General features: G+C 45.6%; 6 protein-coding genes, 2 long non-coding RNA genes and 3 pseudogenes across 8 annotated transcripts; 7 read left to right on the top strand and 4 right to left on the bottom strand.

Annotated features, from left to right (window-relative positions):
* Positions 1-19,780: 19,780 nt before the first annotated feature.
* On the top strand, positions 19,781-20,633 carry LOC124673371 (annotated as a pseudogene).
* An 813-nt stretch (positions 20,634-21,446) lies between these two features.
* Positions 21,447-23,936, bottom strand: LOC124675770 (UDP-glucosyltransferase UGT13248-like). The gene is made up of 3 exons (XM_047211842.1): positions 23,247-23,936; positions 22,111-22,495; positions 21,447-22,002 (listed from the first exon to the last, which is right to left on the bottom strand). Exons 1-3 carry the CDS (start codon positions 23,934-23,936, stop codon positions 21,665-21,667), a joined length of 1,413 nt encoding a protein of 470 aa, XP_047067798.1. The 3' UTR covers positions 21,447-21,664.
* A 37,092-nt stretch (positions 23,937-61,028) lies between these two features.
* LOC124675771 lies at positions 61,029-63,350 on the top strand. Its single transcript, XR_006993409.1, has 2 exons — positions 61,029-61,067; positions 63,075-63,350. It is a non-coding gene; the product is annotated as an uncharacterized LOC124675771 (long non-coding RNA).
* Positions 63,351-67,312: 3,962 nt separating this feature from the next.
* On the bottom strand, positions 67,313-69,232 carry LOC124673898 (UDP-glucosyltransferase UGT13248-like). The gene is made up of 3 exons (XM_047209948.1): positions 68,522-69,232; positions 67,766-68,150; positions 67,313-67,658 (listed from the first exon to the last, which is right to left on the bottom strand). The coding sequence occupies exons 1-3, from the start codon at positions 69,215-69,217 to the stop codon at positions 67,321-67,323; spliced, it is 1,419 nt and encodes a 472-aa protein (XP_047065904.1). The 5' UTR covers positions 69,218-69,232; the 3' UTR covers positions 67,313-67,320.
* A 4,690-nt stretch (positions 69,233-73,922) lies between these two features.
* LOC124673900 lies at positions 73,923-75,848 on the top strand. Its single transcript, XR_006992859.1, has 3 exons — positions 73,923-74,026; positions 74,362-74,433; positions 75,724-75,848. It is a non-coding gene; the product is annotated as an uncharacterized LOC124673900 (long non-coding RNA).
* A 2,719-nt stretch (positions 75,849-78,567) lies between these two features.
* LOC124673899 (UDP-glycosyltransferase 79-like) lies at positions 78,568-80,216 on the bottom strand. Its single transcript, XM_047209949.1, has 2 exons — positions 79,145-80,216; positions 78,568-79,055 (listed from the first exon to the last, which is right to left on the bottom strand). Exons 1-2 carry the CDS (start codon positions 80,196-80,198, stop codon positions 78,718-78,720), a joined length of 1,392 nt encoding a protein of 463 aa, XP_047065905.1. The 5' UTR covers positions 80,199-80,216; the 3' UTR covers positions 78,568-78,717.
* A 7,871-nt stretch (positions 80,217-88,087) lies between these two features.
* LOC124673370 lies at positions 88,088-89,467 on the top strand (annotated as a pseudogene).
* Positions 89,468-95,022: 5,555 nt separating this feature from the next.
* Positions 95,023-97,814, top strand: LOC124677456 (UDP-glucosyltransferase UGT13248-like). The gene is made up of 3 exons (XM_047213441.1): positions 95,023-95,950; positions 96,753-97,137; positions 97,242-97,814. Exons 1-3 carry the CDS (start codon positions 95,243-95,245, stop codon positions 97,577-97,579), a joined length of 1,431 nt encoding a protein of 476 aa, XP_047069397.1. The 5' UTR covers positions 95,023-95,242; the 3' UTR covers positions 97,580-97,814.
* Positions 97,815-101,693: 3,879 nt separating this feature from the next.
* Positions 101,694-103,536, top strand: LOC124677457 (UDP-glucosyltransferase UGT13248-like). Its single transcript, XM_047213442.1, has 3 exons — positions 101,694-102,353; positions 102,564-102,948; positions 103,055-103,536. Exons 1-3 carry the CDS (start codon positions 101,694-101,696, stop codon positions 103,408-103,410), a joined length of 1,401 nt encoding a protein of 466 aa, XP_047069398.1. The 3' UTR covers positions 103,411-103,536.
* Positions 103,537-104,229: 693 nt separating this feature from the next.
* LOC124677458 (senescence-specific cysteine protease SAG39-like) lies at positions 104,230-105,330 on the bottom strand. Its single transcript, XM_047213443.1, has 2 exons — positions 104,947-105,330; positions 104,230-104,816 (listed from the first exon to the last, which is right to left on the bottom strand). Exons 1-2 carry the CDS (start codon positions 105,287-105,289, stop codon positions 104,230-104,232), a joined length of 930 nt encoding a protein of 309 aa, XP_047069399.1. The 5' UTR covers positions 105,290-105,330.
* Positions 105,331-106,892: 1,562 nt separating this feature from the next.
* Positions 106,893-107,733, top strand: LOC124673369 (annotated as a pseudogene).
* Positions 107,734-129,560: the final 21,827 nt, after the last annotated feature.

Below are 129,560 nucleotides of genomic sequence, written 5' to 3'. Positions count from 1 at the left end.
ATCCAAGAAAAAAAACTTTATTGTACATAGAGGATGATATGCGGGTCCCAATTAGCAGCGAGCGGTCTCAACGTTTCAAATGCGGCTTGAGATCAAAAGAAAAAGAAAGTTGATTGTACATAGAGGATGACATGCGGGTCCCATGAGTCAGCAGCTTACTCAACGTTTCCAAGGCGGCACGGGATCAAAAGAAAAAGGAAATAGCCAAAGATCAGAGGGTGAAAAAAATCCAAGAAAATAAAATTTATAGCACATAGAGGATGACATGCGGGTCCCATGAGCCAGCAGCGTTTCAAACGTGGCATGAGATCGAAAGAAAAAGGCAAGTGACCAAATATCAGGATCCAAAAATAATTCAAGAAAAGAAACTTGATTGTACATAGAGGCTGACATGTGGGACCTATGAGCCAGCGAGTCCTCAACGTTTCAAAGGCGGCAGGGGATCAAAAGAAAAAGGAAATAGCCAAAAATCAGAGGGTGAAAAAAACCCAAGAAAATGAACTTTTATAGTACATAGAGGATGACATGCGGGTCCCATGAGCTCGCAGGTTCCTCAACGTTTCAAACGTGGCATGAGATCGAAAGAAAAAGGCAAGTGACCAAATATGAGGAGCCAAAAATAATTCAAGAAAAGAAAGTTTTATAGTACATAGAGGATGACATGCGGGTCCCATTTAGCAGCAGCGGTATCACCGTTTGAGAGGCGGGACGGGATCGAAAGAAAAAGGCAAGTGACCAAATATGAGGTTCCAAAAAAATCCTAGAAAAGAAAGTTTTATAGTACATAGAGGATGACATGCGGGTCCCATTTAGCAGCAGCGGTATCACCGTTTGAGAGGCGGCAGGGGCACGAAAGAAAAAGGCAAGTGACCAAATATGAGGAGCCAAAAAAATCCAAGAAAAGAAAGTTTTATAGTACATAGAGGATGACATGCGGGTCCCATTTAGCAGCAGCGGTATCACCGTTTGAGAGGCGGCAGGGGATCGAAAGAAAAAGGCAAGTGACCAAATTTGAGGTGCCAAAGAAAACTCCAAGAAAAGAAAGTTGATTGCACATAGAGGATGACATGCGGGTCCCATTTAGCAGCAGCGGTCTCAACGTTTCCAAGGCGGCAAGGGATCAAAAGAAAAAGGAAGTAGCCAGAAATCAGGGGTCAAAAAAATCCAAGAATAGAAAGAATTTTGGTTCATAGAGGATGACATGCGGGACCCATGATCTTGCATCGTAAACGGCTCGATCGGAGAGCGTTGAACGAGATGGCGCGATTGAGAAAAAAAACAATGCCAGAGAGGCTGCCATCTGGGCCCTACATCCCTCGGCGGTGCGGATTTGCGTTGACTCGGCCGGCGAACCCGAGAATTCGAGATGCACCACGTCCCGGGACACCATACGCCATGTTTTGGCCGTTTCGTCGGGCTAGGTGGCCTCAAAAACGAGAAAAAAACGTTTTGACATGCACAACGGAGAGACCAAAAATCGTCGGCCATGGTACACCAGCAACCACGGCGCGACTTCAACTTCGTCGGCCATGGCAACTTTTCTTGTAGTGTACGACTTAGGCAGTATAAAGTTCTCGTCGATCAAAGTATCACTTAGGAACTAGTTCACCTGTTGTTTAAGTAGCTTCGCACGAGCTCGTGTCATTGGTCCAATCCTAACTTCATTAGACTTGAGCTTCACAGCAGCATCAACTTCATCTTGTAATGACGGAGGTAGTAGTGTGGTACGGATGTCCTCATCATCTCCCCCCTTCAAAATGCGTTGACCTCGACGCTCCAAGGTCTTCTCCGTCATATGGTGTCAAATCAGCAACATTGAAAGAATTACTGACACCAAACTCATCAACTGGAAGATCTATCGAGTATGCATTATCATTGATCTTGGCAAGCACTTTGTAAGGACCAGCACCACGAGGAAGTAACTTGGACTTCCGTAGCTTCGGGAACCACTTCAGGTTCTTCTTGATCATGGATCTCAACAATTGTGACAATGTCATATTCACCAATTCAGTTTGACCATCAGTTTGGGGATGACAAGTAGTGCTGAAAAGTAGCTTCGTCCCCAGCTTTCTCCACAGCGTCTTCCAGAAGTAGCTCATAAACTTCACGTCACGATCAGAAACAATAGTCTTCGGGACGCCATGTAGACGTACAATATCCCTGAAAAACAGGTTAGCAATATGCGACGCATCGTCGCTCTTGTGGCAGGCAATAAAGTGTGACATCTTAGAGAATCTATCCACTACCACAAATATAGAATCATGGCCTCTCTTAGTACGCGGCAAACCCAACATAAAATCCATACTAATATCCTCCCAAGGTGTAGTAGGTTCCGGTAAAGGAGTATACAAACCGTGAGGCTTCAGCTTGGACTTGTTGCAAGTAATGCACCTCTTCACATACCTGTCCACATCCCGCCTCATCTTTGGCCAATAAAAGTGGTCAGCTAGCATGAGTAGCGTCTTCTCACGCCCAAAGTGACCCATCAAACCTCCAGCATGTGATTCCTGCAATAAGAGCAAACGCACAGACGATTCTGGAACACATAGTTTGTTAGCTCTAAACAAGAACTCATCATGTATGTGATATTTTTCTCATGCTTTACCAAGAGCACACAAGCGATATGGTTCAGCAAAATCATGATCAGTGGCATACAAAACACATAGTATCTCTAAACCAGGAATTTTAACATCAAGGTGAGTTAATAGCATATTCTTTCTAGATAGAGCATCAGCAATAATATTATCTTTTCCCTTCTTATGCTTAATAATGTATGGAAAAGACTCAATGAACTCAATCCACTTAGCAAGACGCTTATGCAAAGTAGATTGGCCTTTCAGATATTTCAAAGCTTCATGATCAGAATGTATGATAAATTCTTTTGGCCACAAGTAATGTTGCCAAACCTCAAGAACTCTAATTAAAGCATACAATTCTTTATCATATATAGGATAGTTCAACTTAGCACCAGAAAGTTTCTCAGAAAAATATGCAATTGGACGACCCTCTTGCATCAACACACCACCAATTCCAATACCACTAGCATCACATTCAATCTCAATTTGCTTATTGAAATCAGGAAGTGCAAGCAACGGTGCAGAAGTTAACAATCTTTTCAGTTCACCAAAAGCATGATCTTGGGTTGTGCCCCACTCAAAGACAACACCTTTTTTAGTCAAATCATTCAAAGGTGCAGCAATAGTACTAAAGTTGGGCACAAATTTTCTATAAAACCCAGCTAGACCATGAAAACTTCGTACTTGACTCACATTCATGGGAGTAGGCCAATTTTGAATAGCTTCAATTTTAGACACATCTACTTCTACTCCATGCTTAGAGACAACATAACCCAGAAATATGACCTTATCACTTCTCAAGATTACCATAGAGTTTATTATCACGCAACACTTGCAAAACATGTCGAATATGTATAGTATGATCAGATTCATTGCGGCTGTAAATTAATAAGTCATCAAAGTACATAACCACAAACTTGCCAATAAAATTACGCAAAACATGATTCATCAATCTCATAAAAGTGCTAGGTGCATTAGTCAAACCAAAAGGCATTACTAACCACTCATATAAAACAAATTTTGTTTTAAAGGCTGTTTTCCATTGATCCCCTTCTTTCATCCTAATTTGATGATAACCACTACGCAAATCACTTTTAGAGAAAACAGCAGCACCACCCAATTCATCTAGCATATCCTCTAAACGGGGAATAGGATGGCGATATCGAATAGTAATGTTGTTTATTGCTCTACAATCAACGCACATACGCCATGTACCATCTTTCTTAGGAACTAAAATAACAGGAACAGCACAAGGACTAACGCTTATGCGGATATAACCTTTGTCGAGTAGCGCTTGTACTTGCTTCTGTATTTCCTTCGTCTCTTCGGGGTTCGTTCTATATGGCGCCCTGTTGGGCAGCGAAGCTCCGGGAATCAAGTCAATTTGATGCTCAATACCACGCAATGGTGGTAGTCCTGCGGGTACCTCCTCCGGAAACACGTCGCGGAATTCCTGCAAAACATTAGAAACTCCAAGAGGAAGAGGGGTCATGTCGTTACAAACCAAAACCGTACCCCTGTATAATAGCACAAGAGGCATGGCTATAGGATCCTCACTAAATTCTCTCATGTCTTCTTTGGTGGCTAATAAAACTAAGGAATTCACTCGCTCACTTTTCGTTATTTCACTCACGACAGTACAATTCTCTCGCCTATCTATAGGTGCATCCTCCAAGTTGACTTCAACTTTCTGACGAGATTCATTGACAATTTGTTGTGGTGACATAGGCTGTAAGTTGATTTTCTTGCCTTTGAACTCCAAGTGATATGTATTGGCACGGCCATTGTGTTGCACAAAACGGTCATAGAGCCAAGGCCGACCCAATAGTAGGTGACACACCATCATAGGAACCACATCAAAATCAATGGAATCCTTATACGGTCCAATCTCAAACTCAACACGCACCATGTGGTTTACCTTCATCTCACCATTGTCGCTCAACCACTGAATATAGTATGGATGCGGGTGCGGTAGATACTTCAACTTCAGCTTGGTATACAACTCCTTGCTTGCTAAATTAAGGCAACTCCCGCCATCAATAATAACCTTGCAAGCCTTGTCAGGACCAACTAAAGCCTTTGTTTGGAACAAATTGCAGCGCTGAGTAGATGCACTAGGCAACACATTAAGAGCACGCTGAGACACAACAATAGTGCGCGTATCAGACGGATATGCATCTTCACCATCAGTGTCATAGTCATCATCTTCTGGAGCATATGGATCAACATCATCTCCAGTCTCATACTCATTGTCCTCATTAACTATCATAACTTTGTAGTTAGGACAATCTCTCTTGAAGTGACCCTTGCCACCACATGTATGGAAATTCATATCGCGGTTGCGCGCAGTAGACATGCTAGAACCACTCGTACTTGCAGCAGATTCAGACTTCTTTGCGTTAGACACATTGGAGACCGGCTTGCTAGATGGAGTAGAGTAAGGTGCGGAGCGCGTAGATGGCGCCGGTGCCGTAGATGGGGGCGCCCAAGGCGTGAAGCGCCCAGCTCCCGTAGCACGACCTTTAACCTTTGCTTCTTCAGCCAACTGTGATTCAACTTCTCTTGCATGATGTAGCAATTGATTCATAGTGGTGTAAATGTAATGACGAACAATGCCTTTGATATCATACTTCAATCCATTGAGAAAACGCTGCATTGTCATCTCTAGAGACTCCCGGACATGGCCACGCTGCATAAGCATCTCCATCTCCATGTAATATTCATCAACAGTCTTCACACCTTGTCTCAATAGGGTCAACTTATCATAAATAGTACGCAAATAATTAGTAGGCACAAAACGAGCTTGCATTGCCGCCTTCATAGCACGCCATGTGATAATAGGCAGCTCACCATCTTCTTCACGAGCACGAACAAGTCCATCCCACCAACGCAATGCATAACCATAAAATTCGGAAGAAGCAAGCTTGATCTTCCTATCTTCAGTGTAATTATGTAAGCGCCATAACTTCTCAATCTTCAGCTCCCAAGAGAGGTATTCTTCAACATCAGCTCCTCCTTCAAACTTGGATATGGAGAACTTGGGCTTACCCAATCCATCTTCTTCCTCAAACCCACGACCATGGCATCCAAGTTCAACGAAACCACGACCACGGTGACCACGTCCAGCACCACGACCAATACCAGGTGCTTCATCCTGAAGATCAGGGTCTTCGTCTTCTTGTTGCTATTGTTGTGTCTGATTTTCAACAGCCAGTTGCAAAGCTTGGAGGCTGTTGGATATCCGTCATTTAATCTTTCATTGTAGTGACGGTCTCACTAGTAGCATCCAACTTCTGGGAGATCCCTTGGACCGTCCCCCTAAGATCATCATCCTGAGTGCGGAATTCACGTCGCATCTCATTATGAAGAGCTTCATATTCCCTCCATGTCATGATATCAGCGGAATTCTTCTTTTCCTGGTTAACAATTTTGGCATCACTAGTAGACATGGTTAATAGGTTAGTGCGCTAAATCAAAAATATATGTGGTGGTACTCTCACAACTCACTCAAAACTGATAAGAAAAGGAAATCTTACCGCTCCAAAGTGAATTAGTATTGCTTACCACTTGTAGGGACAACTAGTGCACGGATGTAGCGAAGCGAATATCAAGGGTATAAGAAAAAATCACACGGCAAAGCAGGATCTATGTGGGGTTGTAGGTAGGCTACCTATTTGCACCAATAACAAGCTCTAGCGCTGACCGTAGACAACCAACGATACTCACACAAGGCGATAAATGTGGCAATGCAACTATATGGATGAAAGGTTGCAATGCACTCAAGAGACACTAGCAAAGCTCAACGAAACAGGCACAAGATTGCTTAATTACCGGTGCAGAAAAGTAAACTAGACCTTCACTTGATCTTACTAGCACTTCACACTTTTTCTTTTTGGATTTTCTTTTTGTAACACACGCAGCTATGTAGCTCTTTTTGCTTCTTTTATATTTTCTGTTTTTTGTTTTTTTTTGTTTTTATGACTCAACTCCTTGATAACACGGCCAACAGATAATGCAAAGCACCAAAACCCTAATGAGCAGCCTGTCGAGCGGTAAAACTAGTATCTTTTGGGGAAGTTCCTAGTCACGTATATCGAAAGGCTGTGGCTATGGTTTGGACAAACACACTGTATGCTATGTGGACTCGGAGCTCTAGATGAAAGCGGAAACACAAACCCTAACAATACTAGATGGAAGAAAAAGATACGCAAAAACAACTACGAAAAGCAACTAAAACTCGAAATTAGTGCAACCTAAAGCTATGGCAAACCCTAACCCTAATATTTTTGGCTTTTTCTTGATAGGAAACACTCACAACTCAACTATGGGGTGGATTCTGGATGGCTTACCGAGGAAACCCGAGAATCTGATACCAAGATGATAAGGGGTGGCCCGATCTTCTCAGTAAGCAACGGTGGTGATGATGATCACGGGGTGATTGCAGCGGAAGTAACTTGATGAAGTGGATGATAACTTGTATGACGCAACGAGATCTCTCGATTGGTCCCTTTCGCCAACGCAACAGCTCTTAACCCTGCAAGATATTTGCAACTCCACACACTTGAGGACGTAGCCGCCGACCACGAAGCGGTAAGTTGCAACCTCCTTATTCCCAATGGAACAGCAGATCACACAAGACTTTCAGATCTACACCAAATCAAAGCAATATGGTGTAGGGATTCAATAGTTTTGCATAGCAAACAACTAAGAACTAGGGTTTATCTTAAACGTGGTCTAAACCTAATTTGGGGCGTCGTGGGCACTTATATAGGGGTTCAGGATGACCTCAGGTCGAAAAGATACAAAAATAACCGACCCAGAATAGATCTGGTCGAGACAGACTCGGACTCGGCCGGCCTGGGGGGCGGTCGACCGGGCCTGGGACCGTCCGGTTTGGACCGGGCCAGGGACCGGATGGCGACCGGGAGGGCGTCCAGGCTTACTGGATACGCCCCGGCTGGCACAAGCGTGGGACCCGGTTTGGACCGGGCTGATCCGGCGTGATAGCCGGTCGGACCGGGCCTGGGGCCGGGTGGCCTGGCGGCACGGCCGGTTGACCGGGCTGGGCGTCGACCTGAACATCTCCTCCTCTCGCGCATGCCTCCCGCTCCTTCCTCGCGCGTCCATGGGATGTCTTCATGTCCAGCTCCATGTCCAGCTTCACGTCCAGCTTCTTGTCCAGCTGCTCCTCTCCTCCTCGTGCGATGCTTGGTTCCTCTTCATACCTGATCATACATAAGTAATACGACTTAGGCAGTATAAATTTCTCATCGATCAAAGTATCACTTAGGAACAAGTTCACCTGTTGTTTAAGTAGCTTCGCACGAGCTCGTGTCATTGGTTCAATCCTAACTTCATTGGATTTGAGCTTCACAGCAGCATCAACTTCATCTTGTAATGACGGAGGTAGTAGTGTGGTAGGGATGTCCTCATCATTTTGTATTGACTGTTTGTCAAAAGAAACTTGAGCGGAAGACATCTAAATGATTTCTCACTCCTACTGGGATCTCAAGGAAAGAAATCATAAACATTGGTAAACTCATCAAAATTGAATTGATTAACACTAACTGATCACCATATAGGAGAGTAACTTGCTCCGCCAGCAAACCTAGCTTAGCTCCAAAGAAAATCTCTACATGGTTCCAATAAGAGTTTTGGAGTTTTCAGTAAGGAATAGGTATACCAAGGTACCTAAACGGTAACGAGCCAAACTCACAACCAAAGATCTGCTTATATTCATGCTCCAAATCCTTCGCTTTACCAAAACAGAAAATTTCGCTCTTACGAAAATTAATTTTGAATCCTGAAAGTTGTTCAAAGATGCATAGAATTAATTTCATGTTCACAGCTTTGTCAATATCATGTTCAAGACAAAGGATTATGTCATATGGGTATTGAAGAACCAAATGAGTATGAGACTCCCAATATGAACCTCGTTTTTTTGCACGTGCAATAAGAATGGCTTGAACTTCAGCGAAAATGTTGAACAATATTGGAGATAAAGGACCACCTTGTCTCAATCCTTTTCTTGTTTGGAACTTCTGGCCAATGTCATCACTAACCCTTACCCCCACGCTCCCGCCTTGAAAAATTGTTTTGATCCATTCACACCACTTTGGGTCAAAACCCTTCATGCGTAACACTTCTTGAAGAAAAACGATTTTACTTTATCAAATGTTTTCTCAAAGTCAATTTGAAAAGCACCCCATCAAGTTTTTTTTTCCGTTTGATCTCATGAATAGCTTCATGGAGAACAACAACTCCCTCTAAAATATGCCATCCTTGCATAAAAGTCGTCTGAGTTGGTCTAATAACCTTGTGTGCAATATCCTAGATACTAATGGTGGCAACCTTAGTAAAGATTTTGAAACTCACATTCAGTAGACAAATCGGTCTATACTATTGTATTTGGACTGCATTTTCTTTTTTAGGTAACAACGTGTCACATCAAAGTTTAGCTTATCAAGTGGCAAATCACATTTATGAAGTTGGCAAAACATAGCCATCCAATCATCTTTTATCACATTCCAAAAATGTTGATAAAACTCAGCCGGTAATCCATTAGGACCAGGAGCTTTAGTGTGTTCCCGAGATATCCTCATATACAGCCTCATCGACCATGGCCATCTACAATGCTTCACTCATCTTTATCCTTGGCTGCCTTAGCCTCTCTAGTTATTTTTAAATCGAGGCTATGCATATAAAGGTGTGATACATATAGATATTTTAATTTTATCTAATGAAGTTGTGATAGAGACCATACATCAAAAAATGTGAAAACATCACGTAACACCTACACATCCGATAATGAGTGAAAATCATGTCAACGGGGGTATTGGACCCTGAAAACACGAAATCCCCTCATCAAATAGGAACTAGGAATATCACAAACCTCGAGACTTCCTCTAAGGGAAATGGGAGAGCTCATTCGGTCAAGCATACTCTTAGAGAGTACCTCATGTACATGCTACAGAAGACATCACCTCTATCAGACCGCCGAGTAATCTACAGAGTAAATATCTGCATAAACTTTGTCATTCCTTCCATCGACGCTACCATGACGCCATACATCACCACCTCCTTCTCGCGTCCATCGTCACACGCCGGCCGCCGAGACCGCGCTGCACCATGCCTCCAAGAATCCACATTGTAGATGGTAGATGGATCATCGTTCCACCTTGGTCTCCATGTGAGAAACACGCAGAGAGGGGCACCCAAACACCAAGCTGTCCACACATCCATCCAGCCGATGAATGTCTCAAAAGATGATGCCCCGATTGGGGTGACAATGTAGACGCCACCATCATCTGATCCAGGAGGCCCTCACAATGCCTCCAACGAGGGGTATGTGTTGGAGATATTCCCAAGAGGCAATAATAAAGTGGTTATTATAATATCTTTGTGTTTATGATAAATGTTTGCATACCATGATATAATTGTATGAACCGAAACATTGATACATGTGTGTTATGTAAACAACAAGGAGTCCCTAGTAAGCCTCTTGTATAACTAGCTTGTTGATTAATGGATGATCATGGTTTCGTGGATCATGAACATTGGATGTTATTAATAACAAGGTTATGTCATTAGTTGAATGATACAATGGACACACACCCAAATAAGCGTAGCATAAGATCAAGTCATTAAGTTCAATTTGCTATAAGCTTTCGATACATAGTTGTCTAAGTCCTTCGACCATGAGATCATGTAAATCACTTACACTAGGAAGGGTACTTTGATTACATCAAACGCCGTTGCGTAAATGGGTGGTTATAAAGATGGGATTAAGTATTTGGAAAGTGTGAGTTGAGGCATATGGATCAATAGTGGGATTTGTCCATCCTGATGACGGATAGATATACTATGGGCCCTCTCGGTGGAATGTCGTCTGATTAGCTTGCAAGCATGTGATTGGATCACAAGAGATGACATACCACGGTACGAGTAAAGAGTACTTGTCGGTAATGAGGTTGAACAAGGTATGGAGATACCGATGATCGAACCTCGGACAAGTAAAGTATCGCGTGACAAAGGGAATCGGCATCGTATGTAAATGGTTCAATCGATCACTAAGTTATCGTTGAATATGTGGGAGCCATTATGGATCTCCAGATCCCGCTATTGGTTATTGCTCAGAGAGGGGTCTTGACCATGACTGCATACTTCGCGAACCGTAGGGCTACGCGCTTAAGGTTCGATATCGCATAAGTAGATTTGGAATATGGTATGGAGACGAAGTTTGTTCGGAGTCTCGGATGGGATCCAGGACATCACGAGGAGGTCCAGAATAGTCCGAAGAATAAGATTCATATAAGGGAAGTTGATTTCTAGGTTTCGGAAAAGTTCGGGATTTTTCCGGTGCGGAGGGGTCCACCATGGGGCCCACGACCTAGGAGGGGCCCACATGGGCCGAGGGGGTTCTGCCTAGCCCTAATGGGCCAGGTGCACCAAGCCTCAAGGCCCAGGCCGGCCAACCCCTAGGGTTTCCCCAAAACCCTAGGGGGATCAACTTGGGGGGGAAGATTTCTCTCTTCCCCCCACTTGGCCGCCGGCCCCAACCCTAGATGGGAAAGGGGCCACGCCAACCGACCTGGCCCCCTATATAAAGAGGGGAGGGGGTGGCCGGCCACTTCATCCCTCAGACCAAACCCTGGCCGCCCCCTCTCTCCCTCCACCATACGCTGTTCCGGCTTGGCGAAGCCCTGCAACTTTTCTTCCTCCACCACCACCACCACCACGCCGTCGTGCTGCTAGAATTTGGAGGAGATCTACCACAACTCCGCTGCCCGCTGGAACGGGGAGAGGAAGGGCTTCATCGACACCGTACGCGCGACCGAGTACGGAAGTGCTACCGGATTGCAGCACCGGGACAATCGTCTACACCAACAACGAGATTAATCTCGTAGGCTTTGGAATCTTTGAGGGTTAGTCTCATATCCAAATCCTTGCTCCGATCTCATAGATTAGATCTTGGCTTTTCCATAGATTAGATCTTGGATTTATTCGTCTTGCGGTAGGAAATTTTTTGTTTTCTATGCAACGAACCCATCAGTGGTATCAGAGCCGTGTCTATCCATAGATCTGTTGCACGAGTAGAACACAATGGTTTTGTGGGCGGTGATGCTTTTGTTGCTTTAGTTAGTGCACTTTGCATCTTGCGGGATGGTGGGATGAAGCGGCCCGGGCTAACTTTACATGACCGCGTCTCATGAGACTTGATCCACGCTTGACATGCAACTTGTATTGCATAAGTGGCTTTGCGGGTGTCTTGTCTCTCCCACCATAGTGAAGATTCAATTTGCTCTTTCTATTGACAACACTAGTATCACCGTTGTGGTTCATGTTCGTAGGTAGATTGGATCTTACTCGAAAACCCTAAACCACGTAAAATATGCAAACCAAATTAGAGGCGTCTAACTTGTTTTTGCAGGGGTTTGGTGATGTGATATGGCCATGTGATGATGATTATATTTGATGTATGAGATGTTCATTTTTGTATTATGGCAACCGGCAGGAGCCTAATGGTTGTCTTTAATTTTTGTTAAAGACTCGCGTGTCTAATCATCATGTAATAGCTTTATTTCAAGTAGTTGTTATAGTAGCTATAAGTGATGGACAACCATGAAGCGGTGCCATCGACCTTGACGCCATGCTTGGTGATGATGGAGATAATGTCCGTGCTTTGGAGATGGAGATCAAAAGCACAAGAAGAAAGGCCATATCATATCACACATTATGAATTGCATGTGATGTTAATCCTTTATGCATCTTATTTTGCTTAGATCGCGACGGTAGCATTATAAGATGATCCCTCTCACTAAATATCAAGATAATAAAGTGTTCATCCTTAGTATGCACCGTTGTGAAGACTTGTCGTTTCGAAGCATCACAAGATGATCGGGTGTGATAGATTCTACATGTGGATACAACGGGTGCAAGCCAGATTTGCACACGCGGATACTAAGGTTGCCTTGACGAGCCTAGCATGTACAGACATGGTCTCGGAACACGGGATACCGAAAGGTAGAGCATGAGTCATATGAATGATATGATGAACACTTTGAGTGTTCGCCTTTGAAGCTACATCTTTTCTCGTGAAGATCGGACTTGGTGTAGTGGATTTGGTTCATGTGATCACTAAGACAATGCAAGAGATGTTGTTTTGAGTGGGAGTTCACCTAGTTAATTTAAGAATTAAAATTGAACTCAATTTATCATAAACTTAGTCTAAACTCTTTGCAAATATGTTGTAGATCATGGCGCCCCCTCCATCAGTTTTAACCAGTTCCTAGAGAAAGAAAAACTTAAAAGCAATGGTAGCAACTTCACCGACTGGTTCCATCATGTGAGGATTTTCCTCAATGGTGGAAATCTGCAATATGTGCTCGATGCACCACTAGGTCCCCCACCACCACCTGCAGTATCCGAGGACGAAAAGAATGTTTACGAGACTCGGGTCATTCGGTACTCTCAAGTTCAGTGTGCCATCCTGTGTAGCCTAGAGGCGGAGCTCCAAAAGTGTTTTGAGCACCACGACCCTTATGAGCTGGTCAATGAGTTGAAAACTATCTTTGAAACTCATGCGGCCGTGGAAAGCTATGAGGCCTCGAAACACTTCTTTGGCTGTATGATGGAAGAGGGCAGCTCCATTAGTGAGCACTTGCTCGCTATGTCCGGGCATGCGAAGAAGCTCAGTGACTTGGGGATAGTGATTCCTAACCAGCTGGGTATTCATCGTGTCCTCCAATCACTGCCACCTAGTTACAAGAACTTCGTGATGAACTACAACATGCAGAACATGAACAAAGAGTTACATGAACTCTTCTCCATGCTGAAATCTGCTGAGGTTGAGATAAAGAAAGAGAACCAAGTGTTGATGGTCAACAAGTGTTGGGGGGATGACCCTCGGTATGCCAAAGGCATGCCAAACCGGATGGTTTGGGCCATCAAGATACCGGTTTAAAGGTCATTCCGGGCTGTGAAGTTAGGCTTTAGGCTAAGTAAATCTATACCGGTATCCCAGGAAGGGTAAACCGGAATGAGCTAAGAAGGTACCGGATTACCGGTACCTGTTACACTGTAGCACATCAGCAAGACTGGTCAAAGATTCTCTAAGGAGCTAGAGGACAAAGATGAGCTAAGCAAAGTAGCTTTAAACGAAGCCCTGACGCCAAAGAGGAGGATGACGCTAAAAGCATCCGGAGGACGTCACTCCTCCTGATTAAAGAGATACCGGCGTCACCGGTAGCCAAAGAGGCTTTGTAAAGTAGTTTGTCTAGTCAAAGATGCCATTAGGGTTTCCTAAGGTTTCTTCCTCTGTAAGCCACCCTCCCCCCTATATAAGGAGAGGGGGCACACCCCATCGCGGGCATATGCTATCTTGTATCCAAAAACCTGTAATCTCCTTTGATCAAGGAATAGAGAGATCTGAAGGGGAAATAGTTCAAGTGTTCTTCTTCTTCTATCTCTAGCCAAGGCCTAGATCTTCTAGAAGTCCATCCGGAAACCAATCCCATATAACCAAAACCCTCCCCCGAATCCTCTAGCGCCCATTCGGCCCCAACTTAAGCCATCCTATGGCATCTGTCTATTCACCACGATGACAACAAGACCACCAGTTTCAAGAAGCAGGGCAAGCCTAACAACAAGGGCAACTTCAAGAAGGGCGGCAAGAAAGTTGCTGCGCCTCAGGAGAAGCCTAAGGCTGGCCCTAAGCCTGATACTGTGTGCTATTACTGCAAGGAGAAGGGGCACTGGAAGCGGAATTGCTCCAAATACTTGGTTGATCTGAAGAGCGGCCTCATCAAGAAGAAAGGTATATTTGATATACATGTTCTGTTGCTCACATTTGTAACTCGAAACAGGAACTGCGGAATAAGCGAAGCCTAGCGAGGGACGAGGTGACGATGCGCTTTGGAAATGGATCCAAGGTCGATGTGATCGCCGTCGGCACGCTCCCTCTACATCTACCTGCGGGATTAGTTTTAAACCTTAATAATTGTTATTTGGTACCTGCGTTGAGCATGAACATTATATCTGGATCTTGTTTAATGCAAGACGGTTATTCGTTTAAATCAGAGAATAATGGTTGTTCTATTTATATGAATAATGTCTTTTATGGCCATGCACCTGAGATGAATGGTTTATTCTTGTTAAATCTCGATAGTAGTGATACACATGTTCATAACATTGATGCTAAGCGAATTAAATTGAATGATAATTCTACTTATATGTGGCACTGTCGTCTTGGTCATATTGGAGTGAAGCGCATGAAGAAACTCCATTCCGATGGACTTCTTGACTCACTTGACTTTGAGTCACTTGATAGATGCAAAGCATGTCTAATGGGGAAAATGACTAAGAATCCATTTTCTGGTACAATGGAGCGAGCTACAGACTTATTGGAAATCATACATACCGATGTGTGCGGACCAATGAGTGTAGCTTCGCGTGGTGGTTATCGTTCTGTTCTAACCTTCACGGATGATCTGAGTAGATATGCGTATATTTACTTTATGAAACATAAGTCCGAGACTTTCGAGAAGTTTAAGGAATTCCAAAGTGAAGTAGAAAATCAACGTAACAAGAAGATTAAGTTTCTGCGTTCTGATCGCGGAGGCGAATATCTGAGTTATGAGTTTGGCATGCATTTAAAGAAATGCGGAATACTTTCACAGTTGACACTGCCGGGAACACCACAGCGCAATGGTGTGTCCGAACGTCGTAATCGAACTCTCTTGGATATGGTTCGATCTATGATGTCTCTTACTGATTTGCCGTTATCGTTTTGGGGTTATGCATTAGAGACAACCGCATTCACTTTAAATAGGGCACCATCTAAATCCGCTGAAACGACACCGTATGAATTATGGTTTGGGAAGAAACCTAAGTCAGTCGTTCCTTAAAGTTTGGGGTTGCGAAGCTTATGTAAAGAAGTTACAACCTGACAAGCTAGAACCCAAAGCGGAGAAATGTGTCTTCATAGGATACCCTAAAGAAACTATTGGGTACACTTTCTATCACATATCCGAAGGAAAAATCTTTGTTGCTAAGAACCGATCCTTTCTTGAGAAGGAGTTTCTCACTAAAGAAGCGACTAGAAGGAAAGTAGAACTCGACGAGGTTATTGAACCTTCTCTCATAGATCAGAGTAGCACAGTACTGGAAGACGTTCCGGTGCAGCCTGCACCGATAGGAGAGGAAGCAAATGATGATGATCATGAAACTTCGAACGAGGAAGCTACTGAACCTCGCAGATCGACGAGGGAACGTACCACTCCTGATTGGTATGACCCCTGTCTAAATGTCATGATTGTGGATAACAATGATGAAGACCCTGCGACGTATGAAGAAGCGATGATGAGCCCAGATTCCAACAAATGGCAAGAAGCCATGAAATCCGTAATGGGATCCATGTATGATAACCAAGTATGGACTTTGGTAGACTTATCTGATAGCCGCAAGGTTGTCGAGAATAAATGGATCTTCAAAAGAAAAACAGATGCTGATGGTAATATTACTGTCTATAAAGCTCAACTTGTCGCAAAGGGTTTCCGACAAATTCAAGGAGTTGACTACGATGAGACTTTCTCACCTGTAGCGAAGCTAAAGTCTATGAGGATTTTGTTAGCAATAGCTACATTTTTCGATTATGAGATTTGGCAGATGGATGTCAAAACGGCGTTCCTAAAAATGCTGACAAGGTATGCAAACTTCAGCGTTCAATTTATGGACTGAAGTAAGCATCCCGGAGTTGGAACCGACGCTTTGATAAGGTGATCAAAGACTTCGGGTTTATACAGACTCATGGTGAGGCCTGTATTTACAAGAAAGTGAGTGGGAGCTCTGTAGCGTTTCTGATATTATATGTAGATGACATATTATTGATTGGGAATGATATAGAACTATTAAGCAGTATTAAAGGTTATTTGAATAAATGTTTTTCAATGAAATACCTTGGTGAAGCAGCGTACATTTTAGGCATCAAGATTTATAGAGATAGATCAAGACGCCTAATAGGGCTTTCACAGAGTACATACCTGGACAAGATTCTAAAGAAGTTTAGAATGGATGAAAGCAAGAAAGGGTTCTTGCCTATGTTGCGAGGTAAGGTCTTGAGTAAGACTCAAGGTCCGGCTACGGCAGAAGAAAGAGAGAGGATGAACAAGATCCCCTAGGCCTCGGCAGTAGGCTCTATCATGTATGCCATGCTGTGTACTAGACCGGATATCGCACATGTTGTTAGTTTGACCAGCAGATATCAGAGTGATCCAGGAATGGAATACTAGACAGCGGTCAAGAATATCCTGAAGTACTTGAAAAGGACTAAGGATATGTTTCTTTGTTATGGCGGTGACCAAGAGCTCGTTGTAACCAGTTACACCGATGCAAGTTGGAACACTGATCCCGATGACTATAAGTCTCAGTCTGGGTATGTGTTTGTACTGAATGGTGCTGCAGTAAAGCTGGAGCAGTTCCAAGCAGTGCACGGTGGCGAAATCTTCAACTGAATCTGAATATATAGCGGCTTCGGAGGCTTCATCGAAGTGGTATGGATGAAGAGGTTCATTGTTGAGCTTGGTGTGGTTCCTAGTGCATTGGACCCGTTAGTCATCTATTGTGACAACACGGGTGCCATTGCCAATGCAAAGGAACCAAGGTCACACAAGAAGCTAAAGCATATCAAGCTGCGTTTTCATTCGATTCGCGAGTACATCGAAGATGGTGAAGTAGAGATTTGCAAAGTACACACAGATCTGAATGTGGCAGATCCGTTGACTAAAGCTCTCCCTAGGGCAAAGCATGACCAACACTAGAATGCCATGGGTGTTAGGTACCTTACAATGTAATCTAGATTATTGACTCTAGTGCAAGTGCGAGACTGTTGGAGATATGCCCAAGAGGCAATAATAAAGTGGTTATTATAATATCTTTGTGTTTATGATAAATGTTTGCATACCATGCTATAATTGTATTAACCGAAACATTGATACATGTGTGTTATGTAAACAACAAGGAGTCCCTAGTAAGCCTCTTGTATAACTAGCTTGTTGATTAATGGATGATCATGGTTTCGTGATCATGAACATTGGATGTTATTAATAACAAGGTTATGTCATTAGTTGAACTATACAATGGACACACACCCAAATGAGCGTAGCATAAGATCAAGTCATTAAGTTCAATTTGCTATAAGCTTTCGATACATAGTTGTCTAAGTCCTTCGACCATGAGATCATGTAAATCACTTACACCGGAAGGGTACTTTGATTACATCAAACGCCATTGCGTAAATGGGTGGTAATAAAGATGGGATAAGTATTTGGAAAGTGTGAGTTGAGGCATATGGATCAATAGTGGGATTTGTCCATCCTGATGACGGATAGATATACTCTGGGCCCTCTCGGTGGAATGTCGTCTGATTAGCTTGCAAGCATGTGATTGGATCACAAGAGATGACATACCATGGTACGAGTAAAGAGTACTTGTCGGTAACGAGGTTGAACAAGGTATGGAGATACCGATGATCGAACCTCGGACAAGTAAAGTATTGCGTGACAAAGGGAATCGGCATCGTATGTAAATGGTTCAATCGATCACTAAGTTATCGTTGAATATGTGGGAGCCATTATGGATCTCCAGATCCCGCTATTGGTTATTGCTCGTAGAGGAGTCTCGACCATGTCTGCATAGTTCGCGAACCGTAAGGTGACGCGCTTAAGGTTCGATGTCGCATAAGTAGATTTGGAATATGGTATGGAGACGAAGTTTGTTCGGAGTCTCGGATGGGATCCAGGACATCACGAGGAGGTCCGGAATAGTCCGGAGAATAAGATTCATATAAGGGAAGTTGATTTCTAGGTTTCAGAAAAGTTCGGGATTTTTCCGGTGAAAGACTGGAAGGTTCTAGAAGGTTCCGGCGGGGTCCACCATGGGGAACAAGACCTAGGAGGGGCCCACATCGGCCGAGGGAGTGCTGCCCAGCCCTAATGGGCCAGGCGCACCAAGCCTCAAGGCCCAGGCCGGCCAACCCCTAGGGTTTCCCCAAAACCCTAGGGGGATCAACTTGGGGGGAAGATTTCTCTCTTCCCCCCACTTGGCCGCCGGCCCCAACCCTAGAGGGGAAAGCGGGGCCACCCCAACTGACCTGGCCCCCTATATAAAGAGGGGAGGGGGTGGCCGGCCACTTCATCCCTCAGACCAAACCCTGGCCGCCCCCTCTCTCCCTCCACCATATGATGTTCCGGCTTGGCGAAGCCCTGCAGCTTTTCTTCCTCCACCACCACCACCACGCCGTCGTGCTGCTGGAATTTGGAGGAGATCTACCACACCTCCGCTGCCCGCTGCAACGGGGAGAGGAAGGGCTTCATCGACACCGTACGCGCGACCGAGTATGGAAGTGCTGCCGGATTGCAGCACCGGGACGATCGTCTACACCAACAACGAGATTAATCTCGTAGGCTTTGGAATCTTCGAGGGTTAGTCTCATATCCATCTCGTTGCTCCGATCTCATAGATTAGATCTTGGCTTTTCCATAGATTAGATCTTGGATTTATTCGTCTTGCGGTAGGAATTTTTTTTTCTATGCAACGAACCCATCAGTATGATGCCCACATGCGCCAGTGTCAATGGTGGCATCCCCCAAATCTGAGGTCCCCTAGAAACAACAGAGCAAGAGATGCCCCATCATCGCCTGCAACTAGGAAAACGACACCCAGTGGTGTTGCCGTTGATTGTGGCATCCTCACCAGCTTCAGTAGCTGGACCACCGTCCCATCCTCACCGTGGACCGCTGCACCCGATGGCCCAAGAGATCCACCGCCATGAAACCATCACCGTCACAAGGAAGCACCACCACTGGCTAGATCCCTTTGCATTGAGGTTGAAGACAACCAAAGGTGGAGGATGACACATCGCTGCTTAACCTGCGCCAGGGCCATTTATAGGTCGCCCTAAGGCGCCTACTCAAGTTACACTGCCGCAACCACGCCTTTGAGCCGTGGTGGAGGGACGCCCCGCCACCATCATCCTCCCGCACGTGCCTAGTTGGGATCCGGCGGCAGCTATAGTTCGGTCCAGGGAGGGTGCCAGGAGAGGGAGGGATCCCAATATATCACTCCTTGCGAGAAACTTGACAACCCGACCACCTTAGCCTTTGGTAGTGTTGTCATTGCAGCTCGTGAGTTGAATGATGACCGCTGAGATGGCAGTTTTCAAGGCTAATGAAGCTTTCATCGAATCATTAACATCGGCAACAACAATTTCTGGCTTGGCGTCAACCAGGTCGTAGACATTACCAATGCTAAGTTGAGTGCTACAAAAACAAACCCCATGAGCATTCTACAGAACTCAGGTACGAGAACATGAGCTTTGATATTCTTCCGGAAACGGTGGATTGGAGGGGCAAGGGAGCCATCGCCCCTATCAAGGATCATGTACTTTGCGGTAAGTACACTAATACTAGTTGTTTATTGAAAATTTGTATGGTAATATATGTTGTAGAAATGGTAGATAACATTCTAGAAACACAATTCTTTGTAGGTTATTCTCGGGCATTTTTTGTTGTTGCTGCAACTGAGGGTATTGTGAAGCTGAAAATAGGAACATTAGTCTTGTTAGCAGAGCAAGAGGTGGTTGATTGTGATGTCAATTGCCAGGATCAGGGCTGGGAGGGAGGGATCATGGATGATGCCTTCAAGTTCATTATCTAGAATGGAGGCATTGCCAAGGAGTCTAGCTACCCATACACCGTTGCTGATGGAAAATGTAAACTAGGTCCAATAGCGCCTCAGCCATCACCAGCTATGAGGATGTGTCGGCCAATAATTTGGCAGAACTCATGAAGGCAGTGGTTAACCAACTTGTGTCGGTAGCTTTAGACGGAGGTGACATGACATTTCAATTCTACTCTGGTGGGGTGATGACTGGCTCTTGCAACACTGATTTGGACCATGGAATAGTGGGGTGAGGACGGATACTTGAGAATGGAGAAGGACATTGCGGACAAGAAAAATATGTGTGGTCTACCCATGGAACCTTCTTACCCCCACAAATAGTTAGGTCACCAAATGCCACTTAATCATAGACATGGACAACAGTTCAATAAATAAGGTCCACATGGTCTTCTGTAGTTCTCATGTGTCTGTACAATGTGTTACAATAATACTATATTCTATGTACATACTTTAATACTTTGTGCTTGAACTGATACTCTATGATATGATCTATCTAAAAGATTTATTAAGAACACATGTTGTTCTCTGCCATACAAGATTCAAATGTCTAGTTAAGATTCTTGATGTTAAATGTTAAGAGACATAGACATATGTATGGTCTCATAATTACACATTTAAAGGATATTTTTTATTTCATAACAAAAGTTGGAAGCATCCTGTATAGACACATTTAACAACCGGTTTTCAAAGAATCCAATTCAATCCACCAAAGATATGAGAAAACTCCCACATTCCAAAAAAAGCCTAACTTGTTGTACTTTGTGGTATGACCTGATGGCAAGGACATGTGAGACATGGTTCTATTATATATACATACTTAGTGTTTTTTGCTATTTTTGATTAAAACCAAGACATTTGTGTGTTGTTGTACTATATACATTTATTTTACTTTAGGTAGGGAAATGGTAGATAATTCCTAGTTATACAGCAACCAATGTGTCCAAAGAATTTCACATGAAACAAAGAATAATCATTATTCATTAATGGACACAACTTTTTTTTCTATGGAACATCGATGAAACACCACAAACCACAGATAAATATAATATCGTAAATTTCTAGTAATGGTTATAATTGTCAATGTGAATTTATGAGAATTATTTAAATGAAATATAACATCTAGACCTTTTCTCATAGTTAGGTAATATACGAAAATTCTAGCATCAGCGAAAACCAAGTGGTTCAATTGTACATCGACTCCCCAGACAAAACATTGTTTGCTGAGGATTTGTGGAGGCCACCTCTGTTGCTTTTTTGTTTAAAAACATACACAAAATGTTGTCCTCTGGTAGCATCTATAGGGCTGAGATCACTACCTAGTACCTACATGCTTCTTTTGCATTGTTATAACTTTAAATTGAGAAATACTTTGCCGCGAATGCAACAATATGCATGTCTGAACTTCCTCTTGCCTGCATAGCCTTCTTAGCCATTTGCATCCATTTTTCAGCATTCTTTTTGTACTTATCCTTTCTTTCCCCGTCCATCACCTCTCTAATGCACCTCTCGATTTCCCCACTCCTTAGGAATCCATTATCGCTCTTCCGTGCTTGCACACCCATGCCCCACACGCTCTCCACATATTTTGAGATGGTGGGTTGGTCTGCCCAATGTGGAATGCCCACAAGAGGCACACCGCTAGCAACGGCTTCCAGTGTTGAGTTCCATCCACAGTGGGTAACGAAACAACCTACAAGTATATGCATCAATTGAAATGAATTTTTATTTTTTCACCTTATCATATCTGGTAGTAGTCTTGGCCAAAATAGAGTAAAGGAAATGTAGAGCTATATCATACCAATCGCCCGGTGTGCAAGAACCTCGAGTTGGGGGCACCAAGAAACAATTAATCCGGCCTTCTCACATTTGATCTTGAGGACTTTAGATAACTTGTGTGCCTCATTTGATCTAACAACCCATATAAAAGGTTTACCGGAATCACAAAGTCCGTTGCCAAGCTCCTCCAGCTGAGTTGCGTCATAGTTGGAGACGGTCCCATATGATACAAGCACAACAGACGAGTTGTCCTGCTTCTCCAGCCAATCCATGCACGGTGCATTGCAATTGAACAAGTTGAACCCATAAGACTTGTTTGATGGAAGGCGATCATCGTCGAGGTAAAATGATGGCAATGTTGGGCCTATCATCTTTGCTCTCCATATTAACTCCATGTACTCTGCCTCCTGCTCAGTTGACAAGGTGTTGAAAATAAAAAATCCTTGGATATATGGAAGTGTTGTTTGAGACTTTTAATATGGTCTAAATCCTTCGTTATGTAGAAATGTTGTTTGAGAAATTATACAATTTTTCCACTAAATTTATACTACTCCCTTCATCTTGATCCATCATACTTGTCGTGGTATTATTTTTTAATTTAAATTTGAAGTAAAACCATGACAGGTATTATGAATAGGAGGAAGTATCTTACATTAATGTTTTCCAACAAATTATAATAACTATTGTATTTTGGAGATAATCTCACACTATCTATAGAAAATTTGTACTCTGATCCATAGGGTTTATTATTTTCAACGCCTATAGCGTCCGAGCACGCGCTGCATAATACAGCGTCCGGCGGGGGGGGGGGGATAAGCGCAGCGCGCAGCAAACGTTTACATCGCGTTTACAGCGACCTATAGCGCGCCGATTTTTAGTGCGCCTGTTGGAGATGCTCTAATCCCGAGATATCCCCTCCCATTCCCTCTCATCCCCACATTTTTTTGTCTAAATTGAAAATTCTCCATCATAATAGTATATTTTTTGGAAGGGTATTTGAGGGATTTGGTAAACACCAAACCCATTTCATCTCCATACCCATTGAGAAGAAAAATACAAAAGAAGTAAATAAAGCCTTAAGGTTTTAACAAGCGTAGGGGAGAGTGTATGAAGCCAAACTTATTGAGTGATCGACGAGAGCAGACGTATATGGCTTACCTTTGGCTCGAAGTCGCGGAATGAGTTGACGAGCACGTCGTCGGCTTCTTCTAGCCCCTCGAACTGCCGAATACATGTCCTGGTGAACACAGGCTGGGACTCCGGCACCGCCACGAACGGCGGCATGTCCTCCGGCCCCAGCTCCACGCTCAGCGCTCCCCTCGCCACCAGCTCGCGCCCGTCCGTCGCGGGCAGCGCCATGCGCCCCGCCCACAGCTCCCCGTAGATGATGTCCACAGCGCACGGCTGGGAGAAGAACGCCGCGGTGGCCACTCCGGCGGCGCGCGCCACGGGCAGCGCCCACGCGAGGTGCGGGTCGTACACGAGCACGCGCACCGGCCGACCCGCGCGCGCCTCCGACGACAGTAGCTCCCGCAGCGTGTCGGACCCCACGGCCTCCATCCGGGAGAAGTACTCCGCGTAGTCCGGGCACGAGGCCATGCCGCCGGCGTCGAAGCCGTCGGAGATGGCGGCCACGCGGAACGGGTCGCCCGGTGGGTCGGTGGAGGAGAGCACGTAGCGGGTGACGACGAGGGTGGGGCGGAGGCCGTGGTAGGCCAGGCGCTGGCCGAACTGGAGCATTGGGTTGGTGTGCCCCTGCGCGCCCGGGAACGGCAGGAAGAACACATTCCCGCCGCCGTCGCCGCCTCCATGGCTGACGCTCTCGCTGGTGGTGATTGTGGTCTCCATGTTTCTGGTGTTCCCAGTATCTGGTCATGGATCGACGGATAAATAGGCACGAAAGACTCGAAGCAGAGTGGCGCCCAAGGTTGCTCCTCGGGACAGTCAAATTTGTTTCCACGCTCCTTCTGGTGGCGAAACTGGATTTTGCACTTGACTGGATCTTGGTGCCTTGTGGTGGCGGGTGAAGGTCCGAGGAAGGTGCTGCGCCTGCATCCTACACCATACGCATCCGCATCTTCGCTTCACAGGAACAGAGTAATCTACTCCCTCCGGTCCTTTTTAATTGACTCGAATTTAGTACAAAGTTAAAAGAGACCGGAGGGAGTATCATGCACATAAAATATTGCAAAGGAGACACTGACGCATTTGCTTATTTACTCATTCACGTACCGGAGTACGTGATTCCAGGTTAGTTAAAATACATCAGAGTACCTTCTAGTTGTACTCCCTCCATTCCACCAAAAACATCTAGATAAATCTAAATTTTGATAAATCTTAGATAATTTTTATGATAGAACCTTGGTGACAAATTTAGATACTAACACAAACCGTTGGCTGCCTCTTAAACCTGCTTTCACTAATGATTTGTTACGGCCAAGCCAACGCGTTATCACAAAAAAAGATGCATTTGCATATATTCTCTCTAATCTCTTTTAATTGACTCGAACTTTGTACAAAGTAGGTTCCTTAATATTTAATAAGACCCAAGTTTACAAATTGCAAATAGCTTACGGTACTTTAAATCGACAATAGTTTATGTTTAAAAGTATGGGCAATGGAACATGTAACAATCAACCATGCAGAAAATTATGCGCTATCAAACACCACCGGTCGATGATAAAATTAAGCAACACCATTGTTGCCAAGACCATCTCCGCAACTAGTTGAAGCACCATGACCATCATCGGCGCAGGCACCTCCAGGTTCTTGCTTTCTCCGTTGCATTATCTCATGTCTTCTCATCTCCCAAAACAATCTTGCTATCGCATCCATTTCCCATCATCATGATCTTGTTCTTCTTGACCATGATGTCATCCCTCACCTTGTTTTCCTCAAGAAGGATTTTTCACTCCTCAAACGCGGTCTCACACTTCTCATATTCTGGATTTAGTGCCACTTTTCCTCCTTGTGTTGTTATTTCTTCTCAGCCAGGTCATTTTTTGCTTCAATTGTATAGCCACAAATGTTCGGGAAAATTTGCTAATGGACATTGTAATTTTTGCGCATTTGCCAAAACACACCGCTAGAACTTGTCTTTGCGCAGTACCATTATTATTCCGTGGCACGTTTACCAGAACGCCAAAAATGGAAAATTACATTTCTTTTTATTAGGATGACCATCCACGACTGGTTTCGAACGGTTTTCTTGTGAGTTACAATTTTGGTTCAGGTGCTTCACCGGTTATTCCTGGTTTTTTTCTGAGTTGCAATTTTGGTTCAGGCGCTTCAACGGTTTTTTCTGGGCCCTTGGGCCCTTGTTAGTCCGTACGTATGAATCTGTGATGCAAAAGTGGCTTTGTTATGTTCCCTATTATTCTGTAAGTATGAACAGATGGAAACAAATAACTTGCACCATTTAGTCATGAACCGAACCATATTTGGGGTACTAGGAACACTGGCATATTAAAATAAGAATTTTGACAACACGTGATCCAAATGCTCAACATAACAGCCCACAAATTGACGTGTCGAACATAACCAAACCGATTAACACTGACGTATATAGCGTTCTAGAGTCAACATAACAGCTCACAAAATGACAGGTTTAAACACAGATTGAACGTGTTCAACTAACAAAAGTAACAGATCGTGTATATCCTCTATATTTTGTACGTCATACAATATTCAACTTCACTTTTTGGCCTTTTTACCTTCAACTTGGGAGTTGTTTTCTTCATAGCTTTAAGCTTAGCAACAATTTTCGACCCCTTGCGCGACTTCTTGCGGCTGCAATAATACACACATTTAAATCACACTAGACAACAAATATCATGTAAATATTGCAAAAGAACTTGCATATATGATTACCTTCTTTTCATAGAGCTATTGTTGGTATCAATGGTGCAATCAAGTTGTTTTGTTGGTGTGAACATTCCGTGTAAACCTGCAGAATCAAGATCTAATTGTTGCTTGCGACTGCAAGAAAGGTATGAAGACAAGTTTAAACATTTTTTGCTAGCATGTAAATAGAGCGAAGAAATTGCGGATTTGATTACCTTCTTGTCATTGGGCTACGAATATCCATGGATGGAGTCGAGGCCTTTGAGGGTATAGTTCTGAGTAACCACAGATGATTCTTCAACGTGTGCATATGGTGGTTCAATCAGTTTAGCTTGTGGTTGAACTTCAATTGCCTTCTTGCTCTTGTTCCTCACTCTCTTCGGTTTAGGTGGTGCGGGTGGAGGTGCATTAGGATCAAGCACCGTCTTATTGCAAGTTTTCTTCTATCCTTTGTATCTTCTTGTCCTTGGCCTTCCAGCTGCACGTTTCAGAACAGGGGGCCAAAGTTTGAAGCCAAGGTCTACCTTCGGACATTGATGCCTTTTTGTCATACCTGCCAAGTTCTGCCATCTTGAAGCTGACTTGCATGTATCCTCCACTTACACCTCTTAGCTTTGCAATATCCCCTATTCCTTGTTACCTTGGAATATGGAGCTGCAATTTCATATTCAGCCTTTACTGCATATTGCTTAATTGCATTCTTAAAGCATCTACCATCTTCAGATGTAATACCAACTTCAATTTTGGGTTTCTCAAAATCTGTCACATGGATAATGGTTTCACAACCAACCGTGTCATCCACAACAACGTCATGATGAAATGACTCATCGGAATCATACCCATCATCAAAGTTGGATTCATCAGAGTCAGTTAGCAACTCTTTGTATTCACACTCATCATCATCTACACCAACATACTCAACTTCCGCATCAACCCAATCATCAAAAATAGGTGATTCCTCGCTGCTAGAAGACTCATGGTCACTACGAGCGAAGTCATGTTCAATGTCAGGACGCTGTTGTTGCTGGAATTGAAGGGCCGTTTAGTTGTGGCACACAACTAGATGTTGCTGGAATTGAAGGGCCGTTTAGTTGTGGCACACAACTAGATAATCAGGATCATGCGTGTATAAGAAGCATTAAGCTCACGTAATGTCTTTGGATCATATTCAGCATCTTTTACTTCCGATAATATCAGTGGGCTATCTACAGCAGTTACCTTAACTGGACAAGCATGCAACAACATTTCTACATTTCGGCACCAGCAGAACTCGACAGAAGTAAGTGCAGATAAATACCTAGCAGCACTATTAGCGGTTGTCTTGACCCAATAGTTGGCTAACCATGAATTTGTTTCCAAAATTACTCTCACTTGGCCCCTGAAAAAAATAATACTGAATAAACAGATCGATGGACAGGGCCAGCAGATTGCTTAAGATTGCTTATGAGACGTGAGCTGAGGTGGCACATGTTAAAATTTTAATAGTACCTTGCCCCGAAACCCTGCCCTCCCCTTCCGCCCCCCTCCTGCGCGGCATCCTCAAGCCCCCAGCGGCCCCTCTTCCTCCACCCTTCAGGTCGTCGCTGCTGCCGTCTCGGTGGAGGTGGAGGTGCCCCTAGCGTCGAAGGACGATGGGGCGGAGAGGGCTCCACTACGGTGTTCCATGGGAGGCGGTGAGGCGCAGGCGGAGGATGCCAGGCAGCACGACGGCGATGGCCATGGCCTGATGCACTTCGCCGGTCTTTATGGAGGAGTGGGTGGAGCGTGGCGGCCTTCGCCCCCGGCGGTGGCGGCGATCTACGCATGATTTGGGTCCTCTTGGCCCCAATCGACACAGGATCCATGGCTTCAGCCAAGCCATCGTCGGTGCTTTGTGCCGCCTCATTCTTCTCTGGTGATCCGACAAGAGCGTGGGGGCTGCTGGTCTAGCAATAATGGTGGCGGTCCTCGGATTTCTCTCATGCGAATATGAAGACCTACCGGAGGCTAGTCTGCCTTGATCTAGTTGGAGTGATGAGTTTTGGAAAGCTCTGCCGGCGAATGGAACAATTCAGCTTTTCCTGGAGTTTGCTGGATCGGGTGGTATTCGGTCGCGCGCACTCATGCTTTTATTCCGACCATTTGGTTCTGGAGGGAGTGGCGCAAAACTCTATTCTATATTGACATCAAGTGACTTATTGGTCCATGGTGAAGTCACAAGAAGGAATATCATGAAGGCCGGATTGGAGGACTAGCTAAGGGAGGTTCAAGTCTCTGTGTTGTTTAGGAACTTGCTTGGCGTTCCGGGCTCTGGAGCAGTGGTATGGAAGTGGGGGTGGCACCACATATGAAGTTCAGAGTCCTACCTTTCGGGTTGAAAATTCAAGGTCTGGGCTTAAATTTTTTTTTTGATAAAGGGAATATATTAATATCAAAAGATACCAATTACACCCTGGCTCTGCAACAATGCAACACCCTAATGGCAGTACGGATGCACACATCCAAAAAAAAAAAAAAACTAAGAAACAAAAGTCCCGGTATAGCATCCTAGGCTTAGCAACAGCAATACAACCACCACCGAGACAACACCTGAAATACAGTATCTCCAAAAAAGACGCATCCAAGAAGGAAACGGTGCACCAGCACCATTGTCGCCCGACCAACGATCTTATGTTTTCACCCTGAAGATAGTCCCCGCTCTCAAAACAATGCCTCCAACAAGATCATTGCCAGGCACAACCAGTTAAGGCCAGACCTTGGGTTTTCACCCTGAAAGGTAGGACGCTGAACTTCAACTGTGCTGCTGCCCCCACTTCCATATCACTGCTGCGAATCCCGAGACACCAAGTCAGTCTCTCAACAACGCGGAGACTTGAAACTCCCTTAGCTAGTCCTCCGCTCCGGCCTTCATGTTATTCCCTTCATCTCACTACATCCTTGACCAAAATGTCACTTGATGCTAACACAGATCAGAGCTTTGCGCCGCTCCCTCCAGAACCAATCGGCCGGAATAAAAGCATGGGTACGCACGACCGAATACCACCGATCCAGCAAACTGCAGGCAAAAAAAGCACTGTTACATTTGCCAGCGGCGCCCTCCGGAACTCAACATTCCAGCAAGATCGAGAGGAGCAAACCTCGGGACAGTCTTCATCTTCGCCCAAGAGAGACCCTAGGACCGCCGCCTTTATTCAGGTCGGGCCCCCACGCCGGCGACCATCCCAAGCTGGCCACAGCTGCCGCCGGAGAGACCAAGCGCAGATCGCGTTGTCCGGAGACACCGCACACGCCATGGGCAACGCCGCAGCCGAATGCCAGCCCTCCACCAGCGATATCAACCATCGCCGGCTTCCATGCCTCTCCTCCTCACCGCCGGTACGCGGTGACAAATCGAAGACCCGGCACCACCATCCGCAGACCGGCCATCTCCGGCGAAGAAGAGAGCCGCCTCCACCGTCGAACCCAAGGCTGCTGCCCCGGGCGACCTCGTGCCGCGGGAGAATCCCGAGATCATCACCACGCACCGGTGAGAGGCGGAGGGGATGGTGCAGACCGCCGCCCACCACCAGCCACCACCGGCGTGCCGCCGACGGGGGTTGGGGGAGCTGCATCACAGATCAAGTCTGGCCGCCGCCCAGCCATCCGCGTCCGAGCGCCACCACTCAGCCATCCACAGGGGAGTCGGGGTGTTGTGGGTATACTTTATGGGTATATCAACGGCATGGCCTAGAACCGGCAAGCCAGGGTGGCCCACAGATGGTGATGTGGCATGTGGCCCATCGGGCGGCCCAGTTGCTGTAGATCCTGAAGGATGAAGTCCAGTCCAGGAGCAGGAAGCCGGATCTCAACCGACCTACGAAGGAGGCCGGATCCGTGAAGGCCCATGAAGTATCCGGATCCAGCACGTTCTCGAAGGAAGGCGGATCCTTGACGTACACGGCAAGATATTGTACCGTAGTTAGGCAACTTGTATTCCGGCTAGGACTCTCCGTGTAAACCCTAGATCCGTGCGCCTTTATAAGCCGGATCCCGGGAGCCCTAGAGGCACAACCACAACTCATTATAACAACGCGAAAGCGCCCAGATAATTCCAGACAAGCAGCAGTAGGCCCTGTCCTCGTGCGGGTGTTCCGAAGCCGGGTAAATCGCGTACCACCGTCCCGAGCGCACTCCGCCCTTTGGCCCCTACTTCTTCTCCCCCTCGTGAGGATCCCTCCTCCGAGGTACCGTCGAATAGGCAACGACAGTTGGCGCCCACCGTGGGGCCTTCGGCGTCTGGAGGCCGGAACCGGGAGGGTTCTACCTTCGGAGGCATCGGCGACACTATCGCCGTGGGGCGCGTCAAGTACGCCGGAAATTTCCCGATCGTCCCTGAGGATGAGTGCTGGATTCCGGCTAAGGCAAACCCCGCCAAGCTCTCCATCATCCCGATCGGCGGGATACACATCTTCATCGGCGAGACCGTCGATTCCGACGGGAACGCACTGGTAAGTAACGCTGACGCGACCGCCGCTGAGCAGGACGCAGTCGCAAAGATCTGATCTGAGTCGCAGGAACTTCTTAAGGAAGATTCCGCCTTAGATCTGGAAAACTCAAAGCCCACCCAATCCGCCCCTGAGCAGGAAATAACGGTGGAAGACCAATGCAGATCCGCTCGGGTCTCCCAGGTGTTAGAGAAGCAAAGGTGTCACTTCGTACACTTCATAGCCCATACCGCAGCGGCCGCCCCTCAAGAAGTCGGAGCAGGCCCCATGCAGGTAGAGGCACCGGAAAACGGCGACGCTCCGGATCAGCAGGAGGCTGTCGGAGAAAGCGACGCCCCGGGTGAAGAATCGATCCTGGGCAACCTCAGCCCAACCTCCGACGACACCCCCTCCATGGATACCGATGAGTTCGATCGCAAGGTGAAGGAATTCGGATACGGTGAACAGCCTGAAGTAGATTCCGCCCAGCCAAAGCAGGTTCTCGCAACCTTGGCCGCGCTGGATCAGCAGGAATCGGCAGATGGGCAAACCACTTCCGACCCACAGCCATCCTACGCAGGTACCCCGCTATCGCGGGAACGACCGCGTCAGGAAGTCCTGTCGCCAGAAGAACTGGTTCAGCAGGCAGGTATGGACGCAATAGCACACTCTGCGATCCTCAACAAACCAATAACCCCCGAGGAGGCTGCAGACCCGGAGGCTCTAGAAGCCAAAAGGCAAGAGATGCTGGCAACAGCCCAGAAAATCGCTCGAACCGCTGCAGCAATGCTGGATGAAAGGAAAGAAGCCGCACAATTCGTGGAAGGGTTCCAGCAGCGAGAACTTGAGGTTGACCAACAACTCGTAAAAGTCAAGGAGCTTGAACAGCACTGGAGAGGCAAGTTCACCGAGCTTCAGCAGGAGGTCGATCAAATCAGGCGGGAGGCTATCCCCCCTCGCAAGATCACTTTCGTGACCCCCACTGATCAACAGCCACTTGCGACCCCAAAGGACAACATGAAAAAGGCTGCGGAGATCTTGAAAAAGAAGGATGAGGAGATTGACATCGACTACTTTCGTACGCTCGTTGCCTCAACAATGAAGCAGCAGAGTAAGGCAGATACTTCGCGCAGGTTGGAATCTAATCCGGATCACTGTATCTCTACCGCGCAGAAAGACGCCCGCGTCAATCGCCGCCCTGATGATGAATCGCGCACCGGATCCACGGAGCGCAGAAGAAAAACAAAGGAACACCCGCATCCAATCCCTGTACCATCAAAGACACCTCCGTCAGATCCGAAGAAGGGAAAGGATGAAATGTACGCTGGTAGGGACAAGTACCGGAACCCGTCACCTCCACCTAACGGGTACCCGCGTCCCCCGCCTCCTCGCCGCCGCAGTCCAGTCGGAAACACCAGGCCCCATGGGGCCGGTGGAATCAACATCCGCGACATGCCGCCGCCGAGAACCAGGGAGCGTACGCCGGAACCACGTCGGAGCCGGCACAACGATCACGAGCCTGAGCCCAGGAGGAGCCGGAACGCGGAACGTGAGACGGAGCCCCGCCGAAGCCGGAACGATGGAGGAGACTATCACCAAGGTGAAGGTAGCCACCGGAGCCGGAGCGAGCCACGGGAAGATCGCCGGGAGTCAGAGGGCGGAAGCAAAAAATCTTACAGGCCCCCTCGCAGATCTCCATCACCACCACCCAGTGGCGGAGGCGGAGGCGGTGGCCGGAGATCTCGTTCTCGCTCAAAAATCCTAGGCGGCGGCCCACGTGATGCCCGAGAACGCCTCAATGAGTACAGATCCGATTACATCGGGCCAAAATGCTTTGGCAGGATGATTCGAGAGGAACCAAAGCCAAGGATGAACCTCAAGCTACCCGGAAACCTGAAGAATTATGATGGCACGGAAAGGCCGGATACCTGGATTGAGGACTACTATAATGCAGTAACCTTCGCCGGAGGAACCCCTAATATTGCCTGCCGCATGCTTCAGTTGTACCTTGTAGGTCCAGCCCGGATCTGGCTCAGCGACCTCGAGAAGAACTCCATCTTTTGCTGCTTTGACCTGAAGAACGCCTTCGAGAAACACTTCAGAGGCACCTACAAAAGACCTGCCACAACAAGCGACCTGCAGGCATGTATCCAGAAAAAGGGTGAAACATCGAGGAGCTTCCTCACCCGATGGTTGCAAACCAGGAACGAGTGCGAGAACGTCGATAACCGCACAGCAATGCACGCCTTTATTGGTGGCTTGCAGAGAGGAGATCTGCTGCGGCACAAGCTGACCTGCTTGGTCAATGCAAATAAACTGACTTTGGATGACATGATCACCATCGCCAGTGATCATACTACCGCTGACGAGGCGGTTCCTCGGCAATGCCCACCATGAGGGGCTTGGGTTTTTAGAGAAAGGCGACGACGGAAGTTCCAGGAGCGAGGCGGTACACGACGTACCCAGGTTCACGTCCCCACGGTGGAGGATCGCTACGTCCTGCTAGCAATCCACTATATGAATATATGTATACAGGGGGCCGCCATAGGCGGAGTTGTTGGATCTAGTCTAGTTCTAATCCGCGGGTTGCGGTGTCTAGGCGTGTCGCCTCTATGATTATGCTTCTGAATGTGTGTCCCTAAGGGGTGCCCCTGCCTGGCTTTATATATCAGCCAAGCTAGGGTTTACAAGAGTCCTAGTAGGATTCATATTGGAGTCTTCTTTCCTTGTAGTCCAAGTTGAGGCGCGTGCAGGTCCAGCTTGTCGAGTCCTCGTGCCGGTCCACCTTCATAGTTTGCACCGGGTACGGCAATATCGAGTACCCGAAGGGTTATGCCCACGTCAGTAGCCCCCGAGTGTCTGGTCGAAGTGAAGCTTCGGGCAGGGACTAAAGTTGTCTTCGCTGAATGTCTTGATCATCTGTTGAATCTTGTGCTTGATGTAGAGTCGAAGTTGCTTTTGGTCGGGTGCGCGAAGCGCTCCCGATGGGAGTAGCCCCCGAGTCTATGGGTGGGTGCTTGCAGCCACGCATAGACTCAAGTTGTACTACTCGAAGATCTTGATTGTTGATGTCGACGTCTTCAACTTTATTCTTCTTTGTTGGCGAGGTTGCCATATTTTTTATCGGGTGCGCGACTAGCGCTCCCGATGGGATTAGCCCCCGAGCCTGTAGATAAATATGAAATAGTTATGTATACGGTGTAAAAAATGCTAAGTCAAATACCGTACATGTCCTCGCGTTCCGAGAACATGATGCCGATAACTCTGATGATTTCACTGATAGAGGAGTTGACGATTTGGATGATATCCCAGAGGAGCCGATGATTCGGATGATGGCCCAGAGAAGCCGATGATTCGGATGATGGCCCAGAGGAGCCGATGATTTGGACGATGGCCCAGAGGAGCCAATGATTCGGATGATGGCCCAGAGGAGCCGATGATTTGGATGATGGCCCAGAGGAGCCGATGATTCGGATGATGGACCAGAGGAGCCGATGATTTGGATGATGGCACAGCGCTCCCGATGGAAGTAGCCCCCGAGTCTGGGCACTGGTGCTTGCAACCGTAAGTCGAGCAACTCGATGTTTATAGTTTTCTTTAGGTGCCGTTGACACATTGTTGTATATTTCAAGGGGCAATCCTTAATGCACTTTGAGCATCGTTGATGCCATTGTTTGTAAGTTTTTCGGTTGGTACATATATATGCACTTTTACCGTGTCAATGCCATTGGCAAATTTTGAAGGAGCAAATCTTAATTGCCCGTTTAAGCGTATGTGTATTCGTTGGTCAGCAAATTGTTTGAGTGATCAGCTCGTGTTGTAGGTCTTGCTAGACCCGTTTTATGTGCAACTTTTCTTTCAACCGATGCATGTCTTGACCGTGGGTCGTTTTCGTATGTGTTTCATGATCCTTGCTATCTGCGGCACTCTTTGAGGCATCTATAGCAAAGGAAAAGAGCAAGGTCCCCGTTGCTTCATGATCCTTGCTATTTGCGGCACTCTTTGAGGCATCTATAGCAAAGGAAAAGAGCAAGGTCCCTGTTGCTTCATGATCCTTGCTATTTGCGGCACTCTTTGAGGCATCTATAGCAAAGGAAAAGAGCAAGGTCTTTGTTGTTTCATGATCCTTGCTATTTGCGGCACTCTTTGAGGCATCTATAGCAAAAGAAAAGAGCAATGTCCCCGTTGATTTTGCATCATAGCACTCGTAATTTCAGAGGCTTTTTTAGAGTGCAATCTCTGGGCGTACTTTCCATCGAACCGATGTTCGAACAAAGTTCCTGATGATGTAGTTCGGGTGTCCCGAATTACTGCAATTCTTCAAAACTTGAGTCTTCATATCATCTTGGGTTCCAGCGAACCAGCGCTACCGATGGGAGTAATAGTCTTCATATCTTCTTGGGTTCCAGCGAACCGGCGCTCCCGATGGGAGTAATAGTCTTCGTATCTTCTTGGGTTCCAGCGAACCGGCGCTCCCGATGGGAGTAATAGTCTTCGTATCTTCTTGGGTTCCAGCGAACCGGCGCTCCCGATGGGAGTAACCGCAATAGTTCGAAGATATTTCAGGAGCCCACGAGTAATTCCAGCACTCCCGAAAGTGCATCAGGAGAAGATATATCCAGGGCCGAAGAGGATAAGTCCATCGAGTAATGATGAAGCCATTGACCCGAGATAGTCCATGCGGCAGGCGCAGTCGAAATAATTTCGCCACCCGAGATAGTTCATGCGGCGCCTGGCTGACGTGGCTGATGAAGAAGACGTAGTTGATACGGCGGATCAACGACCGGCGAACACCCGAGTGTATCGAGTCCGCAATGTTGGGTCCACGAGAAGCGAGCCCCAAGCGGATGACGGCGTGCGCGGTCAACTAAGCAGAGCAGTCGAAGCTTGGTTTCAATCTGATTATCGGCGAACTGAAGAGTCGAACGCCGCAACGATGGCGATGCCAGCTCCTCCGGAGGCGATGTCGATGTAGGTTTCTTCGGATTCGGTGCTGATGAAGTTGTCCGCAGTCGATTTTGTTGGCAGCCGAGGCATAGCTGAAATATTGTTCAGAGTTGTCCGCGCAACCTGACGACTCGTTGATGCAGTATACCTCGGATGCGCATAAGATACATGGTTTTGCTGTCTTCCTCTTGGAAAAACACATACGTCCGTACGGAGGAAATTAGCATCTTGATCGATGCCCCTTTATTTTATTTTCTTCCTTGTGGCCTTTGACGTAATCTAATCGTGGCTTGCTGTTTTGATTTGCCCGATTGATCCTTCCGTGGCCTGTCTGGGACTCTGAGAGCATATGCATGCACCAATCATTGTCTCTGCACGTAACTAAGTCCACGCGTGTTTGTATGTTTGGAGAATCTGCCTTGACCAGTCGGCTGTTCGGCTGTCGTACGAACCTCAGAGGCTGCCGTACGAACTTTAGAGAGCTGATCCAGCACGAGACGCAGCCGACAAAATTGGATCTTGCAGCCACGGATAATACCGGACGCGCGGGCATAATGTTGATGTAGAGCCCTCGCGTGTAGTTCAGCATGCCTGTAGCCCAGCGTCACAGTGAAGCCGCCGTTAGTGATGATGAGATTGATTGCTTTGAAGAAGATGAATCCGCCAGATGTAATCGACGCATTGTTGATGACGAGCTTGATGATGAAGTAGATAGATCCCGCCCAGATGACAAAATCCAGTCGTCGCGATCCCCTCCTTCTAGCGCAGCGCCGGTCCAAGATAATTCACACGGCGCCTAGCCGACATGGCCGATGAAGAGGATGCGGTTGACATAGCCAATTCGCTGCGGGTGAGCATCCGAATATATCAGGTCCGTAAAGTCGGGTCCGCGGTAGGCGAGCCCCCGAGTTCGGCGATTGTGCGACAGCGGACCGGTCGGCCGAACAGAGCATGCGAAGCTTTTTTTTTCAATCTGCAGTTATATTGCGGTGCAAAAACCTGATATTTTTGTATCCGACGGTAAATTTAGACGGGCGACCATGATGACGAGTGTGCGTTGGTGGATCTGTGACGAGTATGTGCACGGACGAGAATTGATCTTCTTTCCTTCGCCACTTGCTGATTTTTCAATGAGGCTTTTATCTCCACGTACACGCGTGTGTACAGCAGCGTGTTCCCTTCTTTTCTTGACTCCCTGGTGCCAGCTGCTTCATCTAAAACAGATTGAAAAAATATCCAGGCAGCGCATGCTTCGCCACGGAAAGGCACTGGGACAGTAGCAGGATGCACTTCGATTTGGCAGTGTAGGGAAGGCACATATTCCACGGAAAGAACTGCCGGCGGCACAGGACATTGCAAATCCATCGCCAAGACCAGAGAGTTATGTATGCACGGTAAGTAGAGCTTGATCCTTTCTTTTTCTTGTCTTTGCTTTGCTACGTCAATGAGCATCCTTGGTTATTCCGGTTGAAGCATGTTTCCAGTTGGATCGGAGACAGTTTTCTTTTGCCCTTCTTTTTTCTTTTGGTAGCTTCCGCTCGAGACTGCCTTTGCAGAGATCATAACGTGATAAAGTAGATGACGAAACGCCAGATCCGAGGAAACGCCAGATCTGATCTGCCAAATTGAACTACACTGTTTGCCAGATGCAATCTGGATGATGTTAATGATGAACTTGACGGATCCCGCCCGGATGACGAAATCCAGCGTCGCGCTTCCCACAGACGGCGCCAATTGACGAGGCGGTTCCTCGGCAATGCGCACCATGAGGGGCTTGGGTTTTTAGAGAAAGGCGACGACGGAAGTTCCGGGAGCGAGGCGGTACACGACGTACCTAGGTTCACGTCCCCACGGTGGAGGATCGATGCGTCCTACTAGCAATCAACTATATAAATATATGTATACAGGGGGCCGCCATAGGCGGAGTTGTTGGATCTAGTCTAGTTCTAATCCGCGGGTTGCGGTGTCTAGGCGTGTCGCCTCTTTGATTATGCTTCTGAATGTGTGTCCCTAAAGGGTGCCCCTGCCTGGCTTTATATATCAGCCAAGCTAGGGTTTACAAGAGTGCTAGTAGGATTCATATTGGAGTCTTCTTTCCTTGTAGTCCAAGTTGAGGCGCGTGCAGGTCCAGCTTGTCGAGTCCTCGTGCCGGTCCACCTTCATAGTTTGCACCGGGTACGGCAATATCGAGTACCCGGAGGGTTATGCCCACGTCAGCCACCGATGACGACGCAGGCGGAGATCTAGCAGCTACAGCAATTGCCCTGCATCAGCAAAAGAAGAACCGTGACAACGGTAGCAGCAGCGACACCAAGCGGAAAAATCCCCCTGATGACCAAAAAAGTGGTGGATCCGACTTGATCGCCATGGCCTTCCAGCGCGGAGGCCAAGGAGGCGGAAGAGGCCGCGGCCGCGGTGGTGGAGCCGGAAGGGGCCAGCAGCATGGTGACGAGGTCACCGCTGCCGGAACCCGCGCCCCCAAACTTACGAAGAGTACAGAGACATGCCTTGCCTGGCCCATCTGGATCCGGTTACAGGGAAGTCCACTCACACCAACCGCAACTGCAAGTGGGTCAATGATCTCAAATCTGACCCGGAAGCAGGATACAAGCGAGACCGGAAGCACCGCCCACGCGGCAAAGGAGGCAAGGGCAAAAACAAGGACAAGGAGGAAGACAGTTCCGAGGCGATGGACGAGGATGACGCTTCGCCGGATCCCAAAGCCGGATCCGCAGCTAAACCCAACCCATTCGACAAAAAAGAGTGCGGGCGCATACCACACTTTCCTTGGCACTCCAACAGTCCGTGCAAGCAAATCAGCTCTCCGGATCCTGAACGCCACAGTTCCCGCTGTGCCACAGTATGTCAGGCGGTCGGAAACTCCGTGTACGTTTGATAGGAAGGATCATCCTACTGTCATTCCGAAAGAGTGTTATGCCTTGGTCGTAAGTCCTCGCATCGACGGGTATGACTTCTCCAAGTGCCTCATGGATGGCGGAGCCAACCTGAACATAATGTACCTGGAAACTTTGGAGCGGATGAACCTTACCAAGGAGCAGCTAAAGCACAGCACCACAGAATTTCATGGTGTGGTCCCGGGTAAAAAGGCAAATTCCTTGGGCAGCATCAGACTTCCCGTGGCCTTCGGCGGTGCGAATAACTTCCGCCAAGAGATGATCACGTTTGAGGTCGTGCCCTTCAAGAGCTCCTACCACGTCATTTTCGGCAGGCCCACCTACCACAAGTTTCACGCAAGAGCGTGCTACATCTACAACAAGCTCAAGATTCCGGGTCCAAAAGGTATGATTACCGTATCCAGGAGACTACAAGAAGGCTCATGAATGCGAGTTAGGCGAAGCCGCCTTCGTAGAGTCCGTGATATCCGGAGAGGAGCCGCAAGGCTACGAGCCGCGGAGGATCCGACCGAGATGCAGACCACCAACAAGCAGATCTCCGAACAGAAGACCTCGTTCAAGGCCGCGATAGAAACCAAGAAGCACGACCTCATCGTAGGAGACGCCTCCAAACAGGTTTCAGTCGGAGCCAACATGGACCCCAAATAGGAAGACGCGCTCGTCGAGTTCTTCCGCGCTAACATGGATATCTTCGCATGGCAACCTTCTGACATGTCTGGAGTACCTAGGGAACTCGCCGAGCACTACCTCAACATAAATCCGGTGGCTAAACCGGTGAAGGAAGCTATGCGACGCTTTGGAGATAAGAAGCGCCGCGCCATAGGAATGGAACTAGCTAAGTTACTAGAGGCAGGTTTTGTAGTAGAAGTTATCCATACTGATTGGGTCGCAAATCCCGTCCTTGTACCCAAAAATAACAACTGAAATACTAAGAATGTGCATCGATTACTACGGCTTGAACAAGCATTGTCCGAAGGATCCGTTCCCCTTGCCGCGCATTGACCAAGTCATTGATTCGACGGCGGGGGCGGAACTTCTGTGTTTTCTTGATGCATATTCCGGGTATCATCAGATCCGGATGAAGGAGTCTGACCAAAAGGCGACTTCGTTCATCACTCCTTTCGGCACTTACTGCTATGTCAGCATGCCCTTTGGTTTGAAAAATGCAGGTGCCACCTACCAACGTACGATGCAGCGGTGCCTGAAGGACCAAATTGGCCGGAACGTGCACGCCTACGTCGATGACATCGCGGTCATGACCCGGAAAGGATCCGACTTGATCAGCGACCTCACAGAAACCTTCGAAAATCTCCGTCGGTACAAGATGATGTTGAATCCGCTGAAGTGCGTCTTTGGCGTGCCAGCCGGAAAACTCCTTGGCTTCATAGTCTCTCACAGAGGCATTGAAGTTAACCCGGAAAAAATCAAGGAAATCCTGTGTATCAAATGGCCAACTTGTCTCAAAGATGTGCAACGACTAAATGGTTGCGTCGCAGCAATCCGTAGGTTTGTTAGCCGTCTTGGCGAGAAGGCGCTACCTTTATACAAGCTGCTGAAGAAAACAGACAACTTCGTCTGGGACGACGCAGCAGTTGCAACACTTCAGGGGTTGAAGGAAATACTCACCTCCCCACCTATCTTGGCGGCTCCAATAGAGTCAGAGCCAATGCTCCTTTACCTGGCAGCTACCAACAAAATCATCAGTCTCGTTATCGTGGTGGAGCGAAAGGAAGAAGGTCATGAATATGACGTCCAAAGGCCAGTCTATTACATTAGCGAGATGCTAACGGAGTCAAAGCAAAGATACCCTCACTTTCAGAAGCTAGCCTATGGTGTGTTCCTAGGCAGCCGGAAGCTGAGACACTACTTCCAAGAGCACCCAGTGACAGTCGTGAGCAAGGCTCCGCTGTCGACGATTCTCAACAACGCTGACGCAACAGGACGCACAACAAAATGGGGCATCGAGTTATCCGCCTTCGACATCGCTTACAAGCCCAGGACTGCGATTAAATCCCAAGTCTTGGCAGATTTCGTCGCAGATTGGACAGAGGCTCCGGATGCAAATCTGGTGCCGGAACCAGAAACATGGGTCATGCACTTCGATGGATCCAAGCAGCATCAAGGCTCAGGAGCCGAGTCACCACTGAAGTCCCCTACCGGAGAAGAACTGCAGTACGTTTTGCAGATTCACTTCGAAGCTACAAACAACATGGCGGAATACGAGGCTCTACTACACGGTCTGCGCATCGCTAGGAAATTGGGATCAAGCACATAATTTGCTGCGGAGATTCCGACCTGGTGGCACAACAAGTAGCGGGAACCTGGAATGCCAGAAACTCCGTCATGGCGGCCTACAGAGACGAAGTTGACGAGATCGCAAAATGTTTCCTCGGATACAAAGTCAAGTACGTCAGACGAGACGATAACACAGCGGCAGATATGCTATCCAAGCTCGGATCCGGCAGAAAACCAATTCCGCCTGGTATTTTCCTAGAGCACCTACGGATACCCTCAGTCAAGGGCACTAACCCGGAAAACCCAGAGGTGGCAGTATCTCCGGCAAAGGAGGTGATGGTTATCATTCCGGCCTGGACGCAGCCTTTCCTGGACTACCTCATTGATCAGAAGTTGCCAGAGGACGAGGTCCTCGCACGACAGATCATCAGACGAGCAAGATCCTACACAATAGTTGATGGACAGCTCTACAAACGAAGTGCAACCGGAGTATTCCTCAAATGCGTCTCCAATCAAGATGCCATTGAAATCCTCAGAGAGATCTACGCAGGGGATTGCGGGCATCATGCCGCTCCCAGGTCCCTCGTTGCCAAAGCTTTCCGGCTTGGATTTTACTGGCTCACAGCTAAAGAAGATGCTGATAAGTTGGTGAAAACTTGCCGAGGTTGTCAGTACTACGCTACTCAACCAAATGCTCCACCCCAAGAGCTGAAGACCATCCCTATCACCTGGCCGTTTGCGGTCTGGGGGCTTGATATGGTTGGTAAGTTAAAGAAATCATCTCCTGGCGGTTTTGAGTACCTCCTGGTCACTATTGATAAGTTCAGTATATGGATCGAGGCAAAGCCAGTGAGAAAAGCCGACGGTGCTACGGCACTCAAATTTGTCTGTAGCCTCGTGACGAGATTCGGCATCCCGCACAGCATAATCACAGATAATGGCACAAACTTCGCCCAAGGAGAATTGAAGGATTATTGCCATCACGTTGGGATTCGACTAGACCTGGCATCAGTGGCTCATCCACAGTCCAATGGTCAGGTCGAAAGAGCCAACGGACTCCTCTTATCCGGAATAAAACCACGCATCGAAGAACCGCTGCGCCGCGCAGCCGGAGCTTGGGCTGAGGAGTTAGAATCCGTCCTGTGGAGTTTACGAACTACCCCCAACAGGTCAATAGGATTCACTCTGTTCTTCCTGGTATACGGATCCGAAGCTGTGCTCCCCTCCGACATCATCCACGATTCACCGCGAGTCTCTGCCTATGATGAAGAAACTGCTGACGAGGCCAGACAGCTATCTGTGGACCTGATCGAAGAAGCTCGGAACTTAGCAGACCAACGTTCCACCATTTACCAGCAGAAGCTCCAACGCTACCATAGTCGTCGAGTTCGGAATCGCTCGTTCATGGCCGGAGACTTGGTCCTCCGCCTTCGCCAGGTGAAAGATCACAAGTTGCAATCTCCATGGGAAGGACCCTTCGTTGTTAGCAAGGTGCTTTGATATGTCTCCGACGTATCGATAATTTCTTGTGTTCCATGCCACATTATTGATGATATCTACATGTTTTATGCACACTTTATGTCATATTCGTGCATTTTCTGGAACTAACCTATTAACAAGATGCCGAAGTGCCAGTTCCTGTTTTCTGCTGTTTTTGGTTTCAGAAATCCTAGTAACGAAATATTCTCGGAATTGGACGAAATCAACGCCCAGGTTCCTATTTTCACCGGAAGCATCCAGAACACCCGAGAGCCGCCAGAGGAGGGCCCTGTGGGCCCCAGATGACAGGGTGGCGCGGCCAGGGCCTGGGCCGCACCCCCCTATGGTGTCGCCGCCTCGTCGCCCTTCCGACTCCGCCTCTTCGCCTATAAAAAGGTCCCTGACCTAAAACCTCGAGACGGAAAAGCCACGGTACGAGAAACCTTCCAGAGCCGCCGCCATCGCGAAGCCAAGATGCGGGGGACAGGAGTCTACGTTACGGCACGCCGCCGGGACGGGGAAGTGCCCCGGAAGGCTTCTCCATCGACACCACCGCCATCTTCATCACCGCTGCTTGTCTCCCATGAGGAGGGAGTAGTTCTCCATCGAGGCTCGGGGCTGTACCGGTAGCTATGTGGTTCATCTCTCTCCTATGTACTTCAATACAATAATCTCATGAGCTGCCTTACATGATTGAGATTCATATGATGATGCTTGTAATCTAGATGTCATTATGCTAGTCAAGTGGGTTTTACTTATGTGATCTCCGGAGACTCCTTGTCCCACGTGTGTAAAGGTGACGAGTGTGTGCACCGTGTGGGTCTCTTAGGCTATATTTCACAGAATACTTATTCACCTGTTATGAATGGCATAGTGAAGTGCTTATTTATATCTCTTTATGATTGCAATGTGTTTTGTATCACAATATATCCATGTGCTACTCTAGTGATGTTATTAAAGTAGTTTATTCCTCCCTGCACGGTGTAATGGTGACGAGTGTGTGCATCCGTGTTAGTACTTGGCGTAGGCTATGATTATGATCTCTTGTAGATTATGAAGTTAACTATTGCTATGATGGTATTGATGTGATCTATTCCTCCTACATGGTGTGAAGGTGACGAGTGTGCATGCTATGTTAGTACTTGGTTTAGTCGTGTTGATCTTTCATGCACTCTAAGGTTATTTAAATATGAACATTGAATTGTGGAGCTTGTTAACTCCGGCATTGAGGGTTCGTGTAATCCTACGCAATGTGTTCATCATCCAACAAGAGAGTGTAGAGTATGCATTTATCTATTCTGTTATGTGATCAAAGTTGAGAGTGTCCACTAGTGAAAGTCTAATCCCTAGGCCCTGTTCCTAAATACTGCTATCGCTGCTTGTTTACTGTTTTACTGCGTTACTACTGCTGCGTTACTACTGCTCATATTCATTTATACCACTTGTATTTCACTATCTCTTCGCCGAACTAGTGCACCTATTAGGTGTGTTGGGGACACAAGAGACTTCTTGCTTTGTGGTTGCAGGGTTGCATGAGAGGGATATCTTTGACCTCTTCCTCCCTGAGTTCGATAAACCTTGGGTGATCCACTTAAGGGAAACTTGCTGTCTGTTCTACAAACCTCTCGCTCTTGGAGGCCCAACACTGTCTACAAGAATAGAAGCTCCCGTAGACATCAAGCTATTTTTGCGGCGCCGTTGCCGGGGAACGAATCAAGACACTCCATCAAGCCCGTCAATCGCCATCAAACCTCCCACGTCAACCACGCGCCAGTTGTGGACAGCAAGCTATTTTCTGGCGCCGTTGCCGGGGAGGAAAGGTAAAAGGTACTCACACTCCGGATCTCGGCTACTAAGCTATTTTCACCGTTGTAAGTACTCGAAGCTATTTCCTTTAGATCCTGCAATTGCATCTTTTTGTTTCTTGTTTACACTAGTTAGGCATAATGGACAACAATGAGCTTCTTATTCTATTTCCTGATTTAAGACATGGATGGTTTGATGCGAAAATTAAAAAACCTATGGAACCTTATTTGCATGCTGGTAGTAATATTAGTATGAACGCTTTGAACACCATTGTTGATGATGATCTAGAAAGTTCTAAGCTTGGGGAAGCTGGTTTTCATGATCTTTTTAGTCCCCCAAGCATTGAGGAGAAAATTTTCTTTGATGATACTTTGCCTCCTATTTATGATGATTATAATAATAGTGGTCTTTTGGTGCCACCTACTATGGAGAGTAAATTTTGTTGTGATTATACTATGCCTCCTACACTTGATGAGAATAATAATGATAGCTACTTTGTTGAATTTGCTCCCACTACAACTAATAAAATTGATTATGCTTATGTGGAGAGTAATAATTTTATGCATGAGACTCATGATAAGAATGCTTTATGTGATAGTTATATAGTTGAGTTTTCTCATGATGCTACTGAAAGTTATTATGAGAGAGGAAAATATGGTTGTAGAAATTTTCATGTTACTAAAATGCCTCTCTATGTGCTGAAATTTTTGAAGCTACACTTGTTTTATCTTCCTATGCTTGTTACTTTGCTCTTCATGAATTTGTTTATTTACAAGATTCCTATGCATAGGAAGCATGTTAGACTTAAATTTGTTTTGAATTTTCCTCTGGATGCTCTCTTTTGCTTCAACTACTATTTCTTGCGAGTGCATCATTAAAACTGCTGAGCCCATCTTAATGGCTATAAAGAAAGAACTTCTTGGGAGATAACCCATGTGTTTATTTTGCTACAGTACCTCTATTTTATATTTGTGTCTTGGAAGTTGTTACTACTGTAGCAACCTCTCCTTATCTTATTTTTATCGCATTGTTGTGCCAAGTAAAGTCTTTGATAGTAAGGTTCATACTAGATTTGGATTACTGCGCAGAAACAGATTTCTTGCTGTCACGAATCTGGGCCTAATTCTCTGTAGGTAACTCAGAAAATTATGCCAATTTACGTGAGTGATCCTCAGATATGTACGCAACTTTCATTCAATTTGAGCATTTTCATCTGAGCAAGTCTGGTGCCTCAATAAAATTCGTCTTTACGGACTGTTCTATTTTGACAGATTCTGCCTTTTATTTCGCATTGCCTCTTTTGCTATGTTGGATGGATTTCTTTGTTTCATTAATGTCCAGTAGCTTTGTGCAATGTCCAGAAGTGTTAAGAATGATTGTGTCACCTCTGAACATGTGAATTTTTGATTATGCACTAACCCTCTAATGAGTTTGTTTCGAGTTTGGTGTGGATGAAGTTTTCAAGGGTCAAGAGAGGAGGATGATATACTATGATCAAGAAGAGTGAAAGCTCTAAGCTTGGGGATGCCCCGGTGGTTCACCCCTGCATATTTCAAGAAGACTCAAGCATCTAAGCTTGGGGATGCCCAAGGCATCCCCTTCTTCATCGACAAATTATCAGGTTCCTTCTCTTGAAACTATATTTTTATTCGGTCACATCTTATGTACTTTACTTGGAGCGTCTGTTTGTTTTTGTTTTTGTTTTTGTTTGAATAAATGCTTGTGTGGGAGAGAGACACGCTCCGCTGAACACATGTGTTCTTAGCTCATAATATTCATGGCGAAGGTTGAAACTGCTTCGTTAATTGTTATATGGTTGGAAACGGGAAATGCTACATGTAGTAATTGATAAAATGTCTTGGATAATTTGATACTTGGCAATTGTTGTGCTCATGTTTAAGCTCTTGCATCATATACTTTGCACCTATTAATGAAGAAATACATAGAGCTTGCTAAAATTTGGTTTGCATATTTGGTCTCTCTAAAGTCTAGATAATTTCTAGTATTGAGTTTTGAACAACAAGGAAGACGGTGTAGAGTCTTATAATGTTTACAATATGTCTTTTATGTGAGTTTTGCTGCACCGGTTCATCCTTGTGTTTGTTTCAAATAACCTTGCTAGCCTAAACCTTGTATCGAGAGGGAATACTTCTCATGCATCCAAAATCCTTAAGCCAACCACTATGCCATTTGTGTCCACCATATCTACCTACTACATGGTATTTCTCCGCCATTCCAAAGTAAATTGCTTGAGTGCTACCTTTAAATAATTCAAAATTTATCACCTCTTATTTGTGTCAATGTTTTATAGCTCATGAGGAAGTATGTGGTGTTTTATCTTTCGATCTTGTCATTTACTTTTGACAGACTTTCACAATGGACTAGTGGCACATCCGCTTATCCAATAATTTTGCAAAAAGCAATTAATTAACTTTCATTAATAATTCTCTTCACATGTTTTGCTCTGATTCATCAGTAAGCAACTTAATTTTGCTAATAGACACTCCTCCATGGTATGTGAATGTTGGAAGGCACCCGAGGATTCGGTTAGCCATGGCTTGTGTAAGCAAAAGGTTGGGAGGAGTGTCATCCATAAATAAAGAAAAACTAAACTAAAGTACATGTGTAAACAAAAGAGAAGAGGGATGATCTACCTTGCTGGTAGAGATAACGTCCTTCATGGGAGCCTCTCTTGAAAGTCTGGTTGATGAGGTAGTTAGAGTGCCCACTACCATTCGTTGACAACAACAAACACCTCTCAAAATTTTACTTTTATGCTCTCTTTATGTTTTCAAAACCAAAGCTCTAGCACAAATATAGCAATCAATGCTTTCCTCTTTGAAGGACCTTTCTTTTACTTTTATGTTGAGTCAGTTCACCTATCTCTCTCCACCTCAAGAAGCAAACACTTGTGTGAACTGTGCATTGATTCCTACATACTTGCTTATTGCACTTGTTATATTGCTTTGCATTGACAATTATCCATGAGATATACATGTTACAAGTTGAAAGCAACCGCTGAAACTTAATCTTCCATTGTGTTGCTTCAATACCTTTACTATGAATTTATTGCTTTATGAGTTAACTCTTATGCAAGACTTATTGATGCTTGTCTTGAAGTACTATTCATGAAAAGTCTTTGCTTTATGATTCAGCTTGTTTACTCATGTCATTACCATTGTTTTGATCGCTGCATTCATTACATATGCTTACAAATAGTATGATCAAGGTTATGATGGCATGTCACTTCGGAAATTATCTTTGTTATCGTTTTACCCGCTCGGGACGAGCGGAACTAAGCTTGGGGATGCTGATACGTCTCCGACGTATCGATAATTTCTTGTGTTCCATGCCACATTATTGATGATATCTACATGTTTTATGCACACTTTATGTCATATTCGTGCATTTTCTGGAACTAACCTATTAACAAGATGCCGAAGTGCCAGTTCCTGTTTTCTGCTGTTTTTGGTTTCAGAAATCCTAGTAACGAAATATTCTCGGAATTGGACGAAATCAACGCCCAGGTTCCTATTTTCACCGGAAGCATCCAGAACACCCGAGAGCCGCGGAGGAGGGCCCTGTGGGCCCCAGACGACAGGGTGGCGCGGCCAGGGCCTGGGCCGCACCCCCCTATGGTGTCGCCGCCTCGTCGCCCTTCCGACTCCGCCTCTTCGCCTATAAAAAGGTCCCTGACCTAAAACCTCGAGACGGAAAAGCCACGGTACGAGAAACCTTCCAGAGCCGCCGCCATCGCGAAGCCAAGATCTGGGGGACAGGAGTCTCTGTTCGGCACGCCGCCGGGACGGGGAAGTGCCCCCGGAAGGCTTCTCCATCGACACCACCGCCATCTTCATCACCGCTGCTGTCTCCCATGAGGAGGGAGTAGTTCTCCATCGAGGCTCGGGGCTGTACCGGTAGCTATGTGGTTCATCTCTCTCCTATGTACTTCAATACAATAATCTCATGAGCTGCCTTACATGATTGAGATTCATATGATGATGCTTGTAATCTAGATGTCATTATGCTAGTCAAGTGGGTTTTACTTATGTGATCTCCGGAGACTCCTTGTCCCACGTGTGTAAAGGTGACGAGTGTGTGCACCGTGTGGGTCTCTTAGGCTATATTTCACAGAATACTTATTCACTGTTATGAATGGCATAGTGAAGTGCTTATTTATATCTCTTTATGATTGCAATGTGTTTTGTATCACAATATATCCATGTGCTACTCTAGTGATGTTATTAAAGTAGTTTATTCCTCCTGCACGGTGTAATGGTGACAGTGTGTGCATCCGTGTTAGTACTTGGCGTAGGCTATGATTATGATCTCTTGTAGATTATGAAGTTAACTATTGCTATGATGGTATTGATGTGATCTATTCCTCCTACATGGTGTGAAGGTGACAGGTGTGCATGCTATGTTAGTACTTGGTTTAGTCGTGTTGATCTTTCATGCACTCTAAGGTTATTTAAATATGAACATTGAATTGTGGAGCTTGTTAACTCCGGCATTGAGGGTTCGTGTAATCCTACGCAATGTGTTCATCATCCAACAAGAGAGTGTAGAGTATGCATTTATCTATTCATGTTATGTGATCAAAGTTGAGAGTGTCCACTAGTGAAAGTCTAATCCCTAGGCCTTGTTCCTAAATACTGCTATCGCTGCTTGTTTACTGTTTTACTGTGTTACTACTGCTGCGTTACTACTGCTCATATTCATTTATACCACTTGTATTTCACTATCTCTTCGCCGAACTAGTGCACCTATTAGGTGTGTTGGGGACACAAGAGACTTCTTGCTTTGTGGTTGCGGGGTTGCATGAGAGGGATATCTTTGACCTCTTCCTCCCTGAGTTCGATAAACCTTGGGTGATCCACTTAAGGGAAACTTGCTGCTGTTCTACAAACCTCTGCTCTTGGAGGCCCAACACTGTCTACAAGAATAGAAGCTCCCGTAGACATCAAGCTATTTTCTGGCGCCGTTGCCGGGGAACGAATCAAGACACTCCATCAAGCCCGTCAATCGCCATCAAACCTCCCACGTCAACCACGCGCCAGTTGTGGACAGCATGCTTCACAACGGATCGTACTACCTTGTCGATTTCCGAGAGCTAAAGGATAGACCTGCTAATTGGCGCCGGAAACGCAAGAGGGAAGATCTGGATGACATCTACGATGAAACAGAATGTCCTTGGAACATTGCACAGCTACGTCCTTTCCACACTTAGCATAGAATTACATAAATTGTAATAGTTATACATGATCAATGAAATAAAGCTTTTGGTTCACTCTTTGAGTCTTTTACCTCCTTTACTTGTTCATTTTAGATCGTGTATGTTTTCCGACTAAAACCGCAGAGCTGGATATTTCCGCCTAGGCGTGTATGAAAGTTGTGATTTTCAAAATCGTCCTTTAGGACGTAAGCTTAAGTTTTCTGGTGGAAATATTTTCTGTTGCAAACTCATGGATTCCTGGTAGCGACTTCCGGCACTTGGGCTGGGGGCTTGTTTCCGCGGTTATTGACGGATTGCCATTGGGCTTCGTCGCCGCTAGCGAGCGTTTCCGGCTACAGGTTTTCCGGCTCGTGGAAGGTCAAATGGGTAAGCCGGAAAATATAGCATCAGCACTTGCTTTAAACAAACGAAACATGCAAATAAAATTAACGGATAGCAGGATAAGTTTTTTTCGCCCATGCATAACTGTTTCATTCCTAGCTACTCAAGAATTTAAGTTATATTACAAACCCTCTCGGGGCCAAAATGATGCATTGTTTTTTCCCATCTTCCCGCAGGAACAAGTTTCTTACTTCTCCTTTGCCGGAGAAGTTTCCGCGTCGATATCAGTTGCAGGAGCATCTGTTTCTTCACCCTTGGCCGGAGAGGAGACGTCTTCATCATCTTCTTCCTCATCTGTGGCCGGAGATGCTGCGCCACCTTGGTCCTTGGAGCTTTTCCAGGTATACTGGCTTCCGGATTGAGCGGGCTTTGCCTCCGCCTCGCGCTCCTTGAGCAGCTCAGCTTCGAGGGGCTCGTCGGCTGGAAGCACCACCTTGTCATAAAATTCGTTGTGGCGAATTCTCCGGGCGATGCGAGTGTCGTAGCCGCTAACTGCATCAAGCAGCGCGCCAACGTCCGCATCTGCAGGCACGCCAGTAGTCACCTTGTCGACATCCAGATCTGGGTTGTGCCCCAAGCACATGGCCAGGGACATAGCATCTGCGCCTCGAGCTGAAGACGCTTGTAGATCCACCACCAACTCCGGAAGCATGTCCATCCTAGTGATAAGATCGCGAACATCACAGCTTCGGCTTTTCTTGATATTCAGGTTGTGGCAAATCTTCCGGGAGGCGGATATGATATCCTTGCAGTCATCGCCAGCAAGCTGGATCAGATCGTCCTGGGGGAATTGGCTCCGACGCTCCTCATCATATCCAAGAGGATCTGGGGACAGCAATACCAAAATTAGCACAACAGGTTAAAGGCTTGGCACATACGCTGCTATATAACGGAATCTTACCAAGGACACCGGAGATCAGCTAGTCCCACGACGCCTCCGCTGTCTCCATATATTTCCGGAGCCCACCAAGCTCTTTCTGTTGTTTCTTAATGGTGTCGCGGTCAGTGTTTCTCTTTAACTGAAATTCTCCCTCTTTTCGGATGAGCTCCGAGTTCTTCTCCGCCAGTTTCTTCTCCGCCTCTGCAAGTTGCGTCTCAAGAGTCTTCTAGGAGGTGCGCAGAGTTTCCAGTTCGGAGGAGGCTGTAGCGAGGGACGAGGAGGCTCCTACTCAAAGTTACGTAAAGCATCAAGTATGAAAAATGCGGAACATAATCCACAAGCATCAGATAATCGGAAACCAATCTTGGGCTTCTGATAGCTGTTTCTTCAACTCCGCGTTCTCCGTTTGGAAACGCTGGATCCTCTCCACATGGCTGATGGTCACGCGACGCTGAAGCGCAATGTTCTTGTGCAGCTCATAATGCAGAGCCTTTTGTTCCTGCGAACACAGTCAGAGCCGGAGTGAGTTCCACAAGTATTATATGGTTTAAGTCTCTCTAAAGCATTGTTGCTGGAAAAATTTCCGCAATAATACTTGGGGGCTACCACGACATTTAAATCTTCCTTCAGTTTGAATTTTCTCTAAGTATTCAGACGCTAACTACACTAGTTTCCGCCTAAATACTTGGGGGCTACTGGGGAGTTACCTTTTGCTTGCAAGCAAGCTTGTCGAAGAACTGGCCAACATCCTTGTTGAAATCCTGGATCTCCGACGTCTCGACGTCTGGTTTACCCCAGGCATTGTTCAGCATAGAGTTGAGCAGATCTTGCTCTAATTCCCACTTTTCCGCCTTAGTTAGTTTGTTAAAAAACTTGGTGGCATAGGCTTTTGGGACGGAGGTAAGGTCGGCTGGATCTCCAAAGTTCTTTGGAAAAACGACCATATCACCAGTGGCGGCTTCAGCTTTGCCGGAGGAAGTGACTTCTGCTTCCTCACGGTCTTGTCTTTCAGTTTCGTCTTGAACGGGGCCTTTGCCGCCGGAACTTTCTCCGCCCGCTCTGTCGCTACTTATCGGAACTATTTCCGGTGGAGTGGGAGCATCAGGAGCAGGAGATTGATCCGCGGGAGGAGGCGGAGATGGCTGTGGGGTGGCTTGGGGAGCGCTGGGCGGAGCTGGCGTCGAGGGACCAACAGCAGGGGACTTCTTGTGCATATACTTCGTTATATGCTCCTGAACGTTGGTCCGCACGGTGGTTGGGTTCGGATTCCTGCAAGCGAGCGAAGGAAAAATATAAGTAACACAGTTTACCAAGATAAAAGACGCACCATACTCGGAAACTTACGCTGCGCCTGGAATGATGGGGCGTGAGTGTTTGCCTGTTGTCGACAGCAGCTTAAGGCGCTCGCGCTCCGCCTTCTTGGAGTTAAGCGGAGGCGGTTTGGTCACCTTGGGTTTCTTGGCGGAAGCCTCTCCGCTGGCTCCGGCTTCAGAGCCGGAAGCTTTGGCGCGGGGACGCTTCGAAGGTCGAGGGGAAGCCTTTCTAGGCACTCGCTCCTCTTCCTCCTCAGGGTCCTCCGGATCCTCCTCCGCCGATTCGCCGCTAACAGGGACTCGGAGTATGTTGCGCATATTCTCCTCCGCCATAGTATCGAGCTGCGAGGAAGGTCAGCAGAACAAGTTAAAACATGTTGAAGATATGAGAAGTTGAAAAACGGTGAAGAGGCATATGCTTACCAGAGGACACTTGTCGTGCGTATAAATATCCTTGATCAGTTCCGGGATTGGTTGTCCCCGGCCTATCTTCACCAGCGTCTTGAACCTCCTTTTGAGAGAGTCAACCGGAAGATCGTGACGCGTTACCCGGAGAGGATCATCCGCCCCAGTATACGCGCACATCAAGCGTGCGTTGTAGCGCAGAGGCTGGATTCTCCGGGAGAACCAGCTAAGAGTCAGCTGAGCTCCGGTTAGTCCATCGTGGACCAACCAGGAAATTCTCCGAGCTGCCTTCTCTAGTATCGGAGTCTGGGCAAGCGAAGGGATAAAGCTCCAGCTAGCCAGTTCTTCTGGAGGCTTGTTGTTGAAGGAAGGAAGTCCGCCGTGGACGCTCAGAACTGAAGCATTCTTCACGTAAAACCATCCGGCATTCCAGTACCGGACGGACTCGTGGGAATCGTGAGGCGGATACATGCGGCCGGAGCGGAGCATAAATTTCATACTCCCGCAATTCAACATGGCTTTATCCTTTGTCTCTTTCTTCACTCGGAAGAAAAACTGCCACAGCGTGACGCTTGGTCGGATCCCCAGATGCCCTTCGCAGAGAGTTGCGAAGTTGGAAAGAAGGAGGTATGAGTTTGGGCAGATGTTGTGGGGTTGAAGCCCGTACGTGTCGAGGATGGAGAGGAAGAATTCCGAACAGGGGAGCGACAGGCCGCGCTCAACCCATGCCTTGGTCATGACTCGTTCGTCCAGTTCGGGTTTGGGGACATCGGAGTCGCGCATGAAGCTCCAGTACTCGGAGACCATGCCCTCGTTTTGGAGCTCTCTAAGCTCTGCGTCAGTAGTCTCGCAGGGCCACCATTGGCCTCTCACGCCTTCGCGGATCCGGGCCTTAGACGCCTTCTTATTCTCCGACTCCTGGGCCTTGGCTGCCATTCTAGCTTGGCCTTGGAGTTCTTCTTCAAGCTCTTGAGTGGTTGGAATCCGGCCTAGTATGGTACTGGAAGAGGCGGAGAATGGTTGAGCAAGTCTAATGTCGGAAATGTATGGTGGCAGATATGAAATGGGATCCGGACAGATTGGTTCTACAGTGCTGGGTTCCGGGCTACTCGGAGAACTACCAGTACAGTGTGAATCATGCGGCATGCTTCCGGCTGCACCCATGCAAACTAAGCTGAGTAACCGGAAAACTACGCTAGTCTACTTCTTCTTCTACAGGTCCGATGCACGTACCGTTAATGGCGCGGCGGTCCGGCGAGGCTCCGGTGGGATGGAGGTCGCCAAACTTGAAGTAAATCTCGCTCTTTGACCACAAATCGGCGGCGGGAAGAAATTCCCGATCAACCGTGGGGATCTTGGTGCGGGAGGAGGCTTGGAGCGGCGGCGAAAGAAGTTTCCCGTGGAGGAAGCTCGCCGGAGTCGAGATCTGACGGGCGGCGCGGCGCGAGGAGGAAGACGAAGTGGTGAGGAGGTGAAAAGAATGCGAAGTTACCGCGCGCGGGGGTATTTATAGACCTCGCGCGGAGATTCGTGATCCGGATCTGACGGTAGGAACGGAACGGTCACGCCGTCAGATGATTGACGCGTGTATTAGGTCAAAAACGGTAAAATGACGTGGAGGTAACTTAACTATGCGCTCCCGAAATTTCCGGTTGAAGATTCGCATCTCCGAAAATTTAGTGCGGGAAAAAAGGAAGTTGCGCGCGGGAAAAGTGGGATCTCCGTTACATTGCCGATCCAGAAGAAAGGAAGTTTTCCGAATAGATGATGCCGGAAACAAGTAAAGTTTTGAAGCTCTTCAAGATTCTCTTCGGATCCGAGTTGAATGAAGTCGGAGGAATGAGGAATCTCGGAGAACTTCGGGGGCTACTGTTGTGGGTATACTTTATGGGTATATCAACGGCATGGCCTAGATCCGGCAAGCCCGGGTGGCCCACAGATGGTGATGTGGCATGTGGCCCATCGGGCGGCCCAGTTGCTGTAGATCCTGAAGGATGAAGTCCAGTCCAGGAGCAGGAAGCCGGATCTCAACCGACCTACGAAGGAGGCCGGATCCGTGAAGGCCCATGAAGTATCCGGATCCAGCACCTTCTCGAAGGAAGACGGATCCTTGACGTACACGGCAAGCTATTGTACCGTAGTTAGGCAACTTATATTCCGGCTAGGACTCTCCGTGTAAACCCTAGATCCGTGCGCCTTTATAAGCCGGATCCCGGGAGCCCTAGAGGCACAACCACAACTCATTGTAACAACGCGAAAGCGCCCAGATAATTCCAGACAAGCAGCAGTAGGCCCTGTCCTCGTGCAGGTGTTCCGAAGCTGGGTAAATCGCGTACCACCGTCCCGAGCGCACTCCGCCCTATGGCCCCTACTTCTTCTCCCCCTCGTGAGGATCCCTCCTCCGAGGTACCGTCGAATAGGCAACGACACGGGGGGCCGCCGCCGCAGCGTCGATGGAAGATCCCGGCCACCGTCCGCTGCGCGCCACGAGGAAAGGCCGCCACCACGCCCCGTGGTCTTTGCCCGGTGGCGCCACCGGCTGCGGCGGCGGGAGGCCGTTAGGGTTTCAGGAGGGAGGGGTGCGGGATCTATTAGAGGCATTGATTTGAGAGCGGGGACTATCTTCAGGGTGAAAACCTAAGATCTTTGGTCGGGCGACGACATCGCTGGTGCACTGATACGTCTCAAACGTATCTATAATTTCTTATGTTCCATGCCACATTATTGATGATATCTACATGTTTTATGCATACTTTATGTCATATTTATGCGTTTTCCGGAACTAACCTATTGACGAGATGCCGAAGGGCCAGTCCTGTTTTCTGCTGTTTTTGGTTCCAGAAATCCTAGTAAGGAAATATTCTCGGAATCGGACAAAATCAATGCCCAGCATCCTATTTTTCCACGAAGCTTCCGGAACACCCGAGAGCCACCGGAGGAGCCCCGGTGGGCCCGGATGATAGGGCGGCGCGGCCGGGGCCCGGGCCGCGCCCCCTGTTGTGTCACCGCCTCGTCGACCTTCTGACACCGCCTCTTCGCCTATATAAAGGTCCCTGACCTAAAACCTCGATACGGAAAAGCCACGAGTACGAGAAACCTTCCGGAGCCGCCGCCATCGCGAAGCCAAGATCCGGGGACAGGAGTCTCCGTCCGGCACGCCGCCGGGACGGGGAAGTGCCCCCGGAAGGCTTCTCCATCAACACCACCGCCATCTTCATCACCGCTGCTGTCTCCCATGAGGAGGGAGTAGTTCTCCATCGAGGCTCGGGGCTGTACCGGTAGCTATGTGGTTCATCTCTCTCCTATGTACTTCAATACAATAATCTCATGAGCTGCCTTACATGATTGAGATTCATATGATGATGCTTGTAATCTAGATGTCATTATGCTAGTCAAGTGGGTTTTACTTATGTGATCTCCGGAGACTCCTTGTCCCACGTGTGTAAAGGTGACAGTGTGTGCACCGTGTGGGTCTCTTAGGCTATATTTCACAGAATACTTATTCACTGTTATGAATGGCATAGTGAAGTGCTTATTTATATCTCTTTATGATTGCAATGTGTTTTGTATCACAATTTATCTCTGTGCTACTCTAGTGATGTTATTAAAGTAGTTTATTCCTCCCGCACGGCGTAATGGTGACAGTGTGTGCATCGTGTAGTACTTGGCGTAGGCTATGATTGTGATCTCTTGTAGATTATGAAGTTAACTATTGCTATGATAGTATTGATGTGATCTATGCCTCCTTTCGTAGTGTGAAGGTGACAGTGTGCATGCTATGTTAGTACTTGGTTTGGTTATGTTGATCTGTTATGCACTCTAAGGTTATTTAAATATGAACATTGAATATTGTGGAGCTTGTTAACTCCGGCATTGAGGGTTCGTGTAATCCTACACGCTTAGTGGTGTTCATCATCCAACAAGAGGGTGTAGAGTCTAGCATCTATCTATTTATTCTGTTATGTGATCAATGTTGAGAGTGTCCACTAGTGAAAGTATGATCCCTAGGCCTTGTTCCTAAATACTGCTATCGCTGCTTGTTTACTGTTTTACTACTTGTTTACTTCCTGCAATATTACTACCATCAACTGCACGCCAGCAAGCACTTTTCTGGCGCCGTTACTACTGCTCATATTCATTCATACCACTTGTATTTCACTATCTCTTCGCCGAACTAGTGCACCTATTAGGTGTGTTGGGGACACAAGAGACTTCTTGCTTTGTGGTTGCAGGGTTGCATGAGAGGGATATCTTTGACCTCTTCCTCCCCGAGTTCGATAAACCTTGGGTGATCCACTTAAGGGAAACTTGCTGCTGTTCTACAAACCTCTCGCTCTTGGAGGCCCAACACTGTCTACAAGAATAGAAGCACCCGTAGACATCAAGCACTTTTCACGGCGCCGTTGTCGGGGAGGAAAGGTAAAAGGCACTCATACTCGGGTACCGGGTAAAGTACTTTTCTCGTTGCCGTTGTGTGTGTGCTCGAAGCTATTTCCTTTAGATCCTGCAATTGCATCTTTTTGTTTCTTGTTTACACTAGTTAGGCATAATGGACAACAATGAGCTTCTTATTCTATTTCCTGATTTAAGACATGGATGGTTTGATGCGAAAATTAAAAAACCTATGGAACATATTAGTATGAACGCTTTGAACACCATTGTTGCTAATGATATGGAAAATTCTAAGCTTGGGGAAGCTGGCTTTGATGAGCATGATATTTTTAGTCCCCCAAGCATTGAGGAGAAAATTTACTTTGATGATACTTTGCCTCCTATTTATGATGATTATAATGATATTGGTCTTTTAGTACCGCCTGTTATGGAGGATAAATTTGATTATGATTACAATATGCCTCCTATATTTGATGATGAGAATAATAATGATAGCTACTTTGTTGAATTTGCTCCCACTACAACTAATAAAATTGATTATGCCTATGTGGAGAGTAATAATTTTATGCATGAGACTCATGATAAGAATGCTTTATGTGATAGTTATATTGTTGAGTTTGCTCATGTTGCTACTGAAAGTTATTATGAGAGAGGAAAATATGGTTGTAGAAATTTTCATGTTACTAAAACACCTCTCTATGTGCTGAAATTTTTGAAGCTACACTTGTTCTATCTTCCTATGCTTGTTACTTTGCTCTTCATGAACTTGTTTATTTACAAGATTCCTTTTCATAGAAAGCATGTTAGACTTAAATTTGTTTTGAATTTGCCTCTTGATGCTCTCTTTTGGTTCAACTACTATTTCTTGCGAGTGCATCATTAAAACTGCTGAGCCCATCTTAATGGCTATAAAGAAAGCACTTCTTGGGAGATAACCCATGTGTTTATTTTGTTACAGTACTTTTATTTTGTATTTGTGTCTTGGAAGTTGTTACTACTGTAGCAACCTCTCCTTATCTTAATTTTGTTGCATTGTTGTGCCAAGTAAAGTCTTTGATAGTAAAGTCAATACTAGATTTGGATTACTGCGCAGAAACAGATTTCTTGCTGTCACGAATTTCGACCTGCCTCTCTGTAGGTAACTCAGAAAAATCTGCCAATTTACGTGCTTGATCCACAGATATGTACGCAACTTTCATTCAATTTGGGCATTTTCATCTGAGCAAGTCTGGTGCCATTTTAAAATTCGTCTTTACGAACTGTTCTGTTTTGACAGATTCTGCCTTTTATTTCGCATTGCCTCTTTTGCTATGTTGGATGAATTTCTTTGATCCATTAATGTCCAGTAGCTTTGGGCAATGTCCAGAAGTGTTAAGAATGATTGTGTCACCTCTGAACATGTGAATTTTTATTATGCACTAACCCTCTAATGAGTTTGTTTCGAGTTTGGTGTGGAGGAAGTTTTCAAGGGTCAAGAGAGGAGGATGATATACTATGATCAAGAAGAGTGAAGAGTCTAAGCTTGGGGATGCCCCGGTGGTTCATCCCTGCATATTTCAAGAAGACTCAAGCATCTAAGCTTGGGGATGCCCAAGGCATCCCCTTCTTCATCGACAACATTATCAGGTTCCTCCCCTGAAACTATATTTTTATTCCATCACATCTTATGTGCTTTGCTTGGAGCGTCGGTTTGTTTTTATTTTTGTTTTTGTTTGAATAAAATGGATCCTAGCATTCATTGTGTGGGAGAGAGACACGCTCCGCTGTTGCATATGGACAAATATGTCCTTAGGCTTTACTCATAGTATTCATGGCGAAGGTTGAATCTTCTTCGTTAAATTGTTATATCGTTGGAATCGGGAAATGCTACATGTAGTAATTCTAAAATGTCTTGAATAATTTGATACTTGGAAATTGTTGTGCTCATGTTTAAGCTCTTGCATCATATACTTTGCACCTATTAATGAAGAAATACATAGAGCTTGCTAAATTTGGTTTGCATAATTGGTCTCTCTAAGGTCTAGATAATTTCTAGTAAAGAGTTTGAACAACAAGGAAGACGGTGTAGAGTCTTATAATGTTTACAATATGTCTTTTATGTGAGTTTTGCTGCACCGGTTCATCCTTGTGTTTGTTTCAAATAACCTTGCTAGCCTAAGCCTTGTATCGAGAGGGAATACTTCTCATGCATTCAAAATCCTTGAGCCAACCACTATGCCATTTGTGTCCACCATACCTACCTACTACATGGTATTTCTCCGCCATTCCAAAGTAAATTGCTTGAGTGCTACCTTTAAAATTTCCATCATTCGCCTTTGCAATATATAGCTCATGGGACAAAATAGCCTTAAAAACTATTGTGGTATTGAATATGTACTTATGCACTTTATCTCTTATTAAGTTGCTTGTTGTGCGATAACCATGCTCCTGGGGACGCCATCAACTCTTTGTTGAATATCATGTGAGTTGCTATGCATGTCCGTCTTGTCTGAAGTAAGGGAGATTTACCACTCATTAAATGGTTAGAGCATGCATAATGTTAGAGAAGAACATTGGGCCGCTAACTAAAGCCATGAATCATGGTGGAAGTTTCAGTTTTGGACATATATCCTCAATCTCATATGAGAACATCAATTGTTGCTACATGCTTATGCATTAAAGAGGAGTCCATTATCTGTTGTCTATGTTGTCCTGGTATGGATGTCTAAGTTGAGAATAATGAAAAGCGAGAAATCCAAATGCGAGCTTTCTCCTTAGACCTTTGTACATGCGGCATAGAGGTACCCCTTTGTGACACTTGGTTAAAACATGTGTATTGCGATGATAATCCTGGTAATCCGAGCTAATTAGGACAAGGTGCGGGCACTACTAGTATACTATGCATGAGGCTTGCAACTTGTAAGATATAATTTACATGATACATATGCTTTATTACTACCGTTGACAAAATTGTTTCATGTTTTCAAAATAAAAGCTCTACCACAAATATAGCAATCGATGCTTTCCTCTTTGAAGGACCTTTCTTTTACTTTTGTGTTGAGTCAGTTCACCTATCCCTCTCCACCTCAAGAAGCAAACACTTGTGTGAACTGTGCATTGATTCCTACATACTTGCATATTGCACTTGTTATATTACTCTATGTTGACAATATCCATGAGATACACATGTTACAAGTTGAAAGCAACCGCTGAAACTTAATCTTCCTTTGTGTTGCTTCAATACCTTTACTATGAATTTATTGCTTTATGAGTTAACTCTTATGCAAGACTTATTGATGCTTGTCTTGAAAGTACTATTCATGAAAAGTCTTTGCTTTATGATTCATTTGTTTACTCATGTCATTACCATTGTTTTGATCGCTGCATTCATTACATATGCTTACAATAGTATGATCAAGGTTATGATGGCATGTCACTCCAGAAATTATCTTTGTTATCGTTTACCTGCTCGGGACGAGCAGGAACTAAGCTTGGGGATGCTTGATACGTCTCAAACGTATCTATAATTTCTTATGTTCCATGCTACATTATTGATGATATCTACATGTTTTATGCATACTTTATGTCATATTTATGCGTTTTCCGGAACTAACCTATTGACGAGATGCCGAAGGGCCAGTTCCTGTTTTCTGCTGTTTTTGGTTCCGAAATCCTAGTAAGGAAATATTCTCGGAATCGGACGAAATCAATGCCCGAGCATCCTATTTTTCCACGAAGCTTCCAGAACACCCGAGAGCCACCAGAGGGGAGCCCTGGTGGGCCCAGATGATAGGGCGGCGCGGCCAGGGCCTGGGCCGCGCCCCCCTGTTGTGTCACCGCCTCGTCGACCTTCCGACTCCGCCTCTTCGCCTATATAAAGGTCCCTGACCTAAAACCTCGATACGGAAAAGCCACGGTACGAGAAACCTTCCAGAGCCGCCGCCATCGCGAAGCCAAGATCTGGGGGACAGGAGTCTCTGTTCCGCACGCCGCCGGGACGGGGAAGTGCCCCGGAAGGCTTCTCCATCAACACCACCGCCATCTTCATCACCGCTGCTGTCTCCCATGAGGAGGGAGTAGTTCTCCATCGAGGCTCGGGGCTGTACCGGTAGCTATGTGGTTCATCTCTCTCCTATGTACTTCAATACAATAATCTCATGAGCTGCCTTACATGATTGAGATTCATATGATGATGCTTGTAATCTAGATGTCATTATGCTAGTCAAGTGGGTTTTACTTATGTGATCTCCGGAGACTCCTTGTCCCACGTGTGTAAAGGTGACAGTGTGTGCACCGTGTGGGTCTCTTAGGCTATATTTCACAGAATACTTATTCACTGTTATGAATGGCATAGTGAAGTGCTTATTTATATCTCTTTAGGCCTTGTTTACTTGTCTGGTATTTTTGGGTTTGGGAGGGTAAAATACCGGCCCACGATCGAATCCCGAAAGTTACCCGATGGGCTGTTTACTTCTCTGGTTTTTTTGGGTAACATCCCGGCCCATCCCAGATCTTCCCGACCCGGTAAGCTGCACGCTCTGGTTTTCTCAGCCACGAGGTCGACCCCGTGTTTTCGGTCGTGAAAAGGGGAACAAAGCGACGGAGGCAACTCAACGGCGGCGACAGGCGGCGGGGAAAGGCGACGGCGGCGGCGGCGGGGAAAGAACTAGCAGATCAAGACGGCGCCGACGACGCTGACGAGATCCTCCTCCGGCGACTGGTCCCGGTGAGTCCTCGCGCCTCCTCCCCCTTTCCCCTCCTCTCTAGCTAGGGTTTATTGATGTTGCCTCCGTCCGCGACGGAGCTCCGGAAGCTTGCGGATCCGACAAGATGAGCTCCGCCGTTCGCTGGACCTGGACGGTGAACTCCGCCATCAGTATTTGTGGCCGCCAGTTTCGTAGTCCTAGTAGTATATGGGGGTTCGATGAAACATACTGGCATTAGTATACGATTGTTTGCGGTAGATGCAACACTTGTCGGCCATGAAGAAGTAGAAGTTCTAGGAGGCGCAGATCCAGGACTGGGTTCGGAATCAGTGGCCAGATTCTAGTAACATCGAATTAGTTTCATCGGGCAACTTGGTTTCCTCCATCGTCCCACGGTGCTGGGAAGGAAATTTCAGAGTTGGAGGAAGCTCTTGAATCATTGCATCCTCCTGTACCCCTGTGGCAAACGTGTTTTTCCTGTTAGTTCATCACACTGTAGAAAATTGCTATTGTGTAACCTTGTCAAGCTGGCATCCTGATCTGGTATACTGCAACACACTGATACTGAAAATGTAAAACTAGCTGGTTCAGGATTGTGCAATATGATGTTGAAGTAAAAGACTTCTGAACTATTATGGTTTTGGAGAGAGAGAGGTAGAAGCTGTGCTGTTTTCTTGCTGAAAGTATGTCTGGTTAATTACTGCATCAGTTCTCTACATAACTAAGGTTTCTTGATCATTTATACTTTCCTGACATCCCTAAATTTACATACATGGTGCCAATTCTATATTGTGTGTGATTTAACTAAACTTCAGCTTATAGTTTAGTAACTAGGACATTGGCCATCTCACCCAAAAACATTCTCTGGTTGAATTATCTGCTGAATTGTGCATACCCCTGTAGCAATTTTCTGATATTATGATCCTATGCAGCATGGTAGTAGTTCATTTGCTATGAAGCTCCATGGTGATGGTCTGATATGCGCACGTTATCAAGAAATCATTACAGTAGATTAGTGATGGTCTGCTGTGCATATTATACACCTAGCAACAAATCATTTGGCCTGCAGCAAAGCGAGACTTCGTGAGTAGGAGTTTCCTCAGATATGATTCAATCATGTTGATTAAGTAGTTTCCTCAGACGACGAGGAGTTCATGTTCTTACTTTTACCAATATTGCACTATCACAAAAGCAACCTACAGCAAGGGGAACAACTTCTGAAAGTTAGCCATACCGGTGATGTGGTAGTTTCAGTCAGTAAAGCACACTTGGTTTTGCCTATACTGGCACTAAAGCACACTTGGTTTTGCCTATACTGGATTTATTCAAGATGAATTCAGATTTTGCATCTGCTCCATCTAGCTCCATGCTTGACCATTTTTGTATGATGCCTAGCGCTGTTAAGTTATGATGCCTGATGCTACTTTGTATTGTCTGGTTTGCATTTCCATTGCACGCTTCTAGAATTACTATTTCTTTTAGTTTGACCTTTTGCCACTGTGCTGGTGAGTGCATTCTAGCTCTGGAATGCAATCACTTGCTGGTGAGTACATCATGTTTCTCTACTGAGATTTCCTAGATATTATAAATTCATATTCCTTTCTTAATATCCAGAGAGATCACTAGGTCAGGTTTCACGTCACTAGAAACCATTTTCTGAACATCCTACTGTATTTGAAACAAAGCTAGAAAATACTATGATCGATATGTAGCATCATTTTATATGGGAGGCGCTCTAGCCTGCCGTGTTGGTCAATTCAATCATGTCTGAACTATGAACCTGACCACTAAAATTGTTTGCCATTTTTCAGTTTGAGTGCCCAAGGATGCAGCTGTGAGATTCAAATTTATAGTACTGTGCAAGAATAACCTGTCAAACTGATCAATTTTCTATTGTTTCGTAGCTTCTGTTACTTTTGACAATTACCTTAAATTATAAGGATGCTCCCTAGTTGCAGTTACTATACAATTGAACTATCTGTAAGCAATGTATCAATACTAAATTTTACCTCTGCGTGTATTTCTAGCTGGAGATCCTCTGGCGGCGGCGCGGTTTCCGGAGTTCGGCGGCAATGACTTCTAATGTTCTTCAAACTGCATGACACTGAGTTTATGGCGGTGGTTGCTCATCTGTTGGGTCGACATTTATTTGTGTGTTGGGTCGACATTTATTTATGTGTGTGTTCTTGTTCGAGAAGATTGCATAACATAATTGCATGACACCGAGTTTATGTTAAAGACGGGGTTTTTAATTTACTGATTGTCCATTATCACGTCTTGGTATGCAAAGATTGAGTTTTTATTATGTGATCTCAATCCTCTCATATCCCCTCTCATCCCAAAAAAATAAAGTAACTAGAGGTTGTGGGGGAGGGTGTGGGGAAATGAGGGGAAATTAGGGGAAAATTGGGGATTGGGTGAAAGGGGGGTTTCACCCAATCCCCTCTCATCCCCAAACCCCTAGGGGGTGAAAATACCCTAGGAGTAAACAAGGCCTTATGATTGCAATGTGTTTTGTATCACAATTTATCTGTGTGCTACTCTAGTGATGTTATTAAAGTAGTTTATTCCTCCTGCACGGCGTAATGGTGACAGTGTGTGCATCGTGTAGTACTTGGCATAGGCTATGATTGTGATCTCTTGTAGATTATGAAGTTAACTATTGCTATGATAGTATTGATGTGATCTATGCCTCCTTTCGTAGTGTGAAGGTGACAGTGTGCATGCTATGTTAGTACTTGGTTTGGTTATGTTGATCTGTTATGCACTCTAAGGTTATTTAAATATGAACATTGAATATTGTGGAGCTTGTTAACTCCGGCATTGAGGGTTCGTGTAATCCTACACAGTTAGTGGTGTTCATCATCCAACAAGAGGGTGTAGAGTCTAGCATCTATCTATTTATTCTGTTATGTGATCAATGTTGAGAGTGTCCACTAGTGAAAGTATGATCCCTAGGCCTTGTTCCTAAATACTGCTATCGCTGCTTGTTTACTATTTTACTGCTTGTTTACTTCCTGCAATATTACTACCATCAACTGCACGCCAGCAAGCACTTTTCTGGCGCCGTTACTACTGCTCATATTCATTCATACCACTTGTATTTCACTATCTCTTCGCCGAACTAGTGCACCTATTAGGTGTGTTGGGGACACAAGAGACTTCTTGCTTTGTGGTTGCAGGGTTGCATGAGAGGGATATCTTTGACCTCTTCCTCCCTGAGTTCGATAAACCTTGGGTGATCCACTTAAGGGAAACTTGCTGCTGTTCTACAAACCTCTGCTCTTGGAGGCCCAACACTGTCTACAAGAATAGAAGCACCCGTAGACATCATGCACCGTTCCCTTCCTGGAGGCGTCGCTTTTGGTGAGTCTGCATTTTAGGTGTTGTCTTGGTGGTGGATGTATTGCTCTTGCTAGGTGTGGGATGTTGTAGCGGGACTTTTGTTTCTTAGTTTTCTTTTCTCTTTTTTGGTTGTGTGCATCCGTCATGTGATTACGGTGTTGCGTTGTTGCTAAAGCTAGGTGTAATTGGTATCTTTCAATATTAATATATCCCTTTATCAAAAAAATGAGACGTGAGCTAATATTAAATCATTTGTGTGCCAATGATTAGTGCTTAACTAGGACAAATATTCGTGAAACACGCTGGTATCATCAGTTTACTGCAAATGATACAGTCTGTTTACAGAAACTTACCCTTGACCCTTGAGGCACCTAGGCACTCTCGACGTCTATGGCCGCCGGCAGATCACGTTCCAGTGCGAGGGCGCCGGCGGGTGCGGCCGAGGGCGCTGGCGATGGTGCCGGTGAGAGCGACCGAGGGCACCGGCGAAGGCCCGACCCCTTCTGGGTAGGGCGGCACCTTGCGTCACTGCGGCCGGTCCCCATTGGTGCGGACGAGAGATAGAGATGACGCGGGGAGAGGAGTGTTGATGGAAAGGAGGAACGCGTGCTCTGCCGGCGGTGAGGAGCTGAACGGCGACGGCTGCACAGATGCAGGACGAACGTTCCTGGTAGGGCTCGTCCTTGATCGATCAATAAAGACTTCTTAATCCCCTTCGTACCTACGTGCACGGAAGAAAACCAGGTTTGGTTTTCTGTTTTTTCAATTATTAGAAGGAAAAAACCAAACCGGTCTGATTTTAATTAATAGGTAATCTACTAATTTCATGATAAAATAAACAATTTTCTGTTTTTGGCATATAATGTGTTATGGCAAACGCACTGTAAAATTATAATGATACTAGGCAAAGACACGTTTCGGTGGTGTGTTACGACAAAGACCAAGAAATAACGGTGTGTTGTAGAAAAATTTCTCTCTCAACTGATCGCCTCGACTTTCTTCTTGTCCTTGTCCATATTCCTTCCATTGGGTTTTCCTTCCATCTATTGGAGGTTCTATAAAAACTATAGAGACCATTGATCTTTAACTTTGGTCGGATAGAAAAGTTGACGTGGATGTTAAGCCATAAAGATATCAAAAATATGAACCAAGCCTCCTCCACAAAATTTCACCTTGGATGTTAGTAGTATCTTTTTGTCCTTATTCCTTCCTAACTCATCATTTTGAGCATACCATATCTTTAAAAGAGGATTACATATCCGGGAGTCTACATTGGTTGATGGACGCAGACATATTTGTTGCAAGGGTTTTCTAAGGATCGAATAATAACTACCAAGGACAATTCTCAACCAAACACGCAGCAGGACTAATGGTTGCAACTCATTCCATACAAATCTTATTACTATGCCTCCAGTCATATTAGTTGAACAAAACCTGGCCTAAAATATCCAAGTGGATTCCCCTAGAGACGATAGAATCATGTGTATCCACACACAGTTAGCACCACCCAAGGTTCCAATATGTAATCACAATGATAACCAGCAAGAATTTGGAATTAGTTTTTTCTTGTTAGAAGTAATATTATTGCGAAATTTCACATTGCCCAACTCAAAGCACATACTTCTAGTAGGATTTTCTTTTATTTATTTGTACGTACACCCAAGTTAACCACTAATTCCCAGATATATTCAAGACAGAGATGTAAAATATGTTTTCACGCGGTGTAAATTAACATAGAAAAGTTTCGACATCCTTGTTACGATAGAACACTATATAAGTACAGAAGACATGTGGAAGTCGGAAATTCAATTCGGCTCCCGGGTGCATATGCTCCCTCTATAAAAAAATTATATTTTGAAATGTCGAAAAATTTTGACAAAAAATTCTACTTGTACATCTCCACAATATACGTACGTTCGTCAAGTTTCGCGAGGAACCAATATGTTTTGTGGTCTGTGTAAAAAAGAGAAAATTTATCTCCTGAAAAGCCTTATTTTCAGCATTGTATATTGTCTTTTTTACACACGTCACACGACAAGTCGGATTTTTATGAAATAACTTTGTGAGCATGTAGCACGTGAAGATGTACGTTTGAATTTTTCGTTTCAATTTTTTGAAATTACAAAATGTATGTAACATGCATTTCAAAATAAAGGGAGCATATGCTCCCATGTGCCAAAACACTGTGGAAGTATACAAATAACAGGACTGCAATTACATAAAGCTAGTTTCTAATCTTAAAGTAAATATTGAATTGGTGTACATTAAGTTTGACGAATACTTGGTTGAAAATTCAAGGATATCCTTGTCTGAGCTTCCTCCTTCCTGCCTGCTTAGACTTTTCCATCAGACATCATTTCATCTATATTCATATGTTCTTTCACCATGGATCAATTTCTCGCTGCACCTATCGATCTAAATATCTCACCCCTCTCTATACAACTTATGTGTGCGCACACCAATGCCCCACGCACTTTGCACGTATTTTGCAATAGTGGTCTGGTATGTCCATTTGAAGAACTCCAAGGAAAGGCACACCACATACAATTGCATGATAAAACAACCTTAATAGAATTTAATTGCGACTTTTATCCACATTTTAAATACGTTTGTCAATAAAAAAAACGAAAGAAAGTTGAACTTTTAAATGGCATATCGATGGCTTTGTGTGCGAGAACCGCAAGTTAGGAATACCAAGAAAAGAAACTAATTGGTATGTTTGCCCAAGTTAACCACTTTCTTGATATATTCGTGAGAGAGATCTAAACTAATTTTCACCCGGTGTAAATTAACATTCGAAAATTTTGGCATCATTGTAACAATATAACACTATATAAGTGTAAGAGAAATGAGCTAGTATATAAATAATAGGATCGCAATTACATAAGCAGTTTCTTATTTTGAAGTAAATACTGATTTCGTGTACATTCAAATTGACGAATACTTGGTAGAAAATTCAATGATATTCCCGTCTGAGCCTCCTCCTTCCTGTGTTGCCCGCTTGGCCATTTCCATCAACTTCATAGCATTTCTTCTATATTCATCTTTCCTTTCACCATCCATTACTTTCTTGATGCATCTATCGATCTCATCCCTCTTTAGCCAACCATTGTCACCACGATGTGTGCGCACACCAATGCTCCACGCACTTTCCATGTATTTTGCAATAGTGGGTTGGTCTGCCCAATGCGGAATTCCAACGAGAGGCACACCACATACAATTGCTTCTAGTGTCGAGTTCCATCCACAATGCGTAACAAAACAACCTAAATAGAATTTAACAGTGACTTTATCCACATTTTAAATATGTTTGTCTATAAAAAGAGAGGATATAACTTATGTGACTCCTTAAATAAGTTTTGAAATGTCATACCGATGGCTTTGTGTGCGAGAACCGCAAGTTGTGGACACCAAGAAACAATTATTCCTACCTTCTCGCACTTTGCCTTCAGTTCTTCAGACAACTTATGTGACTCCTTGGATCTCACAACCCATATGAAAGGCTTCCCGGAATCGCATAGACCATTCCCAAGCTCCTCTAACTGGGCAACATCATACTGGGAGAACGTTCCATAGGATACAAGCACAACCGAGTTAACGCTCTGCTTCTCCATCCAATCAATACACGACTCATCACCGCCGAAGAGGTTGAAACCATAAGATTTGTTGGATGGCAAGCGCTGGTCGTTGAGGTAGAACGATGGCAATGTCGGGCCTATCATCTTTGCTCTCCATGTTGACTCCATGTATTTTGCTTCCTGCTCGATCAACATATTCTACATGTCAATTTTCTTGTAGGAAATGAGAAAGTATAGGCATGTATCCTAATGATTGGAGCAAATTTATACGCTAGCTGCTTACAATATGGTTTCTACTAGTAGCTTCACAAACACGTCTATGTTTGGTGATATTGTTGGGTTGTGGACTTATGATCATGGTACGGTACATGTGTGTGTGCGCCATGCCTAGTTCCTAGCTCCTTCCCAAAATACTAGCCGTAGAAAACATGCAAGTTCCATGATTGATTGATGCAGGCAGTGTGCAGATTAAGTGATGGAGCAGACGAATTTCACTCACCATCGTTTCATTTTTTTGCAAACCAAATGAATTGCTGCCGAGTGTGACTCACCGTTGGCTCGATGTCGCTGAATGAGTTGACGAGCACGTCATCGGCATCCTCCAGCCCTTCGAACTGCCCGACCGAGACCTTAAGGAACATCGGCTCCGACTGCGGCACTGCGGCGAACGGCGGCACGTCCTCCGGCCCCAGCTCCACGCCCAACGCTCCTCTCGAGTTCAACTCGCGGCCGTCCGTCACCGGCAGCGCCAGCCGCCCTGCCCACAGCTCTCCGTAAATGATGTTCACTGCACACGGTTGGGAGAAGAACGCCGCGGTGGGCACGCCGGCCGCGCGCGCCACCCGCGCCGCCCACGCCAGGTGAGGGTCGTAAACCAGCACGCGTACGGGCCGCCCCTCACGCGCCTCCGACACGAGTAGCTCGCTCAGCGACTCAGACCCCACGGCCTCCAGCTGGGAAAGGTACTCCGCCATGTCCGGGGACGAAGCACTGCCGCCGGCGTCGAAGCCGTCGGAGATGGCGACCACGCGGAAGGGATCCCCCGGAGGCGGCGTGGTGGAGAGCACGTAGTGGCTGGTGACGAGGGTGGGGCGGAGGCCGTGGTACGCGAGCCGGCGGCCGAACTGGAGCATCGGATTGACGTGGCCCTGCGCCCCCGGCATCGCAAGCATTAGGACGCTCGCACCTCCATGACCGCCACCAGGGCCTACGCTCGAGCTGGCGTTGGCCGACGGCGTGCTCTCCATGTTTGGTTCTTTGGTGTTCCCGGTGGTGTTTGCTAAAGCCTCATTGGGTACATAGGCATCGAATGGCGCGTAAAGTTTCTCTTCGGAATCGTCAAAATTGTGATAGGTTTGCTTCGTGGTGGATTTATCGCTCCATGATGCAGCTGCTTCAAGTCGGGACCATACGCGCGCCTGGGAATCATTTCACGACAGGAACAGAGCAACCCATTCTGTCCGTAAAATTTGCAGGGGGTAACATTCCACGCACTACACCACGTTATAGAATTAGGGGCACTTCTCTTAGTGGTATTTGTCAAAGTGCGGCCAATAGTAGTCAATTTGTGACATTTTTCGGAAGTGCCCCTAATTTTATATCTACTGGGGCATTTCTTAAATGTCCCAATATGTGTATACCTATTAGGGCACTTCTCCTAATGTCCCAATAGATGTATATCTTTTGGGGCACTTCTAAGTGCCACAATTTATCATTACTCACTTAACAATTATATACAACCTGTAATTATAAACACGAATAAACACAACAGACCGTACTAACATTGCAGTTCATACATACTTACCCACATTGTATACTAGCGTTACTTAATAGTCCATACCGACATTGCACTTCATATTTAGCAATCCATATTGACCTCACATTGAAATCCATATTTTGAATTATTTAATAGTATTCCTCAGAAAAAATTAATAGTCCATAGTGACATTAGAGTTTAGTACACTTAATAGTCCATACAGATTTGGACATCGAAGACAAAAGTACGGAGCAGATGTTGATTTCATCGAAGACGATGCGATCTGATGGGGCATGCAAGACGATCGAACACATGTGTGCATGTGTGCAGTAGACTTTCGCAGTAAACATGACAAGGCAACAATGCGCAAGATCTCTCCTCCGGCGATGGACCATGGCCGGCGGTCGATGACGACAAACCTTTGGCTTTGATACCAATGTTAGAAAAATTAGTGAGGGAACAACGCGGGAGAGAACTAACACCATCACCATCAGCAGTAACTGTCCAAACGTTGCGGCAGGAGCACACTAGGCCCACCAAGCCCCGCCGAGCCCAAAGCCCATATGGCCCAATGCACCGCGCGGGCTTAACCCGGTGGCGGCTAGGGAGGGAAGGGGGATGGTGGTGACTGCGCTAGGGTTCGCGTTGCCTACCCATGGAAAACTACAGGGAGGGCCAAACCATTTTTCTTTCACACTCTTTACTCAGTGCCTTCCATATCTTCGCAATCATGCGGCTACGAAGTCGCCGTGAAGGGCCAGAGCTTTTCCCCACTATCCATGAACGTATGGGTGATCAGCTTTGCAGCGATAAATTTCCCATCTTATTTAATTAAGGCTAAAGCTACTTTTAAAAAAGACACAAAATGTTATATCATATACTTTAATATATATATATATAATACGGAGTATAATTGATTTTATAATATATATATATGTTGTTGTTTTCCCAATCGGTGTTTCTTGGCAGGAAAAGTTGACAAGTTCGATTTTTTGTTGTTGTTTTTTTTTTGACAAATTCGATTCGATTCCTATAAGTAACTCGTTTTGTTTTTTTACTGGTTTTTGCTATTCCCAATTGTTGCCCTAGACTCAAGTTTTGGTTAACACTACTTATCGCACGTCAAACATAGTCAAAGTTTTTGTTAACTACTATAAGCTATAACTAGGTGCACAAATTTTAACAAAAAAAATTCTCAATTGCCGTGTATTTGTTTAGGGGTCCAATTACTCATCTTTGTACGGAGAGGTATTTAGTCCAACCGAGCAGGCCCAATAGGCCCAGCTGGTCAACCCAACCTCTTTGTCTTTCTCTTATTTCTCTCTCTCCTGCCCTTCACGCACGCGACCTCCATTTCATTCTCCTCTTGCGCTTGCGATGCCGCCGCCACCACTGCGCGCCTGTCGTCGCCGTGCCGACCAATACTGGCCACAACCGCCACGCAATGAGCAAGCCACGCGGGGACGTAGCACGCCATGCCCACTTCCCCAACCACGGCCTCGCGATGGACACGCTGTGGCGGCCGCGCCCTCTTCGCCGAACCCTAGCTTCATTTGACACTAAGTAAAGAATAGTGGGTTCCTAAACAAGATGGTTTAATAATCTTCTAGTATTTGTAGGTTTAGTTGAGTATGAACACCTAAAGTGAATTACTACATAGGTTTCTATTATGGTTGATCATAATGGTGTGATACTAAAGAATGGTGATTAGGGTTGATTACATGCTATTACCAAGTTAGGGTTTGCCATTTCTTGTTGTATAATTTGAGTACATGAAATGACAATCTCATTTGCAATATGGACTTATATAACTCTAGTAGGGTATGAGCATGTATTTAAAAGGAAAACATCTATAAGTAGTTGCTAAGACAGATACCCTACATATGCTTCTAGGATTTTAGAGTTTCACGTGAAATTATGATGTTATAAGTTTATTCATAATGGAATTAGGGTTTCACACATTATAGAATTTGTATTTCCTATTTGTTATACATTCTTGAAGTGATAATTTGTTGAGAAAAGTTTAATTTAATAAATAACTTTATGTTATCACGATAAAATAAAATTACTTTTAGTGCTTTATTTATCTCCTAAATGATTTTTATTTATTTTATAAGTTTTACTAACTATTGAATTCTCTTGGAACTTAGAATAAAAGAAAAGGCATAATAATATATGTTTAATAAATGAAATTTAATTTTTCATGAAAATGTAATTTACACTTTAATGGATATAATTCTTTAATGAATATTTTGATATATCAATTGTACGGAGTATTTTTTTCTTATTTACTTTGAATTTGTTAAGATCTCTTTATTATGGATTTGAGCAAAAGTAATTTCCTAAAAGAATTGCTATAAAGGTTATTTGGGCTCTGGTCCACGTGGTAGCTGGGCACTTCGGCCCAAGAAGCCAGGTCCCGCTTAGTTGGGTCGGGTTAGACCCAGACCGACCCAACCCGTCTCACTCTCTGCTTCCTCTCCGGCGACACGCGACACGCACGCACGCAAGTTCTCCCATGGCGACGCCGCGCTGCCGCTTTTTCCCAGCCGCCACCGGCCTTCTGCGGCGTCGCTGCCTATCGGCCCTGCTCCGCCTCCTCCTGAACTCCAAAACCCCCCAGCTCGATTTGGCTTTGGTGGTCTCTCTCGTTCGCCCCCGACCCCGAAACCCTAGCCACTGCCGGCCTATTCGGCCATCGCCGGCCTTGGCGAGCATTGCCGTCGGTCTAGGTGGCGCCGCCACGGCCGTCTCCGTCCGCTCCCCTTCGCCGCTTCTTCACCTCTGTCGTTTGGCTGATGCGGTCTCGCCTCGGACCCCGCCCCGGCTTATTACCGCCGCCGCGCGTCCACGCGGCACTGGCCGGACTTCCGCCGCCCTTCAACTGTCGCGACGCCGCCACTAGCATCGACACGCCCCTGGCCAAACCAAGCTGTGGAATCGGCTTGGTTGCCAGCTCGGTGCTGCGCTCCGACTGCTGCTCCCCAATGGCGACCCCGCCTCCTCGTCGACCACGAGCCCCAGCTCGAGCTCCTGGTGGTTATGTGGTGTTAGTTGCTGCTGCGGTGGTGATGGGGTACTGCAGTACTGCTGCTCTGATGCTTACTTCAGCTGCGACCCCGACGTCGGCGGGACGGTGCCATAGGCGCAACCCCGGCGTCCTCTACCTTGCCTGCCTCCTCTACAGGGCACTGTGAGCTACTCCTCTCTTTCTCTAGGCCATAAATTTGGTGGTCATGAATTTGCGTGTGCTCGAACTGGTTGATGTATGTCAATGGGGATCATCATATGATGCAATGTGAACCTGCTGCTAACTTATAACTAATAATAATGCCTCCCTTTGGATGATTTGATCATCCCAAACATTGGTGTGGCCTGATTTTATATCCTGATGAAACTGAAGCGTAATAATGTTGTTAAATAGGTACTGTTTTAGTGGCTTATGGAATAGGTGTTACATACACCTCGCAGTATCTGGATGGGCTACATATACATTCAGGTTATACATTTTATGGTATTGATTTCCCTAGTGGTGATTTTGGTTGATTTAGAGTGCTTCTATGGGCTGTGTTACTGATCCTAGATTATTAGGTGATAGTCTGTTCATACATCATCATGGCCTGGGACATATTGATATATACTTGCTAGATCACCTATGGGCTTATAGTTATTGTAGCTTTGTTGTGGGCTTCAGATGATCCATTGATCATCTGATCACTTGCAGGGTTGGAAAATATATGTGGTTGTTGTGGTGTAAAGTGAATACTTTGCTAGCTCCCTGACACGGTTTGCTTGCTGGTAGTGTGCAAAGTGTTGATATGCATACTTTGAACAGATATGCTGCTTATACGTGGTTACTCTATTTGATGGTTGGCTTGTGGCCTTGCTTGCTTTTCTGGTTCTACTTAGTTGGCCTAGGAGTGATTTCCTGGATCCTAAGTATACTTCTACAGCTAGTGGATTTCGGTGAAGGGCTGTACTATATATTTTTGATAAGAACAGATGATGTACTTGATTCTTTGGCCCTGGCAGCATATTATTGAATTAATTAGGGCCACAGTTGCCGAGGTTGCATATATTCGAATTTGGAACATGGTGAAATGAGATATTTCAGAATCACTAGCATATCAGGCAAACACGATGTCTAATCATGTTGAAATGAGTTTGATGTAGAAGTGTTCAACTTTTAAGAAATGTGGACAACATAAATGGAGAAATTGTAAGAAATGTGGTAAAGGAGCTGTGGGAAAAGACCCTAGAGATGTGAAGTGAAAGAAGAGGAACATTAATAAATCTCAAGGTAAAAACAGTTTTAAATACCTGTAGTTTTGTAGTTTGCATCTTGTTTACACCCACTGGTTAATGTTTGAATTGTTTGGTTCATCTACAAATGTCACTGAACTGTATGGTAATTTAGGACAGCCATCTAGCAAACATGAAAAGGTATCCGTTCTATTATGCCTAGACAGCTACTTTCGTATCTCGCAATGCTGTTGCGATGCAAACTGGTATAATGACAAGTAATGACAAGTGTTCCATTCACTTCATGTAGTGTTTACTTGGCTAAAACATGCTTTCTTTTGTAGTAAAAATTCCATCTCCGTTTTGCTGACTCAAATTACTACTTCTTTCAAGGTACCATGCTGAATACTGAAGGCGATGCTGATCATTGATGCTGTACAGGAGCATATTCTTCTAGCTAGACAGGTTTGAAATTCTGAGAGCTTTCCCTGCAATGTCTTTTTAGCTGCTGTTTTTGCACTTCTGAGACGATGGATATTTCATTCATGTTTTTTAGGTTGGTGTGCCATCACTTGTTTGCTTTCTTAAATTCCTCTGGTTTGCAGCTTTCTTACACCCACTGAACTGTATGGTAATTTAGGACAGCCATCTACCAATGTAGAGTGAATAGCAATCACCAGCTGAACGTGCATTTGATATCTTTTACTTCGGTTTCATATGATAGAATATTGTAGAATCACAATTAGCTTATCCTGTTTTAAGTCTGCTGGTTTAACCATCGTTTTATTATAGATCTGTAGCCTATAGAGTGAAACGTGGTTAGCTTACTGTGTTGCTTTGAGCGTAATGTGTGGATGATGCATGGACCATGGTGCACCTCTTCTCAATTGTTCGTTAGACCCAGTGGCGGAGTTACAAACAAATACCTGGGCGGGCCTAGTCAAAGAAGAGAAAAGAAATCACGCTCTAGCTTATAATTTGGGAAAGAAAAAGTATAAACATGCTAGTGTGTTGTCTTTTCTGCAATCGAAGGGAGCTGCTCCATTAATGTTGTGCTCTCTAGCTGGTACTTGCATCATGATCATTCAGAGATCTTACCAGCTTACGTTAAATCCATCCTTGCATCATGCATGGAGACAGTTGTAGTACCAGTTAGTAGTTTTTTACTTCCACTAAATATTCCTGAGCCTGTAGAGGACGTGCAGTGAAGTTGCTCCAAGCTAGTATGGTGGTGACGTTAAGAGCTAATTTTACCGGGTGTTGAAGTCTTAGTCCAATGCAGCCAAAACGGTCAAACCTCCTCGGGTTTGATGGGATTTACTTATGCCGGAAACCATAGCTGGTGAGGGCCGCCAACTCTTGCCTTCTTGAGGCTAGCAAGACTGCCCCTGAAAGGAGACAGCCGGTACCGCAAATAGCACTTGGACGCAGCTTGCTTGGATCTGGAGTTGCCTTGGGTCTCAGTGTTGCCATTGGCATGGCCCTTGGTTTCTGATTTCAGTACCTGCGCTATTCCCGCCTGACGACTTTGATGGTTTCTTGAGATTGTTCTTATTATTTCTAGCGCAATAAGCCAGCAGGGATGTGTTGTGAACTCGTGATAAGGCTTGTGTTGCTACTCCTTTTTTCTGGTAGTACAATGAACTGCGCTTTTGCTGTTGTTCAAGTTTGTTTTTCTCCCCTGCCAACAACACATGCTGTTTTTAGTACAATATTCGTCTTCGTTTGCTGAATTAAATTACTACTTCTCTCAAGGTACACTGCTGAAGACTGGGATCAACTGAAGGTGATGCTGTCACATTGTGATTGTGTTTGAATTGGAAACATGGTGATGATGTTCACAGAGTACGTACATATGTTCATATTGTGTGCTTCTTGTATGCTGCCATTGGTTTTATCTGTTTATAATTCTTTTTGAGACTGCTCAAAGTACCACTAATTGGATTAATAAGGGGCATTTCTCGTAGTTCCACAAAATTGGTTTGAGGCATTTTTTAAGTGCCACAAATTAGGTTTTGGGGCATTTTGACAAGTGCCACAAATTTGGTTTTGGGGCACTTTTAGAAGTGCCACAAATTGGATTTAGTGGCACTTTGAGAAGTGCCCCTAATTGGATTTAGTGGCACTATGAGAAGTGCTCCTAATTGGATTTAGTGGCACTTTGAGAAGTCCCCTAATTAGATTTAGTTGCACTTTGAGAAGTGCCTCTAGGTAGTGCCCCAAATACCTTTAGAGACGCAAGTAAAGGTGGCACCTGAAAAAGTGCCCCTACAGCTAATTAGTGGCACTTTGGTTCAAATTAGGGGCATTTTTAAGTGCCACAACTCTTGTAATGTGATGTAGTGACAACAGGAACAGAATCCACTAACCCACTTGCGCGCAGAAGGATCTTGTCATTATGAGATAGTACAATTGATTCTTGAAGGCGGGCTTTTGGGTTAATGGTAGCCTCATGAAATTGAAGTAATCTAGCGAACCATGAGTTGTTGGGATTTTTTATTTTTATTTTTTATTTGTTTATGTTTGTGAATTACCCCGGCTTTTAACAATATATGGTTATATGTATTGATTGATATAGATACTGGGCTTATCCTAGTTATCCCGAGGCCGGGTGTAACCTCCTCTAAAATGTATCTTCGTGATACACTCCCTCTATTCATGAATACAAGGCCACATCATTTTTCATGTCAAACTTTGACTAATGACTTAGTTAACCAAATATAGTTATATATCATTCAAAAATATATCATTGAAACGTTCATTGAAATATGCATCCGATGATATAGTTTTAAATGACATCCAACTCATACTTGGTTAACCAAATTATTAGTCAAAGTTTGCCTTAAAAACCAAAGTGGCCTTTTATTTAAGAACGGATGAAGTACTATCTTTTGAGAAATATGAATTGAAAAAATGATGTATCAAGATGTGTTTTATTAGAAATTTTCACTGCAATTTTTCGTCTATTTAGCCATTTTTAAGGGTTTGTTCTCTATAAATGAGTTGTTCGTGTTTTTGGTTTCTAGTGTTAATCAATTCTACATTAATTTTGGAAATACTTATTCTTTGAACGAAGTGGTGTGAGAATGGAATGATTAGTTGTTAATCCACATTACAAGAAATAAATTTTGTTTCGGACAATCTCTAATGGGAACATGAAATTAAATACCTATATCAATTGGGAACCAAGAAGATGTGAAAATAATGTTAATACAATCAACAATATCTGAGAAATTTATAAATGTTTATGTCGGTTTCCTACATATATAGGTAAAGTTTTGTTGGAAATAAAAAAAATGTGTGGCATGTGTTGTGAAAGCAAATACTGTGATTGAAAGACTGTTATTAAGCACGCTCGTTTGTATGTTCTTTCTTCGAGAAACTTTGCAACGGATAACATACACACATATGTATGTTATAAAAAATAAAAAATAAAAAAATGTTTTTTAAAAGGTACATATTTTTACTTGTAATACTTCAAGAAACTATAACAAGGATATCCAAAAAAAAACTGCCCTTCATTTTACAAGAAATTCAGAAATGTGGATAGTAGGAAGCACAATGGCTAAATTGAGGTCTTCAAGTTTACTAGAACCCTTAGTGTATTGTTTTACCTCGTTGAAAATTCAACTATTTTTTTTCAAATATCTTGAATGAAACAGGACGAACTAAGTAGCAGCGGCGGGAGGCTCGGTGGTGGATATGTTGGCCATCTGCACTCCAATTTTGGCTTTATCCCGTTCAATTTTGCTCTAATATATAAGAGCACGTGTGCCCCATTCGTTGATTTGTCCGTATCAACTCCGATTTATAAAAAATAATCAGGTTTAGGCTTAAGATCATGGATTTTCTTAGCAATATATGACATTACAGTATTGTCCAATTCCCTAACCAAACAAAAATGTAACCATTTTATTCTAACTATTTCTCAAAACCATAACATATGAATGAGATGCTTCCATTACACTGGGATGGAACCATCCATTCAATTCCGTTCCACATCATTCAAAAAGTAAACACACCCTTAGACATTTTGGAGGTTTGAATTTTTGTATTGTTCATTATATTAGATGTCCAATTTTTTCAATTTTGTGTACCCCGAATATACGGAACATTTTCGTCTACTTCTAAGATTATTTTCAGATGTTTCAAAACTTTGATGTGCCATATTTGAATTTTTCATAAAACAAGCTTGATGGAGATCATCCTCCAAAACTTCACACCCTGCACTAAAGATGGTCGTTAAAAAACCTCACTTCTCTTGGGATCCGTTATGTACTCAAAGCTATTGTTCAATATTCACCAGATAAATGCCAAACTTGGGTTTTTATGGACACTTTAAGAAAATACATGTTTATTTGAAGAACAACTTTTTTTGCTTTCTTTTTGTATAATTCTACTGTTTTCTTGCTTCTGGCACAAAAATGAAATCATTACTAATAGTAATTCATATACCGGTAGATTGCTTTATTCTAAAAAAAAAAGTGATACCAAGACCTCTGCTTCGACTGATGCATATAGTCTTCTCGTGGTTTTTAAATTTTGCCCACTATTGTTTTCAGTTATGTTAGTAGATAAAAAAAAGTACTTATAGACATCTTATCGTGCCATTTGATCATAGCATAACTCGTGACGATGCAAAAAAATTACTCCATCAGCATGTCCATACAGAAGGTGCTGATTCTCATAACTGCATGATAACCTACCGTTCTTGCCAGTTGCCACCAGCTATAGAAAGCACAAATTAATTTAACTTGATAAATATTTTACTGCAAATTCAGCAATATTCTTGTCGGAGCACCCTCCCTCTTGCATTGCCTCCTTGGCCATCTTCATGAATTTTCTAGCGTTTGTATGGTACTCCTCCTTCCTTTCTCCACTCATCACCTCTTTGATGCAGCCATCCACTTCCTCCCTCGTAACCAAGTCATTCTCATTGGTATGGATCCGCACGCCAATTTTCCAAGCGCTCTCCACATACCTTGCATTGGTTAGCTGGTCCGCCGACCGTGGCATTGCCACCATCGGCACGCCGGCAGCAATTGCTTCCGTCGTCGAATTCCATCCGCAGTGTGTCAAGAAACATCCTGCAGGGTACAAGAATCGTAAGATTATTCCCAGAATCTCCCACAGAATTAGTTACTGAAACTATATACTATAACCGACGATTTCATACCTATCGCTTTATGCGCCAAGACCTCGAGTTGGGAACACCAAGGTACAATTAAGCCCTTCTCCTTGCAGCTGTCTCGTACTTTTTCAGTCAACTTTTTTGCCTCGCTTGGCCTCACAACCCAGATAAATGGGTTGCCGGAGGCGCAGAGCCCATGTCCAAGCTCCTCAAGCTCGGCGGCGTCCATGCTATAGACCGTCCCATACGACGCAAGGACGACTGAGCCAGGTTGCTGCTGATCAAGCCATGCCATGCACGGCGCGTCGCTGCTAAAGAAGTTGACGCCGTAGGCTCTGTTCGACGGAAGGCGGCCGTCGTCAAGGAAGAAGGACGGCAGCGTTGGGCCGACCGTCTTGGCTCGCCATCTCGACTCCATGTACTGCGCCTCCTGTGGCTCGAGCTCGCGGAAGGAGTTGATGAGCACGGCGTCCACTTCCTCAAGGTCTTCGAACTGCCGAATCGACACGTCGAGGTACTTCGGGTACAGCTCCGGCGAGACCACGAACGGCGACAGGTCGTCCGGGCCAAGATCCACGCTCACCACGCCCCGGCGACGCAGCGCACTCCCGTCGGCGATCGGCAGCGGCGCGCGCCCCGCCCAGGCCTCGCCGTAGACGAGGTCCACGGCGCAGGACTGCGACATGAACGCGGCGGTGGGCAGGCCGGCGGCGCGCGCCACCCGGCCCGCCCACGGCATGTGCGGGTCGTACACCAGCACGGCCGGGGTTCTGCCGGCACACACCTCGGCGGCGATGACCTGCGCCAGCGTCTCGGAGCCCACGGCCTCAGCCTTGCTGCAGTACTCGACTGGGTCAGGGCAGGAGCCCATGCCGCCGGCGTCGAAGCCGTCGGAGATGGCCGCGACGCGGAAGGGGGCGCCGGGAGGCGGGCCGGTGGAGAGCACAAAGCGGGTGAGGACGATCGTGGGGTGGAGGCCGTGGTACGCGAGGCGGCGGCCGAACTCGAGCATCGGGTTCGTGTGGCCCTGCGCCGGCAGCGGCACCAGGAGGACGTGCGTACCGCCGGAGGAGCTGGCATGGATGTTTGCGGTCGCCATGTCTCTGCTTTTCTTGGCCTCCATCCAGTTCGGTGAGTGTACAAGTAATCCGAGATTGTTGGAGACTATATAGCAGCAGAGCAGGATTGTTGAAGAGTGGCGCGCAAGTACGAGCTTGGCTTTGCGAAGCTTCCATGAAGCAGAGCACAAGTACGAGCTGGCTTTGACTTGACTATTGTTACTGTTCAGGAATGCACGGTGTGCATCACAAGGATTCAGGGAAGAAGCTGCTCCGCAGACTCCGGCCATGCTCCTCCTGGTTGTGCATCGGCCGTCTAAATTGTTTGCACTTTAAAATCATATAAAAATATCGGTTTTGCTACGTGTTAGTCAACTGAGATTTTTTAAAATCTAAGTCACTTACAAAAAGGGATCTCCTCAGGTGACCCGCCTTAAGGCCCGACTCGCCGCGCCGCCGCCCGGACGTGCCCTCAGCCGCACCTTCCCCTCCGCTGCCGCGTCACCCGGAACCGCCGTGAGGTTTTCCTGGGAGCAGGAGATGGCGTCCTCCTCCTCCGTCTCGAGTTGGCGAGTTACGTACGCCCGTCGGCCGCTCGCCGGCGGCAATCAGAACAACCCCTTCCTTGACGGAGTGCTGATCGTCCACCACGCCAGGGGGCGCCTCCTCCTTCTCAATCGATCGGAACTCGTCGTCGACTCGAGAAGCCTCCGTGAGTAGGAATCGATCAATTTTGGTGGTCCGGTAGCCCTTCCTCGCCATGATGTCCGCATCCCGCTGAAGCCGCTGCCACCGGGTTCCCTCTTCGACTCAGAGTTCCACCAAATTCCAATGGGAAGGAAACCGCAGCAGCGCAATTCGTCCACAGCCTTCCCTGCTTCGATCAAGGAGCTCTTCTACGCGAAGGCTCCGAGCAGATCACCTACCCGATCGGGAATGGTGGCGCCGCCGCGGCCACGAGGCGGTCACGCCATTGATTCGGGAAGATGGAGTTCTCATGGCCTGCTCGGGGCCTCTCCTCATTCTATTTTGCAAGGAAGCTGAGTTGGGCTTGGGCCCAGAAGCTGTTGATTCCATGGCGGCCATTGATGGAGATGGGAACACGTGTTCAGATCCTCCACCATCCATCGTCCATGGCGGACACAGACAAGCGGGTCCCAGCAACCCTAGAGCTTATATACCACCCGGTGGAGGCGCCGCCTCTTGGTCAAACCTAGATCTCCTTCTTGAGCATTTCTGGTGCGATTCTAGGGTTAGCACCTCTCCACCTCGCTCCGCCGATTCGTTCGGCTGGTGGCGCCGGAGATCCTCGTTCTTTCGCTCAAGTCGCTGCCGCTCCTCCGATGGGTGACGGCGGAGGGAGATTTGGCGGCGGGAGAGGCCGCAACCAACCAAATCGCGGCCGCGGCCGCAACGTCTGGCAGCGTGATGAGACGCCGCAGACCTCCTCCAACAATCTGCGCGCCTCCAACTCCCACTCCCAGCAATCCAACGACCGTTGGGAAGCGGCGGCCTGGGATTCGGAGAGGCGCCGCCAGGAAGCTTCTTCTGCTGGTGGAGGTAAATCGGTTGCATCTCAAGGGCCCGGAGCCAATCCTCCTGTGGCTGCCGGTGACCCTGCTCCCTGTCTTCACTGCAACATAGTGGGACACTACACTGCTCGTTGTCCCACTATTCGTTGTGATCGATGTAAGAAACTTGGGCATATTGCTCAGATCTGTCAAAATGTGCTTCCTTGGGAGTGTGTTCCATCTATGTGTGGCTTTCAAGCACCTGGTAGGGGTTTCTTTTACATGCCTGATCAGAGCTCCTCCAAGCTGATCAAAGAGAGAGCTACCAGTGTGGTTATCACTATTATTGAGGGGAATGTAACCTCTCGGGAGATTGAACAATCCTTTAACATGATTTTCGGTGATAGTTGGAGATGCACTGCAAGGGCTATTGGTCCTAATCAATACACGATGAGATTCCCTACGCCTCGGGAGGTTGAAAGAGCTGTTTGTTATGGTGCTTCCATGAAACTGAAGACAGCTTGATGCTACTGTCGGTTTGTCGCCGTGGACGGCCTCGGTTGGAGCCAAGGCTCCGCTGCAAAAGGCTTGGGTGAAAATCAGTAATATCCCACTTGACAAGAGATGCGAGACAAATGTGTTCTATGCTGGTGGTCTTGTTGGTGTATCCCTGGACCTCGATGCTTCCACTCTGCACAAACCTGAATATGTTAAAGTGCTGATTGGTTGCAGAGACATTGACATGATTCCCTCAAATGCTGAAGGCTGCCTTGGTGATAATTTCTATGATTTCTACTATGAGGTGGATAAAATTGTTGTTGGCAAACTTTCTGGTGAAGCTAATACTGTTGTTGTTGGTAACTCGGGTGCTCCTTCCCCGAAAAGACAGAGGGTCGAACAAAGCAACATGGTCACTGAGGAAAACTCTGAGTCTCAGCTCGTCAGTAGCCAGACCGAGTCGGTGCAACAGTCTCACCACAGAGAGAGAATGATCATCACTGATGTCACTGAAGAAATCGACACTCAAGAGTCGTAGGATGACGGTACCGGGGGAGAACTCCTTATTGAAACCATAGCTCGTGAACATGTGGATGCTCAACGCGAAACTGGTACGTCTCCAAATAAATGGCTTGTTCCCTGCCCCATTCTTGACATGAATAAACATGTGATTTGTGAACCTGTTTCACCTATGGCTGCCCCTCTCTCTTCCTTATTGTTGCCTTATTCGCAAGCTCTTTCTGTTGTGACCTGGCCACCGCTCCCTGTGGTAACAAATGTCTCTGATTCGTCTTTTTCTCCCTTGGGAGACCATCCAGGTTACCTGGTCCAATCACCTGACGTCTCGCTGGAGGACAACGTGGAGGAGGCACAAGAGGAGTCGGACCCCAGAATGAACTGTCGCAGAGCTTCGGCGGACATGAATTCAAGCATCATGGAGAAAGTGGAGATTGTAGCCAGGAAAAGGAGTTTAGAAGGTAACACTGCGCCTACTCCCGATAATTCGAACTCTTTTTCTGTTCTATCCAATAGTGAGCTCATGTGTAGAGCACATAAAATGGGCGTTAATATACCTGATAATGATTTCGCGGCCATAGATATCCTTAGAGATTTGGAAGCATCTAGAAACGACTTAGCTGAGAAATGTATGTCGTCTAGAAAAAATGAGGACACTCTTTTTATTGAAAACAATGTGGGTAACTCGACTCCTCTCAATGGATTGGAATCCTTTATCTGATAATGAAGAACCATTTACTATTGTTAGAAATAAAGGGAGGAAAGCCTCGAGAAAGAAACCTGTAGTTGTCATATCTAGACCTAATACTAGGAGTCAAACCAGTGAGAACCTTTTGTCTGGCGACAAATCTGCCCCGATTCCTGGCAGGGTCGCTAGAAAACGCACTAAGCCAAGTCGTTTTAAATGAAAGGTGTTTTTTGGAATTGTAGAAGTGTTGGAAAAAAAGGAGTTGTGGCTTGTATCAAAGATATGTTATCTGATTATTCCTTGGATTTTATTGGCATTCAAGAAACTATGAAAAAGGACAATAATCTTAGTTTCTTTCGTAAGCTTGACCCTAATAACAATTTCTTTTGGAAGTGGGTCCCCTCCATCGGAAAATCTGGTGGCATTCTATGTGGTGTTAAAAATGAGTCTCTAGAGGTTAATGCTGTCAAGATAGGTAAATACATGCTGCAATTTGTCCTATGGGACAAAATTCATAAATACAATTGGGCTCTTGTTGTTGTCTATGGAGCTCCTCATGAAGAACATAAAATGGAATTCCTTACTGAGCTCTCTGCTTTCTCGTCATAGTATTCTTATTCCCTAAATCGTTGGAGGTGATTTTAATATTATAAAGCACAGTGGTGAGAAAAATAAAAACTTTGTACACTCTCATTCCATAGATATTTTCAATTCCGTCATTCACACTCTAGGGCTTCGCGAGATTTTTATGCATGGGGGTCAATACACTTGGTCTAATAAGGAAACTTCGCCAACCTTAGAAAAACTGGACCGTATTTTGATGTCGCCGGATTGGGAGGACATGTTTCCTCTAGTTTCGGTCAGAAAGCTGGTTAGAAAGATTTCTGACCATAATGCTTTACTCCTTGACACGGGCACTCATTCCTCCATTGCTAATAAGTCAAGAGAATTCAGGTTTGATATTTCATGGTTCAAGCATGCTGATTTTATGCCTCTGGTTGAGAAAATCTGGAACAAAAAAGTGTATAGTAATGATCCCATTGATATTATTAACATCAAGTTGAAGCGTTTTAAGAAATTCTTTAAAGGTTGGGGTTCAAGTCAATATGGTCACTCTAAGAAAAGGAAAAAACGATTTAAAAGTGGAGTTAGCCTATATTGAAGAGTTGGAAGAATCCTTAGAGCTGTCAAGTGATTTACATTTCCGAAAAACGTTGATCATGGTTGAGCTTATGGAAATTTATAAGGAAGAAGAGTTGATGTGGTACCAAAAGTCACATGAAAAATGGTTACTTGAGGGAGACTTGAATACTAGTTACTTTCATCGTGTGGCCAATGGTCGCAAGAGAAAAAATACTATGATTTCTTTTGAGGAAAATGGGATTATTATTGAAGGAACAGAAAAACTCATTGATCATGCTACTTCCTACTATAAAAACCTTTTCGGGCCTGCCCCTGGAAATCTTTTTCCTATTAATCATTCTATGTGGTTGCCGCATGAAAAAATGAATAACAATGATAATGAGATTATCAGTCGACCTTTTAGTGTTGAAGAGGTAAAAGAGGCACTATTCTCAATGAAAAAAAACAAAGCTCCGGGACCTGATAATATTCCCATAGAGTTTTATCAACATTGTTGGGATATTGTCAAAAATGACATTATGAGCCTTTTCTATGCTTTTCATGATGGCTCTTTAGATGTACAGCGTCTTAACTACGGCATTATTACCCTTCTCCCCAAGATATCCGAGGCTAACAAAATCAGCCAATATAGGCCCATTTGTCTCCTTAGATGCATTTACAAGCTTCTTACCAAAGTCCTCACTATAAGGGTGGAACCTTTCCTTCCCAAAATTGTTAGCTTACATCAAAATGCTTTCATGAAAAATAGGACCATTGTTGATGGGATTATGTCGCTTCATGAGCTGTTACATCATACACATGTGAAAAAACAGATTGGTGTTGTCCTAAAGCTTGATTTTGAAAAAGCTTTCGACAAGGTAAATTGGGATTTCCTACTTGACAGCCAAAGAGCCATGGGCTTCGGAGATTTCTGGTGTAGTAAAGTAGAAAATATCCTTCGAAATGGCACGGTTTCGGTGAAAATTAAAAATATAATCGGGCCTTATTTCCAGAGCTCAAAAGGGGTTCGTCAAGGTGATCCTCTTTCTCCATTCCTCTTCAACTCCGCGGCACAATGCCTTACTAAGATGGTTCTTGAAGCCCAAAACAATAACCTCCTTACTGGTTTGGCACCTGATCTTATTGATAAAGGAGTGGCCATTATGCAATATGCCGACGACACGGTTCTCTGCCTTTCTCATGAACCTGATAAGGCTGTCAATTTGAAAATTCTGCTCTATTTGTTTGAGCTAATGTCGGGGCTTAAAATAAATTACCGAAAAAGTGAGATTTTCCTTATTGGTGGGGACAATGATATTGCTAACTCCTATACTGACATGTTTGGATGCCAGATAGGAACTTTACCTATGAAATACTTGGGTGTCCCAGTTTCCTTCCGTGGTTTAAAAAATTCAGATCTTAACTTCATTGATGTCAAATTCACTAAAAAGCTTGATGCCTGTGTTGGTGGATCCTCCTCTTCTGGAGGAAGACTAACTTTAGTTGATTCCTGCCTTTCCAACCTTCCTTCTTATATCATGGCCATGTTCCTTCTAAACAAAACTTTTATTGAAAAATTGGACGTGCATCGACGTCGCTTCTTTTGGCATGGTAAGAAACGAGAAAAAGGTTACTATATGGTCAAGTGGACCAGAGTTTGTCGCTCCAAAAAAAAGGGTGGTTTAGGAGTTAAAGATATTCGGAAACAAAACATTAGCCTTCTTTGTAAGTGGTGGTGGAAGCTTGAAACCCTTGATGGTTTATGGCAAGGTATTTTTAAGGCAAAATACTTAAGAAATAAACCTGTGGCTACTGTTTCCTCAAAATTCAATGATTCCCCATGTTGGAAGGCAATTTTAAAAGTAAAAAATACTTACTTTGCTGGGAGAAAGGTGGTGCTGAATAATGGAAACATCACCAGGCTATGGAAAGACCCAATTATGGGCGAACAACCTTTTTGTGAAAAGTTTCCTGTGCTGTTTAACCTCTGTCAGGTGCAGGACTGTACTGTGAAAAGCTGCAAAGAGGCAAACTTCGATATTCCCTTCCGCAGACATTTGAGAGGTGAGTTACTGGATCAATGGCAGCATATCTTGAATACCTTGCTTTTGGCTCCTTCTCATGATGAAAATGATAGGATTACTTGGTCTTTAAATAAGAATGCTATCTTCTCGACTAAATCCATCTATACTCTCCTGGAAAAAAACCTGGCCGGTTCTCACTATAATTGGATATGGAAATCCAAGATACCCTTGAAAATCAAGATCTTCATGTGGCAAATGTGTCAAGATAATATTCTCACCCGAGATAATATGAAAAAAAGAAAGTGGCCTGGTTCTCCAATTTGTTCCTTTTGCAGACAGGTTGAAACAAACAATCATCTCTTCTTTACCTGTAACACCTCTAAGGTAGTCTGGGGAGTCTTGGCTATGGCTATGGGAGCAAATTGTGTCCCTACTTCCTTTTGGCAGGCTATGTCTTGGTTTCATTCCTTTTCACCTGGGTTTGAGAAATTCTATATCATTATCATCGCGGCTATTTGCTGGGCCATATGGAATGTGAGAAATAAGATCACCTTTGAAAAGCATGTCATGAAATCGCCAAGTGAAATTTCATATTTTGCGGTGGCTTTGATTTTATATTGGGCAGGTCTTCAGAAAGTGGAGAACAAGGGGTGCTTGGTCGACGGAGCGGACAAGATGGTGCAAGCGGCGGCGTTTGTCTACTCCAGGTCCGAGCGTCCCAGCAACGACAACCGGGCAAGGGCAGTTGCTGATGATCACGGGCGCCTGAGGTCCTTCCACCGTCTCTTGGCTGATGTCCCAGTATGTTTGAAGTGTGGATGATGATGCTTCTGAGCTTTTGCTATGGGCTCTGCTACTTCCTTAGTTGTTCAGTTGTTTGCTTTTGCTTCCTGGTTACTTGTGATGTTTAAAAACCCTATTAAGGCTAGGACTCTGTTATAGTGGTATCAGGTTTTTGTCCCATAGCGGGTACTCGATGGCGAGTACTCGTAGTGGGTTTCCGACAACTGCTCCAGCTCGCTTCCTCTCTCCCTAACCCCTCTCTGTTGTAATTCCTACTTGAACCTGTTCTTTCCGTTTATTGCAATGGAAAGGGGTGGAAGCCCGGTTGGAAAAAAAGTCACTTACAAAAAAGTGCTTTGAGTTGCATTTTTCGGTTAAAAAAAGTGCAATTTCACTTTTCTTACTAGAAATGTGCAACTCTATCGAGTTGAACTTTTCTTTGTACTGTAGTTGCATTTTTCTGAGATAACTAAAACTTAAGAAAATCTCAAGACATAAACACACCCATAGTATTTTATGGACATAATAGATCACTCTGTTCCTGTCAAGCGAAGATGCGGATGCGTATGGTCTAGAATGCAGTCGCAGCACCTTCCTCGTGCCTTCACTCGCCACCAAGAGCTAGCTACTCAACTCAAGTGCAAAATCCAGTTTCGCCACCAGACACAAAGCGTGGAAACAAATTTGACCAGCAGCTCCGAGGAGCAACCTTGCGCGCCACTCTGCTTCGAGTCTTCCGTGCCTATTTATCCGCTGATCCTTAACTAGCTACTGGGAACACCGGAAACATGGACACCACCACAGTCACGGCTGCGACGGTCACCGCCAGCGCGGGCGTCAGCCATGGAGGTGGCGGCGACGGCGCGAACGTCTTCTTCCTGCCGTTTCCCGCGGCGCAGGGGCACACGAACCCGATGCTCCAGTTCCGGGCGCCGCCTGGCCTACCACGGTTTGCGCCCCACCCTCGTCGTCACCCGCTACGTGCTCTCCTGCACCGACCCGCCGGGCGACCCGTTCCGTGTGGCCGCCATCTCCGACGGCTTCGACGCCGGAGGCATGGCGTCCTGCCCGGACTACGCGGAGTCCTTCTCCCGGATGGAGGCCGTGGGGTCGGAGACGTTGCGGGAGCTCCTGCTTTCCGAGGCGCGCGCGGGGCGGCCCGTGCGCGTGCTCGTGCACGACGCGCACCTCGCGTGGGCGCTGCCCGTGGCTCGTGCCGCTGGCGTGGCCACCGCGGCCTTCTTCTCCCAGCCGTGCGCCGTGAACATCATCTACGGGGAGCTGTGGGCGGGGCGCATGGCGCTGCCGGCGACGGACGGGCGTGAGCTGGTGGCGAGAGGAGGGCTGAGCGTGGAGCTGGGGCCGGAGGACATGCCGCCGTTCGTGGCGGTGCCGGAGTCACAGCCTGTGTTCACCAGGACATCAATTCGGCAGTTCGAGGGGCTGGACGAAGCGGACGACGTGCTCGTCAACTCATTCCACGACTTGGAGCCAAAGGTAAGCCATATAGGGTGTGTTTGTTTGGGCTGCTAGGAGCGGCTCCAGCAACTTCTAGGCTTGACTCCTGGTGGAGGTAAATCGGTTGCATCTCAAGGGCCCGGAGCCAATCCTCCTGTGGCTGCCGGTGACCCTGCTCCCTGTCTTCACTGCAACATAGTGGGACACTACACTGCTCGTTGTCCCACTATTCGTTGTGATCGATGTAAGAAACTTGGGCATATTGCTCAGATCTGTCAAAATGTGCTTCCTTGGGAGTGTGTTCCATCTATGTGTGGCTTTCAAGCACCTGGTAGGGGTTTCTTTTACATGCCTGATCAGAGCTCCTCCAAGCTGATCAAAGAGAGAGCTACCAGTGTGGTTATCACTATTATTGAGGGGAATGTAACCTCTCGAGAGATTGAACAATCCTTTAACATGATTTTCGGTGATAGTTGGAGATGCACTGCAAGGGCTATTGGTCCTAATCAATACACGATGAGATTCCCTACGCCTCGGGAGGTTGAAAGAGCTGTTTGTTATGGTGCTTCCATGAAACTGAAGACAGTTGATGCTACTGTCAGTTTGTCGCCGTGGACGGCCTCGGTTGGAGCCAAGGCTCCGCTGCAAAAGGCTTGGGTGAAAATCAGTAATATCCCACTTGACAAGAGATGCGAGACAAATGTGTTCTATGCTGGTGGTCTTGTTGGTGTATCCCCGGACCTCGATGCTTCCACTCTGCACAAACCTGAATATGTTAAAGTGCTGATTGGTTGCAGAGACATTGACATGATTCCCTCAAATGCTGAAGGCTGCCTTGGTGATAATTTCTATGATTTCTACTATGAGGTGGATAAAATTGTTGTTGGCAAACTTTCTGGTGAAGCTAATACTGTTGCTGTTGGTAACTCGGGTGCTCCTTCCCCGAAAAGACAGAGGGTCGAACAAAGCAACATGGTCACTGAGGAAAACTCTGAGTCTCAGCTCGTCAGTAGCCAGACCGAGTCGGTGCAACAGTCTCACCACAGAGAGAGAATGATCATCACTGATGTCACTGAAGAAATCGACACTCAAGAGTCGTAGGATGACGGTACCGGGGGAGAACTCCTTATTGAAACCATAGCTCGTGAACATGCGGATGCTCAACGCGAAACTGGTACGTCTCCAAATAAATGGCTTCTTCCCTGCCCCATTCTTGACATGAATAAACATGTGATTTGTGAACCTGTTTCACCTATGGCTGCCCCTCTCTCTTCCTTATTGTTGCCTTATTCGCAAGCCCTTTCTGTTGTGACCTGGCCACCGCTCCCTGTGGTAACAAATGTCTCTGATTCGTCTTTTTCTCCCTTGGGAGACCATCCAGGTTACCTGGTCCAATCACCTGACGTCTCGCTGGAGGACAACGTGGAGGAGGCACAAGAGGAGTCGGACCCCAGAATGAACTGTCGCAGAGCTTCGGCGGACATGAATTCAAGCATCATGGAGAAAGTGGAGATTGTAGCCAGGAAAAGGAGTTTAGAAGGTAACACTGCGCCTACTCCCGATAATTCGAACTCTTTTTCTGTTCTATCCAATAGTGAGCTCATGTGTAGAGCACATAAAATGGGCGTTAATATACCTGATAATGATTTCGCGGCCATAGATATCCTTAGAGATTTGGAAGCATCTAGAAACGACTTAGCTGAGAAATGTATGTCGTCTAGAAAAAATGAGGACACTCTTTTTATTGAAAACAATGTGGGTAACTCGACTCCTCTATCAATGGATTGGAATCCTTTATCTGATAATGAAGAACCATTTACTATTGTTAGAAATAAAGGGAGGAAAGCCTCGAGAAAGAAACCTGTAGTTGTCATATCTAGACCTAATACTAGGAGTCAAACCAGTGAGAACCTTTTGTCTGGCGACAAATCTGCCCCGATTCCTGGCAGGGTCGCTAGAAAACGCACTAAGCCAAGTCGTTTTAAATGAAAGGTGTTTTTTGGAATTGTAGAAGTGTTGGAAAAAAAGGAGTTGTGGCTTGTATCAAAGATATGTTATCTGATTATTCCTTGGATTTTATTGGCATTCAAGAAACTATGAAAAAGGACTATAATCTTAGTTTCTTTCGTAAGCTTGACCCTAATAACAATTTCTTTTGGAAGTGGGTCCCCTCCATCGGAAAATCTGGTGGCATTCTATGTGGTGTTAAAAATGAGTCTCTAGAGGTTAATGCTTGTCAAGATAGGTAAATACATGCTGCAATTTGTCCTATGGGACAAAATTCATAAATACAATTGGGCTCTTGTTGTTGTCTATGGAGCTCCTCATGAAGAACATAAAATGGAATTCCTTACTGAGCTCTCTGCTTTCTGTCATAGTATTCTTATTCCCTAAATCGTTGGAGGTGATTTTAATATTATAAAGCACAGTGGTGAGAAAAATAAAAACTTTGTACACTCTCATTCCATAGATATTTTCAATTCCGTCATTCACACTCTAGGGCTTCGCGAGATTTTTATGCATGGGGGTCAATACACTTGGTCTAATAAGGAAACTTCGCCAACCTTAGAAAAAGCTGGACCGTATTTTGATGTCGCCGGATTGGGAGGACATGTTTCCTCTAGTTTCGGTCGAAAGCTGGTTAGAAAGATTTCTGACCATAATGCTTTACTCCTTGACACGGGCACTCATTCCTCCATTGCTAATAAGTCAAGAGAATTCAGGTTTGATATTTCATGGTTCAAGCATGCTGATTTTATGCCTCTGGTTGAGAAAATCTGGAACAAAAAAGTGTATAGTAATGATCCCATTGATATTATTAACATCAAGTTGAAGCGTTTAAGAAATTCTTTAAAGGTTGGGGTTCAAGTCAATATGGTCACTCTAAGAAAAGGAAAAAACGATTTAAAAGTGGAGTTAGCCTATATTGAAGAGTTGGAAGAATCCTTAGAGTCTGTCAAGTGATTTACATTTCCGAAAAACGTTGATCATGGTTGAGCTTATGGAAATTTATAAGGAAGAAGAGTTGATGTGGTACCAAAAGTCACATGAAAAATGGTTACTTGAGGGAGACTTGAATACTAGTTACTTTCATCGTGTGGCCAATGGTCGCAAGAGAAAAAATACTATGATTTCTTTTGAGGAAAATGGGATTATTATTGAAGGAACAGAAAAACTCATTGATCATGCTACTTCCTACTATAAAAACCTTTTCGGGCCTGCCCCCGGAAATCTTTTTCCTATTAATCATTCTATGTGGTTGCCGCATGAAAAAATGAATAACAATGATAATGAGATTATCGATCGACCTTTTAGTGTTGAAGAGGTAAAAGAGGCACTATTCTCAATGAAAAAAAACAAAGCTCCGGGACCTGATAATATTCCCATAGAGTTTTATCAACATTGTTGGGATATTGTCAAAAATGACATTATGAGCCTTTTCTATGCTTTTCATGATGGCTCTTTAGATGTACAGCGTCTTAACTACGGCATTATTACCCTTCTCCCCAAGATATCCGAGGCTAACAAAATCAGCCAATATAGGCCCATTTGTCTCCTTAGATGCATTTACAAGCTTCTTACCAAAGTCCTCACTATAAGGGTGGAACCTTTCCTTCCCAAAATTGTTAGCTTACATCAAAATGCTTTCATGAAAAATAGGACCATTGTTGATGGGATTATGTCGCTTCATGAGCTGTTACATCATACACATGTGAAAAAACAGATTGGTGTTGTCCTAAAGCTTGATTTTGAAAAAGCTTTCGACAAGGTAAATTGGGATTTCCTACTTGACAGCCAAAGAGCCATGGGCTTCGGAGATTTCTGGTGTAGTAAAGTAGAAAATATCCTTCGAAATGGCACGGTTTCGGTGAAAATTAAAAATATAATCGGGCCTTATTTCCAGAGCTCAAAAGGGGTTCGTCAAGGTGATCCTCTTTCTCCATTCCTCTTCAACTCCGCGGCACAATGCCTTACTAAGATGGTTCTTGAAGCCCAAAACAATAACCTCCTTACTGGTTTGGCACCTGATCTTATTGATAAAGGAGTGGCCATTATGCAATATGCCGACGACACGGTTCTCTGCCTTTCTCATGAACCTGATAAGGCTGTCAATTTGAAAATTCTGCTCTATTTGTTTGAGCTAATGTCGGGGCTTAAAATAAATTACCAGAAAAGTGAGATTTTCCTTATTGGTGGGGACAATGATATTGCTAACTCCTATACTGACATGTTTGGATGCCAGATAGGAACTTTACCTATGAAATACTTGGGTGTCCCAGTTTCCTTCCGTGGTTTAAAAAATTCAGATCTTAACTTCATTGATGTCAAATTCACTAAAAAGCTTGATGCCTGTGTTGGTGGATCCTCCTCTTCTGGAGGAAGACTAACTTTAGTTGATTCCTGCCTTTCCAACCTTCCTTCTTATATCATGGCCATGTTCCTTCTAAACAAAACTTTTATTGAAAAATTGGACGTGCATCGACGTCGCTTCTTTTGGCATGGTAAGAAACAGAAAAAAGGTTACTATATGGTCAAGTGGACCAGAGTTTGTCGCTCCAAAAAAAAAGGGTGGTTTAGGAGTTAAAGATATTCGGAAACAAAACATTAGCCTTCTTTGTAAGTGGTGGTGGAAGCTTGAACCCTTGATGGTTTATGGCAAGGTATTTTTAAGGCAAAATACTTAAGAAATAAACCTGTGGCTACTGTTTCCTCAAAATTCAATGATTCCCCATGTTGGAAGGCAATTTTAAAAGTAAAAAATACTTACTTTGCTGGGAGAAAGGTGGTGCTGAATAATGGAAACATCACCAGGCTATGGAAAGACCCAATTATGGGCGAACAACCTTTTTGTGAAAAGTTTCCTGTGCTTGTTTAACCTCCGTCGGGTGCAGGACTCATATCGTGAAAAGCTGCAAAGAGGCAAACTTCGATATTCCCTTCCGCAGACATTTGAGAGGTGAGTTACTGGATCAATGGCAGCATATCTTGAATACCTTGCTTTTGGCTCCTTCTCATGATGAAAATGATAGGATTACTTGGTCTTTAAATAAGAATGCTATCTTCTCGACTAAATCCATCTATACTCTCCTGGAAAAAAACCTGGCCGGTTCTCACTATAATTGGATATGGAAATCCAAGATACCCTTGAAAATCAAGATCTTCATGTGGCAAATGTGTCAAGATGCTATTCTCACCCGAGATAATATGAAAAAAAGAAAGTGGCCTGGTTCTCCAATTTGTTCCTTTTGCAGACAGGTTGAAACAAACAATCATCTCTTCTTTACCTGTAACACCTCTAAGGTAGTCTGGGGAGTCTTGGCTATGGCTATGGGAGCAAATTGTGTCCCTACTTCCTTTTGGCAGGCTATGTCTTGGTTTCATTCCTTTTCACCCGGGTTTGAGAAATTCTATATCATTATCATCGCGGCTATTTGCTGGGCCATATGGAATGTGAGAAATAAGATCACCTTTGAAAAGCATGTCATGAAATCGCCAAGTGAAATTTCATATTTTGCGGTGGCTTTGATTTTATATTGGGCAGGTCTTCAGAAAGTGGAGAACAAGGGGTGCTTGGTCGACGGAGCGGACAAGATGGTGCAAGCGGCGGCGTTTGTCTACTCCAGGTCCAGGCGTCCAGCAACGACAACCGGGCAAGGGCAGTTGCTGATGATCACGGGCGCCCGAGGTCCTTCCACCGTCTCTTGGCCGATGTCCCGCATGTTTGAAGTGTGGATGATGATGCTTACGAGCTTTTGCTATGGGCTCTGCTACTTCCTTAGTTGTTCAGTTGTTTGCTTTTGCTTCCTGGTTACTTGTGATGTTTAAAAACCCTATTAAGGCTAGGACTCTGTTATAGTGGTATCAGGTTTTTGTCCCATAGCGGGTACTCGATGGCGAGTACTCGTAGTGGGTTTCCTGATACTGCTCCAGCTCGCTTCCTCTCTCCCTAACCCCTCTCTGTTGTAATTCCTACTTGAACCTGTTCTTTCCGTTTATTGCAATGGAAAGGGGTGGAAGCCCGGTTGGAAAAAAAGTCACTTACAAAAAAGTGCTTTGAGTTGCATTTTTCGGTTAAAAAAAGTGCAATTTTACTTTTCTTACAGAAATGTGCAACTCTATCGAGTTGAACTTTTCTTTGTACTGTAGTTGCATTTTTCTGAGATAACTAAAACTTAAGAAAATCTCAAGACATAAACACACCCATAGTATTTTATGGACATAATAGATCACTCTGTTCCTGTCAAGCGAAGATGCGGATGCGTATGGTCTAGAATGCAGGCGCAGCACCTTCCTCGTGCCTTCACTCGCCACCAAGAGCTAGCTACTCAACTCAAGTGCAAAATCCAGTTTCGCCACCAGACACAAAGCGTGGAAACAAATTTGACCAGCAGCTCCGAGGAGCAACCTTGCGCGCCACTCTGCTTCGAGTCTTCCGTGCCTATTTATCCGCTGATCCTTAACTAGCTACTGGGAACACCGGAAACATGGACACCACCACAGTCACGGCTGCGACGGTCACCGCCAGCGCGGGCGTCAGCCATGGAGGTGGCGGCGACGGCGCGAACGTCTTCTTCCTGCCGTTTCCCGCGGCGCAGGGGCACACGAACCCGATGCTCCAGTTCGGGCGCCGCCTGGCCTACCACGGTTTGCGCCCCACCCTCGTCGTCACCCGCTACGTGCTCTCCTGCACCGACCCGCCGGGCGACCCGTTCCGTGTGGCCGCCATCTCCGACGGCTTCGACGCCGGCGGCATGGCGTCCTGCCCGGACTACGCGGAGTCCTTCTCCCGGATGGAGGCCGTGGGGTCGGAGACGTTGCGGGAGCTCCTGCTTTCCGAGGCGCGCGCGGGGCGGCCCGTGCGCGTGCTCGTGTACGACGCGCACCTCGCGTGGGCGCTGCCCGTGGCTCGTGCCGCTGGCGTGGCCACCGCGGCCTTCTTCTCCCAGCCGTGCGCCGTGAACATCATCTACGGGGAGCTGTGGGCGGGGCGCATGGCGCTGCCGGCGACGGACGGGCGTGAGCTGGTGGCGAGAGGAGGGCTGAGCGTGGAGCTGGGGCCGGAGGACATGCCGCCGTTCGTGGCGGTGCCGGAGTCACAGCCTGTGTTCACCAGGACATCAATTCGGCAGTTCGAGGGGCTGGACGAAGCGGACGACGTGCTCGTCAACTCATTCCACGACTTGGAGCCAAAGGTAAGCCATATAGGGTGTGTTTGTTTGGGCTGCTAGGAGCGGCTCCAGCAACTTCTAGGCTGTAGAAGCTGGAGCCCAAACAAACAACAAATTTTGGGCCAGCTCCACGGAGCCGCTGTGTTGGAGCGCTCCAAAATATTGCACTATAACCTGGAAGCTGCCAATTCGATGCTTCTTCAAGCGGCTACCAGCTCCAACTTGCTCTTTTACTGGTTTGCCCTCCCACCAAACTACATAATACGCACAATCTGCTCCTGAACGGTTCATCCTATTTCTCCCTCTAGCGAACAGATCGAAGGCAAACGGTTTCAGCGCCTCGTCTCACCTCTCTGCCCCTGCTCGATCTCCGGGCTCCGGCCACCGGCGACCCCTTCCCTCTCAGACCGGCGCCTCAACCCCGAACCCTCCCGCACCCAAGATTTGGGTCTCGGTCTGCTCTGCTCTAGTCGATCACTCAATAAGCTTGGCTTCATACACTCTCTCTTATCATACACGTTTTGGGCAAAACCAGGAGCTATCATCTAAAGTTTGTATTGCTACTATTTTTTATATTTTAGATTTTAGATACTAGAAAATCTTTAGGGTAATTGTCTCCAAAATATATTGGCTATTTATAATATTTTGGATAATATATTACTAATATTTTTTTAAATAGGAAAACATGTTAAATGTCTCAAATAATGTTAAAATACTCAAACAACACTTCCACATAACAAGGATTTAGACCGTGTAAAATGTCTCAAACAACACTTCCACACAACCAAGGATTTATTTGTTTTTTTACACCTTGTCAACTGAGCAGGAGGCAGAGTACATGGAGCTAACATGGAGAGCAAAGATGATAGGCCCAACATTGCCATCATTTTACCTAGACGATGATCGCCTTCCATCCAACAAGTCTTATGGGTTCAACTTGTTCAATTGCGATGCACCGTGTATGGATTGGCTAGAGAAGCAGGAGATCTCGTCTGTTGTGCTTGTATCATATGGGACTGTCTCCAACTATGAGGCAACTCAGCTAGAGGAGCTTGGAAACGGACTATGCGATTCCGGAAAACCCTTTATATGGGTTGTTAGATCTAATGAGGCGCACAAGTTATCTGAAGGCCTCAAGATCAAATGTGAGAAGACGGGATTAATTGTTTCTTGGTGCCCCCAACTTGAGGTTCTTGCACATAGGGCGATCGGTATGATATATCTCTCTATTTCCTTTACTCTTTTTGGCCACGACTACTAATTATATGATAAGTTCAAAAATAAAATGAATTTTAATTGATGAATATACATGTAGGTTGTTTCGTTACCCACTGTGGATGGAACTCAACACTGGAAGCGGTTGCTAGCGGTGTGCCTCTTGTCGGCATTCCACATTGGGCAGACCAACCCACCATCTCAAAGTATGTGGAGAGTGTGTGGGGAATGGGTGTGCAAGCACGAAAGAACGATAATGGATTCCTAAGGAGAGGGGAAATCGAGAGATGTATTAGAGAGGTGATGGACGGGGAAAGAACTGATAAGTACAAAAGAAATGCTGCAAAATGGATGCAAAAGGCGAAGAAGGCTATGCAGGAAGGAGGAAGTTCAGACATGCATATTATTGCATTCGCGACAAAGTACTTGTCAATTTAAAGCTATGAAAATACAATCTTTACTTCAAAAGAACCATGTATGTAGTGATCTCAGCCATGTGGAGGAGGCCTCCACAAATCCTCCACAAACAATGTTTTGTTAGGGGAGTCGGTGTACAATCGAACCACTCGATTTCCACTAATGTTGGAATTTTCGTATATTACTAGACTATGAAAAAAGGTCTAGATGTTATATTACATTTAAAAAATCCCCATAAATTGACATGGGGACAATAAACATTACTAGAAATTGACAATTATATTTATCTGTGGTTTGTGGTGTTTTCTCCACAGATAAATTGTGTACATTAAGGAATAATTATTATTATTTTGTTTCACGTCAAATTATTTGGACACATTGGTTGATGTGGAACTAGGAATTATCAACCATTTCCCTAACAAATGTAGAAAAATGTATATCGTACAAAAACACACAAATGTCTTTGGTTTAATCAAAAATAGAAAAATACATTATAAGTATGTATATATAATCGAACCATGTCTCACATGGCCTTGCCAATTGCCATCACATCGAATCTCAAAGTACAAGTTAGGCTCTTTTGGAGTCAGTTTAATTGCTCGGATGTTTTTTTTTCATCTACGGAGATCTTCTCACTAGTGCCATGATGGGCTGGGTCAAATTCAAAATCATGTTCTACATCTAGTTTGGATGCTAGCAATTTTATTTGTGCACCGTGGAAAAAAACATGCACGAGGTTTGGTTGGAAGTGCGATGCATGAGGTTTTGAGTGCATTGTGTTTTAAAAAAATAGATATTTTCACTTTTCGTACTTCTAGAAACTATAGCAAGGATGACTAAAAAATATGTCCTTTATTTTCTAACAAATTAAGAAATATTGATAGTACGAACCACAGTAGTAAAATTGAGTTGTTCAAATTTACTAGAACCATTAGTATATCGTTTCACCTCATTAAAAATTCAACTATTTTCTTGGAATATCTTGAATCAAACCGGACGAATTAAGTAGCTAGTGATATATAGGTTGAGTACGACGCTTGTAGCCCGAGCTATATATAGTTTCTTTTTTGAAAAAACATACATTTTAAAGATTCAAAATGTTTGAAAAAATCGATGTCGAAAATGATGTATTCTATCAACGTGCAAATTTAAACTTGGAAAAATCTTGCATTCCGTGTACTCGAAAATCCCGAGATCTACGTGCGGTTGACCTTGCCATCACCGGTGCATGAGATACAGTTCATTAAATCTATGCTAGACTGCTTTCTTTTTTAAAAAGTAATACCAAGACCTTGCTTCGATGGATGCACATATCCTTCTTGTTTTCTTTTATCTTGTCCACTCTTTATTCACTAATTTTATGATATAAAAATTAAAAAATCTTCTAGACTTCTTAACCTACCATTCTTACCACCAGCTATTGCAAGACAAATAAGTTTAACTCGATAAATACTTTCCTGCAAATTCCGCAATATTGTTGTCAGAGCTCCCTCTCTCTTGCATTGCCTCCTTGGCCATGTTCATGAATTTTCTAGCATTTGCACGGTACTCCTCCTTCCTCTCTCCACCCATCACCTTTTTGATGCAGCCATCCACTTCCTCCCTGGTGACTAACCCTAGAGCCCTCATGGCGCCCGTGGCGCCCGTAGCTTTGTCATTGCATGTTCATACCTTATTATGAGAGCTGCTTCCTTGGTATGATCTTGCTTTTGGATTGGCTGCATTTGAATCTGTTTTATTTCCTCCTCCAAATTGTTCAGCTCTTGTTGCAGTGGCTTTTTCTTTTTACACCATATCTTTAGCTGACCTGTAAGATGGTTTAGTTCTGTTCGAGAAAGATTTATTCTTAGACTTGTTCCAAGTTGATTTTGCATGTTCATGAAAGTCATTTTCCTTCAACCACCAATTTTCAAATTTGAAACAGTTTTTAATTTTCCTAACAGAAACTTCTGTTGAGAGTAATATAGCAACATATGGTCACTTAGAGAATGGATAATAGGTATATTGTAGACATTAGAAATGGGAAATGCATCACACCACTCAGCAGTCACCAAGCATCTATCCAATCTTTCAAAGGTTGGTTTAGAGTAAAAACCAAGGTTTAAAATAGCGCGTTATTCCTCCGCTAATACCACGTAATAGCATATTTGGAGGGTCTACGCTAAATTTTACTAATTTCCCTCGCTATGACGCTATTTGTGAAATAGCATGATATATCGTGCTAAAATTTCATAGCATTAGCGCGCTATTTTTTCAAGCTTAGTTACTTTCACTTTTTCATGGTGATGAACTACAATATGTTGGTTCATCTTCTAGATTAGAACTTAATATCACTAATGCCGATGATTCGAATTTATACTATGTTGTTGCCTTGTGAAATACTGATGTAACCTTCTGAAAAATTTGAGATCTATTTGTTGTATGTGGTTATGTATGTATGATTCAGTCTTTTTTAAACTAAATATCCAACCTTTTTTAGTGAAATCCTTTATCTTTTAATATATTTGATTTTTTTTCCAAACGCTATTTAAAATATAGCACGCAATTAGCACGATATAGCGTCCATAGCGTTTGAAGAAGACCGACGCTATTTTATTTAGCACGCTATTTTAAACCTTGGTAAAAACGTTTGTTGGTCCAAGCGTAAGCAGGTCTACTAAAACCTAAATCAAACAAGCCACAACTTTTAACAAAGGAACAAAAAGCATACAAACGGGAGCGATTTATATTAGAGGAGTTCTTGTTCATATCATACAACAACTCATTCATATCTCTCATACAAGCAACTACTTCTTCCCAGATAGAAGCAACTACTTCTTCCCAGATAGAACTAGTCTGATGGTGATAAGGGTCACCATATATACATATCAGCCCAAACTTCTGATTTCTAGCGCTATATATATGAGTAGCTAAGATAGTATAAAAACTAGATGTATGAACAGTCACTTGCAGATCATCACTCCACATAAACCAGAGCCCGCCCGGTCGTCTTCGAGAGGGCACTACAAAGCTGAGGTTTTGCATAATAGATCATCCGGGCAAGGTGCATCATTTTGTTACTGCTAAGGTTCTTGCCCATACCTTGGCAGTTCCATTAGCTAAGCTCTTATGGCGTACGGTTTATTTCACTTATGATCTTCCATCTCCCACCAATATTACTAATATGTTTGGCAATTGGTTAAATATAGTAGTCTAAGGCTTTTATCTGGATTGGGGTTTCTGTTTTATGTTGGTCTATTTGGAGGGTCAGAAATGATATAATTTTTAATAAAAAAAAATGCTCTTTTCATTTTTTAAGGTTATTCCTATGGTCTCCCATTGGGTCCAGCTTTGGGCCCTACTCTCTCCGGAGGGGCAGCGGGATGCCATGGCTTCTGGATGCACACGGTTCCTGATGGTCGCTTAGAATATCTTGTGCCAGGCTGGTTGGTGATATACTAGAAGACTATGTTGATGAGTAGTCATAGTATGTTTTGTTTTCGATGGTTGATTCTTGTATCAATCCTCGGTGTTGCGTGAGATGTAAACAATACTTTTTTTAAACCTTATTCTAATAAATGGCCGTGTGCATCGTCATGAGAAGCCGGGGTATACCCCCATTTCGGAAAAGAAAGAAAAAACCCTTGGCAATTCCACCCTAGAGCCCTCATGGCGCCCGTGGCGTCTTAGAGGGCTAGAGCTGCTGCCTCGAGATCCAGGTCCATGCTACCTCCCTCAATGTCATCACACAGAACTTGTGTAGCAGCATTGCTACTCGTGCCCAGTTGAGCTTGGCCTTGAACATTTATCTGGCTTTCGGTTGCATCACTGCCAATCCTAGCATCCATACCCATATAGTACACACGAGCCATTGGAGGAGGTGAGAAGCCTCCATGGCAGCTCTTCAGATTTGCGAACACGATGCCAGGTTGAAGCACCAGGTTTTATACCAAGAGCTTTGTGGCTAGCTTCAACAGTGGCACCCTCTGGAGTCAAAGCAAATTCGAACCTTTCTTCCAGATTTGACGGAATCAACCACTCGCAAAAACTTGAGCAGAAGACCTTGCGCGCCACTCTACCGCATCATACTCATACTTAATTCCCGCTCCAAACAGGCCAGCCGGAACCGGAACCGGAAGACGCTAACTTCACGGCGATGGACACCACCGTCCAGGGCAGCGGCAGCGGCGGCGGCGGGCGCGTGCTGCTGCTGCCGTTCCCGGGGATGCAGGGCCACGCCAACCCGATGCTGCAGCTCGGCCGCCGCCTCGCCTACCACGGCCTCCGCCCCACCCTCGTCCTCACCCGCCACGTCCTCTCCACCGCCGCCCCCTCAGACTGCCCATTCCCCGTGGCCGCCATCTCCGACGGCTTCGACGCCGGCGGGATCGCCTCCTGCCCCGACACCGCGGAGTACCTGCGCCGGATGGAGGCCGCCGGGTCGGGCACGCTGGCGCGGCTGCTGCTCGCCGACGACGACGTGCGCGTGCTCGTCTACGACTCGCACCTGCCCTGGGCGCGGCGGGTCGCGCGGGACGCCGGCGTGGCCGCGGCCGCGTTCATGACGCAGATGTGCGCGGTGGACGTGGTCTACGGCGAGGCGCGCGCGGGGCGGGTCGCGCTGCCGCTGCCGGACGGGAGCGCGCTGCGTTGCCGCGGTGTGCTCAGCGTGGACCTTGGGCCCCAAGACGTGCCGCCGTTCGTGGCCAAGCCCGAGTGGTACCCGGCGTTCACGGACTCAGCTCTCGGGCAGTTCCACGGGCTGGACCAGGCCGACGACGTGCTCGTCAACTCCTTCCGCGAACTGGAACCCACGGTGAGCACCACCTGTTTGTTGTTTTGATCAGCTGAAATCTTATACGGAGTACTATGACATTGGAGTATATGCTTTAAATTCAAACATTTGGCTAAACAGCCTCTCCATGGATAACTGAAAAGGAATTTCTGACATGCTATTTATTTGCTAACAAAAGACTCTGCTCCGTACCTGTATGCCAAACAAACTTTATATTTTCGGGTTGAGCAGGAGGCAGATTACATGGAATCGAGATGGCGTGCAAAGACCGTCGGCCCGACATTGCCATCGTTCTACCTAGACGATGATCGTCTGCCATTGAACAAGTCCTACGGTTTCAACCTCGTCTCCAGCACTGCTCCATGCATGGCATGGCTAGACAAGCAGGCTCCTTGCTCTGTGGTCCTAGCATCCTATGGCACGGTCGCTAACCTCGACACGGCACAAATAGAAGAGCTAGGCTATGGATTGTGCAATTCTGCACAACCTTTCCTTTGGGTGTTGAGGTCTGAAGAAGCACAAAAGTTGCCCGAAGAACTTCGTGGAAAATGCAACATGAAAGGCCTAATTGTTTCTTTTTGCCCTCAGCTGGAGGTATTGACCCATAGAGCCACAGGTATAATATAAAATCATTTCTGCATATGCAACAAAAGGGCAAACAATTGCTAGTGGCATGTCGCAAGAATTGAAAGTAATTAAGGTTTGCAATCTCCCTAACGCAGGCTGTTTCTTGACACATTGTGGATGGAACTCAACAACCGAAGCAATTGTCACCGGTGTACCCATGGTGGCAATACCACAATGGGCAGACCAACCGACAACTGCAAAGTATGTGGAGAGCGCTTGGGGGATTGGCTTGCGTGCACGTCAGGATGGAAAAGGCTTGGTGAGGAGGGAAGAGGTTGAGAGGTGTATCAAGGAGGTATTGGGTGGGGAAGAGTATAAGAGGAATGCGTCCAAGTGGATGCAAAAAGCCAAAAGGGCAATGCAGAAAGGAGGGAGCTCGGACAAGAATATTACTGATTTTGTGGCCAAGTACTTACCAAATTCAAGATCATACGAAGATGGTGATTCTTGATGCATTGATTTAAAGTCAACCCTCGCAGATTTAATGTCTTTTCCATAGATTTTGGTAGTCTTGGAGTTGAAGTAAAACCACATTCCTATCTTTTATGACTTAAGAAGGAGCTTACTGTATGGCAAACTGATTGTTCTCAGTTGCTAAAAAAATGTTCAATTAATACACTAAAGGTTTGCCAATCAAGAAATGAAATTATATATTGGTAACAAAGAAGGGATACTGTAAAATCTGTAAATTTGACTATGTGTTAAGAAGCATTAATCACTGCAACTTGCAATATGACTAAGTCTCAGATATATTGGTGTAAGGAAATATTAACCATAATTCTTACAAAGATCACAACAATGCACAAATGTGGTGAGATGAATCATCCTACAACTCACTCTGAATCTTTTATCTATAACAGGTTTAACTTTAAGGTTGGAGAACCTGTCGCTGTTAATCCTTGCCCATTTTTGCAGACACGGACATGAAATGAGTTAGTATCCTCTAGAATGCAGCAGCCAGGAAGGAGGGACGACCAAGAGTGTCCGGTATGCATGCACTACTTAAAGATTTTGTACTTTCCTCTTTTCTCGAGAAATGAAATATTTCTCAATCACAATATAGTAATTAAGATACAAGAATGCATCTGTGCACTCCACATATAGTTTCACAGATCTGAAAATTGTTGTCTATTTATTGATAAGTAACTATATTGCCACACTGTTATATACACATACTTGCATTTTTACACAATCACGCGGGAGGTATATGTTTTCAGACACACAAAGGCGCCAACAGGTGGGTCAATCAACAAGCTAGGAAGCAAGGTAATCAAGCCGTCGGATAGGAAGGTTGCATTGCGACACCACACATGCCTTGCTTGTCGGGAATGTCCCTCTCCAGCCTGATATACCCATCCTCGCCCCATGACGTGCCCCACGAATTTTTGATCACCCAGAACTTCGTACCATCGTCAGCCACACCATACCCGACAGCAGCAACACCGTGATCGAGGTTTGTGCCGCAATCACCTGATAGCACACCACCCTTGTAGAACTGGAAGAGGCTGTCTCCTCCGTCAACGGCCACGGACACTGGTTGTGCCGCCACCGCCTTCTGCAGCGAAGCCTCGTCGTTGGCTGGAACGTCCTCGTGCCCCTTGATGGACGCAGCAGAGCTGGACGCCATGTTGGAGTTGCAGGTGCCGTCGGTACCAGTGTATGGGTAGTTGGCCTCGGTGGTTAGGCCACCGTTCTCCACGATGAATTCAAAGGCATTGTCCATGAGCCCACCCCCACATCCATTGTCCGAGGTGTCACAGTCCACGAGCTCTTGCTCTGATAGAGAGATCAGTTTGCCGGTGCTCAGCTGCACAATTCCCTCCATGGATGCAACCGTGGAGAATGCCCAGCAACACCCTAAATATAAATAGGAATGAGTAATCTGGGAATGCAGTGGCATATCCTATAGTACACATGCTCTTATTTTCAGTCATCTAGGTGAAATGTAAATTGAGAGAGTGCAAACACAATGTGAATTTTAGCTTACCACATTTCCCTTGGTCCTTGACGGGAGTGACAGCTCCTTTGGTTCTCCAGTCCACGGAAGTCGGGAGAGTGTCAAGACTGACGTTCGCGTACCTAAACCCTGTCATCCTCCGGTCCTTGCTACCACCCACCGGCAGTTTATAACCAGTGTGCTTGGCCCTGAACTCATCATTGGTGATATCTGCGAATTGGTTGGCCTCAAGCCAGAACTTGTCGTTCCTAGCGTTCACTGACTCTATGAACGCCACGTTGGCCTTAAAGACCTCCAACCGACGTGCTTTCTCAGACACGTCACTGTACGTGCGTCCATACTTTGCCATCCACTGCTCGTGCCTCGCAACCATAGACCGATATCGGTGAGGTCACGCGCCGCTAGAGCGCTAAGCAGACAGGTGCGCGCGATGGCTGCAACGATGAAACTAACCGAGTAACTAGCAGCCATTGTTGGGGAGGTATATTGGAGTGTGCGGTTAAGGTGGTACTGTGGTGCTCTTGCTGTGTTGTATTTGTGAGTGGCAATGTGGATTATATATAGTAGATGAGATGAGCTGAGACGTGTTGGCCATAGTAAACTGCTGAGATTTTGGGTTAGGAAGATAGTGACTTGTTGAGTGCCGTGAATCGGAAGTTCAGTTGTTAAAAAAATAGCATGCATTAGCTTTTGGGGTGAGCTGAGCAGTATTTAATACAGTTCCACTAAAGAGTTATATAATCTTGTAGGCTAGTCAAATAAGCACACGATTTAATTACCTTGATGCAGCAAGACTTAGTGTTGATGATTAATTAATGGATCTGAGTCGGTCCCAACAGCAATACGCTTTTGGCGAGGTCCACCGTGTAATTTCATCTGCCTGCCAGTTTCCCTTATCTTTCCGTATAGCAGCTGCATCTCTTCAGCAAAAATATGTTTGTGAGAATTGCTATAGTGAAACGCTAATTACATGTAAATAAAGCTCTTTCTGTTCTGTAAGTAGGGCTTGAAAAGAGATGATGAGGCTTGGTCAAGAATATATGGTCAATGTATCAGAAGATAAGCAACATTCAGTACAATAAATGAGAAAAATCAAGTAAAGCTACACTCAAACCGTGCAGTACGGAGATCAAGTAACTGCAGTTCAGAAAATGTTATCATACAGATAGAAACTATATGAACGAATTTATTAAACCTGAATATGTATGCTAACATGGTATGCTGCAATACTGGTGGCTCCATGCGTTACAGGGGATGCTATATACTGACTAATCAGGAGAAAGAAACTTGTATGTTGGTTTCGAAGCAGGGGATGCTATATACTCTGGAAATTTGGCAGTTGCGTCACAAATTCCACGATTTCCATTGCTATTTCAATCTCATTCACTACAAGAGGGCAAATCAAATCAGGTACATAAAACTATCAAACCCATGCTCTTCCAAATCATGTTACTGCAGTCATAAAAAAAATGCTTTTACATGGACATAAGTCTGTATATGATTAAATATTATTATAATTTTGCAAGGGGTCTGCATGATGTATTTTACCAAGTCTAAAGAAACATTGCCCAAATGACATGCTGAAAAGCTGGGTCCTACATGCATTGCAGTGACCAATCAGGAGAATAAAATTATATCTGGGTAACAAAGCAGAGATTCTTGTAAACTTTGTATTCATATGAATTATGTCATATGAATCCTTGGGGATTGCATCGTCATGTATTCATATGAATCCTATCATTTCCTCTACGTTCAGCACCCCTGCTACAACCAACTCCGTAGAATCATTTCCTCTCATATTCATATACTTGACCGCTGGGTGGTTCTTGCTTAAAGAACATTCCTGATACCCTCTTCTCTAACACCATCAATGTTTCTTTTGATCGAATAGTTGTTGGAGTTTTGTACTGACTGGGCGACGTGTCCCCTTACCTTTGAGACAAAAAAAAAATCTATATTTCAGGATTGAGCAGGAGGCTGATTATATGGAGTCGAGATGGCGTGCAAAGACCGTCGGCCCAACATTGCCATCGTTCTACCTAGATGACAGTGGTCTTCCATTGAATAAGTTATACGGTTTCAACCTTGTCTCGAACACTTCTCTCCATGCATGTCATGGCTAGCTAGACACCCAGGCTCCTAGCTCTGTGATACTCGCGTCCTATGGTACGGTCGCTAACCTCGACATGAGACAGCTAGAAGAGCTAGGACATGGATTGTGCAAGTCCAGACAACCTTTCCTTTGGGTGTTGAGGTCTGACGAAGAAGTTGCTGATGTAGAACTCTGTAGAAAATGCAACATAAAAGGCCTAATTGTTTCTTTTTGCCCTCAGCTGGAGGTACTGGCCCATAGAGCCACAACCCACAAGTATGATATAAACTCATTTCTGCATATGCAACAAAAGGGTAAACAATTGTTACTGAAATGCCACAAGGATTGAAAGTAAGGTTTCCAATCTCCGTAATGTAGGTTGTTTCTTGACGCTTTGTGGATGGAACTCGACAACAGAAGCAATTGTCACAGGTGTACCCATGGTTGCAATACCACAATCCGCAGACCAACCGACAACCGCGAAGTATGTGGAGAGTGCATGGGAGATTGGCTTGTGTGCACGTTGGGGTGGCAAAGGGTTGGTGAGGAGTGATGAAAGTGGAGAGGTGTATCAAGGAGGTGATGGGTGGAGACGAGTATAAGAGAAATGCTTCAAGTGGATGAAAAAGGCCAAAGAGGCAATGTAGGAAGGATGAAGTTCAGGTAGGAATATTGCAGATTTTGCAGCCAAGTATTTATCAAATTATAGACCAAATACACTTTAGTCAAACCAATGTCAAGACGGTGATCTTAGTCGATTTATTTAAAGACAACCCTCAAAGAGCTTATGACAGAGGGACGGTGGAAAGTAAAGTATAATGTAGTATGTTTTGGAAAGTTAATTTAGCTTTACAAGCCATACTACATTTAGATTTTGGTGATTTTGGAGTTGATGTTAAGACCAATACTAGGTTAGACGATCTACTAAGGAGTCCATTGGCTAGTAATCTGAATGTTCTTGGTTGCTCAAAATGCCCAGCTAAGAGCATCTTCACCGGCGCGCCCCATAGCGGCCCCGATAGCGATTTGGGGGCCGGCGTGGTTTTTAGGCTCGCACCGGTGCTCCTCAAACGGTGCCGGCTAGTTCTCGAGCCCAATAGAATCGCTGGCATCCCCCTGCCGCCCCCTTCGCGTAGGGCGCGAATCGGGCGCGTCAATGCCTCGCGGCACGACAGAAAACGAGCGTGGGTTCCGCCTGGCAGCCAGACACACCGATTTCCACCTCCTACCCACGCCCGAGCTGACTCCCACCCCTCTAGATCGCCATCATCGCCGTCGCTGCCGCACCCCCTGCTTGCAATAGATACTGCCGCCTGTCTAGGAACCGCCGTCCATCGACACGGCCGCCACCCCCTCGATCGGCGGCCGATGTTTCGCCCGGAACAGAGCTCGCCGCCACCGCGGCACAACCGCCCCGCCCGCAAGGTGTTCGTCCGATTGCCGCGATGGACATCGACGACGAGATGATGGTGCAGCTGTTCACGGAGGAGCAGAACGCTAAGGCTGTCCGTCGGCAACATCAGCAGCTGATTCTGACGAGCATGCTGCGCCAGCCTTTCTTCATCGTGCCTCGGCGCGGCGGCTCAAAGCCAGGCAAGAGGAGGAACATCAACCGGCATTGTCAAGCTGGTGCAATGCTGCTTGATGCCGACTACTTCAATGACGACGCGACTCATTCGCCAAAGGAATTTCGGCGCCGGTTTAGGATGAACAAGGAGCTGTTCTTGAAGATTGTCTACGGCGTCACTACGACAACTACTTCATTGCCAAGCAAGATTGCACAGGTTTGTGGGGCTTCACCTCAATTCAGAAGTGCACTGCTGTAATGCGCTATCTTGCATACGGAGCTCCTCCGTATACAGCCAATGACTACCTACGGATGGCGTGAGTCGATATGTACGTAAACTCTCTACAGGTTTTGTCGAGCCGTCATAGCGGTGTTTGCTAAAGACTATTTGTGAAGACAATTCCTCTCCAAAGAAACGAGATGGAAGCTTATTTTGCAACATATCAGGAAGCAACACACAAAGATGTTGAGTGTGCTTTTGGGGTGCTTCAGCAGCGTTTCAACATTGTCGATGTAGGATAACGTTGCATAGAAAACAAAAATTTTCCTACCGCGAACATGCAATCCAAGCCAAGATGCAATCTAGAAGACGGTAGCAACGAGGGGGTATCGAGTCTCACCCTTGAAGAGATTCCAAAGCCTACAAGATGAGGCTCTTGTTGCTGCGGTAGACGTTCACTTGCCGCTTGCAAAAGCGCGTAGAAGATCTTGATCACGATCGGTTCCGGCGCCACGAACGGGCAGCACCTCCGTACTCGGTCACACGTTCGGTTGTTGATGAAGACGACGTCCACCTCCCCGTTCCAGCGGGCAGCGGAAGTAGTAGCTCCTCCTTGAATCCGGCAGCGACGACGGCGTGGTGGCGGTGGCGGTGGAGATCTCCGGCGGAGCTTCGCTAAGCATATGCGGGAGAAGTGGAAGAGGAGAAGAAGCTAGGGTTTGGGGAGAGAGGGGGTTGGGCGCCGGCCCTCTAAGGGGTGCGGCCAAGGCTGAGCCAAAGAGTGGCTTCCCCCTCCCTCTCCTCCTCATTATATAGGTGGAAGCCCCAAGAGTTCTAGTCCAAGTCTTCGAATAAGACCCCAACACTAAAACCTCCCATATGTGGGAAACCTACTCAAGGAGGGAGTCCTACTCAAGGTGGGACTCCCACCTTTCCTTGAGGTGGGGTGGCCGGCCACCTCTAGGTGGAGCCCACCTGGGACTCCTCCTTTAGGGTTTGGCTGGTCAAGCTTGTGGAGTCCTTCCGGGACTCCACTTTCCATAGTGCGTCTCTTCCGGACTTTTCTAGAACCTTCTAGAACCTACCATAAATGCACCGGATCATTTCCAAACTTGGAATATGACTTCCTATATATGAATCTTATTCTCCGGACCATTCCGGAACTCCTCGTGATGTCCGGGATCTCATCCGGGACTCCGAACAAATATTCGAATTCCATATTCAAGTTCTACCATTTCATCATCCAACTTTAAGTGTGTCACCCTACGGTTCGTGAACTATGCAGACATGGTTGAGTACTCACTCCGACCAATAACCAATAGCGGGATCTGGAGATCCATAATGGCTCCCACATATTCAACGATGACTTTAGTGATCGAATGAACCATTCACATACGATACCAATTCCCTTTGTCACGCGATATTTTACTTGTCCGAGGTTTGATCTTCGGTATCACTCTATACCTTGTTCAACCTCGTCTCCCGACAAGTACTCTTTACTCGTACCGTGGTATGTGGTCTCTTATGAACTTATTCATATGCTTGCAAGACATTAGACGACATTCCACCGAGAGGGCCCGGAGTATATCTATCCGTCATCGGGATGGACAAATCCCACCGTTGATCCATATGCCTCAACTCATACTTTCCGGATACTTAATCCCACCTTTATAACCACCCATTTACGCAGTGGCGTTTGATGTAATCAAAGTACCTTTCCGGTATAAGTGATTTACATGATCTCATGGTCATAAGGACTAGGTAACTATGTATCGAAAGCTTATAGCAAATAACTTAATGACGAGATCTTATGCTACGCTTAATTGGGTGTGTCCATTACATCATTCATATAATGATATAACCTTGTTATTAATAACATCCAATGTTCATGATTATGAAACTAATCATCCATTAATCAACAAGCTAGTTTAAGAGGCATACTAGGGACTTCTTTGTTGTCTATATATCACACATGTATTAATGTTTCGGTTAATACAGTTATAGCATGATATATAAACATTATCATAAACACAAAGATATATAATAACCATTTATTATTGCCTCTTGGGCATATCTCCAACAGTCTCCCACTTGCACTAGAGTCAATAATCTAGTTTACATTTGTAAAGATATAACACCTTGGCCTTCCGGTGCTTTATCATGTATTACTCACGGGAGAGGTTTTAGTCAACGGATCTGACACGCTCGTAAACGTATGTATTTTGTAATTCATTTGCGTCTCAACGCATCACTCATTTTCAAATGAGTTGGCATTAAATATGTTTGGTCTTCTGGTGGAACCTTAATTCCGCGGTCTGAAATATGTCACTAATATTGTCACATACAATATAGCTTCAAAGTTCTGATTCTGTCGGAACTACACCAAGTTCTCAAAGAACCTCTTGACTTAACATCCTTTGTCATTGTCAAAACAATGACATACTCTGCCTTCTTTTGTAGAATCCGTCACAATATTTAGAACTCTTCTAAATCTAGCATAGACAACTTCTAGCTCATTGTGCTACCTTTTAAACAACACTTAGTCAAATTTGAGATTGAAATTATATTTTATATGTGACAAAACCAATATCGGTGTAACACCTTACAGCGATTTGTTTGTCATTTCTCCATACAAAATTATATATATATATATATACTTGGTTCTTCTTAAGTACTCAAGAATATTCTTACTGTTTTTTTAATGATCATCACATGAATCATTCTGGTACATGCTCATAACACTTTTAGAGCATAGGACATCTGATTGTGTACATATTATTCGTGATTCATAATCATTCATGTGTTTTTACTCATTGAGTATCAGATACACTCAAGTCTTGTTAAACCTTTACATGACAAGAACATTTTCTTAATATTTCTATATTGAACTATTTCAATATCCATTCTATGTACTTTGACTTAAACTTATTATGTGTTTCAATCTATCTTCATAGATCTTGACACTAAATATGTTTTAGTCCATATCCTTTCATTGAAGTTAATTTTCAATGAAACATTTTAATCAAGTATATAATTACATTATTTATAACCAACTATATGTCATCTACATAAAGTATTATAAATATGTCTCAGCGCTCCCACTTAATTTCTTGCAAATGCAAGCCTCTTCATCGTCTCTGATGAAATCAAAAACTCTTTGACTATTTCATCCAAGTGAAGATTCAAACTCCGCTATACTTACTTCATCAAATTGAAGTTTGTATACCTATCTAGTATTTCATGGACCAAGCAAAACTCTTGGTTGTATCTTGTATACACCTTTTAATACATACTTCTGATAAGTAATGTGTTTTGCCATCCTACTAGCATATCTCATAAAAGAAATATGTAGTGATTACTAGAATAATCCACATAGACTATAAGCATTGCTACGGAAGATCTAATCTTATCGTAGTCAACTCTTTGAACTTTGTCGTAAACAATTTTTCGACAAGTCGAGCTTCTTCAAAGATATTTCATCCAAGTCCATCAATTTTATAGATCCATTTACTTTCAAAAAGTATTCATCTATCTTGGATTTCATGGCGTATAGCCATTTTAACGGAGTCAGGGCCCATCATATCTTCTTTGTTTGTAGTTGGTTTATCATTTGTTCAAAATCAATCCTTTGTTCACAAATCATTTATTTGATCACAAAGTAAACCATACCTACAAGATTCAATATGTACTTCGATCTCCATGGCTAAAACACTTTGTAGTCATGGGAGCCATGATCGTTATGGCCGCTTCCGAAACCAATTCCGATGCTGCGCTACTCTGATCATTATGCTCGGGTTCATAAACCTTATCAAATTATATTGTCCTCCCACTCAAATACTTCACTAGAAACAATTTCTCGGAAATAAGAAACATTGACAAACACTTTTGTCTTTGTCTTGTGGGAAGAATTCCCAATTAAATCTCTCGGGATAACCAACAAAGACATTCATCCGATTTTGGTTGTAAACTCTTAGACCAAAATTTAAAGAAAAGACTATTAGGGTTTGTACCCATACCATAACTTGTATGGTGTCATTTCAACGGATCATGATGATGCTCTATTTAGTGTAAAAGCGGTAGTCACTAAAGCATAATCCACAAAAATATAATGGCGTCATAATATTTTATCTCATCATTAATCCAACAAGGTTTGGAAACATATCTCGGATACTATATCATCATTATGATACTCCAAGAAATGTGAGTTGTAGAACAATTTCATAACTCTCTTAGATGTTCGCTAAAACTCGTAATTCAAATATTTCCACCATGATCCAATCATAGATATTTGATTTTTCTATTACGATGATTTCCACTTCATGCTGAAATTTATTTGAATCCTATTCAAATGTTTCAAACTTTTCCTTATTGAATATATCCACATATATACTCAATTCATTGTTTGAAAGTTTTCATGAAGTAGAAGAATTTTCCGCACACAACTATGCCCAAGTGAACCACATATATCATTATGTATGTTTTCACTAAGTTAGTTGCCCGTTCAACTCTTCGGCCTATGAACGGTATTTCAGCTCATTACCTTTTAGAAAAGATTTTGCAAGTGCCAAACGATTCAACAAATCGAATGACTCCAAAATCCATTTGCATGGAGTTCCTTCATGCGATCCTTTCTAACATGACCTAAATTGCGGTTCCACAAATAAGTGGAATTCAAATCATTTGCCTTATGGCATTTTTAGCGTCGTTGTTATGTATGTGTGTTTCACCATTAAGATTTATAATAACTTATCCATCGTACATGGAGTAATGTCATAATTTGAACAACTCATTGTTTTCATTTGACCGGAGCAAAATAACAATTATTAAGTTCTTTATTATAAATTCTAAGGGCTAGATAGAATGCCAACGACGAACATAATAACACTTTATTTTGTTCCATACGTGCATTCCTATCATATTCCTTGTCAGTCACTTAGGCCATTGTATTCTTGTATTGCGTTGTTTTGTATGACACTTCATACCAACCAATATGGTACTAATACCCAAGAATTTCATTGTGTGACTTAACTAGGAATACAACCATAACATGTATATCATTTATATACACCCGAGCTAGACTTTCTAGTCTTTTCTTTTCTTTTGCCAAAATATCTTTTGCAGTTTCTCTTTTAGCTTTCCTCATTATTCGGAAAAACATTTCAACATCAATAACTTCTAGGTTTGTTGGTCAAATACCAATAACCTTGAGGTTCTTACTTTGAAGTTGATCATCATATGACAAGTGTTTCAGATTTCACTATTAGTAAATTTGTAATATGATGAACAGCTTTCACTCATAATTTTATCCATCAATTCATGATAACTTTCCGAGACCATGTCCGTACATGCTAGGCTCATAAAGTTTAAACCTTAGTATTCGCATATGCAAATCTGGCTTGCACCCGTTGGAAGCACACGTAGAATCTATAACACCCGATCATCACGTGATGCTTCGAAACGACGAGTCTTAGCAACGGTGCATACTAAGGACAATCACTTCATGGATATGCGAATATCGTTAGTGCCCCAATAGTTGGAGGATTGGGACGCCTTGCGTCTTCAACCTTCGTACATTCCCATAAAACTTATGAGTTTATGTAGTCTCACCAAATTTATATTCTATCATCTTGCAATAAGGTCTTAGATATCACATATATCTCGTACTTTGATTATTTCGAAAACTAAATTTTCAGCTCCTTACTTTTCAAACAGATTTGAACTTCAAGTTTCACGGAGACAAGATAACTTTAGGTACTAATTGAAACCATAGCTCTCTGAATCAACAAAGTGAGTTTCACTAAAAGTTTGCAATAGGACTTAATCATTTCTTGATTCATTAACAATACGGTACCAATCCGTAAAGTTTCTAGTCAGATTTTAACAAGTATTTCTATCTCAATAACAAGACTAGCGCATGGTAGAAAACGGATGCCAATACTACAAAATTAATTCAAAATACTACTCAGACTATGTTTATGATAATTAGTTCATGTTCTAATCTTATTACTAATGAACTCCCACTTAATACAACATCCCTCATAGTTGTTAAGTGGTACACGATCCAAATCCACTACACCAAAACCGATCATCACGTGAGATGATGTAGCTTCAATGGTGAACATCAACATGTTGATCATATCATCCATATGACTCGTGTTCAACCTTTCGGTTTCCGTTGTCCCGAGGCCATGTCTCGTACATGCTAGGCTCGTCAAGCAAACCCAAGTATTCCGCGTGTGCAACATTGCTTACACCCGTTGTATGTGAACGTTGAGTCTATCACATCCGATCATCACGAGATGCTTCGAAACGACGAACCGTACAACGGTGCATACTAGGGGAGAACACTTTATTATCTTGATATTAATGTGAGGGATCATCTTATAATGCTACCGTCGCGATCTAAGCAAAATAAGATGCATAAAAGGATTAACATCACATGCAGTTCATATGTGATATGATATGGCCCTTTTGTCTTTGCGCCTTCGATCTTCATCTCTAAAGCACGAACATGATCTCCATCATCAACGGGCATGATCTCCATCATCGTCGGCGTAGCGTCAAGGTCCATGGCGCCGTCTTCATGGTTGTTCACCTCATGTAGCAACTATTACAACTACTTTGAAATACTACTCAACATGAAATTTAAAGACAACCATAAGGCTCCCGCCGATTGCCACAATACAATAATGATCATCTCATACATATTCATCATCACATTATGGCCATATCACATCACCAAACCCTGCAAAAACAAGTTAGACGTCTCTAATTTGGTTTGCATATTTTACGTGGTTTAGGGTTTTCGAGTAAGATCTAATCCACCTACGAACATGAACCACAACGGTGATACTAGTGTTGTCAATAGAAGAGTAAATTGAATCTTCACTATAGTAGGAGAGACAGACACCCGCAAGGCCTCTTATGCAATACAAGTTGCATGTCGAACGAGGAGCAAGTCTCATGAACGCGGTCATGTAAAGTTAGCCCGAGCCGCTTCATCCCACTATGCCACAAAGATGCAAAGTAATCAAACTAAAGACAACAAGAGCATCAACGCCCACAAAACCATTGTGTTCTACTCGTGCAACCATCTATGCATAAACCTGGCTCTGATACCACTGTAGGATAACGTTGCATAGAAAACAAAAATTTTCCTACCGCGAACACGCAATCCAAGCCAAGATGCAATCTAGAAGACGGTAGCAACGAGGGGGTATCGAGTCTCACCCTTGAAGAGATTCCAAAGCCTACAAGATGAGGCTCTTGTTGCTGCGGTAGACGTTCACTTGCCGCTTGCAAAAGCGCGTAGAAGATATTGATCACGATCGGTTCCGGCGCCACGAACGGGCAGCACCTCCGTACTCGGTCACACGTTCGGTTGTTGATGAAGACGACGTCCACCTCCCCGTTCCAGCGGGCAGCGGAAGTAGTAGCTCCTCCTTGAATCCGGCAGCACGACGGCGTGGTGGCGGTGGCGGTGGAGATCTCCGGCGGAGCTTCGCTAAGCATATGCGGGAGAAGTGGAAGAGGAGAAGAAGCTAGGGTTTGGGGAGAGAGGGGGGTTGGGCGCCGGCCCTCTAAGGGGTGCGGCCAAGGCTGAGCCAAAGAGTGGCTTCCCCCCTCCCTCTCCTCCTCATTATATAGGTGGAAGCCCCAAGAGTTCTAGTCCAAGTCTTCGAATAAGACCCCAACACTAAAACCTCCCATATGTGGGAAACCTACTCAAGGAGGGAGTCCTACTCAAGGTGGGACTCCCACCTTTCCTTGAGGTGGGGTGGCCGGCCACCTCTAGGTGGAGCCCACCTGGGACTCCTCCTTTAGGGTTTGGCTGGTCAAGCTTGTGGAGTCCTTCCGGGACTCCACTTTCCATAGTGCGTTTCTTCCGGACTTTTCTAGAACCTTCTAGAAGCTACCATAAATGCACCGGATCATTTCCAAACTTGGAATATGACTTCCTATATATGAATCTTATTCTCCGGACCATTCCGGAACTCCTCGTGATGTCCGGGATCTCATCCGGGACTCCGAACAAATATTCGAATTCCATATTCAAGTTCTACCATTTCATCATCCAACTTTAAGTGTGTCACCCTACGGTTTGTGAACTATGCGGACATGGTTGAGTACTCACTCCGACCAATAACCAATAGCGGGATCGGGAGATCCATAATGGCTCCCACATATTCAACGATGACTTTAGTGATCGAATGAACCATTCACATACGATACCAATTCCCTTTGTCACGCGATATTTTACTTGTCCGAGGTTTGATCTTCGGTATCACTCTATACCTTGTTCAACGTCGTCTCTCGACAAGTACTCTTTACTCGTACCGTGGTATGTGGTCTCTTATGAACTTATTCATATGCTTGCAAGACATTAGACGACATTCCACCGAGAGGGCCCGGAGTATATCTATCCGTCATCGGGATGGACAAATCCCACCGTTGATCCATATGCCTCAACTCATACTTTCCGGATACTTAATCCCACCTTTATAACCACCCATTTACGCAGTGGCGTTTGATGTAATCAAAGTACCTTTCCGGTATAAGTGATTTACATGATCTCATGGTCATAAGGACTAGGTAACTATGTATCGAAAGCTTATAGCAAATAACTTAATGACGAGATCTTATGCTACGCTTAATTGGGTGTGTCCATTACATCATTCATATAATGATATAACCTTGTTATTAATAACATCCAATGTTCATGATTATGAAACTAATCATCCATTAATCAACAAGCTAGTTTAAGAGGCATACTAGGGACTTCTTTGTTGTCTATATATCACACATGTATTAATGTTTCGGTTAATACAATTATAGCATGATATATAAACATTATCATAAACACAAAGATATATAATAACCATTTATTATTGCCTCTTGGGCATATCTCCAACAGTCAGGTACCCTGCTCTCACTTGCTCTGAGTCTCAGATGTGGGGGGTGATGAACGCATTGAGAGCGAGCGCGACGAACCTGCGCAGGATGATCAATCATTTGATTATCAAGGGTCACTTGCTTAGGTAGAGCATGTACCTCAAGAATTTGCCGCTTTTTTTCTTATGCACAATGAAATTCGAGATGCAGATATCCATGCACAACTTAAGGCGGATCTAGCTGCGCATTTGTGGGCGAAGAGAGAAGCGGCCAACAATCCATGATTTTATTTCTATTTGTTTGGTTGTATGAATAATTTAAGTACTATTTGTTTGATTGATTGATTGTATGAATAATTTAAGTACTATTTGTTTGATTGAATGAATAATTTAAGTACTATTTGTGTGATTGTATGAATTATTGAATATAGTATGAATAAAATGTGATCGATATATTGTTTCAAAATATTGTAAAAAAGAAAAAAAAAATGTGAGGCGTCGTTGTGGGAACAACATCCCCAAATAGAGGATGCACTGCCGGTGCCTCCCATACAGCAGGCCGGCGACCTTGCCGGTGATTATTTGGGGCGTTATGCTCTAAGACGGTTATATATAGTCTTTGTTCCCAATCCTATAGTGGAAATTCTGGATCCATACATAAAAGATCCCTCCTTGACAACGTCACTCGCAAGTGCCATGGTCAAAAAGCATGTGAACGAGGAGGCACATCACAAATGGGAGCCCGCGACAGCCCTCACGAAACGTTAACACATGGATTGCCGACATTGGTAGCCCACAGCGCCGAATGATATTTTGAACATGTGTGTGTTTAAAAGTTTAAACCGTTGTGGTAACAAACTTTTGAGCATAAAAGTTTGCAAGGTTGCAAAGAAATAGACGTTTGAAGTAATCAAAAAAATTTCGGGAGATAACATTAAGGAACTTAGGAACTATAACCACAAAGAAGGAATACAGTTATTCTTTTATTTATCTCTTAAATTAAACCAAATTAAAACCATCTAGTAGTACATACGAATAAAAGCCACCCCCAACACCTCATACCCAAATCTCTGCATGCTTCATCCCAATCTCTCTTTGCTCTTCCATCGCCATAGCCAAGATTTAGTACAACCACTCGGACAAGAACATGTTCACTGGCTTTTCCAATGTAGTCCTCCACATAGAGAGAACTCCGGTGATGTGCCAGAGTTGTCCGTCTCGGTACCTCCCCTAGCCATGGTACCCCAATTACTCATGTCTCATGCAGGGGGTGGGGGTGTAACCGAAGAAGAGTGGTGATGAGGACGAGGAGGAGGACACGGGAGGAATAGGTACGAGTGATTAAGCTAAAGCTAAAACCCTGGTTTTCTTACACTAGTTCATCTATAGAAGCCCCTTGTTCATAGAATGGTTTTCAAATCAAGATCTTTATCATTGGATTCCTAGTGGGATCTGAGAACTAGAGGCGAGCACAACAACAACGTCCGAGATCTTGAGCGGCTAGATTTTCGTAAACGCACACGTGGCGATTTAGTGAGGGAGGGTTGTGGATGACGGCGTGTCTTCGGCTCACTCGGTGCTCCAAAGATCTCTCTCTCTATATATTTATTTACTACGATAATTATTAATAGACCGGTGAATTTTTTTTGTAACAAAAGAGAAAATTAATTCTCACTCACTTATAGCCAGGTGGACTTCTCGTAAGAAACGAGCGGATGCGGAAAAGAAGCGGCCCACAAGTTAGTTAGAAGTCCAGAATGCAAAGCCCATCTTAGAGTCAAGACCCTGTGGGCGGGATCCGTTAGTAGGATGCACGGCGGCGCTCTCCTTTCTTCTACAGGGGCGGCGGGGGCGCTCTCCTTTCCGGCGATGAATCCTAGGAAGGCGGCGGCCGCGTAAGTTGAGCCAGGTAGGTAAACAGAGTATAGCCAGTATTTATCAGATTATAGACCAAATACACTTTAGTCAAACCAATGTCAAGACGGTGATCTTAGTCGATTTATTTAAAGACAACCCTCAAAGAGCTTATGACAGAGGGACGGTGGAAAGTAAAGTATAATGTAGTATGTTTTGGAAAGTTAATTTAGCTTTACAAGCCATACTACATTTAGATTTTGGTGATTTTGGAGTTGATGTTAAGACCAATACTAGGTTAGACGATCTACTAAGGAGTCCATTGGCTAGTAATCTGAATGTTCTTGGTTGCTCAAAATGCCCAGCTAAGAGCATCTTCACCGGCGCGCCCCATAGCGGCCCCGATAGCGATTTGGGGGCCGGCGTGGTTTTTAGGCTCGCACCGGTGCTCCTCAAACGGTGCCGGCTAGTTCTCGAGCCCAATAGAATCGCTGGCATCCCCCTGCCGCCCCCTTCGCGTAGGGCGCGAATCGGGCGCGTCAATGCCTCGCGGCACGATAGAAAACGAGCGTGGGTTCCGCCTGGCAGCCAGACACACCGATTTCCACCTCCTACCCACGCCCGAGCTGACTCCCACCCCTCTAGATCGCCATCATCGCCGTCGCTGCCGCACCCCCTGCTTGCAATAGATACTGCCGCCTGTCTAGGAACCGCCGTCCATCGACACGGCCGCCACCCCCTCGATCGGCGGCCGATGTTTCGCCCGGAACAGAGCTCGCCGCCACCGCGGCACAACCGCCCCGCCCGCAAGGTGTTCGTCCGATTGCCGCGATGGACATCGACGACGAGATGATGGTGCAGCTGTTCACGGAGGAGCAGCAACGCTAAGGCTGTCCGTCGGCAACATCGGCAGCCTGATTCTCGACGAGCATGCCGCGCCAGCCTTTCTTCATCGTGCCTCGCGCGGCGGCTCAAAGCCGAGCAAGAGGAGGAACATCAACCGGCATTGTCAAGCTGGTGCAATGCTGCTTGATGCCGACTACTTCAATGACGACGCGACTCATTCGCCAAAGGAATTTCGGCGCCGGTTTAGGATGAACAAGGAGCTGTTCTTGAAGATTGTCTACGGCGTCACTACGACAACTACTTCATTGCCAAGCAAGATTGCACAGGTTTGTGGGGCTTCACCTCAATTCAGAAGTGCACTGCTGTAATGCGCTATCTTGCATACGGAGCTCCTCCAGATACAGCCAATGACTACCTACGGATGGCAGAGTCGATATGTACAGAAACTCTCTACAGGTTTTGTCGAGCCGTCATAGCGGTGTTTGCTAAAGACTATTTGTGAAGACAATTCCCTCTCCAGCAAACGAGATGGAAGCTTATTTTGCAACATATCAGGAAGCAGCACACAAAGATGTTGAGTGTGCTTTTGGGGTGCTTCAGCAGCGTTTCAACATTGTCGATGTAGGATAACGTTGCATAGAAAACAAAAATTTTCCTACCGCGAACACGCAATCCAAGCCAAGATGCAATCTAGAAGACGGTAGCAACGAGGGGGTATCGAGTCTCACCCTTGAAGAGATTCCAAAGCCTACAAGATGAGGCTCTTGTTGCTGCGGTAGACGTTCACTTGCCGCTTGCAAAAGCGCGTAGAAGATCTTGATCACGATCGGTTCCGGCGCCACGAACGGGCAGCACCTCCGTACTCGGTCACACGTTCGGTTGTTGATGAAGACGACGTCCACCTCCCCGTTCCAGCGGGCAGCGGAAGTAGTAGCTCCTCCTTGAATCCGGCAGCACGACGGCGTGGTGGCGGTGGCGGTGGAGATCTCCGGCGGAGCTTCGCTAAGCATATGCGGGAGAAGTGGAAGAGGAGAAGAAGCTAGGGTTTGGGGAGAGAGGGGGTTGGGCGCCGGCCCTCTAAGGGGTGCGGCCAAGGCTGAGCCAAAGAGTGGCTTCCCCCTCCCTCTCCTCCTCATTATATAGGTGGAAGCCCCAAGAGTTCTAGTCCAAGTCTTCGAATAAGACCCCAACACTAAAACCTCCCATATGTGGGAAACCTACTCAAGGAGGAGTCCTACTCAAGGTGGGACTCCCACCTTTCCTTGAGGTGGGGTGGCCGGCCACCTCTAGGTGGAGCCCACCTGGGACTCCTCCTTTAGGGTTTGGCTGGTCAAGCTTGTGGAGTCCTTCCGGGACTCCACTTTCCATAGTGCGTCTCTTCCGGACTTTTCTAGAACCTTCTAGAACCTACCATAAATGCACTCGGATCATTTCCAAACTTGGAATATGACTTCCTATATATGAATCTTATTCTCCGGACCATTCCGGAACTCCTCGTGATGTCCGGGATCTCATCCGGGACTCCGAACAAATATTCGAATTCCATATTCAAGTTCTACCATTTCATCATCCAACTTTAAGTGTGTCACCCTACGGTTCGTGAACTATGCAGACATGGTTGAGTACTCACTCCGACCAATAACCAATAGCGGGATCCGGGAGATCCATAATGGCTCCCACATATTCAACGATGACTTTAGTGATCGAATGAACCATTCACATACGATACCAATTCCCTTTGTCACGCGATATTTTACTTGTCCGAGGTTTGATCTTCGGTATCACTCTATACCTTGTTCAACCTCGTCTCCGACAAGTACTCTTTACTCGTACCGTGGTATGTGGTCTCTTATGAACTTATTCATATGCTTGCAAGACATTAGACGACATTCCACCGAGAGGGCCCAGAGTATATCTATCCGTCATCGGGATGGACAAATCCCACCGTTGATCCATATGCCTCAACTCATACTTTCCGGATACTTAATCCCACCTTTATAACCACCCATTTACGCAGTGGCGTTTGATGTAATCAAAGTACCTTTCCGGTATAAGTGATTTACATGATCTCATGGTCATAAGGACTAGGTAACTATGTATCGAAAGCTTATAGCAAATAACTTAATGACGAGATCTTATGCTACGCTTAATTGGGTGTGTCCATTACATCATTCATATAATGATATAACCTTGTTATTAATAACATCCAATGTTCATGATTATGAAACTAATCATCCATTAATCAACAAGCTAGTTTAAGAGGCATACTAGGGACTTCTTTGTTGTCTATATATCACACATGTATTAATGTTTCGGTTAATACAGTTATAGCATGATATATAAACATTATCATAAACACAAAGATATATAATAACCATTTATTATTGCCTCTTGGGCATATCTCCAACAGTCTCCCACTTTCACTAGAGTCAATAATCTAGTTTACATTTGTAAAGATATAACACCTTGGCCTTCCGGGTGCTTTATCATGTATTACTCACGGGAGAGGTTTTAGTCAACGGATCGACACGCTCGGAAACGTATGTATTTTGTAATTCATTTGCGTCTCAACGCATCACTCATTTTCAAATGAGTTGGCATTAAATATGTTTGGTCTTCCGGTGGAACCTTAATTCCGCGGTCCGAAATATGTCACTAATATTGTCACATACAATATAGCTTCAAAGTTCGATTACGTCGGAACTACACCAAGTTCTCAAAGAACCTCTTGACTTAACATCCTTTGTCATTGTCAAAACAATGACATACTCTGCCTTCTTTTGTAGAATCCGTCACAATATTTAGAACTCTTCTAAATCTAGCATAGACAACTTCTAGCTCATTGTGCTACCTTTTAAACAACACTTAGTCAAATTTGAGATTGAAATTATATTTTATATGTGACAAAACCAATATCGGTGTAACACCTTACAGCGATTTGTTTGTCATTTCTCCATACAAAATTATATATATATATACTTGGTTCTTCTTAAGTACTCAAGAATATTCTTACTGTTTTTTTAATGATCATCACATGAATCTGTTATCACCAGATTTTGGCTAAATCAGGAGGTGGGCCGCGATCAAGATGGGCTTGGAAGATTACATATGGAAGATCTATGAAGCGGCCTTGCACGGAGAATTTGGGCTAGTTAGCCCGTGTATCTTAGTATAATAGATGGTGTATCGATTTAGAAGTTAGAGTTTATCTCGTGCACGGTTTAGTGCACGCCCACATTAGAAAGTCCGCTGGACTATAAATATGTACCTAGGGTTTATGGAATAAACAACAACTCACGTTCAACCCCAAAACAAACCAATCTCGGCGCATCGCCAACTCCTTCGTCTCGAGGGTTTCTATCGGTAAGCGACATGCTGCCTAGATCGCATCTTGCGATCTAGGCAAGCACAAGCCCCACGTTGTTCATGCGTTGCTCGTATCGAAGCGCTTTTGATGGCGAGCAACGTAGTTATCATTAGATGTGTTAGGGTTAGCATTGTTCTTCGTTTAAGCATGCTTGCGTAGTGCAACCCTTGCATATCTAGCCGCCCTCACGCCTATCTCAGGTGTGGGGGCGGCACCCCGCTTGATCATTATTTAGTAGATCCGATCCGTTACGATTGCTCCTTGTTCTACAAGGATTAGTTTAATATCCGCAATAGTTAGGCCTTACAAAGGGGGGAGGATCCAAGTGGCACGTAGGGTGGCGTTCGCAAGTCCTAAACGGGATGTTCCGAGGATCAACTTCATGTTGGTTTTTAGGCCTTGTTTAGGATCGGCTTACGAGCACCGTGCGTGGCCGCGAGGCCCAACCTCGGAGTAGGATGATCCGATTATGCGGTGAAAACCCTAAATCGTCGTAGATCTCATTAGCTCTATCTTGATCAAGCAGGACCACCAAGTATTCGTGCACCCCGTACGAATCATGGGTGGATCGGCTCTTTGAGCCGATTCACAGGATAACCCGAGAGCCGATCGAGGCTCGTATTTAATGTTTACATGTATGCCCTGGCAGAAACTAAGCGAGGCATCCCCATCATCTTCCCGACCGGTATAGGTCAGGTGGCACGCCCTTGCACTTTGCATCGCCGCGTGTGACCAGAAGAGCATTGCGGGCCGTCGCTCGGAGGGGTCTCGGCCAGCTGCAGCTCTAGGCTCTTCCCGGCTCTACGGTGTTGACAAGGCCGCCGCCCGCCGGTGGGTTTTGGCGATCCAACACATTCTGGCACGCCCGGTGGGACCAAGATCTACATCAACCACATCGCCATCTGCATCTGAGATGGCGGGCGGCACGCCAGTCACATGCGATGAGATCAAAGCCATCCTCGAAGCCGAACTCATCGGCTCTTCCCACCAAACCCACTCCCACGGCGTCGGGGGGAGGGGTTCCACGCCCGAAGGCGCCCTCGACGGGATAGATTTCTCCACCCCGTCGGAGGAGCGCACCAGGTCGCTGAAGCATGGGGATCTACCCAAGGAGCTCAGAAGGAAACATGACGGAATCAAGGCAACCCTTGGAGCCGAACTCCTCGGCTCCTCTGAGAAGACCCGGCCGCACGATATCAAGCTCGGTAGAAACCCACGTCCGGGGCCCGGTGTCGACACGGTGGATCTCAGCCACCCCATAGGTCAGCCAAAATTTTCCTTTGGTGTCAATATGGCGGGATCTGCAAGCCGCCATGACAAAGGGGAAACAGAAAGCAGCCACTCCCGTGGCAAGGATGAAGAGGGAGCCGATCCGCGCGACCAGCCCCAAGGTGAGGACAGGCGGTACCTGGCAAGGGAGGGAATAAGAAGCATGCGGTATCAACGCCCACGCTCCAAGCACCCTCTCAAAAAATACGAGCAACACCACGACCAACGTCGGCGCTACGACGCGGATGATGAAAGGAATTTCCAGTCCGATGCCGAGGTCGGAAGGTACCGCCAACATGGTAGAAGCAACGACGGGTACGATCGTCGCGCCGAAGGAAGGCCAAGGGGGCAGAGTGACATGGATAAGCACTGGGACTGCCCGTTCTTCAAACATTGCTGGGACTCAGGAATGAGCCGATTGCCAACAATCGAGGACTGCCCAGAATGCAAACAAAGGAAGAAGGGTGCCGCTAACGTGTCTGTGTTCAGCCGGCTAGGGCCTTTTCCGCATCGGAACAAGCGTGCTGAGTCCCCTCAGATGGAAGATCTCGAGGAGCTAGAGGACGGTGGTGAAGAATACAAATATCATCAGCCCAGATGGTGCCCTGATGGGCTCAGCCGGTTCCCGAAGCAAAGAGTCCAGCGTCCGCGTGGGTTGGAAGAAGCCGAAAGATTATACTCGCGCACGCTAAGGAAGGCACGGCCTGATCTGGCCGCCAAAATTCTGCGAACCCCGGACGAGGAAGGTCAGCCACAAAGAAAAGAGTGGCGCCCCGAACAGAGAAAAGCCGATGATGAAACATCGGCCGGCACAAATATGGTGTTTATCCTCCCTTCGGAGTTCGGTGCGCCAGGATCGGATGAGACATCCGTGGCACAACTTGATCTGCGGCCCACGGCCGGTTATCTTTGAGAAGCCACGAGAAAGGAGCTACGAGCATCCGAAGGCCCCGTACTTACGAGGGTATATCGATGGGAGGCCCGTAAACGAGGATGTCGGTGGACACCGGAGCGGCAGTTAACATCATGCCGTACTCTATGCTACGTCGGGCTGGGACGCTCGAGTTCGGATCTAATCAAGACCAACGTAACGTTGAGCGACTTCAACGGCCAAGCGTCCGAGGCACAAGGAGTTCTGAACGTGGATCCGACCGTAGGAAGAAAACTATCCCTACGGCGTTCTTTATCGTTGATAGCACGAGCGAGTTATGTCTGTTTTGCCGGGAAGAGATTGGATCCACGCCAATCGCCGCATTCCCTCCACGATGCACCAATGCATAATACGATGGGATGGTGATGAGGTAGAGGTCGTCCAAGCCGATGACTCGGCCGAAGTTTCAACGGCCGGCATGAACGCATGGGAAGCAGCAGGCCAAGAACCCCTCTCGAGCATCAACTTGGACGACCGCGAGCGCATCGATGTGACAAAGGGAAGGGTTAAGCTAGTTTTATCCACCGGCCCGACCATGTAGTTGAAGCCAAGCGATGTGCAAGTTGGCGAGGCTGATCCTTGTGATCGGCCCCAAGGGTCTATGAAGGAGCATTACAAAACCTTCACCGGGCAAACAACGTGGAGGCCGATTCCGATAATCGGCCGAGAATATCCTCACCATCCATACTGCCTGGGTTCAACGCATTCACGGTCCAACAGAGCCGATGTCATCAATTCTCTTAACAGAATCGGCTCGGGGGGGCGCCCAAGTGGATAAAACACGAGGATATGCAGTAGAAGAGTCTCATCCTTTGATGATGGATATTGGAGTATGGGGGCCGATACACAAGTCGGCCGGAAAAAATTCGAAAATTTTCAAGAATAGCCGATGCACAGACATCGACTTAAGAGCAGGGGGCTAGTTCCCTCCAAGAGATATTGCGCCCAGAATCTGGAGGGCGTCAGAAATGTGAAGACGTTCTCACCGGAAGATTGCTTCAGCCTGCCAAAGATGATGAGCTGATCTGATCAGCAAGGCGCGAGGTTTGGACTGAAGAAGCTCGGGGGAGGGCGGCTCGCCCTGAAATTCCCTCACTTTAAAGAGCCGATTTTGTTGAATCGGTTGATACGGCGTTGCGAGTTGGAAACCAAGGATGATCGACGTGATCAGCTCGCCGCTATTCTCACCCGACTAAGGCCCGGGGGCAGCTCACCTTGAAGGTTCTCTCGCTCCGGGAGCCGATTTCGTTGGAATCGGCTAAACTCTGCACCACAAGTTACCCGAAGAATGGTGCTTATGTTGCAAAATTATCATAGCCCGCTGGATCGGCTGTATGGACCCTCGACGGAAGGGAGGTGATCGGCTGGTGGCCCTGCAGGATAGCTCTCTTGGACAAGGTTGAGCCCGCCCCGAAATTTCAACGGTGATGATTCATTCTTTATCCTCGCCTTGGCTGAGACTCGGGGGGCAGCTCGCCCTCGAGGTCTAACCAACTCTGTCGAAATGGGCTCACTCTTCGTGACGGCTCGTTCAAGAGACAGTGATTGTTGTAGAAGGAAGCTGCCGGAGCTGAGCGAGCAGAGTTCGGAGAGGATAATTTAAAGGAGACCCGACAATATTTCGGGAGTTTTGCCGCTAAGTTCAACATGCCATCTTGAGAGATCTCGCGGATTTGCGCGATTAGGGCTTGGCCTTGTTTGGCAAGGAGTTTGGGTCCGGGTGGATCTATCTCGAAATCTATCGTGAGAGACCGATGCGATGCCATCGGCTTGTTGGGCATTGTCCAGTTTGGCAATCGGCGTAATCGAACGAAAGACAATCGGCTAAATTATCATAAAGGGAATCGGCAAAATCGAGTTGGGGAATTTCTTCATTGATGAGCCAGTATTTCTTACATAGAAGAGCTGATTGCTCTCAAAAGGAAATACCAGGGGGATACATTGCCCCGTCTCGCCATCGCTAGCCCTATGCTAAGACCCTATCTAGGGGCCGCCGCTGCCCTCGTCGTCGTCGCCGCCATCGTCGCCACCGCCGGCGCTCGCTCCCTCGCCGGCTCGTCATCATCTGCTCCAGCGGCCGCCGACAGGACCCTCGTCGTCTTCATCCTCTTCGTCGGCCGTCGTCGTCCACCGTCGACGTCGCTGAAGTTCCCGGCCGCAGGTGGCGGCGTTTGGCCGGCGGCTCGTCGGAGGAGCTGTCTTCATCCTCCTCCTCCTCTTCCTCCTCCTTCACCTCCTCGGAGGTGGTGAAGTCCGCCCGAGAGAGGCGGTCGTCTTCGCTCTCCTCCACCACTTCCTCGTCGGCAAGGAAGCGGAGGTCGCTCTCCCCGTCGGTGTGGGATTTGTCATCCTCGGACTTGATGGAGGAGTCATGGTCCTCTTTGTCCCACTTCGTTGGGGCGAGGATGTCGTACGCCGCTTGCGTACCCCACGAGGGCGTCGACTCTCGGATGGGAGAGGACACGTGGGAAAGATCCGACGAAGAAGAAGAGGAAGAGGAAGAGGACATGGTTGCAGGGGGAGGGTTTTTTGGAGTGCTACTGCGGGAGGGGTAAAGAGGAGAACTGTTCGATGCGGCTAAATAAAAGGAGGTGGGGGTTTTTAATTTCCGAGCAGTTCTCGAGGACATGGTGCCAAAACTGTCAAATCGTGCAGAGAAGTTGGGAAGGCAAGTCGTCATGATGAGGCATGTCGCGACAGCTCCGCTCTGCCGTGACACGACCCCTCCGAGGAAACAGCAGTGGTTTTGAAATTATCATTACCAAAACCAGGGGGGCATGTGTTATCACCAGATTTTGGCTAAATCAGGAGGTGGGCCGCGATCAAGATGGGCTTGGAAGATTACATATGGAAGATCTATGAAGCGGCCTTGCACGGAGAATTTGGGCTAGTTAGCCCGTGTATCTTAGTATAATAGATGGTGTATCGATTTAGAAGTTAGAGTTTATCTCGTGCACGGTTTAGTGCACGCCCACATTAGAAAGTCCGCCGGACTATAAATATGTACCTAGGGTTTATGGAATAAACAACAACTCACGTTCAACCCCAAAACAAACCAATCTCGGCGCATCGCCAACTCCTTCGTCTCGAGGGTTTCTATCGTAAGCGACATGTCGCCTAGATCGCATCTTGCGATCTAGGCAGCACAAGCCCCACGTTGTTCATGCGTTGCTCGTACTGAAGCGCTTTTGATGGCGAGCAACGTAGTTATCATTAGATGTGTTAGGGTTAGCATTGTTCTTCGTTTAAGCATGCTTGCGTAGTGCAACCCTTGCATATCTAGCCGCCCTCACGCCTATCTCAGGTGTGGGGGCGGCACCCCGCTTGATCATTATTTAGTAGATCTGATCCGTTACGATTGCTCCTTGTTCTACAAGGATTAGTTTAATATCTCGCAATAGTTAGGCCTTACAAAGGGGGGAGGATCCAAGTGGCACGTAGGGTGGCGTTCGCAAGTCCTAAACGGGATGTTCCGAGGATCAACTTCATGTTGGTTTTTAGGCCTTGTTTAGGATCGGCTTACGAGCACCGTGCGTGGCCGCGAGGCCCAACCCGGAGTAGGATGATCCGATTATGCGGTGAAAACCCTAAATCGTCGTAGATCTCA

Source organism: Lolium rigidum, chromosome 7, assembly GCF_022539505.1.
Source record: "Lolium rigidum isolate FL_2022 chromosome 7, APGP_CSIRO_Lrig_0.1, whole genome shotgun sequence".
NCBI lineage: Eukaryota > Viridiplantae > Streptophyta > Magnoliopsida > Poales > Poaceae > Lolium > Lolium rigidum.
The sequence above is the reverse complement of the archived record's forward strand: the minus strand, read 5'-3'. Positions and strand labels throughout refer to the sequence as shown.

Excerpts from the sequence above, each read along its gene's own strand:
- LOC124673899 (XM_047209949.1), bottom strand. The coding sequence starts at position 80,198 with ATGGCGACCGCAAACATCCATGCCAGCTCCTCCGGCGGTACGCACGTC. Across the intron at positions 79,056-79,144 it reads CTTGGCGCATAAAGCGATAG|GATGTTTCTTGACACACTGC; the intron begins GTATGAAATCGT and ends TGTACCCTGCAG.
- LOC124677457 (XM_047213442.1), top strand. The coding sequence starts at position 101,694 with ATGGACACCACCGTCCAGGGCAGCGGCAGCGGCGGCGGCGGGCGCGTG. Across the intron at positions 102,354-102,563 it reads TCCGCGAACTGGAACCCACG|GAGGCAGATTACATGGAATC; the intron begins GTGAGCACCACC and ends CGGGTTGAGCAG. Across the intron at positions 102,949-103,054 it reads ATTGACCCATAGAGCCACAG|GCTGTTTCTTGACACATTGT; the intron begins GTATAATATAAA and ends TCCCTAACGCAG.
- LOC124677456 (XM_047213441.1), top strand. The coding sequence starts at position 95,243 with ATGGACACCACCACAGTCACGGCTGCGACGGTCACCGCCAGCGCGGGC. Across the intron at positions 95,951-96,752 it reads TCCACGACTTGGAGCCAAAG|GAGGCAGAGTACATGGAGCT; the intron begins GTAAGCCATATA and ends TCAACTGAGCAG. Across the intron at positions 97,138-97,241 it reads TCTTGCACATAGGGCGATCG|GTTGTTTCGTTACCCACTGT; the intron begins GTATGATATATC and ends ATATACATGTAG.
- LOC124677458 (XM_047213443.1), bottom strand. The coding sequence starts at position 105,289 with ATGGTTGCGAGGCACGAGCAGTGGATGGCAAAGTATGGACGCACGTAC. Across the intron at positions 104,817-104,946 it reads CAAGGACCAAGGGAAATGTG|GGTGTTGCTGGGCATTCTCC; the intron begins GTAAGCTAAAAT and ends ATTTATATTTAG.
- LOC124673898 (XM_047209948.1), bottom strand. The coding sequence starts at position 69,217 with ATGGAGAGCACGCCGTCGGCCAACGCCAGCTCGAGCGTAGGCCCTGGT. Across the intron at positions 68,151-68,521 it reads TCAGCGACATCGAGCCAACG|GAAGCAAAATACATGGAGTC; the intron begins GTGAGTCACACT and ends TTGATCGAGCAG. Across the intron at positions 67,659-67,765 it reads TCTCGCACACAAAGCCATCG|GTTGTTTTGTTACGCATTGT; the intron begins GTATGACATTTC and ends AATTCTATTTAG.
- LOC124675770 (XM_047211842.1), bottom strand. The coding sequence starts at position 23,936 with ATGGAGACCACAATCACCACCAGCGAGAGCGTCAGCCATGGAGGCGGC. Across the intron at positions 22,496-23,246 it reads TCCGCGACTTCGAGCCAAAG|GAGGCAGAGTACATGGAGTT; the intron begins GTAAGCCATATA and ends TCAACTGAGCAG. Across the intron at positions 22,003-22,110 it reads TCTTGCACACCGGGCGATTG|GTTGTTTCGTTACCCACTGT; the intron begins GTATGATATAGC and ends ATATACTTGTAG.